Source organism: Lepus europaeus, chromosome 4 (assembly GCF_033115175.1).
Source record: "Lepus europaeus isolate LE1 chromosome 4, mLepTim1.pri, whole genome shotgun sequence".
In the NCBI taxonomy this organism is placed as follows: domain Eukaryota; kingdom Metazoa; phylum Chordata; class Mammalia; order Lagomorpha; family Leporidae; genus Lepus; species Lepus europaeus.
In genome coordinates this window covers 150,270,042-150,414,220 of record NC_084830.1, presented here as the reverse complement: position 1 = coordinate 150,414,220, position 144,179 = coordinate 150,270,042, and the positions used below count along the sequence as shown (strand labels likewise).

The following is a 144,179-nucleotide window of genomic DNA, read 5'->3' as shown; positions in this document are numbered from 1 at the left end:
CAGTTTTATACTCTGTGTTCAACACTTCTTTTTAAATGGTGGGAAACGTTTCAGTAACTTTTTTTTTTTTTGAGCGTTTACTATGTAGGAACCGTGTTATATGCATATATACCTTATGTATTTGTTACTTCAGTCTTCATGTCTCTCAATAAGTAGGAATCATTTTCTTCCCAGTTTTAATACTAAGGTAACTGGACCACAAGGAGGTCAAGAATTTGCCAGAAGGGAGGTGGTTATGCCATTGTAGGTTTTGTAGGTTAAGCTGGTTCGAGTCCCAGCTGCTGTGCTTGGGATCCCACTTCCTGCTAATGTAGCTGGGAGAGCATTGGGAGATGGCCCATGTACTTGGGTCCCTGTCCCCATGTGGCAGATGTAGGTGGAATTCCTGGTTCCTGAATTCTGTCTGGCCCAGTCCCAGCTGTTGTGGGCGTTTGGGCATTGAACTACAGGATGGGAGTGCTCTCTTTCTCTCTCTCTACCTCTGCTCACTTCAAGTAAATAAATAACTATTTTTTAAAACTGTAAAAAAAAAAAAAAAAGGCCACACATCCAGGATGTGGCAGATAGAAAGATGGTAGTTTTATCCTAGAAACATGCTCTTTCTCATTGCACTAACCCATCATGCCCCCTTGCTTGAGGAGCTCAGCCATGGCTGCCAAAAGTTTTCCTTAAAACATTGAAGACATGTTGAAGCACTCGTCAGTTTCGAAGCTCTGTTGGAGTAGCGTTGTGTTGATATTCCTTTCCTCGGGGCTGCTCTCTGCTCTGCCTCTGGCCACATGACTGTTGTGGGAACAGCAGTCTGACCCCTTCTTCCAGACTGCTGTTTATTGATCTCTAAGTGGGCACTTGACTCAACGAAGAGTCCCTGGATATACGGAAGAGACGGAGGTTCCAGTTTTAGCCTGGCTGTGTCCTTGAACAATGATATATAAACTTGTAGTAGTGGCCATTGTCTCCCACATGGGTGAGGAAAGAGAAAAAGCAGATCTGAACGCGGAAGAAGAGCAAAGCAAACCTTCACGGAGAAGCAGAGACATTTTCCTGGGTTAGTGTAGCAGACGGGTGGTGTAACTGGCCCCGGTTTGCCACTCCCTTACTGTTTGTGGCTTCACTCATATTAAGACTTCGAAGCTCTTCCCATTAAGAAGTAGAGCCTAGTGTTCCCTCACCTAAATCCGGGCTGGCAGAAGTGACAGGGTGCCACAGAGAGCTTTGTACATTGATGCTTTTCCCCCTGGACTCGTTCACTCCCTAAGACCATACTCAGCTCACTTGTCGAACAGATAAGAAACACAGCCACGGTGCCCCAGCCAAATCCACCCCAACAAGGCAGCCCCTGACTGACCTGTCAGCTGATGCAAACAAGAAGCCAAGGTGAGATCTTCCAGGACCAAGCCAGATAATCACAACTTCCCAGCCAATCTATAGACTTGTGAAAAATAGTCAATGGTGGCCATTATCAGCGTAGTTACGTAGTGCTAGCTGACTAGTGCAGTAACCTACAGCATTCCACCCACAGTCCTGAGGCCTGGATACATGTCAGCACTGGGGTTCCAGGACCCATGCTGGAGTGTGACCATACATTCTCCATTTGTCTTAAGCTTCTTCATTTGAGTCTCTGTTATGTACAGCTACAAGAACTCTGGCTGACTTGTTTTTCAGCATCTGGGACTAGCAAAGATAGCATCTTCCTACGATGAAGTGGGTCAAGGATACCAAGCAGGGAAGAGAAAAGGAGTGTTCGATCTGGGTCTGTGCGGTAAAAGCAACAACAGAAACTCTATTGAGTATTTCCAGTGGAGGAAATTTAGTCCCAGGGATTTGTGAGAAAAGAAATGGAAAAGAAAGCAGGAGGAGGACGAAAAGCGCGGAGGGTGATATCCAGAAAACAGAAACTCCTGCTGCTCCCACACTAGGTTCCCGAGCCCAGACCACCATCGTGCTCATGGAGACTCTGTGGGGTCTACTTCTAGATATGCTGATAGCTGAAATTTTGGCAACCGGGTTACTATAGCAGATGTCATCATTGCTGCCCAAGATACTGTCAGACACTAGAACCACGGTGAATCCCTTTCCCCACCTTCTGCCTTCCAGTAGCCCACCAGGGACCACTGGCATTCCTAGCCAGAAGCTGCTGGCAAGGGGCTCTGGTAGCTGTAGCCAACAGACTTCTAGCCCTCAGGAGTATTGTACAGTGATGAACAGGGGCAGGACGAAAAGCAAACAAGCAATGGTGGATAAGAGGAAGCAGCAATGAACTTCAAGAGAAGTGACTTGGAGGGATGGTAAAGGATCCTCATAGACAGCACAAAATACAATGAGCACAGCTGTCTTCCTACAGGAAGCCTGCAGGATTGGACCAGGATTGGACCAGGACTGGACAGTGGATGCTAGTGTCGCTGGAAGACCACAGAGCCCGCTTCTAGGTGTGTGAGCCTTGTGGAGTCCCTGGGACTTCAACACAGCCCAAGAGCAGCCAAAGGGACATCTGACAACATGCTGAGTTTTTCCTTAACTGGGTAAAAGGAAACGCAAAGACGATTAAATTTTATTTGGAGAAAAACAGCATGCAGCATAATACACAAGAGCCAGAGTATTCAAAGCAAGTTCCGCGCTCTGCAGAGCAATTGGATTTCAAATTGCTCAGCACTCCGGATGTGTCAGGATGGGAAAAGAGCCAGGGGGCTCAGTGGGGTGCCCATCGGTTGCACAGATGTTGCCCAGCCAGGTGCCCTGATGTCTGGATTCGTCTTCCCACTGGCCCACTACTGCCCCACATTTCAGGACAGAACATTAGAAATAGAAGAGGGGCCGGCACTGTGACATAGCAGGTAAGGCTGCTGCCTGCAGTGCTGACATTCCATATGGGCGCTGGTTCGAGTCCTGGCTGCAGCTCTCTGAAACCTGGATGGAAAAGACAGAAGGCTACAGAACTATCAAAGAAGGGAGCTTATTTTTATTGTTTGTTTGTTCTGCAGTTACTGGATCGACTTTCAAAGCAGATTGCTTCTTTGATCTGAAAATCCAGACTGAGCCATTTAGTGATGTCAGTATTGACCCGATTCCCTCGTCTGAATAAAAGGTGTTAGACATGATAAGTTCCCAAATCTCAAGTATTTCACCACCAGGAGGCTGCCCCTTGAGTTAGCTAGGTGTTCTCGCCATGTGACAGTGAGACAGTGTTAGGTTTTCTCCACTTGGCTTCGGTTCCTGGTCCTCAAAGTGTCACCTGGTAAGTGTGGCTTGTCTGTGGGCTTGCTGATGAGCCAGGGTGACCTGAGCTCTGGGAAGCCTTAAGGAGCTGGTTTTTTTTTTGCAAGTCAGGCATGCAGCAGTATGATTTTGAGGCCCCTGAACTCCTAGGCAGCCTTCGAAGCACGATGAGGTGGGAGGTACCATCCAGGGAGGTGAGGGTCACAGTGAGGTTCCTTCAGGGACAGTGGTCATCCTTGGAGATGGACCTGGGGCAAGCTGGGCAGGGAGGAAAGAAGGAATGGATACCCGCGGAGTTGGAACAGACGGATTATGAAGCAATAGAAATAACTTGGCCATTAAATATTTTTTTTATTTTTTAAAAAATTTATTTGAAAGGCAGAGTTACAGAGAGGCAGAGGCAGAGAGAGAGAGGTCGTCCATCTGCTGGTTCACTCCCCAAATGGCTATAATGGCTGGAGCTGGGCTGATCTGCAGCCAGGAGCCAGGAGCTGCTTCCACGTCTCCCACGTGGGCACAGAGGTCCAAGAACTTGAGCCATCTTCTGCTTTCCCAGGTCATTAGCAGAGAACTGGATTGGAAGTGGAGCAGCTAGGGCTCAAACCAGCAACGATATGGGTTGCCAGCAGTGCAGGTGGTGGCTTAACTTACTAGCACTAGGCCCAAAGGCATTAAATATTAATACAAGCCCAGGTTGTGGGTTTTTTGTTTTGTTTTGTTGTTTTGAAAGGAAGAGCAAGAGAGGGAGAATCAGAGAGAGAGAGATCAACTCTCCATTGGTTCACTCCACAAATGGGCACAACAGCCAGGTCTGAGCCAGGCAGAAACCAAGATTCAGGAACTCCATCCCAGTCTCTCACCCTTAGTGATGCCCTCCACGTGACAGAGAGCTGCTCTGTGCGACCAGCAGAACGTGGCAGAGATCGAGAGAGATGCTTGTTTCTTCCAAGGCTGAACCCTGACAGACAGTACAGCTTCTTTCCCATGCCCTCCGTCTCTCTTGGACAATTGCTGTGAGCAGAGGGAGCCGTCCTGTCTTGGCACTCTTGAGGAGAGGCTCCTGTGGTGAGGAGAGGAGGCCCTGTGTGGAGAGAGCTGAGCAGCAGGTTCCACAGCTGGGTGGCTGCAGGCCCAGCTGTGACACGTTAACTGCAACTTCATGAGATACCCTGATCCAGAGCCCCCGAGGTAAGCCACTCTTGGAATCCTGAGCCTCAAAAACTGTGTAATAATAAAGGGTTATTGTTCCGATCTGCTGATTTGTGGGGTAATTTGTTACTCAGCAAGATATAAGTAATACAGTAAGAATTAGAGAACTGACGGAGATAAAGAGATCAGGGTCGCATGTAACATTACAGGCATTTGTAGAAAACAGAACTGATGAAGTTCTGGAAGACTTGGGTTACTTTGGGCCATCCATCCTGTTGATTGTTTCCCCTCCAAACGTTTTCAACCTGATTGACTGGAAGAGTTAATCTCCTGTGGACATGTATTTCTAGTTGCATAATGGAAGTCCACAGACTGTTTAGCTTTACTTTCAGATAGTCAAGATTTTTCTCTATAAATGTCCGAGGCCGGTGTTGTAGCTCAGTGGGATGAGCTGCAGCGTGCAACGCTGGCATCCCATATGGTTGCTGGTTCGTATATTGGCTGCTCCACTTCTGATCCAGCTCCCTGCTAATGGCATGGGAAAAGCAGCAGAAGATGGGCCCTTCTACCCACATGGGAGATGTGAATGGAGGTTCTACCTCCTGGCTTCAGCCTAGCCCAGTCCCCGCTGTTGCAGCCATTTGAGGAGTGAACCAGCAAATGAAAGATCTCTCTATTTATCTGTTTCTCTCTCTTTCTGTAACTCTGCCTTTTAATAAATAAATACATATTTTTAGAAAGTTAATGCCCTGTTCTTAACTACAAGAAGAGTTTTTCTTAAAATAACCATAAAATTCATTATATGAGAAATGTGATTTTACATAAAAGTCTAGATGACAGCAGTTGACAAATTTTAAAACCTCTTTCCACTGTAGAATTTTGACATCGTTACTATGATTTTGACAGCAGATAATTTTCCAGGTAAGTCAAGCTGAAGTGTTTTTGGAAAATGACATTTTCTTTGTAGATCTACAGCTTGAAAACATGAGAGGGAGCTACAGTTCACTGACCACTAAATGAACTTAGTATGAGAAAAACGCTCTTATTAAAGAAAGAACCACAAAAGAATTTCCTTTCTTTTGTTAGTTTGATGGTGCCAATTTACTAAAACAAACATTTCCAAACAAAAATAAATATGGTGGGCCCAGTGTTGTGGCACGGCACCTAGAATGCTGGCATCTCTTACTGCAGTAACAGTTCAAGTCCTGGCTGCTCTGGTTTTGATGTAGCTCCCTGCCAGTGCACCCAAGAAGCACTGGGAGATGGACCAAGTGCTTGGGACCCTGCCACCCATGTGGGAGACCTGGGTTGAGCTCCTGGCTCCTGGCTTCAGCCTGGTCCGATCTGGCTGTGGCCATCTGGATAATGAACCAGCGAATGGAAGACCTCTCTCTCTGCCTCTGCCTCTCTGTAACTCTGCCTTTCAAATAAAATAAACAATTTATTTATTTTATTTGAATATCATTTATTTATTTTATTTGAAAGGCAGAGTTACAGAGAGAGGGAGGGAGAGATCTTCCGTAGCTGGTTCACTTCCCACATGGCTGCAGTGGCCAGAGCTGGGCCGATCTGAAGCCAGAAGCCAGGAGCTTCTTCCAGGTCTCCCACTCAGGTGCAGGGGCCCAAGCACTTGAGCTGTCTTCTACTGCTTTCCCAGGCTCATTAGCAGGGAGCCGGGTAAGAAGTGGAGCAGCCAAGACTGGAACCAGCATCCATATTGGATGCTGGCACCGCAGGCAGCAGCTTCACCCACTACACCACAATGTATGCCCAGTCCTAGAAATTTTTAAGAGTGCGTGATGGAGAAATGAGAAAGGTTGGGAGTTGGTTTTGTTTTTCTCAGGATAGCTGGATGTGAGGCATAACTTTCAGTTCTGTCTGTGGCCCTGTTTTCACTCATGTATGTGAAGCAGAAGATGACTGCTGGGTGAAGGGAGGGAATAAGCCAGAAACACAGAGCTAGGAGAGCACGGCCCCATCTTTCCAGATACTCCTGTGTTCCTTTTTGCCTAACCCGTATGGAATTTCTTTGTCTTGAAAATAAAATACCAAAATAATACAGTGATGCATTCTAGAGGGTTAACTCAGGAAGTTGAGAAATATATAACTATACAGCTAGTAGTCACATCACTGGAATCACTCTAAATGATCAACAGCATAAGATTAGTACATCCATTGTGTTCTCAATCTAAGTCTTGTCTTAGGGGAATTTTAGAATAGGATTATATGTATGATATATGCTAAAGAAAATAGCAAGTTTGGACAAGATTATATAATACTCCCTTTTTGTGTTTAATTACTGATAAATCATATAAAAGATTATGAGATCATATTTTTAAATGTCACAGATGGCTTTCCATGATGGGGCTGCAAAAATTTTTCATTTCCTCATTTTTTTAAACAATCTCTTAACCAAAAAAAGGAGGTTGCATTCTTTGTGCAAAAGAACAAATAAAGTTTAACACTACAATGACAATTAATATGTGGGATGTTCATTGACACACAGGTTGAGTAAAAACAAAAAAACTGTAACACATAAAAGTGTAAAAGAGAACTCAGCAGTAGCTTAACGTCAATTGAAACCAGATAATATGATGAGCAGGAGAATGTGAAACAGGACCTCCTGCAAATGAATTATTGTTTGATTGTTGTGGTTATCTTGTATGGATAAACAACAGGCTTATAGTAAGCAATTGAACAAAATGTGCTTTGTAAGGCTCACTCACTCTGGACAGCTAGTCACTGTCTGAAATCTCACTCGTGCGGTAACTGTTTAATCCAAAGTGAAAGTTCAACAGATAGGGATGATGTATACTGAAATCTAAGCATAGTATTGGAAGCTGTCATTTACTTACACTTAAAGCAGATGAAGGAAGAGGACTAAAAAGAAAATATTCAATGGAAAAGTAGAAAATGATCAGATGATATATTGCAAAGCTTTTGGAGACACAGATTATCCAAACTGTGATTCATTCAAACATAAAAAATTCAAAGTCAAGCTCTCTAAATACCTGCCTGGCATCTTACCCTTCTAACTTGTTTTATACTAAACAACTTCAATCACAAGATGGAGTTGGCAGTGTTTCAGAAATGCTTTTCAACAGCACAAAAACCTTTTTTTGGAAACCAGGATTAGCTTACCACAAATATGGGTATGTAAAAGTAGGCACAGAGTTATGCAATATTTATTCAAGTGGAATTCTTCCAATATTTTCTGGAAGAGAGGTACTTTTCAATAATGCCCTTCTATGGATCAGCATCTTAGAGAAGGTACTTAGGAGTGTTCAGCTTTTTTTTTTTTTTTTTTTTTGGATGGCTGTTCTTAAGTATAAAAAAAAAGGGAAAATCACATAGATATCAGCTTTTCTGTGTAATCCATTTCAATTAATTCCATTCATTTTAAGAAACTTTATTTAAAAATTAAGGATTTATTTACATGGTGGTTTCTTCCACTAGTTTTTGTTTTTTCTGTTTTTTAAAACCTGAAAACCAATTACTGTGTTAGATGTCCAAGCTTCTTCTGCTTCACTTCTAGCAAGCTTCTTAAAGAGCAGGAAAGAACTGGCCTGTACAGTGATCTGTGCATTAACCCATCTCCATTGTCACCTGCCTGTCTTCACTGCCCATTGTGTTTCCATCGTGAACCATTTTATAGAGAACTTGGACATAATGGTGGAATTTTACTACATGTCCGTCACTCGACTGTGATTACACATAGCCCTGAACTCTTCTCTTTTCCTGTGTGCTCAATAGCTCTCCTTTGGTTTTTCCTTTTGACTCCTCAAATCTGACTAGTATCTGAAATTCGGTCTATAGCTCATTGGTCTTTTCTGCTTAAAGTTGTCCTGTAGAGAACTCGTTCGCCCTCTGGCCTGAGATTTCAGCTCTTGTTTGATTCCTGTGTCTTAGTTCCACTTGCTTAGCGGGTGTTATCCTTGCATTATGGCCTCACTGGACTGGAACCCATCATCTGGCATTCCCAGCTGACTGTTGCCTTTCTTCATGGGTTGGTTGCTAAATATTGTCAGTTCTTTCAGAGCCTTTCCAGCAAATCTGGCTCTTCATTTCGCTTTGCAATTCTGTTCGTAAGCTGTAGCGTCATTGTAATATTGATTTCTCTGCACCTTTGACACTGGGACTCCCAAAGAGTTCAGACAGACTTTCATATTGGTAATTTACTTGGGTAATGACCCCATCCTGCATGACTGAGAGGCTGAGGGAATGAGCTCAAAGAGGCCTTATGGCCTGGGTTACCACCACAGGTACCTGAGGCTGGGTCTCCTAGGGATCTTATAATGAACCTTGTGACATGCAGCTCAGAAAACATACCTGAAAGATGAAAAGAGGAAATACTTACTTATGAACGCATGTCCCCCTTGGATTAAGATAACCCTCCTGGCAGTAACTCCCCTGTGCTTCCTGGCTCTATCTGCGTCAGTCTGTGCAGTTCTCTGCACCCAGCCATGACGTAAGTTCTGCAGGAAATCATAGGTAGTGTTTGGAGCTTAGGTGACCCTGTCCATTTGAATCTACAAGATGCTTGCTTATATCTCTAGCAGTGTGCAGGTGCACATGGCTAAGGAGGACTTGAGTGGCTGTAAGAAGGTGTGCGAGTTGCCTCATTACTAAATTGGCTGTGTGTCTCCTCAACTGGACTCTTATTGTCTCTGTGCTGTGTATATGTTAAGTAGAATCGAGTTGCTGAGTCATTCAGCCAATATTTCATACTCAGTTTTCTACTTTTCTCTTTCTTGTTCCACATTGAAAATGAACTGGGGCCGGCGCCATGGCTCAACAGGCTAATCCTCCGCCTTGCGGCGCCGGCACACCAGGTTCTAGTCCTGGTCAGGGTGCCGGATTCTGTCCCGGTTGCCCCTCTTCCAGGCCAGCTCTCTGCTGTGGCCAGGGAGTGCAGTGGGGGATGGCCCAGGTGCTTGGGCCCTGCACCCCATGGGAGACCAGGATAAGCACCTGGCTCCTGCCTTCGGCGGCCATTGGAGGGTGAACCAATGGCAAAGAAAGACTTTTCTCTCTGTCTCTCTCTCTCTCACTGTCCACTCTGCCTGTCAAAAAAAAAAAAAAAAGAAAGAAAATGAACTGGAAGACTTTATAGAATTTGAGCCATCTGTTTACCTCTCAGGAATTTGAGTAACAAGTACCAGCAGTCCTCTTTGGTTCTGCCCCCTGTATGGATGTCAAAGCACTCCCCACCTACTATTGATAAGGCTAATATTATGGATTATTTTCTCATGATGGTTCTGTGTTCCTTTGATAAAGTTTTCTTTTTAAGATTTATTTGTTTTATTTGAAAGGCAGAGACAGAGAGAGAGAGAGAGAGAGGTCTTCCATCTGCTGGTTCACTCCCCAAATGGCCACAACTCCTGGAGCTGCACAGTTGCCGGGCCATCTTCCATTGCTTCTCCAGGCCATAGCAGAGAGCTAGATAGGAAGTGGAGCAGTCAGGACTTGAACCGGCATCCATATGGGATGCCAGCACTGCAGGCAGTGGCCTTACCTGCTACACCACAGCACCGGTCCTTTATAGTTTTCCTTAAGCCCACAGAACATAAGTGTAGAAATCTGACCAGTTTAGCCACACAGTCACTGGCTGAAAAGAGTAGACTACCTAAGGTTAGAAGACTGGACTCATTAGCCCTCACAGCCCAGCCAACTAAGATAAACTTACAGAAGTGTTTTGAAACCTTCTACCCTGCATCAAGATCAAAATGTCCCAGTAACTTAAGGTTGCTTTTCATTGCATTTACTTATCTTTACATCCTGAAGCTTAGAGAGACATTTCTTGCATTTTCCTCTCCAATGTAGCCCATCAAAATGACTTGGAAGACTTTAGTAATTTGTGTTAAGTGCAAGTTAGATGTTGACATTCAAGATACATTTATATCCTACATGCAAACACATTCTATTTTTAGAATGCTCTAAAATTGAGAAGGGGAAAACAAAATCCCTTGCTTTATCCTTGGGTACAGTATAACATCCACAGAATTTATCAGGCTCTTGAGTTACTCCTCAGAAGTTTTCAGCTGTTAAAGTTAGCAGAAAACCTCCCCTAGATATAAATTTGAGGAATTGTTTTGACCTGAAATAAAATATCCTTACTATTTTTTAAAGCACTAGAAAAAAAATAAAATTTGAAAAATATACTCATTTATTTAAAAAACTGAAGCAGAATCTGTATTCAGGTGGACTCCACGTTTCCCAGGTGTGGGGACTGTAGCTTATTCTTCATGGTATCTGTTGGAAGAGTTGACACATGGTATATGCTAATAGAAGTGTTTGGGTTGGAGGAGTTGGGGGTTGTTGTTGAGTGTCCTTAAAAACCCAAACAACACAAAATACGTTGCTTACCAGCTGGAGCTCCGTTCTCCACGGTGCCTACTGTAAACTGAGACATCTAGAATACGTGGTCATAGGGACTCCTCTGTTCAGAAGAAGGTTTACCATTCTTAAGTAGACTTTCTCTATTTTCACAGGCTGATAGAACTAGAAATGGAAGTTGGCCGCACAGGCATGGTAAGTCCATCCTTTCCTGGTCATTGAAAATCGGGTACATGGTGTAAATTAGATTCCCGGCAACGGTGATGGGGTCAAATTCTCTACAGTCCTTTGTTTCACACAGACAAGGACAAAATGACAACAGTTAAGTGTAAACATCTTCATTGGATTTACTTTCAGCTTAGAACCTGGCAGCATTTTATTACTTAAAATAGAAGGAGTGTTCTGATGGGCCAGGCAAAGGAGTTTTGGTTTAAAGAGGGTGACTAAAGAAAACAAACAAATGAACAAACAGAACCAAAAGCACATTGGTCATTTCAGAGTCACTCTCCCTGTATGGTGGGAGACAATAGGAAAATATCTGATTGGTTAACAGCAGTTTAGTTCATGTTCCTTTTTTTTTTTTTTTTTTTTAATTAAACTTTTATTTAATGAATATAAATTTCCAAAGTATAGCTTATGGGTTACAATGGCTTCCCCCCTCCCATAACTTCCCTCCCGCCCGCTACCCTCCCCTTTCCCGCTCCCTTTCCCCTTCCATTCATGTAAAGATTCATTTTCAATTCTCTTTGTATACAGAAGATCAGTTTAGTATATATTAGGTAAAGATTTCAACTTTTTGCCCATATAGCAACATCAAGTGAAAAAACTACCATTGGATTACTAATTATAGCATGTTCCTTTTTTTGTGTATGGATTAAGACAAAGGGAACTTCATTATCACGCCAAATGAAACTGGCTTGTTTGGGAAATTTGGTTGTTATCTCTCTAAGCCTGATTTCTCAGAAGGTCGGATTAGCAGTGCACTTTCAGCTCTGTGCAACTCAGCACAAGAGACTCGTTTTGACTTTTATTTTGCTCTGTTGGGACCTAGTGCAGGAGCTTAGTCCAAAACCGTGGCCTCCTCTAAGTTTTACTTAACCATGTCAACCAGGGGAGTAAGGCAGAAATATATATCCTGTCAGTGACTCATTTTCTGTAATGATGAAAGGTGACCATACTGATAAAATTCGCATTTTGATGTCCTGCAAGAAGGCTCAAGTAATTTGCAAGAGAAATCAACAAAAAAGAGTGAGAACAAAGCCCATTGTTTTTCTTTTATTTGGGAATTACATAGTATTTTCCTATAGAAAAAAAAAGTTTTCCAGCAGTTACTTGTATACTGAATATGAACAATTAATCTACCTTCATGTGGAAGTTTTCTCTTATTTTTTTTTTAACTTTTATTTAATGAATATAAATTTCCAGTGTACAGCTTATGGATTACAATGGCTTCCCCCCCCCAATAACTTCCCTCCCACCTGCAACCCTCCCCCCTCCCGCTCCCTCTCCCCTTCCATTTGCATCAAGATTCATTTTCAATTCTCTTTATATACAGAAGATCAATTTAGTATAAAGATTTCAACAGTTTGCACCCACATAGAAACACAAAGTGAAACATACTGTTTGAGTACTAGTTATAGCATTAAATCACAATGTACAGCACATTAAGGACAGAGATCCCACATGAGGAGCAAGTGCACAGTGGCTCCTGTTGTTGACCCAACAAATTGACACTCTAGTTTATGGCGCCAGTAACCATCCTAGGCTGTTGTCATGAGTTGCCAAGGCTATGGAAGCCTTCCAAGTTCCCCGACTCTGATCATATTTAGACAAGGTCATAAAAGACAGAGTGAGGATAGTAACCAATGATCCTAAGAGTGGCATTTACCAGGTTTGAACAATTATACAGCATTAAGTGGGGAAGAGGACCATCAGTACACACAGGTTGGGAGTAGAGCCATTGGTGGTAGAGTAGAGGTTATGATTACAAAGGAATGAGGCCCAAGTGCACTAGACAGGGCCTAGAACAAAGGACAGAGTCATTATTAGAGGAGCTAAGAAAGGTGCTGTCTAAGCTACAATTAAGTTTTCTGATTGAGAGGCAAATAGAACCTGATAGAAGGGGCTTGATAATAATCTGGTGGGCTTTAGGCCTTGTAAATTCAGAGGCCCAGACCTATCTATCTCTTCACGTGGGGTATATCCTAAGGGAGGTGTGAACCTCCTAGGGGAAGGCACTCTGTTGACTTTCATTACTTGGCTGGCCTGGGAGGAGAGCTGGCCAGGTAAAGGCAGGGGGCATCTCTAACAAGAAATTTACAGTTCTGCCTGCAATGTTGCTGACCCTACTTGACCATCCCCTCAGCTGCAGTGGTCACTTTGGAAGTTGGGCTGAGTGAAGGGCTTTTCAGCTTAGAGCCAATAAGATCTGTGGCTCTGACCTGGGCATCCTTCGACTCCAGGGCAGGTCCATTTCCAGTGATCCAACTCTTGGCAGAGCTGCCAGGGCTCTTCACAAGCTGACTTCTGCTGAAGCCCAGGCTTACCACATTGAAAGCCACTGCAGTGGACTGGCCTGTTGGGTCTCCTTGAGGGCAGATCACTGTACAGATCAGCCATTAATAGGCCTGCCACCCATTGCTTCTGATGCCTAGCTTTCTTTTCCTCCTGGTTTGTGTTAAAGCAGACCAGAGGATGCAAGTCAAGGGAGTGCCCGTTTCCCATCTCTAATCTTCGGTGGCCTGAACTACAAGTCTATAGTCACAGGCATGTTCTGTAGTAGTTTTTCTAAGGTAGACAATGCCCATGAGGAAAATTATATTCTCACTTTAAAACTTTCTTTCCCTTTGGTCTGAAAGGGAGGTTTTTTCTACTTACTGTATACTTCGCTGATGGCGAAGTGAATCTAGCTATGAGATTATTATTTGAGTTCTTATTTTGGCTATGCTATTGCAGAAAAATGTTAGCCATCTCTTTTATAAGGTCTAAAGATTAAATTGTGCATCCTACAGATTCCTTCATAATAGAATTAGTTTCCTACCTTGAAGAGAATAGAGAAATGAAAGAACAAGTTGGGCTTAGAATAGAGAAATGAGGGAGCAAGTCCTAGATCGCTTGCTGACAATAGCAATATCACATGAATACTTAGCAAACCGTTTCAACCATTAGATAACAACTTAAGAAAACATTTACCAGAAGGTCCAATGCCTTCTATAAATTTTAAGAATCATGTATTTGAAAACACCTCTTAACTATCTAACATGGTGTAGTTTGTTTAGCCAGTAAACTTAAGCACAACCATCTAAAATGTTTTTAGTTTCTTTCTACCAACAAGTCTAAAACATATGATACACAGATTCAGGTCCCACAAATTAAAATGTATCTTTGATTGATTTTAGCAGCTTAAATTTATGGACAATCTTATCTATAAGCCATTTAAAATAAAACTCTTAATAAAATTTCCCCATGTGGACATACAATATGTACACACATATAATATAGCATAATAGACCAATATATCAATTTTAATAATAGCTTTTAAAATCTTTAACTCTTTTTGTAGATTGCCAATTGATTTGAATTGCTTTTTCTTTTTAGTAACCTCAGTTAACCATACTTTCTCTCAGTTGGTACTGTTAATACATTATTGGCTTCATCTGTTTACAGAGCCATCCCAAAGTACTGAATACAATAAAAGTGGCTGGAAAAAGTCCATAGGAACCTATAGGAGGACAGCTAAACACAGAACCAACAACGCTTTAGTTTTATGAGCAGCAGATATTCAAATTTTTGAAAAAAGCACATATTTAAATAACCCATAGCTCTTAATAAAAATTCAGCTGTTTTTGAACAATTAGAATTTAACAGACATCAAGAGAACATAATAGATTACTTTAACACATTGCTTTAACAGAGCATCAGAGTTTAATTCTATGTCAAAGAGAAATTGAGCTTCCTGTGATCTTTTGCTGTGAGGTTTCCTTCCTTTACCTTCTTTCATATTGGTGACCATGTTTCTGTGTTTCTGTGTGTAAGACATCTTTAAGCATCTTTTGCAGGGCAGGATGAGTGGCAACAAATTCTTTCAGTTTCTGTTTGCTGTGAAAAGTCTTATTTTCACCTTCATTCACAAATGAGAGCTTTGCAGGATATAGTATTCTGGGCTGGCAGTTTTTCTCTCTTAGTACCTGGGCTATGTCTCGCCATTCCCTTCTAGCTTGTAGGGTTTCTGATGAGAAGTCTGCTGTGAGTCTAATTGGAGATCCTCTAAGAGTGATCCGACGTTTCTCTCTTGCACCTTTTAGGATCTTTATGTTTCACTGTGGTGAGTTTGATTACAACATGTCGTGGTGAGGATCTCTTTTGGTCATGTTTATTAGGGGTTCTATAAGCTTCCTGTACTAAGATGCCTCTGTCCTTCTCCAAACCTGGGAAATTTTCTGCTAGTATCTCACTGAAAATGCTTTCTAATCCTTTCTCCCTCTCCATGCCTTCAGGAACTCCTAGAACCCGAATGTTGGGTTTTTTAATAGTATCCTGTAAATTCCTGACAATATTTTTTAGATTTCTAATTTCTTCTTCTTTTCTTTGGTTTGCCTGTTTCCTTTCCTGTTCTCTGTCTTCTAAGTCTGATATTCTCTCTTCTGCTTCGCCCATTCTGTTTTTAAGGCTCTCTAATGTGTTTGTCATTTGATCTATTGAACTCTTCATTTCATTATGATTTCTAGTCACTATCAGAGTTTCTTGTTCCACTAGTTGTTTCATTTCATTTTGATTCCTCCTTAATATTTCACTTTCACGAGAGAGATTTTCTATCTTGTCCATGAAGGATTTCTGTAGTTCAAGAATTTGTTTTTGAGAACTTCTTAATGTTCTTATCAATTTTTTGAGATCCGCTTCTTGCATTTCTTCGATCTCATCATCTTCATAATCTTGAGTTGGGGTGTCTTTTTCATTTGGGGGCGTCATAGTTTCTTCCTTGTTCTTGTTAGCTTGGTTTTTGCGTTTGTTGTTTGGCATGTTGGAGATATTTGGTTTCTTCACTGTGGTGTTTTTTCTTGTTACACTATGGCTCTATATTAACTGGACTGTCTGCTTTCAGTGGAGCCTTAGAGGCTTGAGATGAGTGTGGACTGAGAGCTGTGTTTGGTTCCTCAGGGTTGAGGGTGTGTCAAGGATGACACTCCCAGGTTAGGTGTGGTAAATCTCTCTTTCTTTTTTTGATTTGAAAGGGAAGTAATTCCGCACAGCTGAACGTAATTGGAGGTAGTTAGCAGGCAAATGATATACCCACAGGAGCCAGAGATCGGAAGCTCTTTCCCAAGGACCACACAGGGAATCTCTGCTGCCCTCAGTGTGGGCTCCAATTCTCCTGCAGTCTCCCACTGGGTTGCCAAGTTAGATGCTAATCTCCTGTTATTTCACCCCTCCCCACAGAGTCAGGTTTTTCTGCTAGGCTCAGGGCTGGTGCAGACCTGAGGTCGCCCTGCTTATGACGTATGTCCAAAATGGCGCCTGCTCTGTCTTGCTCGCCTGTGAGAGGTGAGCGGAGAGAGAGAAACTTGTGTCCGTATCAGTCACTTTTTTTATTTTTTTTTCTCTCTCTTCTAGTTAGCCTGGTGAACTTTTCCCCACGGAGTTTCAAGCCTCGTTCCCTTTAGCCTCCTCTTTCCGCTTGCCTGCTGGTATCTCGGGCTATGGAGGTTCGGCTCACCTCGCGTTCCAGCGCTGGTGCGTTGAGTCTGCCGCTGGTGTCCCGAACTTGGGCTCCCACGCTCTCCACGCAGGTCCACTGTGAATCACTAGTTCCGAAAGAGTTTCCTCTGCTGTTTCATCCCCTACTCTTCCTTGACCCTGCAGTATCTCCACTTATATTAAACTTTCTCTCCCCCCGGACTAAGTGTGCTTCCTGCCTATTCCGCCATATTGCCGCCTCTCCAGTTTTCTCTTATTTATAGTTAGAGAAGAAATCCTAACATTATCTCTGGGGGAAGAGTATCTTTCCTCTCTCACACATCTTTGTGCCCTCAGAACCTAAAACAAATATGTCCAATTCTCTTCAGAATGTGAAGATGGCTCCCCTTGTGTGTAAAACTAAGCTCTTTTTGCCCTAAAACACATGAAGCCACCTTTTAGGCTGCCATTAATTTTTCGCTGTGGCTTTAATAAGCGGTCAAGCTTGTTAAGAAAGAAGAGAGCAGATCTTTGGAGTTGAGACATGGAGAGATAGGAGGCATGGGATGGGAATGGATGGTGATATTTTATAATAAAGCAGGAAGACACGGAAGTGGATTTGGGAGCTGAAGTGAGTGCCCTGCTGTTCCTTGATGCCCGTGATAACAGAATTCAGCCTTGGTTCTGGGCCCTGACACTAGTTTGTTTGGCTGAACTCCGGCCTTGGTCCTGGTACTCATTCTGCTCCAATACCCTGAGAGAAGTCAGAGTCCTGCCTAGCCTTTGCCAGGCTCTCTTACACTGCAGTCACCTCTCCCAGGAACAAGGATTGGCAGGAACCGGCCATGAAGATACTACTTCCAGTCAGTGTTTCGAGGCCAGTCTAGAGCCCGTAAGATCTTTCCATATCAAACCCCCTGTTCAAGATGATGAATCATCACTAAGGAGGCAGGCCTTCTCCTGACTTGTCTGTCTTATGAATACCTCTTTGTCCTGGTGGGTGCTGAGTAGAGCAGTTGTTTCAGTAAGAGGGCACCGTTTTCGGACTACTCATCCTGAGTTAGTGTGGAGAAAGTAAGGTGCCATGGGGTAAATGATCAGTTATGTAATATGGGAAACTAAGGATACTCATCAGGCTCTTTGAGATCCCATCATGCAAGGAAATACATGCTGATGAGTTTCAGTGGTTTTCATCTATTGCAAACAGAGGCTCCTCCGTTTTAAATCATATATCTCCAGCCTTGACTTTGAGGCTACTTTTTCAAAATCAGCCTGAACATTAATGAAGTATGGAGTTAGAGTTATCATGTATCTTTGAATTATACACTTAACCACTGGGATAATTTAGGCTAATTGACTCCATAGCCCCTCAATTATCTTGGTAGTTTAGAAAAATTAGTGCTTCCCATCCTAAATTACCCAAGTAATTATGGCTGTAGAACTGAGCAGTTGTCATTTCTTTCTAAAGCATGTTCTGATATGGTTTGGCACGTGTTTAAATGACTTCTTAGGATTCACCTGCTGTCCAAAGAGTTTGAGAAAGCTTAAGCAAGCCATCTTCTAGTTCTCCTAGTTGGGAATAGCTGCCAGTAAACTAGAATCAAACCTTATCTTCACAAAGATAGTCAAAAACTGATCTCTATTTGGACATGCATAGTCACAAAAATTATAATTTTTCTAGTATAAAAAGACAAAGAAGGACATAACTCATTTCAAAACAATTTGATGATTTATGTTATTGAAAATATTAAAATTATTTATAGCAATCATACTTCCCAAGGCTACCGAACTAGTTCGTTCTTATGCACTTCGGATATTTGGATGTTGAGTTTATGCTTGTTCAAGTTTGGTATAGAACATTAAGAGTTTTTCAAGTTTGGAATTCACTATGCCTGATGGTTCCAATAGTTATAAATTTATGAGCCTTCAGAAAATAACATTAAATAGTCTTCCTTGGGCAATTTTGTCTCTGAATTCCAAATGGAATGATGCTTCCTTAGCTAATGACCAACTCAAGTGTTTTGTAAGTACATTTTCTTAAGCAAGATGTAGTATATGTTCTTAGCAACTTGGAAATAATTAAATTAATATATTTGTACCAGGTATTTAATATCTTAATATTGAATACAGTACTTATTGACAAATTCAACAGCTATTATTTATTTAAAGTGGAGAATTAATAAATGTGTTTATACTGTACTATATTTATAGAGAGAATGTATTGGATTTTTTTTAAATCATGAGTAATGGTTTTCCCAAGCAAAGTAAACTGAAGTTTATCTGGTGAATTTAGGTAGCAGAAGTTAACATAGGTAGTTGATATGTTTTAAGGAGAAGATGCAAACCTCCTGCAAGCAATATATCCTAACATCCAAATTCTCTCAGTTGATTTGTTTTACCATAGTAAAGCACCATACACTTAGTGGCTAACAAATGACAGCCATGTATAGGTTGCATTTCAGGAGGCTGGCGGTCTGAGATCAAGGTGCCAGCATGGCTGGGTTCTTGTGAGAGCCCTCTTCCATGTTACAGAAGCCGATTTACCATCCCGTCCTCATAATGAAGTTAGCCCACCTAGCTCTCTGGTCTCTTAAAAGGGCATCTGTCCCATTCGTGAGGGCTCCTCTTTCCCAAATCCCCACTTTCAAATACTATTGAGATTAGGGTTTTGACATATAAATTTGGCAAGAAGAAAGTAGGGGGACGTAAACTTTTTGTTGCACAAATCTTCTGACCTACCCTAAATTTATTAAGATTTTGACCTCGACTTCATATAAAAATCCATGATATTATCAAGCAGCAAAGAACATGTCCATAGATAAAATGCATTTCTCCCACCAATGCACAGAGGTCCTTTAAATGCTAAGCATTTATAAACAAATGATGATGTGAGAGGGTTGCAAATGCAAATACACCCATCTTCTATTTTTTCTGAGATGGGTGAGAAGTCAAATGAGGTGACCAGGATACAGGTTTTAAAAGACAGCCCCGAGTGACATCTGGCGCATCCCGGGGCAGGCAAGAGGAAGTTAGGAAAGCTAGGAGATCTATTCCAAGGGCCAATGTTAGACCTAAAAATCATAGTTTCCCTCTGTTGCTGGTATCAAGGCAAAAAGACCGATTTTCAAATAGCAATAATAAAAGCAAATATTTTTATTTTCTTTTCTCTGAAAGGCAGAAAGAGACAGAGAGATCTCCCATCCACTGGTTCATCCCCCAAATGCCAGAAATAGTCAGTGCTGGGCCAGGCAGAAAGCTGGAGGCGGGCACTCAATCCAGGTCTCCCATGTGGGAGTCAGGGACCCAACTTGAGTCATCACCACGTGCCGCCTCCCAGGGTAGGCAGCTGGGATCAGGAGCGTGACTCAAGCCCAGGCACTGCCATGTGAGACGTGGGTCTCCCGAGCAGTGTATTAACTGCTGCACGTGCCAGCCTGTCCAATCAAGTGTTTGTGAGGGCTCTGCCAAGAGCTTTGCTGGGTTACTTCAGTTATTCTCCCAGCAACCCGTGGGGACCAGCTCGGATCCCCAGAGCTGCCATGAGGATTATTTCTAATTAAAGACATTTGAAGTTCAACTGATGCAGAAAAGAGAGTCATTTTCAGAATCCCCCTCTGAATATCTGGTGTTTACCAGGAGGGACATTATTCGGGTGACTGTAAGTTTTGCCCAAATTCATTTGGTAGAAACAAAGATAAATGAAGCATTGAATTTGCATTCACTTTCTTCACAAACCAGTTCCTAAGGTTGATATGTGTAATTCATTGGAAAAAATTCCTTACATACAATTGAAAACCCGACTCAGGGTGAAAGAATCCAGCATGCGTAAGGCTTGTGATTTGTCACATGTCGGTAACAAGGAAGCTAAGCAGACAACACACAAGACATAGACCAGAGACCAGTGTCTCTCGACCTCCAGACAGGCTCTGACTTTGCACAGCTGAGCGACCGGCCCAGGAGAGCTGTGACCAGCAGCCAGCCAGGGTGCTGGAGTTCAGAGGAAGACGATAAAGAGAAGTGGAGTGGAAATGCAAAGCTAAAATGTCCGTGGGATAGCAAGCAGAAAGCGCTGCAGGAGTCGCCCAGCAGGGCTGAGCGCACTGGGATGGTCAGGTGCATAGTACCAACGGCCTTCTGTTAAAACAAGCGGGAGGAGCGGACAGATTGCCCAGTCGTGTTTTTAAGCCAAGACCAAGATACAGAATAATACATTTAATGTGATACTATTTTTTTGTTTGCTTGCTTTTAAAAATCCACAAAATGGCATATACTTCCCAAGGGTGCGTATGAATGTGCATCTCTATATGCATATAAAAAAATAATGCATATGAGGGAAATAACCAAAGGCCACAGAAGCAAGACTTAAAGGTTACTGACTCGGGGTTCACCATGACATTGGAATCAGATATCACTGCTGTGTTTGGCAGAGACCAAGAGCAGGCAGGATCATGGCAACAAGAAACTGTAGAGTGGGGGAAAAAAGGAAGGTTCCAGGTATGCTATGGTTGAAACTGTTGGAATGGGAAGCTCAAAGTAGGCTAACTAGTAGCAGGGAAGCTGCTGCTACTGCTTTTTTTTTTTTTTTTTTAAGATTTGTTTATTTTATTTGAAAGGCAGAGTTACAGAGAGAGAGAGAGAGAGAGGTCTTCTATCTGCTGGTTCATTCTCCAGTTGGCCACAATGGCCTGAGCTGTGCCGATCCAAAGCCAGGAGCCACGAGCTTCTTCCAGGTCTCCCTTGTGGGTTCAGGGGCCCAAGGACTTGGGCAATCTTCCAATGCTTTCCTAGGCCACAGCAGAGAGTATATGGGAAGTGGAGCAGCCAGGACTCAAGCTGGCACCCATATGGGATGCCGGCATTGCAGGCAGCAGCTTTCCCAGTTATGCCACAGCGCTGTCCCCAGCAGGGAAGCTTCTGTGATTTCATAACCAAAAGATCATGGAAAATGCATGTTATGAAAAAACTATGCATGCATTGTGAAGGCTTTTTTGTAGCAAAGCAAACTTACCTTTTAATTCCGTTTTCTCCAAACCTGTGAAGCATCCTGTGTTTTGCTCTTTGTCACTAGTCCTGTGTTGTAGACTGACAGCCACTGACCACGGTCTGACACGTCTGGGACAATTGCTTAAGTGCTGTGTTTTGGCTCAGCAGGCTGGTTCCTGCAGAGGACTGCGACAGAGTTCTTTTTTTTTTTTTTAACTATTTATTTATTTATTTGAAAGAGTTACACAGAGAGAGGACAGGCAGAGAGAGAGAGAGAGGTCTTCCATCCACTGGTTCACTCCCCAATTGGCCACAACAGCCAGAGCTGTACTGATCTGAAGCCAAGAGCCAGGAGCTTCTTCCAGATCTCCCTTGTGGGTTCAGGGGCCCAAGGACATGGACCATCTTCTACTGCTTTCCCAGGCCATAGCAGAGAGCTGGATCGGAAGAGGAGCAACCGGGACTAGAATCAGCGCCCATATGGGATGCCAGAGCTTCAGGCGAGGGCATTAACCCGCTGCGCCGCAGCACCGGCCCCTGCGTCAGAGTTCGATTGACACACGAGTGTGTGATCTAACCTTTTCCATGGGTGTATTTAGTCTCACAATATGCACCTTACCATTGATGGGAAGGGACAGGGTCAGCAAATTCCTTATTTGTAATTTTTTTTCATGAGGAGTGTATACTTACTTATTTTTTAAACTGTATAATTTTTTAAAATTCTGAAGCAAAATGTCATCCCTAATCCTCACAGAAACACTGCAGTCTGGGTCATTTTACTGTTTTATAGTTCACGAAGCTGAGGCACTAGGAAGTTAACCTACCTAAGAGCACAGAGTTGGTAAACAGCAGACGGAAGTTAGTTCCAGGTACATTGAATCCAAAACATTAATTTTCACTCTGCCAGAAAAGTGTGGCACTTCACAAACTGAGTTACCTGAGGTTTTAGAACTGTAATGTGATATTTCCTGCTTGAATTATTACAAGTCTGATCATTTGCACTTCTGGAAATCTAGCTTTGGCTTTTGAAAAATACGTAGTATTTAAAATGTAGTTAAAACAATTAGAAAGTAGGAGAGGGTGGAGCTTCTGTGAATTCTTTCCAGAGCACCATGTGTCCCGTGTTGCTGCAGAATGGTGTTTGCCAGATCTTACTGAGGAGATGCTCATGAGTCCACTGGCTGTGGGCTTCAAGCAGGCCGTGAACCCGCTGACCATTTCTCTTGCGCTAAGACGATAGTCACACCGCATGCACTACTTGAAGCCCTCTCGTATTGTGTTTGGCATTTGTCTGCACTGTGAGGTTTGTCCATGTTCTCTCATAGAGCTATCATGCAATCATGTTCTTTGCTGTATAATATTTTACTGTATGACAGCGACTATTGATAGACATGAGAATTGCTTCCAGTTTTTGGCTTTATGAATAGCACTGCTGAGGCTGTTGGCACTTTTCTCCTGGTGCACGTGTACAAGCATCACTCTTCTGCCTGTACCGAGCAGTAGAATCACAGATCATAAAATGTAATTATGGTCAACTTTTATACATACTGCCAAACAGGTTTCCAAAGTGGTTACCAACTTACATTCCTTCCAGCAATAGAAATGAGTTCCTTTTGGTCCATACCGTTGTTGGCACTTGGCATTAGCTGTCTTATTAAGTGTAGTACTTTTTCATTTTGGTTTTAATCCAAATTAGCAAGACTGTTAGTGAAATTAAATACTTTTTAAATGTTTATTGGCCATTTGATTACTTCTTTTGTGAAATGCCTGTTGACCTCTTTTTTTTTTTAAGTTTATTTATTTATTTGAAAGGCAGAGTTAAAGAGAGAGAAACAGAGACAGAGATATTTCCATCTGCTCACTCCTCAGATGGCCACAGTGGCCAGAGCTGGGCCAGACCAAAATTAGGAGCCAGGAGCTTCATCGAGGTGTCCCAGGGGGTGCAGGGACCCAAGCACTTGGGTCATCTCCTACTGCTTTTCCAGGTGCCTTGCAGGGAGCTGGATCAGAAGTGGAGCAGCTGCAGGACGGCAGTTTAACCCACTCAGGCACTGTGCTGGCCACAGCCTTTTTCACTCTTTGACCCATTTTCCCGTTGTGTTGTTTCATCATTTTCCTATTGACTTATAGAGATTGTGTATTTGGTTGTAAATCCTGTTTTATTAGATGTGTTACAAAGTATTCTCCCATTGTCTAAAATTTTTACTCTCTTTTTTGTGGAAAGATAAAGGTTCCTTAATTTTGTATTCCTTGTTTTTACCACCACAACTTACAGGGCAATGTGCCTGATACAATGAAAAGAAAAGAGAAAGCTAGAACAGGTGAAAGACCACGCACTGTATGTCTAATTGCGAGTACATTGCACTCATCACTAGCTGCTCTTTCTGCAAACTGTGGCTCTGACCTGAACAAGTCGAGCTTCCTGTTGGAGCTGCTGTCACTTTTCTGCCTGTGGACCACTGCCCCTTCCACGGCAGAGGTTTACGGTCCCTCTAATGTGTCTGGGGCGGCTGCAGCTTTCCTGACATCTGCTTACTTGCTGGCTCTCCTGCTAAGGATGGTAGCCCTTTCTATTGCTTCTAAAACACTCTGCCACCATATCCAACTGCTTCCACCTCCAGATGCACTACCACCATAGGATGAGCTCCTGCCACCAAAACTGCCCCTTTCTCACGGGTCCATAATTTGAGTGCTGCTGTCCATTGCAATTTCCAAAATCATTGTAGTCTCCACCACTGCCATAGTTACCTCCACAGTTGTTTCCTTTGTTCTAATTGTCACATCCTCCCCTTTCTCCCTGTCTACCACCTTGGCTTTCATATCCTGGTCCACCACCACCCTAGTTGTGAAGATTTTCTGTTTCTCTCTCTCTCTCTCTCTCTCTCCCCCTCCCTCCCTCCCTCCCTCCCTCTCTCTCTCTCTCTCTCTCTCTCTCTCTCTCTCTCTCTCTCTGCCCCTGCCTCTGCCTCTGCTTCTCTCTAACTCTGCCTTTCAAATAAATACTGAAATCTTTCAATAAATGGACTTGGTATATCTTCACTTTAAGTTTTTTTTTTTTTATTTGAAAGGCAGGGAAAGACATGATATATCTTCCCTTTTTTTAGGTTTTTTTTTTTATTTGAAAGGCAGAGAAAGACACTGAGAGAGATCTTATTTTACTAGAGAGTTCTTAGTTCACTCCCCAACATCCATGTTTCCAGTGGGGGTAGAGAAGTTCAAGTATTTGGGTATATTCTGCTGCTTTCCCATGTGCATTATCATGGAAGCTGATCAAAAGTAGAATAGCTGGGACTTGAACCACGCACATATGCAATGCATGGCACTGCAGGTAGTGGCTTAACCCGCCATGCCATAACACCAGCCCTACTTTTTCATTTCAAACATATATATATATATGCATTTGCTTGTTTTTTTTTTTTACTGGACTGGCTAGGGTCATTATTATTATATTTTTAAAAACTCATTTATTTGAAAGACATAGTTATAGAGAGAAAGAGAGAGATCTTCTATCCACTGATTGGCTCTCCAGATAGATACGATGGCTGAAACTGCACCAGGCTGAAGCCAGGAGATTGGAACTGCTTCCAAGTGTCCTACATAGGCCATCTTCCACTGCTGTCCCAGGTGCATTAGCAGGGAGCTGGGATGGAAATGGAGCAGCCAGGACTCAAGCTGGCATTCATACGGGATGCTTCCTGCAATGCCACCAGCTTAACCAGATGTACCATAGTGCCAGCCCCATGGACTGGTTAGGACCTTTGAAACAACATTGGATAAAAGTAGTGACATCCTGTCTCTCTTCCTTTTTTAAAAGTAAAGCTTCGGCATCCTGGCTGCTGAAAAGCCCAACAGAGCATTGCAGGCATGGAAAGCCAAGGCATTGTGGCAAACAGTGTCCTACATGAAGGATCTCTGTGAGTGAGACCCCAGTGGAAAGAAGGGGCCATCAAAGAAGGATATTCTTTTCTCTGAAGGGAGAAGAGAACTTCGACTTTGCTTATGGCCCTGTTTAAATACTGATGGAGTTTGTGGATGCAGAAGGCTTCCTTAGCCTTGGCAGTTCACGACAAGTGATGGGGTGATCACTGACATCATACATAAGACTTAATCATTAAATTAACAACAGGAGTCACTGTGCACTAACTTCCCATGCAGGACCTCTGCCCTCAATGAGTTGTATTATAAGAGTTAACTGTAAAACTTGTTCTCAGTTTTGTGCATGTGTGTGTGTGAGTGTGTGTGCAAATTGTGGAAATCTTTACTTAGTATGGAGCTGGTATTTGGTGTATAAAGTTGATTGGAAATGAATCTTAATAGAGAATGGGACTGAGAATGGGGCAGGGAGGAGGAAAGGTGGGAGTGTGGATGAGAGGGCAGGTATAGAGAGAAGAATCACTATATTCCTAAAGTTGCACTTATGAAATTTGTATCCCTTGGGGCCGGCGCCATGGTGCAGTGGGTTAATGCCCTGACTTGAGGCACTGGCATCCCATATGGGTGCCGGTACAAGACCTGGCTGCTACACTTCCCACCCAGCTCTCTGCTATGGCCCAGGAAAAGCAGTAGAAGATGGCCCAAGTCCTTTGGCCCCTGCACCCATGTGGGAGCCTGGGAAGAAGCTCCTGGCTCCTGGCTTCAGATCGGCACAGCTCCAGCTGTTGCAGCCATCTGGGGAGTGAACCATTGGATGGAAGACCTCTCTCTCTTTCTCTCCCTCTCTCTCTCTCTCTCTCTGCCTCTCCTTTCTCTATGTAACTCTGATTCAAATAAATAAATAAATCCTTATTAAAAAAAAAAAAGAAATTTGGGCCGGCACTGCGGCTCAATAGGCTAATCCTCCGCCTGCGGCGCTGGCACACTGGATTCCAGTCCCGGTCAGGGCACTATATTCTGTCCCGGTTGCTCCTCTTCCAGTCCAGCGCTCTGCTGTGGCCCGGGAAGTGCAGAGGAGGATGGCCCAAGTGCTTGGGCCATGCACCTGCATGGGAGACCAGGAGAAGCACCTGGCTTCTGGCTTCGGATCAGCGTGGAGTGCCGGCCGCAGCGCGCCAGCTGCAGTGGCCATTGAGGGGTGAACCAATGGAAAAAGGAAGACCTTTCTCTCTGTCTCTCTCTCTCACTGTCCACTCTGCCTGTCAGGAAAAAAAAAAAAAAGAAATTTGTATTCCTTAAATAAAAAGTTTCTTTGGGGGGGGAAAAAGTAAAGCTTTGGGGCTAGCTCTGTGGCATAGTGGGAAAAGCCTCTGCCTGCAGTGCCAGCATCCCATATGGGCACCAGTTCGAGTCCCAGCTGCTCCACTTCTGATCCAGCTCTTTGCTATGGCCTGGGAGAGCAGTAGAAGATGGCCCAAGTCCTTGGGCCCCTGCACCCATGTGGGACATCTGGAAGAAGCTTTGGATGGGTGCAACTCCAGCCATTGCAGCCAATTGGAGAGTGAACCAGTGGATGTAAGACCTCTCTCTCTCTCTGCCTCTGCCTCTCTGTAACTCTGCCTTTGAAATAACAAATAAATCTTAAAAAAAAAAAAAAGTAAAGCTTCTACAAGTTTTAAGTATAATGTATACCGTAGGCTTTTTGTAATTGATGTTTTATAATATAAAATAAGTTCCATCTATTTCTAGTTAATAGCACTTTAATTACAAATGGATTGTCAAATGTTTGTCAAACATTGTTGCCTCTATTGAGATTATTACACAATTTGTTTTCCTTTATCCTATCAATGAGTTATACTGAATATGTTTATAATATTAACTCAGTCTTTATTATTATAATTTTATGCTGTCGATATTCATTAATATTTGTTCCCTGTATTTACTACTTCCATTGGTTTTCTCTTTTCTGTATGTTAGACCTTACATCAGAGATTATTTTACATCTATCTAAAGAACTCCCTGGCCGGCGCTGCGGCTCACTAGGCTAATCCTCCACCATGCAGCGCCGGCACACCGGGTTCTAGTCCCGGTTGGGGCACCGGTCCTGTCCCAGATGCCCCTCTTCCAGGCCAGCTCTCTGCTGTGGCCAGGGAGTGGAGTGGAGGATGGCCCAAGTACTTGGGTCCTGCACCCTATGGGAGACCAGGATAAGCACCTGGCTCCTGCCATCGGATCAGCGCGGTGCACCGGCCGCAGCACGCCTACCGCGGCGGCCATTGGAGGGTGAACCAAGGGCAAAAAGGAAGACCTTTCTCTCTGTCTCTCTCTCACTGTCCACTCTGCCTGTCAAAAAAAAAATTAAATTAAATTAAAACAAAACAAAACAAAAGAACTCCCTGTAGTATTTGCTTTAGCTGCTTTCCATAAAAATGTTCAAGGAAAGTTAGTCTGGAACACAGCCAGTCAATGCCTCTGATTATACGACAGGCAGAAAACAACACTCATAGAGCATTGCCTGCCAGTTCTCTAAATTTGTATGTTCGACTGCTACCTGCAGCAGATCATGACAGCTCTGTGATTCTAAAAGTTTATCAGAGCCCAGAGGATCTCTCTTAAAGAGAAGAGGAAATAATATATAGCCACATAACCATTTCTAAATGCAGTTTAAAATCTTAATGTTTAAAATGCTATTATTCATCCATTTTGAATATTTTGATATTCAGAAGGACTTATTTATGGTAGGGTCCAGGTAAATGGTAGCTTTTCCTATCTCGTATACAAAAAAAGTGAAAATGTACCAAGTAACCCCAAATTGAGGAAAATATCTGCATTACATAATAAACGAAAAGGTTAAGAATTTTATAAATCACTTAGGAAAAATACTGCAAAATAATAAAAATATAGACAAAGGAAAATAATAGGCAGTTTTCAGAAAAAAGAAAAACAACAAAAACAAGTGGAATTATGCTCAATGTCATTCATAGATAATTTAAAAAATACAAACAAAATCTATTTTCAATGCCAAGAGCTGTAGAATCAAAGCATTCTGATAATACATGATGTTGGCAAATAGCATTTGATAGCAATATAATTAGAAACACCTTTTTTTTTTTGACAGGCAGAGTTAGACAGTGAGAGAGAGAGAGTTATAGACAGTGAGAGAGAGTCAGAGAGAAAGGTCTTCCTTCCGTTGGATCACTCCCCTAATGGCCGCTATGGCCAGCGCACTGCACCGATCCAAAGCCAGGAGCCAGGTACTTCCTCCTAGTCTCCCATGCGGGTGCAGGGCCCAATCACCTGGGCCATCCTCCACTGCCTTCCCCGGGCCACAGCAGAGAGCTGGACTGGAAGAGCAACCGGGACAGAATCTGGCGCCCCAAACGGGACTAGAACCCGGGGTGCTGGCACCACAGGCGGAGGATTAGCCTAGTGAGCCGCGGCGCCGGCCAGAAACAACTTTTTAAAATGCTGCTATTTTCTAAGCCATAACTCTATACCTAGGAACTTTAATTTATTTAGTTTACAGAATGGATGATGTTTAGTCTTCTACCCAGTGACCAGCCATGGTGCTTGCCTTCAGAATTTACCCAAAAATAAACTCTCAAAATCACAAAGTATATGTTCAAATGTATTTATTGATCTGTTACTGGTACTAATAAATCCTGAAAATTATCTAAATAGCCATCAATTGGTATTCCTGATTAAATAACTATATCCAGTCAACTCAACAGTATTCAACATTCAAAAGATAGAATTATGCATAATGTTAAAGCAACAAAAACACCCTGTGTCCTCATGACCCATTCATGTTTATGTAGAAGCTATATATTATTTTCAGGAAGCAAGAGACACTTACTGAGGCAGTTATGTAAAGCAGAACATCAGGGAGATGAATTGCTAGGAACTTTGTTTTTCATTTTATATCTTTATGCCTGTTTTAAATACTTATTTTACTCTGTGTATTTATAATATTTTTACATAAAATATTTTTAAAAATAGCTCTTTTTGTAATACTGCCAAAAAACATTTTGGAGAAATGTAACCACATGAATAGTTGCCCACCAGCCACAATCATTCACTGATACATATGGAATAGAATTTACCTCAGCCACACTGAATTTCATTTAGAAAAGAACGGGATTCCATTTTTTTCTTTCTAGATGTTACTCTAAAATTCATTTTATAATAAAATCCAATACTATAGTATAAACAGTTTGTTTTCCTTTCGGCATATCACTGAAGACATGGCAAAGAACCTTTAAAATAATATCATGCTTGATAAAAATCTCTTGGGCAGACAATGTGTTATTATCTATTGAAGGTGAAGGGAATTTCAGAAAGCTTATGGAAAAATTAAACTAAAAAATATATATTGGTACAGAAAGATTCTGAAATCTATGCATGGTTTCCTCATAATACACATTTTCCCTTAAAGTGTCCTCCTCCATACACTGAGAACTATAAATACCCTGCTAAATATGTATCTTAGAGAAACTTAGAGATGCATCATCCTGGCACTTGCGTAGAAATGTTCCCAGCATCAGCACCCGCAACGCAACACCAAAGGCTAACATGGAAACCACCAAAATATTTCTTAACAGGAAAGTAGTTTTATTAATTCTATTATACCCATCCACAGTAGAACTACAATGTGAAAGGAATTACATAAACATATGCTGAAAGGAAGACAAAAAAGAAATGTGCAGTGTGAACCCATTTACATCATGGTTAGGGATGCATTTTCACAGTAAAACCAGGGCAATGCAGATCAGCGATCTGGGAGTAGGGAGAATGGTGTGATCTGGAAGGAGCACACACGGGGGCTTTGAGTATCCATCCGGCAGTGTCATGTTTCAGGCCTTGATGGTGATTTAGAATTTTCATCAAAATCTGTGTTTTTAAACACTTCTCTCTATGCATGTTATTTATCATAATTAAAAAACGCAAAAATAAAGTGAAGTACCCTATGCCACTGTGCATTAAATCAGCAGTTCACGGTGACCAGTATTTTACAGTTTCAAGGGGTATCTTATGTTAGTTTCCAAAGAGTCATCCTTACGCTTGTGGAATGAATTCTAAGGTTTGGGCATTTATAATCCAAAAATAAAGTGTAGAGAGGCTGAACAAGGAGGAGTTGTGCTCAACTGCCACAGGAAAATCGGAGCAGAGAACAGATTCCATATTTAGATTAGAAGATGGAACTTCTAATCCCTTCATTATTAGATCTCTGTTCTTCACTCATAACTTAGATATAGCCCATTCTTTTTTTAAAGAAAATTATACTTCATGATCAATTTATTTACTAAATTGCCAGTGTTCTTCAACAATCATACTATTATGACTTTTCTGTTATCGTTAGTCCTATTCACCTAGCTTGCACTCAAAAACAGTCTTAGAGATGAAAAAGTAGAAGAAACATGTTAAAATCCTTAAAATCAGATTGCATCTACAAACCATGAGTCTGTTAAAAACCAATTAAAATTTTTAAAAAAGAACCAATGCAAAAAAAAAAAATTTTAACCATCCAACAAAAATTCTTAAAATCAGGCACTTAAAAAAATTCTTGAGGTGAGCATTTGGGTTCACAGTTAAGACTGGTTAAGGCATCTGTGTCGCATATCTGAGTGCCTGAGGTTCAGTTACTGGCTCTGGCTTCTAATTCCTATTTCCAGGAAATGCAGACCATGAAGGTAGCAGGTAAGGACTCAAGTGATTGGTTCTCTGCCATTCACTTGGGAAACCTGGATTGGGTTCCCAGCTCCCTGCCTAAGCCAAATCCAATCCTGTCTCTTACAGATATTTGGAGAGTAAACTGGCAGGTGAGAGTGCATGCTCTTTTTCGCTTCCTCTCTCATATGTAAAAAAGAAAAAAAGTCTCAACTCGAAGTCCACCTCCAAACATACAGCTGTGATGGTAGAGCAGGGAGAAGTTCAGAATTGTCATGGTATACACACACACACACACACAGACCCCACAAACCATTTTGTAAGGGGAAAATCTCTTTAAAGTGTTACCTGTATTAATTTTTGCGCAGCATTTGTAGGCACACTTTCAGTTACATGCTCAACATAATTACCGTTTTAATGCTGGTATTAAAATTGTTTTATGACCCTTTAAAACAGGTTTCTAGCTACAGGCAGGAGGCAGCATTATGGAGCCTTCCATGGCGGGCCATGTGATTGCCTAGTTAAAAACTATTTCTCCATCTGCTGTGCGTGGCTGAGCACCTGCATTTTAGGCAATACAACAAAGTGCGCACATGCATGCATACTCTGTGTGTGTGTGTGTGAGTGTGTGAGAGAGAGAGAGAGAGAGAAGGAAGCTAACTGGTTCAAACATAAAAATATTTTATGACTATAAAATACAAATGTTTATCTGCAACCGGCACTTGGCCTAGTGGTTAGGATACCTGCATCCCGTATCAGGGTGCCTGTTCGGGTCCTTGCTCCAACTTCCTGCTAATATACACCCTGGGAGGCAGTGGTGATGGCTTAAGTGACCCAGTTCCTGCAGCCCGTATGGGAGTCTTGGATTAACTGAGTTCCTGGCTCCTGACTTTTCCCTGGTCCAGCCTCTTGAGCAAGCCCCTGTGGGTATCTGGGGAGTGAACCAGCAGTTAGGAGCTCTCTTTAACTGTATCTGTCTCTGCCTCTCAAATGAGAAAGAAATGTCTGTCTTAAGCACTGGAAATTGAGGATTATGTAACAGCACATTTTAAAATAAAAGTCTGAATAATCAGTTAAATTATCTGTAGGAAATGGTCAAATCATTGCATTATAACAAAGCAAAAATAACGGTTAGAACTAGGGGCTAAAAGTAAAATCTTAAAAATGTACATTTTAATTTATGTATATAAATAATCTCGTAATAGTAAATGTTTCCCTAAATAATGTATCAAAGGAAACAATTGCAAAGGAAAAGACTGATATATTTCACAGCAATATGTTTTAAAATTTTTTCCTCACAGAAAGTTACATTTTCTGAATAATTGAATGTCACCTTTATGATGAAAACACTGCAGTGCACCTGAGAAGTGGGGAGAAACCAATTCAGTGTATGGTTTACAACCACAATTCACGTTGGTAAGTAAGACACTGAAAAATGGCAAAGAATATTGTGTTGATACTGGTTCTTAGTTGCGAGCTTCAGAAGCTAACTCCAAGTTAAATTGAAAGAGGAGGTTCACTCCCCAAATGATGGCAATAGTCAGGCCTGTAACAAGCCAAAGCCAGAAACAAGGAGCTTCATCCAGCTCTGCTATGTGGATGGCAGAGGCCCAAGCACTTGGGCCATCTTCTGCTGCTTTCCCAGGCCGTTAGCAGAGGGCTGGATCAGAAGTGGAGCAGCCCATATGGGATGCCGGTGTTGCAGGCAGGGCTTTACCTGCTGTGCCACAAAGTCAGCCCTTTGTTGTTGTTGTTATTGCTGTTTTTTCATGTGTGTGTGTGTGTGTGAGAGAGAGAGAGAGAGAGAGACAGACAGACAGACATCTTCCATCTGCTGGTCTACTCCCCAAATGCCCACAAAAGCCATGGCAGGGCAGTGCAGGGACCAAAGCCAGTTACAGGAGATCAGTCGGGTCTCCAATTGATGGTGGCAGAGAACCCACTGAGTCGTTTTCTGCTGCCTCCCAGGGTGTGCGTTAGCAGAATCTGAAATTGGAAACAGAGGCAGGAGTCAAGTCCAGGCACTCTGCTATCAAATGCAAGTATCCCAACAGACGCTTTCTTAAACATAAAATTTACCACCTTAACCATTTGTAACAGATTTATTTATTTATTTGAAAGGCAGAGAGGGAGAGACAGAGTGACATCTTCCATCCGCTGGTTCACTCCCCATATGGTTGCAATAACCAAGGTTGGGCCAGGCCGAAGCCAGGAGCCAGGAGCTATATCTGGATCTCCCATGTGGGTGCAGGGGCCCAAGGACTTGGGCCATCTTCCACTGCTTCCCCAGGCACATGGAGCAGCCAGGACTTGAACCAATGCCCATATGGGATGCCAGCACTGCAGGTTACCAGCTACACCACAGCAACACTTTTTTTTAAGATTTATTTATTTATTTGCAAGTCAGAGTTACACAGAGAGAGGCTGAGAGAAAGAGAGAGGTCTTCCATCCGCTGGTTCACTCCCCAATTGGCTGCAACAGCCGGAGCTACACTGATCCAAAGCCAGGAGCCAGGAGTCAGGAGTTTATTCTGGGTCTCCCATGTGAGTGCAGGGGCCCAAGTGCTTTGGACTATCTTCTTTATATATTTTTTTTATTTTTTTTTTATTTTTATTTTTTTGACAGGCAGAGTGGACAGTGAGAGAGAGACAGAGAGAGAAAGGTCTTCCTTTTGCCGTTGGTTCACCCTCCAATGGCCGCCGCGGTTGGTGCGCTGCGGCCGGCGCACCGCGCTGATCCGATGGCAGGAGCCAGGTGCTTCTCCTGGTCTCCCATGGGGTGCAGGGCCCAAGGACTTGGGCCATCCTCCACTGCACTCCCTGGCCACAGCAGAGAGCTGGCCTGGAAGAGGGGCAACTGGGACAGGATCGGTGCCCCGACCGGGACTAGAACCCGGTGTGCCGGCGCCGCAAGGCGGAGGATTAGCCTAGTGAGCCGCGGTGCCGGCCACTTTGGACTATCTTTTACTGCTTTCCCAGGCCACAGCAGAGAGCTGGATTGGAAGTGGAGCAGCCGGGTCTCCAACCATTGCCCATATGGGATGCTGGCGCTTCAGGCCAGGGCATTAACCTGCTGCACCACAGCGCAGGCCCCAACATTTTCTTTTCTTTTCTTTTTTCTTTTTTTTAAAGATTTTCTTGGCCAGCGCCACGTCTCACTTGGCTAATCCTCCGCCTGTGGTGCCAGCACCCTGGATTGTAGTCCCAGTTAGGGTACCGGATTCTGTCCTGGTTGCTGCTCTTCCAGTCCAGCTCTCTGCTGTGGCCCGGGAAGGCAGTGGAGGATGGCCCAGGTCCTTGGGCCCTGCACCCGCATGGGAGACCAGGAGGAAGCACCTGGCTCCTGGCTTTGGATTGGTGCAGCGCACCAGCCGCAATGCGCTGGCCATAGCGGCCACTTGAGGGGTGAACTAACGGAAAAAGGAAGACCTTTCTTTCTGTCTCTCTCTGTCTGTCTAACTCTGCCTGTCAAAAAAATAAAAATAAAATAAATATTTTATTTATTTGAGAGGCAGAGTTGCATAGAAAGAGGAAGAGACAGAGAGAAAGGTCTTCTATGCACTGGTTCACTCTCCAGATGACTGCAATGGTCAGACCTGGGCTGATCTGAAACCAGGAGCCAGGAGCTTCTTCCAGGTCTCCCACGAGGGTGCAGGGGCCCAGGGACTTGGGCAGTTTTCTGCTGCTTTCCCAGGCCATTAGCAGAGAGCTGGATCAGAAGTGGAGCAGCTGGGAATTGAACTAGCACCCACAGGGGATGCCAGAGCTGCAGGGAGAGGCTTAGCCCACTGTGCCATAGCACTGGCAGTGGTGACTGCATTACCCTATCCCAAGTGCACAACAGTAAGGCAAGCCAGGCTGGGACCTTGGATCCTAGGCTCACAATTTGGCTGGGGCACCAAGGTTCTTTAACACTGTGACCTTCTCAGACTGTATGCAGAGAGGTCAGTCCCCACTCCACCAGATACAACAACAAAACTTAAATGCTATTACCAAAGTAAAACAGAAAGGAAGCTAGACTTCCAGAATGTAGCAAATGTTTACTACAGAAGTCCATAGTCAATTCAGAAATAAAGATATATCAATGATTAATAAAATTCTTAAAGTGTGCTCTCACTAGCAGCGGTGTAAAAATTAAACGATTCGCTAATCAGATGGACAAAGATGGCTCTTACTCAGAACTTGCAAGCGGTGGTAGAAGACAAACCCTCAAACACGATGCTGACAGCAGGAGAAGCTGACAGAACTGTCCTGAGGGTCAGTTTGCAACACATGCCAAAGTTTTAGAAATACACATAACCAGCAATTTCACTTTTAGGAATTTATGCTAAATAGGAATTAATTGAGAAACAGATACATGCACAGAGATAGTCAGTGCGGCATTGCTTGTTGTTATTTGTAAGGAAAGGAAATAGGAATGGACATTAGGCGTAGCGGTTGGGATGCTGTTTAGGATGGCTGCACCACTTAGCAGAGTGCTGCAGTTTGGATTCCAGCTTCCTGTTAATGCATGCCCTGAAAGGCAGCAGGTGATGGCTCGGGTACTCGGTCCCTGCCATCCACGTGCTACGTCGTAAACCCAGATTTGGGCTTCTGGTTCCTTAATTTGGCCTGGCTCAGCCCCAGCTGTTATGGGCATTTGGGGAGTGAACTAGCGAATGGGAAATCTCTGTCTCTCAAATGAATATAATTAACTAATCAATGAAAGAAAATAAACTAAATGTTCAAAAAATAGGTGACAGTAAATTATGTTAAATTAATATGATACAATACTATGAAGCCTTTGGAAAGCACACAGCTGCAACAGATTCACTTTTTTAAAAAATTTATTTGAGAGGTAGAGTTACAGAGAAGGAAAGACAAAGAGAAAGGCCCTCCAAATGCTGGTTCACTCCCCAGGTGGCTGCAATGGCCAGAGCTGGGCCAATGCAAAGCCAGGAGCCAAAGCTTCTTTTGGGTCTCCCACGTGGGTACAGGGGCCCAAGCACTTGGGCAATCTTTCCCCTGCCTTCCCAGGCCACAGCAGAGAACTGGATCAGCTGGGGCGTTAGCGCCCAAATGGAATGCGGACAGAAGCTTAGCCTACTATGCCCCAGCACTGGTCCCCAGATTCACTTCTATATATTGCAAAATGTTTATATTATTGGTTCAGTTTTCAGAATTACAAAACATATAAAAAATCATTTTGTAGGGGCCGGTGCTGTGGTGTAGGGGGTAAAGCCGCCACCAGCAGTGCCAGCATCTCATATGGGTGCTGGTTCGAGACCCGGCTGCTCCACTTCCAGTCCAGCTCTCTGCTGTGGCCTAGGAAAGCATTGGAAGATGGCCCAAGTCCTTGGGCCGGTGCACCCATGTGGGAGACCCGGAAGAAGCTCCTGGCTTCGGATTGGCACAGCTCCAGCCGTTGCAGCCAACTGGGGAGTGAAATAGTAGATGGAAGACCTCTTTGTCTCTGCCTCTACTCTCTCTGTGTAACTGTGACTTTCAAATAAATAAATAAATTTTATAAAAATCATTTTGTAAAGTTACATATCATTTTGGGATGAGGATATTATCAACTCCATGGGCTTTTTTTCCCTATGACTTCTGTATTAAACATGTATTTCCATTATAATTTGAAAAGTAATATAAATAATGAGTACCTACAGAATTGGGATGTTATTAAAGCCTTGATATATATTTTGTAATTTTGTGCCTTTTTGGTTTTTTAAAGATTTATTTATTTACTTATTTATTTACGAGAGAGAGGTATCTTCCATCCGTTATTTCACTCCCAAAATCACCGCAACAGCAGGCACATTAGTAGGGAGCTTGATCGGAAGTGGAGCAGCTGGGACTCGAACCAGCACCCATATGGGGTGCCAACACTGCAGATGGAGGCTTAACCTTTATGCCACCACACTGGTTCCAATTTTGTGTCTTTAGATACTGGTTGCAAGAGAGGTGGGCATTTGGTTCAGAACTCTTCAGTACCAAAAACATTCCTGACTAATCAGAGGAGCTGATTCTCAGGGCAGGTGCTAAGTCAGCGGGTAACCTGGTTTTAAGTGCAAACAATTACTTGAACTGTAAAGACCTGTCTTTACCTTTATAACCATTAGTTTGTTTGTTTAAACTGGAATATTGAACCTAATCGTTTTGGCCCACACTGAAAGGAAGGTTAAATTACTTGGAAAGGACCCCAAATTAATAAAAATGATTACATACTTAGAAATTGGGTTCCGTAAAGACAAGCAAGGGGAAATCATTTAGAGAATAAAATTGAAAATGACCTCACATTTTATGGGCTACCATAACCTCTGAAGAATATAAGAAGCAAAACATTTGGATTGTTATAGGAATAATTTATTTATTTTTATTTATTTATTTATTTTGACAACCAGTTAGACAGTGAGAGAGACAGAGAGAAAGGTCTTCCTTCCGTTGGTTCACCCCCCAAATGGCCGCCACGGCCAGCGCGCCGCGCCGGTCCGAAGCCAGGAGCCAGGTACTTCCTCCTGGTCTCCCATGCAGGTGCAGGGCCCATTCACCTGGGCCATCCTCCACTGCCTTCCCGGGCCACAGCAGAGAGCTGGCCTGGAAGAGGGGCATCCGGGACAGAATCCGGCACGCCGACTGGGACTAGAACCCGGGGTGCTGGCACCACAGGCGGAGGATTAGCCAAGTGAGCCGTGGTGCCGGCCTGTTATAGGAATAATTTAGTCATTAGACTGAATATTTTGTTTTTCAGATTTATTTATTTGAAAAGCAGAGTGAGAGCAAGAGTGAGCAAGAGAGAATATTTTCATCTGCTTGTTCACTACAACCAACCCTAAATGGCCACAACAGCCAGGGTTGGCCCAGGCTGAAGCCTGGTCTCCCATGTGAGTGGCAGAGATCCAAGTACTTAGGCCATCATCCTCTGCCTTTCCAGCCGCACTAGCAGGGAGTTGGATCAGAAGCAGAGTGGCTGGGACTCGAACCAGTGCTCCAATATGGGACGCCAGTGTCACAAGCAGCAGCTTTAGCCCCTGCGCCACAACACCAGCCCCTGTTCTGTTCTTCAGTAAGTATCTGAGTGATTATTAATGTCCAGTGCTGTGTCTGGAAGCACTTACAAACATTTGAACATGTTGTTAAGGAAAATAAAGTCCTTTTCCTGAAAACCAAAACAAGAATCTTTCAAAATAAGGACTTACTGCATTAGCATTTAAGATTCTCTCCCTATTTAAGGTTTTTAAAGATTTCAGGCATCTTAGAAAAATTATGAAAACACATCTCAGTTATACTTATGTCTTTTTAAAAGTGAAAAAGTGGATTACTCATTTAGGCAGATACTAGAGGACAGCAATTAGAAGTTTTTCATATACAGGCCGGCGCCGTGGCTTAACAGGCTAATCCTCCGCCTTGCGGCGCCAGCACACAAGGTTCTAGTCCCGGTTGGGACGCCGGATTCTATCCCGGTTGCCCCTCTTCCAGGCCAGCTCTCTGCTATGGCCCGGGAAGGCAGTAGAGGATGGCCCAAGTCCTGGGGCCCTGCACCCGCATGGGAGACCAGGATGAAGCGCCTCGCTCCTAGCTTCGGATCAGCGAGATGCGCCGGCTGCAGCAGCCATTGGAGGGTGAACCAACAGCAAAAAGGAAGACCTTTCTCTCTGTCTCTCTCTCTCACTATCCACTCTGCCTGTCCAAAAAAAAAAAAAAAAAAAGAAGTTTTTCATACACAGGTACGCAATTTCATTAGGAAACTGGTATATTGCTTGACTGTAAATTGTGTGTGGGAGCAGCTGAACTGATAATGAAGGGTGTGTGCGTGTGTGTTTTTTAAGTGTGTTTGTGTTTCAGATTTTTTTTAATAGCATGGTGCAATACAGTGAATGTAGACAAAATGTCCATTAGCATTTTGGTGCTCATTAGTTTTAAAGGGTCCAGTGGAATAAAAAAAAAAAAATGGATGTAAGGTGCTAAGAATGGTGCTTTGTCTGGACTGGTCCAACTCCCACACAAGTGGCAGCAAAACAATACCAACAACTGCTTTAGAAAGCTGAACCAGAAAAATAAATCACATGTTACTGACAAAAAATACTTAAATATCTTTGAAAATCAAAACAAAAATTAAAAACTAAACAGCACACAATCACATACACAAAAAGATACAAGTTAAAAGGTTTGGCTTAGCACTACTTTTTAAAATAAATACGGGTTTTAAAAGTCTTAGATGGGGGCTGGTCTTGTAGTGTAGAGGGTAAAGTTGCTGTCTGCAATGCTGCATTCCATAAGGACACCTGTTCGAGTCCTGACTGCTCCACTTCTGATCCAGCTACCTGCTAATGTGCCCAGAGAAGCAACAGAAGATGGCCCAAGTGCTTGGGTCCCTGCAGCAATGTAGGAGACCCAGACAAAGCTCAAAGCCTTCTGGCTTCAGCCTGGCCCAGCCCTGGCCACTGAGTCCATCTGGAGAGTGAACCAATGGATGAAAGATCTGTGTCTGTGCCTCTCTCTCTGTAACTGTGCCTTTCAAATAGAAAAATACATCTTAGAAAAAAAAGTCTTCATGTTTACATACATTAGGCCCTGTTCTAAGCACCTTACAACTAGCAATTCATGTAATACGTCGAACTCTGTGAAGCAATTAACATTGTTATTCCCCATTTATCAGATGAGAAAACTGAGGCATAGGGGTCACACAGAGGTCATAAGTGTGACCCGGTGAGCTGTGAAGCTGCATCTCAAATCCAGGCACTTTGGTGCTGGTAGCTATGGCTGTGTTTGCACTTTTTTTTTTTTAAGATTTATTTATTTTACCTGAAGGTCAGAGTTACACAGAGAGAGAAGGAGAGGCAGAGAGAGAGAAAGAGGTCTTCCATCCTCTGGTTCATTCTCCAGTCGACCACAACAGTTGGAGCTTCACTGATCCGAAGTCAGGAGCCAGGAGCTTCTTCCAGGTCTCCCACGCAGGTGCAGGAGCCCTAGGATTTGGACCATCCTTCACTGCTTTCCCAGGCCACAGCAGAGAGCTGGATCAGAAGTGGAACAGCCAGGACTCAAACTGGCACCCATATGGGATGCCAGCACTGCAGGCAGCAACTTCACCCACTACGCCACAGCGCCGGCCCCTGTGTTTGCAACTTTTAAGCTATCATGTAGAAGTATTTACTTTATATATTGATATTTGATAATGATTTTGAACTTTGACAATCACAGCCTGTACAGTTAGAAGTATACCAATAAATCAGTGCAGAAGGAAAGTAACTTTTCTGACAGAGAATTTGAGCTGGAAGAGATTTCCTTGACTTGCTTTATGACAAATGCATGTGTAGGAGGAAGTAGAGAATAAGGAAAGAGACTGTTTATTTCAAATCCACTTGTTATAAACTTACTATCTGCATAAGCAAAACATGAAATATAAAATTTATTCTTAAAATGTGGGCTGTTCTTTGAAAGATATTTTACAAACATGATTTTAAATATCTAGAGAAAAAGCACAGTAAGGTTTTGACTAATGTTTAATTTTGTATCTGACTTAAAATCTCTACACTATTTTTAATTAAAGAGGAATGCAATTGGGAATTAGGTAAGAAAACAAAATTATGACATTTACGGCATAAACAAGCATCTCTAGGGTAACATTTGTCTTTTTTCCATGATGGGATAAGCACTTTCTTTCTCAAGGGTAATACCGTGGACTTAATCTGGATGCTGCCTGCCAGCTAGTAAAGTAACAAAACCACAACCAGGTAGCACTGGAGCACAGCACGTTCCACTGAACCTGGCTGTGACAAACCGATTTTACCGTGGTCCACGGTTTGTTTCCTCACATGTTCGAACACTGCAGATATGAGGAGCTGTGGACCTAACCTAGTTTATGTCTCCTTTTAGGCTACTTCAGTGTTTGAGAAATGAGAGATCTGGAATAACAACCTAAATCCCTTGGAGTCCTATGACATTTTAAGTACATTCAATGGATGGTATTCTGTCCATTGATACACAGGTTGTTACAGGCTGCCCTGCAGGCCAGAGGAAGACATGAGCAAAATAAGCCAAATGTGCCTGCTTTGATAACAGGGACATCTGGCAAATGGACCACAGGATGTTAACAGTGAACTCAGCAGGAGACCTCTCCTACAGTTTCTACAAGGTGCAGTATGTATTTTGATTCCCGCTTCCATTTCTTTCTTTTGTAGCGAATCAGTACTAATAAAGTCAGTACTTGTATTTATGGTTTAACATTCTTCTTTCTCTGCTTCTTGGCCCTGTTCAACACTGCCAACCCTACTTGAAATTGCCTTTGTCTGGTTCTCTTCCTGCCTCTTAGGCCACTCCTTACTATAGCTTCCTTTGTGTTTCCTCCACGTGACATCTCAGACTGAACTTTTGTTATTCACCCCACCAGTCTTCTTGTTGCTCAAGCCCAAAGCCTTGGATTTGGACACTGCACATGCAACAGCAAATTCTATTGCCTCTCAAGAATTTAACCAGCTACCTGCATTTCCACAGTTACCCACATCATCACTTTCTGGAATGTCACAATACCTCTCAACACATCTTGCTCCTTTCTCTGCCCCCAGCACTGATGCTCTTGCCTACTTACAAGACAACTACCCTGATCCTTTAAATAGTCATGTGTCACTTAAGGATAGGGGTACATCCTGAGAAATGCGTGGTGAGGCAATTTTGTTGTTATGTAAACATCATCAAGTGTGCTAACACAAACTCAGATGGCATAGCCTGTTGCTCCTAGGTTACAGATCAGCACAGCAAGTAGCTGTACTGAGCACGGTAGGCAATTTTAACTATGGAGTTGTGCATCTAAGTACAGAAAAGGTACAGTAAAAACAATAGGTAATAAGGCTTTTTCAGTTCCATTATCATCTGATGGGACCACTGTCATGTATATGGTCCAGTGCTGAGGGAAATGTCATTATGCAGCACATGTGTCACCCCTCTACTGAGACTCTCCACCACTGACCACATGCTATGGGCTGAATCACGTCGGTTCCAAATTACATGTTCAGGTTCTGCCTGGGCCCCCACATGGCTGAACTGGAGGCAGCCATTTTAAGGGGATCTTAAGGCTAACAGAGGTGGTAAGGGTGGAGCCGTGATCCACAGAAGTGATGTCCTCTGAAGAACAGGAAGAGCCGGGGAGGCCGGTGTCCACCTTGTGAGGACACATGGAGGCAGCCACTGCTAACCAGAAAAGGGGCTCCTCACCTCCGGGGCTGGAGCATCCAGAATTGTGCCGGTGGCATCAGGTTAAGGCAGCCTGAGCCCACTCACACCCGGCTCCACTAGCACTGAAGCCCAAGTAGAGCCGATTCAGAGCTGCCACATCCCTCATCCCCTAACTCTCCGGCCTCATCTCTCATCCGCTCAGCAGCTCCAGCCAGACTGGCCGACGGGCCGTTCACACAGCCTCCACTGCTTCCCTGCCTGGAACCATTTCCTCTTGAGTTCCGGTCACTCACTTCTGCACCCAAGTGTCGCCTTTCACTGCGGACATCGGGTGGAAACTTTCCCCACCCCCACCTCACCCACTACCTCATTTCCCCTTCCTTGGCGAGCTCTTCCTGCACCCAGGCAGGCTTCCACCTGCTCGTCCCGTCTGTCCTCTCACTAGAGTGAGCTCCAGGAGAAGCCGTGGTCTGTTTTGTTCACGGCTCCATTCCCAGCACACAGGGGAGCTCAGGTAGGCGCCCATGCGCTCAGTTACATGACCGTGGACCCAGATTAGCTCTGGAGCTGAAAGGGAGCACGAAGGCCAATCACTAATGCGGGTTCCCTACCAGAAAGCTGCGCTTCTATTTCTGGTCTCTTCTGGTTTTCTGTGATTCCTGGAGCTCTAGAAGCCCTGGCTACCTGATGCAAGAGCTGTTCCTTCCTCCCGTTTAGGGATCGTAACGGAGGAAAGGTTGTCAAGGCCCAATGAGATGCGGGTCAATCGCAATGCATTGAGAGCTGCGTGGCTGCAGCAGGTATTGTGTTTTCAAATGGCTCTGTATACTCTGATGCTCTTCCATCCGCATCAAGGGTTCAGCAAAGGATGGTGTTGACCCGCATAAACATTTAAAATGCAGAAATACACTATGCAATTACAAAAAAGAGAACCAGAGGAAGCCATTGTCTTCATTGCATAGAATATTCATTTGCTGCTAAGAAAGTTAAAGCAACTCAGCACCTTGGCTGTTTCTGTTAAAAACGGGAATTCCGCACAAGCCAAGCCAGCCAGCGACTTCCCGGGAAGAGTCCACGTTACTCTGCCCCTCATTGTGTTCTGGAGGGCTGAGCTCTTGCAAAGGCTGAGCTCTTCCATTTAACACCTTCCATTTCGCAGCTAAGCTCCCTTCTCACCTTCAAAACCACAGCCTTCAAAACAGAGGCGCCACGGGCAGCGTGGACACACCCACCGCTTCGGCTGTGCTTATGCAAATCTCGCCCGGCCCGGCGGGGTGAGCCTCCCACCAGGCCGGGGCCCCGAGGAGGCGCCAGGGCCGCCCCAGGCCCGCGGGCCCCACCCGAAGGCCCTCAGCATCGCCCGCAGGCAGCAGGGCCGCCGGCCGCGCCCGCCGGGCCTCGGGTACCACGCGCCCCGAGGCGCGGGGAGGGAGGGGGGAGTCGCAGCCCCGGCGCCCTGCCGCATCTCGCGAGATCTCGCCGGCTCGGCCCAAGCACTGCGAGTTCGCAACTGAGAAAAAAAAAAAAAAAAGCGAGGTGGCGAAAGCCCCTGAGGCCGCCGCCGCGGGAGCATCAGCCGGCACCGGCGCGCGGCCTGCGCGTCCCCGGGCGGGGGTGCGGGCGGTGGCCGGGGGCCCGCTCCTCCGGGCTGCGGCGCGCGGCGGCCGGGCGGGAGGAGCCGACGGGAGAGGCGGCGGCAGCGGCGGCGGCTCGGAGGTCTTCCCCTCGCGGCGGCGGTGAGCGGCGCGCGGGACCGGGAGGGCGGGCTGAGGGGCGGGGGAGCCGCCGGCCCCGCCTCCCGCGTGCTGCAGCCGGAGCCGCCGCCGCCGCGGCCCCGCCGAGCCTTTAAACAGCGGGGCCCGCCCCGCGCCCGCCGCACTCGCGCTGACTCGGCTGCCGGCGGCGTTCGTGCCGGCCCGGGCGAGCGGCGGCCAGAGCGGGCGGCGAGGAGGGCGGCCGCCTCACCTGGCCTTGCGGTCGCCGCCGGCGCAGGCCGGGGCCGTGGAGGGCGCGCAGCCCGCGACGACCGCCAGACCCTCCAGGCCCGCCGGGGGTCGGGCGGCGATGGAGCCGGGGCCCGCGGGGAGGCCGGCCCGGGTCGGGGAGGCGCCGCCAGCCGCCGCCGGCGTGGACCTGCCCGGCTCGGCGGTGCCCTCGGCGCCGGAGGATGCTGCGGTGGCGAGCCGGGGCGGCGGCGGGGACGGGCTGGGGAGACCCCTGGGGCCCACCCCGAGCCAGAGCCGCTTCCAGGTGGACTTGGTTTCCGAGAACGCCGGGCGCGCCGCGGCGGCCGCCGGCGCTGGGGCGGGGGGCAAGGAGACCCCCGCGGACGGCAGGGCCAGCGGCGAGAGCGGGCAGGCCAAGGGCAGCGAGGAAGCCAAGGGCCGCTTCCGCGTGAACTTCGTGGACCCTGCCGCCTCCTCGTCGGCGGACGACAGCCTGTCGGAGGCGGCGGGCGTCGGAGGCGACGGGCCCAACGTGAGCTTCCAGAACGGCGGGGACACGGTGCTGAGCGAGGGCAGCAGCCTGCACTCGGGCGGCGGCGGCAGCGGCAGCGGCAGCGGGCACCACCAGCACTACTACTATGACACCCACACCAACACCTACTACCTGCGCACCTTCGGCCACAACACCATGGACGCCGTGCCCAGGATCGACCACTACCGGCACACGGCCGCGCAGCTGGGCGAGAAGCTGCTGCGGCCCAGCCTGGCCGAGCTCCACGACGAGCTGGAAAAGGTGAGCGCGCCCAGCCCGAGCCCCGGTGCGCGCCGAGCCGCCTGCCCTCCCGGGTGAGGCGGCGGGAAAGGACGCGCACGCCTCGCTGGCATCCCTGGATTCAGCTGTCAAGGGTGGAATGGCAGAGGAATGTAACTTAATCTCTTGAAAGTTGGCAGCAGCGTGGGCCGGTTACGTGATCCTGGAGAGGCCGCGTGTCGCCACCTTCCCCGTCCAGTTGTGGATCGCTCCCCCACGCTTGGCCGCTGCCGCCTCTCTGAATGACAGCCGTAGCTGTGGGCCTGAGGAGGGAGCGCGCCCTGGGGAGGTGGAGGTGGGGATCTCCCCCGGGAGAGGGCGGGGAGCACCTGGCGTCCGCAGTCCTTGGTAAAGACTGCAGATGGCTGGGGTGCACCCTGAGGGATCCCCGGAGTAGGAGCCTGGGTGACAGAAGGAAACTCTTACTGGGGCGCCTTTGTGGGCTATGGATGATTGCAGAAGCCCAAGGCTTGAAATCTTGAATATGCAAAGGATCGCAAATCTTAAGTCTTGGGACCTGCTATTCATGATAACGACTGGAATCCAGTTTTTGTCATGTAAACCTTTTGGGAGTGGGGGAATTGTTTTTTCTATGAAGGGTGTCTCCAAAGACCTGGGATCTTTGCATAAGCAAAGATTTTGTGAACAGAAAACTCTTAGCTGGCTTATGGCTGTGTTAAGATTTTTATTTGTTCAGGGTTCAAAATCATCGTTTTGAGATACCAGTTGATGCTTTGGGCATGTGAGTAATATTCAACTTCTTTATGAGTTGGGGTTCCTTGAAGTCTGCCTTTGCAAGTGTGTAACAGCGACATCAGTGGAATTTTGTGAGGGCGGAGTTCGTATCCCATAGGTTGAAGTGATCCTTGTGTGGGGCAGTTTAAATCTCCTAAGTTCTGAGATATCCTTTGGATATCAGTTTGTGCAGCCATTCATACGAGACTGTACTTGTTGCAGTGTTTGATAATGAAACAGTCACACACTTTGAAATAATTACTGAGGTCACAGGCCTGACCGCTTATTGATTGTTTAATGCCTGACATCATTTAGCTTTACATAGTACTACTCCTGTCTTTCCATTGTGGTAATTTGTAATATCAGAAGCAAAACGGTTTCTCACACACTGCTGTTGTTGATAGTGCTGTAGTTGGTTTGACATCGATTCTCTCCTTTCTCAGTCTCTGTAGACTGGAGTGGATAACGGATCGGGTCATTTGCCTTTTCTCAGAGTATTTTCACTATTGAAAATGTGGTACAGATACATTGCACGTTATTCTCCACGGCCAGGTAGTTTAGCAGTAATCTGTGGTTACCCCGAAGATTTAGAAGGACTTTCACCTGGAGGCTGTGATGCACCTGGAACCCACCTAGATGCTTCCTAGGGACATGTTTTGTTTTAATTCAAATCTCAGTAACAAAACCCTACAGGTTCTCAAAGCGTTAGGTGCTTGTTCTTGGCATTGTTGGTAGTGTCCAGAAAACAGCACTTGGGTGGCAGTTGAAGAAATCGGCCTGAGCCGCCTCAGCTCCCTGGGGAGGTTAGAAAGAAGTGCGGTGACAGCACAGGGCCAGGTCAGCGCGTGCAATGCCATAGCAAGTGTCACGGTTTTCTGCTCTTACATCGGCCCTTCAGATAGTGCAGCATTAAGGTCTAGGATTTCAGTGTTACATTATCTTAATTCCTACAGTATTAGATGAATGTAGTACGTTAGACACTCACTGAGAGGTTTATTTATTCAACACAAGTGCAGTGACTGCTCTTCGCTGCCACTTAGCAGTGTTTGTAAGGTGAAGTAATGACCGAGAGCTGAGGATGTTTTTGCTGAGATTTTCAGGTGGCTTGAAGAAGGGTCTGTGATGTTCAGAACAGATGTGGCGCTGCGCGCTGGTGCAGGAGAGGGACCGCGGCCGGAGGTTGCGCCATCACCCCGAGTTCCTCACCCTGGCTGGACTGGCTTCCTGCTCCCTGAAAGCGGCCTGAAGGCTTTAGCACTCAGTGGGGTACGGTATTTAGGATGCCCATCACATTGACTTCTGGCGTTTTAGTGATGGTCACAGGCGCTAGTTTGGCTACTGAATGTTTACTATCTACCCTGAGTTTAACTGTGTGGGAATGTAGGGAAGAACAGAAGTAAAAAAAAAAAAAGAAGAAACAACTTGTTATTTATTGTCTGCCTTACACTGGGATTCTTGTCATTGTCTGTCACATTGACTTTTTAAAAGGATTTTGCCTAAATGCCTAACTGTAGAGGAATAGTTGAAACTCCGTGATGCATCTTGCTGTGTTACACCAGGACTCAGGACCTCTCCATTTTCAGATATCTGCTGGGAACTGGGCTTTCTAGTGTGCTGGCCACATGGATGTGGCCCTGCTGGATGAGGCACTGACGAGCAAAACAGGTGCTGCCTTTGCCTGGACACGTTAGCCAGATAGTTGGACAAATAACGGAGTTACGGACTTCTTCTTTTTTTATTTACTTGAAAGGCAGAGTGGCACAGATCCTCAGCTGCTGCTTCACTCCCCAAAGTAGTGGCTCTAGTGAGGGTCTAGTTGGAGCCAGTTGTAATTGGGTTTGGGGAGAAGTTCATTTGCCATTAGTGTGATACTGAAGCTGAGGCCTGAAGGAGGCCTTGATGATATGGCGGAGAGACTCCAGGCCAAGGAGCCGTGAGGTGACCCAGAGGGAGTGTTCAAAGACCCCACGGAGGTCAGACCGCCTCGGTGTAAGTGTAGCAGGCCGGTATGGAGGGGTTTGTGTGAGGGCGTGATGGACCCATTTTGTTTTCACATCTCCGGCTGCTGGGTGGTGACTGGAAACAAGGAGATGGGAAGCTTTCCTGTGGTCTGGGTTGGAGATGATAGAGCCGGTAGGAGAGTGGATCTGATGGGGCTCAATGAGACGTGGCAGTGAGAGACGCAGGCTCCTGTGTTGGATATACGGCCCCACAGTTGGTGAGGTGGGCACGGGTGGAGGAGGAGCAGACTTGAGGGGGGCAGGCAGCGAGGATGAAGAATAGCGTTGAATAGCCCAAATGGGTCTTGTCTTGTTCCAAGAGTCACTGGGTGGGGGCAAACACACGGACGGTGGTTTAAAGTCATGTGCAGAGTGGGTAAATGAGATCCAAGAACGCCGTCTGGGCTTGGGCCTAGAGAACGTCTACAGGTGTGGTGGAGACTCCGGAGCCACCAGGAGGGATGTAGCGACAACTGCTAGGCCCGTGAGAAGTAGTTGGGAGAGCAGTGTTGGAGAAGCTGAGGGGAGAGGTTTAAAGAGCCGATGCCAGGAATTGATTAAAAATAAATTGCTGCGGAAAAATCAAACCACAGTGGTGATTTCTACCCTTACAGGGAGAGATAAAAAACAAGGTAACAAGACGGTAAATATTTGATGGGCAGGTTTAACATGTGTCCTGGAAAGCAGCAGCATCCAAAGTGGAGAAGCAGAGTGATGAGGGACCCAGGGTGACTCCTGCCTAGTGAAGCAGGGTTCTTTGGTTCTTTGTTTCTGTTTGTTTGTGTTAAGATAGCATTGCCTTTGTGCCTTTCCTTAGTCCAAGGATTGGGAGATTTTGTAGACAGCCTCTAATTTTGTAGACAGACGGGAATCGTGAAGGGAGCAACTTCTGTGTCTTACCAGGCTGATTGGGTGTTTGATTTAATTCCTTAGAAAGAAGCTGTGTTGATATTTTATTCAAGATCAAATGGTCTCAAGGAAACGATGACATTGCTTAGTAACTGTCCTCATCGAAAGGAGCAGAGCTGGGGCCGGCGCTGTGGCATAGTGGGTAAAGCTGCCCCTCCAGTGCCTGCATCCCCTATGGGCACCTCCTCATTTCCCGGCTGCTCCACTTCCGATCCAGCTCTCTGCTATGGCCTGGGAAGGCAGTGGAGCATGGCCCAAGTCCTTGGGTCTCTGCACCCGCATGGGAGTCCCAGAGGAAGCTCCTGGCTCTGGATTGGTGTAGGTCCAGCCGTTGTGGCCATCTGGGGAGTGAACCAGCAGATGGAAGACCTCTCTCTCTCTCTCTGCCTCTCCTTCTCTCTCTATGTAATGCTGACTTTCAAATAAATAAGTAAATAAACCTTAAAAAAAAAGCAGAACTGTACTTCATAGCCTGGCTTTTCTGACTTTGGTGCCCAGGTACAGCGGTTACAGGGAATTACTCTTATCTCTCCTTCCTGCCTGTGCGTCAGACCTGCTCTGAGGTGGCCGGAAGGTTGAGGGGAGACTCTGGGGCCTGCCATCTTTAGCTTTCCACTTGGACCTCCAGAGGACCGAGTGAGACATAGCCGGCAGAAGTGAGGAGCAGGAATACTTTGCGGCGATGTGATACAATTACTGATTCCTACCCCTGCCTCCTGACTGGGGTCTGAGCCTGTGTCTCAAACATGTCCATGCAGAGGATAGTTAGTTCATGGAACGTGTCAAGGTGGATGCTTGCTTTACTTACGGACTTGAAATAAAACACTAAACAATGTGGTACCTCCTCTGACAGTGAGCTGCTCCTCAGGGTGGACTGTGTTGATAACCAGACAAGGTCCACAGGTTGCTGACAACATGATATAGCTGGAAACGGTGAGGGTTAACAGTGGGAACAGGGGTGGTAAAACGTCTTGGGAGCTGTGCAGAGCCGAGTAGTTTCCTGAACTGGACAATCGGGAGACCCCAATGCCAGCTCTGCCTTGAGTCTCATGACGCTGGGCACTGGACTGACTCACAGCAGCGCTGTGTGCTTTCCCCGAGTTCTCACCAGCTGACCACCTGGGTAGAAAGACATTTGAAGATTCAAAATGTGGCAAAAAAGAACATTGGATACTGTTCATCATAATTGATGTCTTCTCTGTATGTATTTGTGTTTGTACTCAAATTTTTAATCCTATGAGACTGGAATTTAATGGACCAAAGTGGAACTTAGGGGTTTTTATGTGTTGAGTATCTTTGCTTTTAATTATATGGTGTATATATGTGTTTGGGAATAGTATAAGTATAGTATAAGTCAAATTGGTTCTGTGATGAAGTGAAATGAATACAAATTCAGTGATTCTACAGGTACGTATTGCGAATCCACACAAGGCCTGTTCTGAGTGCTGGGGATGTAGCAGTGGACAGTGCGTGGGGCTTTCGTTCTCTTGGAAAACAGTTATAAGTAGGTTGGGTGTAGCTACTGTGAAGCAGAGCATGGGGGCTGCCTGGTGGGGGCTGTGGTGGTGAGAAGGCTTCTCTGGTGAGTGACTGTAGGAGAGAGGGAGGGATCGCCCGTGCGGAAAGGAGGGAGGGCACCGCGGGTGCCTGGACCCTGAGATGGGAACGTGCCTGCGGTGCAGTGCTGGCTCACAAGACACAGTGATGGGAGAGGACGTCACAGGGTAGTGAGGAGCAGATAGCGTAGAACCCTGTAGGTCATCGGAAAGAGGCAAGACTTTACTCTGGAGTAAAATAGTCATTGGAAGTTTTGGACACAGACAATATGATCTATTTTGTTTTTTAAAATATCACTCTGTCAGACAGTAAATATTCTAGAAGGGGGGGCAAGCGTGGAAGCCCACTGCTCTAGTTGAGTTTTAAGGTGATGGCTGAAGTTTAATTGACAGGTGATTGGATGCTGGATGTGTTTGTTTCAAAGGTAGGATTGTTGGGATTTGCTGATGATTGGATGAGAGATATATGGAAAGAGTAATGCCCTTGTTACCCTGTTAGAATAGAGTTGATGTTTATGGAGAGGGGGAAGACTAGGGGAAGAGCAAGCTTGGGAGGTGCATTTGAGATTGGGTTTCTTTCTGTAGTTTAACAGGGCAGACACTTAGAAAATTACATTGGTTTATTCCACAGTTGAACTTAAGAAAACAGCTTTCATACCATAAAGATGTTGCTTTTGGTCCTTCAAGTAAAACTAAAGACCAGTCGTTTTTCAAGTAGAGTGTAAGAAGGTTGGGTTGGGAACTGATGGGTAGACTCCATAGAGTGAAAACAGGCTGAGGGTGCAGAGAGAGAACTACTGAAAATAATAAAGTTAGAAACATCACTGGTTTCCCACGTAAAACATGAATCTGTCTTCTCCCAGTTGGTTTTTCAATGTTTTTTTCACTAGAACCTCTGCGGTACTGGTTAAAGCTATTAGAAAAAATTTAAAAGTTGAAGGAGAACTTGAATTTCTGTCAAGAATGGAAAAATCTGAAAAGCAAAGATTGCTTAGTGGATGGCTGACCCTCTGCGGAAGCTAATTATGGCAGGTATACTCATCACATCCATGACCTCAGGCATTTTCCTGCTTTAAATTTTTCGCTGTGCTTTTCTTGAACGTTCACAAATTAGATATTTGTCTAAGATGAGGATTCTAGGAATGTCTGGGATGGTTCTTTTTGTTAAGTTGGTTTACATTAGTTCCTCCAACAATTTTTAGATTTTTTAAATAGATTTATGTATTTGAAAGGCAGAATTACAGAGAGGTAAAGAAACACGCAGAGATCTGCCACCCACTGGCTTTCTCTCCAAATGGCCTCCATGGAACGTGGAACCCTGTCCACATCTTCCACATGGGTAGCAGGGCTTGCGCCATCTTCTGCTTTCCCAAGCACCTTAACAGGGAGCAGTCAGGATTCTAACTGGTGTTCGTATGGGGTACGTGCATTGCAGGCAGTAGCTTAACCCACTGCACAACACCAGCCCCCATTTTTTTTTTTTTTTAAGGATTTGTGTATTTATTTGAAAGACATAGATGTACAGGATAGGGAGAGGGAGAGAGGGAGAAAGATCTTCGTTCCACTGGGTCACTCCCCAAATGTCTGCAGTGGCTGTGCCTGGGCCAGGCTGAAACCAGGAGCCTGAAACGCCATCTGTGTCTCCCACCTGGTGGCTGGAGCCCAAGCACTGGGCTATTTCCTGCTGCTTTCACAGGTGTATTAGCAGGGAGGTAGATCAAAAGCACTGGGAAGCTAGGCTTAAATTGGCACTCCAGTTTGGGATGTGGTTGTCCAAGCAGCAGCCGGACCCACTGCACAAAACCTGCCCCACATTTTTAGTTTGTAACAGTTTGGTATGTGAGTCATTTATGGTTGTGTTTTGTTTTTGTTTTTTTGGATGTCGGTGATTTCGTAGGGCAAGCCAGGTAGGAGAAGACTTAAAGGATCTGTGATGCCCCTGGCCATCTGAGAACCAGGGAAGAGGAAGCAGAGAGGAAGGAGAATGATTGGAACAAATTTCGTTTAGGTGTGGTAATTGAAGGTCTGAACTAGGACTTCTGTGCCTTGGCCAGAGTAGGAAACTCTGGGGCATGACAGGCCAAAGGCTCCAGTCCCACATTCAGACTAGCACTTTTTGTAGTTACAGCTTTTTGTCACCTTAAGTCTTTATAAACACTGTCCAAAAGAAATATAATCTGAACCATAAATGTTTAAACTTTTCTAGGTGCCACCTTTGTAAAAAGTCAGGAAGCAACAGGTGACATAATTTTAATGATACGTTTTGATATTGTAGCAGAAGCATTCTTTGGGTATTCTAATACTGTAACTGCTGGTTATGTGTGGATGATGCATTTAGGTTAAGATTATGTTAAAAATTGAGTTCTTCGTTTCTTGAGGCAAATTTTAAGTGCTGTGTATCCACCTGTGGCTAATGGCATAGTGGACAGTGAAGATAAAGAAACTTCCCGTTACCACTGAGAGACCGGTGAGATGCTGCTGCCAAGGAAAGTGGTGGCACAAGGGGACCCGTCCCCCCCGTCCTTCATTTCTTCATTGCTTCCATGGCCCATGGTGTCACACTAGGTTAAAATCACTGCACAGTTAAATTTTCTTCTGATTTTGCATCTGCAAATAAAGATTTCTCACACATTAGGTCTTCAGTGAAGTCTTTGATTCCATAGAATTTGTCCATCATTTTTCTTGTTTGCATTTTTTAATGGCAGTTCCAGTTCTTTGTTTTTAAAGCAGTAAGCATTCTAGCCACGTTTAATGAACAGAGTACACCTGGCAGATCAGGCAGGCAACTCAAGAATGAGTAATTCCATTTTTGATTGGAAAGTAGAGAAAGCGTCTTCCATCTGCGGGGTCGCTTCCAGATGCCTGCAGTAAGCAGGGCTGGGCCAGGCCCGCACCAGTATCTCTGAAGCCAGTCCTTTCTCTACTTTCTTCTGGACCAGTGGTCCAGAATTTCAGCGGGTTGATTTTGTTTTTCTTAAACAGGCAGGTTGTGTTTTATTCAACCCCTTGCTATAGTCTAGAAGCTTTTCTGGTGATTCCTAGAGAGCCAGGTTTGAGAAAGCATGTTCTGGACTTTGGTTGTTCCTGCGATGGTAGTGTATAGTTTCCTTAGAGACTCTTGATTTTCATCTTTGAAATACCCCAATATAGAGCACGAATTACCAAAGATCTGCTTTTATTTAACTCTTAGATAGTGGTATATAAAGCTGAATTAAGTTGCCAGCTATTAAACATGTGCTGTGTTTTGGAGGACATTTATAGTGTGGGTGTAGCAACCTTGCAACCCTTGGGGTTTTCAGATACACAAACTCAGGTTAGCATCTGTGAAAGACACTGGGTGGTAGCAAAGTCCTCAGGTGCTAATACTTGAGTATTTTCTAGGGCTAGGCATTAGGAGAAACATGCATGTTGCTCATTAAGAGCTCTGTTTAAGTCTTGTGGTAAAGTCAGGCATACAAGTATTGTCTGACAAGTTTGAATCCTGATGTTCATCTGGAATAATTAGACCAGGTAGTACCACTGTTTTATAGAATCTGATGGTTCCAGGTATAAAGAATTAGGCTCTGCTGTATTAGAAATTAAGCTTTATAGTAACATGATTTCATAGGAAGAATTTTTGTTTGGAAATGTCTGCACTTTTTTTTTTTTTTTTTTTTTGACAGGCAGAGTGGACAGTAAGAGAGACAGAAAGGTCTTCCTTTTCCGTTGGTTCACCCCCTATTGGCCGCTGCAGCCGGTGCACCACACTGATCCAAAGGCAGGAGCCAGATGCTGCTCCTGGTCTCCCATGCGGGTGCAGGGCCCAAGGACTTGGGCCATCCTCCACTGCCTTCCCGGGTCACAGCAGAGAGCTGGACAGGAAGAGAAGTGACCGGGACAGAACCCGGCGCCCTGACCGGGACTAGAACCCGGGGTGCCGGTGCTGTAGGCGGAGGATTAGCCTAGTGAGCTGCTGTGCAGGCCCTGCACTTTCTTTTATCATCAGTTTGAATCCTAGTTTAGAATGAAAGTGTCACAGAGTTGAATACTCAAGTATTTGCAATGACGTGTTTCTTTGTTTTTGTTTAAGACTGATTTTTTTGAAAGTCTAGAGTTAGAGAAGAAACAGATCTTCCATCTGCTGGTTCATTTCCTAGGTGGCCACAACAGCCAAGGCTGGGCTGGCTAAAGCCAGGAGCCAGGAACTTCCTGTAGGTCCCCCACATGAATGCAAGGGCCCAAATAGTTGGGCCCTTCTCTGCTGCTTTCCCAGGTGCGTTAGCGGGAAACGGGGTCAGAGGTGAGCATACCGGACATTAACATGTGCCCTTAGGAGATGCCAGCATCAAAGGTGGAGACTTACACACTACACCACAACTCCTACCCCAAAGATGTATTTTATAAGGGAGATGTTTTCTGGCAAAGCTCATCAGGAAATAGGCTCAATGCAGATTTATATCTGGAGTTCTAGAAGTACATCTGGCTTGTAGGCTTGGAGAAAATATTAGACTACCATGCTTCAGTTGCAGTTATTTAACAGATTTGCCTAACAGAAGCAAAGCTAAGATTCAGTAATTAAGCAAAACTGCAACAAAAAGTCTCTCAAGTAAAAGGGCTTTGCTGCACATGCATGTGGGTATTATTGTATACATAGCATATGTTTCATACATTATTCTTAGATATGTGCCTGACTGATTTCCAGAAAACAGAAATGAATGCTAATGCTGGCAGGAGTGGATCCTGACAGAGGGCATCTTGTAGAGACAGAGATAAGAAAATCAGGAAAAGCAGAAGCAAAAGTTCTCAAAAATAACATAACGCTGCCATAAAACAACCACAGTGTCTTAGATCTTGGTTCAGAAAAGACCCAGTGAACTATATTTTTGGAAAATGTGACTCTCAGGTCATCCTAGACTATCATATCTTAAGAAACTAAGGATTAACCCTTTTCAGAAGATTGAACAATCACGTACACACCCAACAGAGAGCACTCGGATAGATAAGGCCAATACTGTTAGATCTGGGGGAGAAGAGATAGACTGCAGTGTGATAACAGCAGTGGGGAGTTTGAGTGCCCGCCGTCATCAGTGGGCAGATCATCCAGAGAGAGTCAGCAAACATGGAGGTGAACTGTGCGGTTGCGTTTAGAGAACATTTCACCCCACAACTACGGAGTACACATTCTTCTCATCAGCTCACGGGACATTTTCTAGGATAGATCATATGTTAGGCCACAGCTATATGTTAGGCCGTAAATCAAGTCATAGTAAGTTTAAAAAGGATTAAACCTCTTCAACACTTGAAAAAGGTGTTTCAAGATTTTCATTGTACTTCAACTGTACAATGTTATTACTTTATTATGAAAAGAGACTAATATAGAAATTTTGGAATATAGAGAAAGTAAGTTAGAATACCTCAACCCGGATGGCCCAAGTCCTTGGGCCCTGCACCCCCATGGGAGACCAGGAGAAGCACCTGGCTCCTGGCTTCGGATCAGCACGATGCGCCAGCCGCAGCGGCCATTGGAGGGTGAACCATCCGCAAAAAGGAAGACCTTTCTCTCTCTCTCTCACTATCCACTCTGCCTGTCAAGAAAAAAAAAAACCTCAACCCTTAATGACATTTTTTGCACTTTTAGGTGTGTATTTTAAACAACTTTGTATCCTTTTCCTGCCTACCATTAAATAATTAAATATTAGTGCATAAGTACTCAGTTTCCTATTCATTCTTGTGGTAATTGATGCGCTGTTTCTTCTTCATAGGTGATGTAGTCCATTTACATTTATTGTGTCTCAAATGTAATTAAACTGCCATCTGGAGCTGGGAGCCAGGAGCCAGGGGCTTCCTCGGGGTCTCCCACATGGGTGCAGGGGCCAAGGACTTGGGCCATCTTCTGCTGTTTTCCCAGGCCATAGCAGAGAGCTGGTTTGGAAGTAGAGCAGCTGGCACTTGAGCTGGCACCTGTATGGGATGGTCCCGCTGCTGCCGGCAGCTTTACTGCTACGCCACAGTGCCGGCCCCTTCATTTTTTTTTTCCCCACCTGTTTTCCCTCTGGTCCTCCTTTCCTGTCATTTTTTTTATGCTGATCAAATTTTTTAGTATTCCATTTTAATTCTTTTACTGATTTTCTGATTTTTCAGTTACAGCTCTTTGCATATTTTTAGTGGTTGGAGTACTTAGAATATTGAATTTCTTTAGCTAAAGTATGGGACTCTTAGGATGCTTTACCCTTCTGTAGTGCAGTTATTGTTGTGTTAATAAACCACACAACACATTCTTTCACTTGTTGCTTTTAGTAGTCAAATGACTAAAAAAGCAAAAAGAAAAGAAAAATGTGTATGATTTTAAAATATTTACTCACATTTACCTTTTTTATTTATTTATTTATTTTTGACAGGCAGAGTGGACAGTAGAGGGAGACAGAGAGAAAGGTCTTCCTTTTTGCCGTTGGTTCACCCTCCAATGGCCACCGCGGTAGGCGCGCTGCGGCCGGCGCACCGCGCTGTTCCGATGGCAGGAGCCAGGTGCTTCTCCTGGTCTCCCATGGGGTGCAGGGCCCAAGAACTTGGGCCATCCTCCACTGCACTCCCTGGCCACAGCAGAGAGCTGGCCTGGAAGAGGGGCAATCGGGATAGGATCGGTGCCCCAACCGGGACTAGAACCCGGTGTGCTGGCGCCGCAAGGCGGAGGATTAGCCTGTTAAGCCACGGCTCCGGCTCACATTTAACCTTTTTTAAAGATTTATTTATCTATTTAAAGGTCATGGTTACAGAGAGAGAAAGAGAGTGGTTGATCCGTCTACCTACTAGTTCACTCCTCAAATGGCTGCTTCAGCCGGGGCTAGGCCAAGCTGAAGCTAGGAGCTGGGAGCTTCATCCAGGTCTCCCACATGGGTGGGACCCCAGGGACGTGGGCCATCTTCCACTGCTTTCCTTGGTATATTAGCGGGGAGCAGGATAGGAAGTGGAGCAGCTGGGACTTGAACTGGTGCCTGTAGGAGATGGTGGCCCTGAAGGCCATGACTTAACCTTCTGTGTGTCACAGCACCAGCCCCATTTCTGTTCTTTACATTTTTTATGGATTTGTGTTTCCATCTGATCCAGCTTATTGTGTACTTCAAGTTCTGTTTTTGTTTATCTCAACATGTCTATATTTCACTTGAGCCTTTTTTTTTTAAGGTGCATGTATTTATTTGAAAGGCAGGGTTAGAGGGGAGAGGCCAAGAGAGAAAGATCTTCCATCCGCTGATTCCTTCTCCAAATGGTTGCGATGGCCGGGGCTGGTCCAGGTCAATGCCTGGAGTTTCATCGTGGTCTCCCACATGGGTGCAGGGGCCCAAGCACTCAGCATTCTCAGTGCGCTCTCAGGCGCATTGACAGGGAGCTGGATCTGAGGGATAGCAGCAGGGACTCCAGCCAGCACCCATGAGTGATGCCAGTGCTGCAAGTGGCAGCCCCTTCACTTAAGCTTTGAAAGGAAGGTTTGCTTTGGTGTAGACTCCTTCACTGATGGGTTTCCTTCTTCCAGAGTATGAGTTTGTCTTTACAGTATCTTGATCTTCATTTTTTCTGATAAGGAGTCAACCCAGATGTACACAATGTGTTTGCTCTCTGAGTGTTTAATATTTTCTTACTCCCTTTGGCTTTGAGTGATGTGACCATGGCTGGCGTATTTGTGTGCAGCCTTGTTGGTTTGGTTGTTTCTTGGTTTGTAAGGTAGTGCTTTTCACAGCTTCCTTCTGCTGTTTGCGGTCTGCCGTCCAAATAGAATTTTCCGTTTCAGTTATCATGATTTTCTTTTAAAATTAAAAATTTCTAGTTTTTAAAATACAGCTTCTGTTTCCCTATTGATTTTTCCCTCCCTGTTACTCAATGATTTCATAATAACCTTTGTTTTTTTTCAACAAACTGCTCACAGCTATTCTGAAGGGCTTGTCTCCTAAATCCAGCAGCTGGTCCCTCCGGCAATTAATTTCTAATGCTTGCTTTTTTCTTCATGAATATGAGTTACATTTTCTTGTTTATTTACATGTTTACTATTTTTTTTTAGTTGGAAATTGAATGTAGATGTATGACAATGACTTTGAGTGAGGAACTAGGCATTTGATTTCGCAATGAAGTCACCATTTAGGATGCCTGCATTCCCTGTCTGAGTGCCTGGGTTTGGTTTGTGGCATGGGCTTGGGATTCTAGGTTCCTAGGAGTATGCATCTTGGGAGGCAGCAGGTGACAAGTGATTGGGTCTCTCTGACCCATGGGAGAGACCAAGATTGAGTTACCAGCTCCCAGCTTTGGCTTGGCCCCATCCTGCCTGTTGCTGGTATTTGGGGAGTAAACTCTATTGGGTGTGAGGGAGTTCTCTTTGTCTCTCTCTCATCTTAAATTAAAAAAATTCTTTAGAGGATTTTTGTTTTTCATGCTAAAAGGCATTTACTTTAAGGCTAAGAAGGATTATTGGTTTTTGTTCTAAAAGGTATTCACTGTAAGGCTCAGCCTGCAAACTTCTCTCATGCTTTTTTTTTTTTTTTTTTTTTTGGACAGGCAGAGTTAGAGAGAGAGACAGAGAGAAAGAGAGAGAAAGGCAAATGGCCACTACAGAGAAGCCAGGAGCCAGGTGCTTCCTCCTGGTCTCCCATGCGGGTGCAGGGCCCAAGCACTTGGGTCATCCTCCACTGCCTTCTTGGGCCACAGCAGAGAGCTGGACTGGAAGAGGAGCAACTGGGACTAGAACCCGGTGCCCATATGGGATGCTGGTGCCGCAGGCAGAGGATTAACCAAGTGAGCCACGGTGCCGGCCCCTCTCATGCATTTTTAAACATTTTTTTTTTTTAAATTTCATTTATTTGAGAGAGAGAGACAGAAATCTTCTTCTACAGGTTACTCCCCCAAATGCCTTCAAAAGCCAGGGTTGGGCCAGGCTGAAGCTAAGAGCCTGAAACTTGACATGTTGAATACTTCATGGGTGGGAGGAATCAAAGTACTTGTGCCATTTCTGCTGCCTCCTTGGTGTGCATTGGCAGGAAGCTGGGTTGTCAGTGGAGTAACCAGGACTGGAACCAGGCTGTCTGTCTTACGGGGTGCAGGTGCCCAGAGCGACATCTGACCCTGCCCTTACTCCTGGTGTCATCTCTTCTTTTTATTTTAGGGCTTCCGGCTGCTCCTCTTTTTAGCTGCAGTCTCAGGGGTTCCCCTCTGTTTGTAACTTGTGGCCAACTGAGATTAGGGGGGTTGCCTTTCTATCTTTCCACTTTTTCAAAAGATGCTGTGAGAGTCTGTTTCTGGTGTTTCAGACAAGTGAGGCTGTGAGCTGTGTAAGCCACATGCAGTTGGGGGAGGTGCTCAGTGAAAAAGCAGCGAAGTTGGGGATTTCCCTGGGTACAGCCATTTACACACTGAGAGCATTTCCTTTCTTTTTGCTTTTCCCTTTGCCCTGTTTTTTCCCCCATGCATATAGAGTTGATCTGTCAGTTAGGTATTGAAATCTTGGCCATTCCCTTAAACAGTTGTGTGATCTTCAGAAACAGCACTTAGCACCTCTGACCCTGAGTTTCTTTATATGGAAGATAAAGAAGATGGTATTCATAGTGAGAAATACCATGCATTCAAGTGAGAAATACATGAAATATCAAGTGTAGGTGCAGTTTTTGTTAAACATTTTGGTTTTCTGTGTGTGTTGCTGCTCTAATGTGTTAACAATGCATGGTGCTTCTAGTTTTCTAATTTTCTATGGCCTTTATAACTTGGTTCTTTTGGTTAAATAAAAAAATTTTAAATGTAGGTCACACAGGTATGGTAATAATTGATAGTGGAAAGTGTACATTTTCTATTGAAATTATAATGTTTTCATTTTAGCCAGTTTTTGTGAGTTTGAAGCAATGTTTAAGTTACTATTTTAGTGCATTCTGTTGTAACTCAGTCTTGGTTAGTAAAGAACACGATGCGCTAGGTGGAGACTGAATTCTTCAGCTGCCATCAGCATTTCTGACTTGGTTCATTGTAAAGTCACATGGTCACACCGTCCACTTTTATCTGTGGTACTTGAGTTTTGAGCTTTGCATTAATGCTACTGGATATTAATAGAGCATTGTTGACCGGAGCAGATTGGATTCCTGTAAAACAATACATTGTTTTGAAAGAGCAGTCTGTATGGGGAGCATTACACTGAACACACCAATCACCGACAGCACGGATAGGAAATGCTGGTAGCTTGGGGATGATATCATTGGCTAGTACTTGATAAAAAAAATCGTTAGAGTAAACTCGGCAAATTTCCCTTCTGAATTTGCCTATGCGTGCACGTGTTTTTAGTTATTAAATCAGCTTTGTTTCATGATATCTTAATCCTTTGGCTTATTTTAGTATTAAGCAGATGTGGTTAAACTGAGAAATTTTGATCTTTGTATTACAAGTTTAAGTTTTTTTAGGATATGAACAGCATTTGCTGGTGAACTTCAACATTTTTAATGTAGTCATTGGATTTAAGTCAACTGTAAGGTGGTTGTAAGTCGAGTAAAAAGTTTATGTATATTGACAGTGCCTCAGAATGAAGCTCTGCCCTCAAGATCTTTAACTGTGACTTAATTTGCTTAAATACTGCTAGACCAGAAGTTCTGCTGTTCTTCTCGAAGCGTGCAACCTAATAGACTGAGGTGGTCCATGAGGAAGGAAGGAATTTAATACTTGTTAAGTAAAATTTTAGTGCTATATAAGTTGAAAAATATTTCTAGTAGTTTGATCGTTAGTCTTTGAAGCCAGGTTGTTTGCACTTGTCCCTGTGGGTCTGCTGCTGTTGTGGGAGGTAAATCCTCACTGTCCTGCAGAGTGGTGACGTCATACATGTGTATGTAAGGTCAGTGCTTTTTTATTGTTTTCCAGAGGTAATTTTAAACTCTGCTAATGCTGAATTACAGGACATTAAGTGGTGGAGTCGCAGTTAATGCCATTTCTCAGTCTTTTTTTTTTTTTTTGCCAGGCAGAGTTAGACAGTGAGAGAGAGAGAGAAAGGTCTTCCTTCCATTGGTTCACCCCCCAAATGGCCGCTGTGGCTGGTGCTTCCTCCTGGTCTCCAATGCGAGTGCAGGGACCCAAGCACTTGGGCCATCCTCCGCTGCCCTCCCTGGCCACAGCAGAGAGCTGGCCTGGAAGAAGAGCAACCAGGACTAGTAGCTGGCACCCCAACTGGGACTAGAACCCGAGGTGCCAGTGCTGCAGGCAGAGGATTAGGCAAGTGAGCCACGGCAGCAGCCATTTCTCAGTTTTTAAGTATTCAGAATCCATTTTTAAACTCATGAATAGTTGGGGTAATTGCTTACTTGTTTATAATAATAGCAAAATTTGTTAAAAGGTTTATTTATTTGAAAATCTGAGTTACAGAGAAGGAGAGGCAGAAGCTGAGAGAGAAAGAGATTTTCTATCCACTGGGTCACTCTCCAAATGGCCTCAACAGCCAAGGTTGGGGCAGGAGCCTGGAGCTTCTTCCCAGGTCTCCCACATGGGTGATGGGCCCTGGGCCCTGGGCCCTGGGCCCTGGGCCGTCGGCCGTCTTCTGCTGCCTTCCCAGGAGCATGAGCAGGGAGCTGGATGAAAAGTGGAGCAATCTGAACTTGAAACAGCGTCTTGCACATGATGGCTTTACCCCCTATGCCACAGTGCATAGGGGGTTAAAATTTATTGAACATTTACGCTGTTAATGCCAGGCACCAAGTGTTTTGAGGGCATTATTTGGAAAACAGACTGCCCATGACAGCTCAGAGTTTATGTGCTATATATTACTATATCTCTAATAAAAATGACAAGTCTCCACTGTTTTAAGTGTCCCATTTTCATGCAGATTGAAGACACAAAAGTGAGTGCATAGATTATGAAAAACCAAGTATTGTGCATAAAAGCAGATAGAGTGTGATTTATGCTATAAAGGAAACCAAAGGGATCCTGCTAAACAGCTTGGTTGAGTGGACTTGGGATGGGAAGTTGGAGCCCACATTTAAGACTTAAAGGATGGCCAGCGCCGTGGCTTAACAGGCTAATCCTCTGCCTTGCGATGCCGGCACACCGGGTTCTAGTCCCGGTCAGGGTGCCGGACTCTATCCCGGTTGCCCCTCTTCCCAGGCCAGCTCTCTGCTATGGCCCGGGAAGGCAGTGGAGGATGGCCCAAGTCCTTGGGCCCTGCACCCGCGTGGGAGACCAGGAGAAGCACCTGGCTCCTGCCTTCGGATCAGTGCGATGAGCTGGCCGCAGCGGCCACAGGAGGGTGAACCAACGGCAAAAAGGAAGACCTTTCTCTCTGTCTCTCTCACTATCCACTCTGCCTGTCAAAAAAAAAAATTAAAGGATGAGAAGGAGTGTGCTACAGACAGAAAAGCCAGCCAGAAGCCCCTCAGGAGAGAATCTTTAAAGTGTTCTAAACAAACAATAGTAAAACCAGTTAAATATTTTAGAACGCTCAGTGATTTTTTTTTTTTTAACTTAAAAAGGTTAAGAGTTTGGGGGTATCAAAAATGCTCAGGAAAATTAATCAGAATTGGAAAGAAATCTGTGGTTGGAAGAATCAGAAAAATGTTTACCTTTTTTGTTCTTTTTTTTTTTTTTAATAATATATTTATTTATTTGAAAGGCAGAGGCAGCGAAAGAGAGAAGTTTTCCATCTGCTGGTTTACTCCCCAAATAGTCAGGGCTTGGCAGTCTGAAGCCAGGAGCCTGAAGCTTCTTCCAGATCTCCCACATGGGTGCAAGCACCCAAGCACTTGGGCCATCTTTAGCTGTTTTCCCAGGCCATAGCAGAGAACTGGATTGACAGTGGAGCAGTGGAGACTCAAACGGAAACTCATATGGGATGTTGGCACTGCAGGCGACGGCTTTACCTGCTACGTCACAGCGCTGGCCCCTAAGCTTTCCTTTAATCATGTCACATTTTACTGTGTTTGATAACACAACACCAATGACAAATCAAAAGAATTCTATGTGGATAATTTTGCTTTCAAGCCTCCCTGAAAAGGTGTGAGGGTAGAACGGGTGCCCCTGGGTGTCCACAAGTTGCAGTGGGCAAGTGTGTGAGGGAAGAAAGACCCTAGTGTGACCTAGAACATTGATGAAAAAGAGATAGTGGCTTGAGCAGCCAGTGGGTATTTTTAATCAGAAAAAGAAAATCATAGATGACAAACTGATTGGCCTAGTTTAGCTACCCTCTCCACCATAAAGATCTCCAAATAAGCTTCCACTGTTAAATCTAGTACACAATTTCATTCTAAAGCATTTGACCTGCCTTCCCAGATGGATTGTGTCTGGACACCATGGCAGCTTTTCTCCCAGTGGATGGTACTGTGTGGGTGTCTTTAACAGAGGGTTTCATGGACACTGTACCAAGAGATAAAGAAAAATAACAGAGGCAGGGAGGGAAGAAGAACAAGAAGAGGAAGGAAGGAAGGAAGAAAATAAGACAGAAAATCAGTGTCCCGGTGCCATCCAGAACTGCTGTCCTTTCTTGGAAGACCATGCCAGCAAGCTTTGGTGTCTGCAGGTTTGGAAATAAAGCAATGAGAGAAAGATGAAGCACAGTGAAGAGCAGAAAGAGCTGGTTTAAGCAAGACAGGATCCAGAGATAATACTGTTAGCTTTGTCCCCTTGCCCAAAGTAGGTACCTAACATGTAGTTCACCTTGACTCTCCATAGAATTCTTTCAATTAGAAGATTGTGTAATCTACCAATTGAGTAGCATCATGGTTTGGGACAAGTTAACCTCTGAAAAGGCTGTTTTCTAATTTCATTGGGATAGGAACACCTGCCACTTGAAGAGGTGCCAGTCAGGAAAACTGGACTTGTGGACAAATGTAAGCGTGTAAACGTGTGCTTGATCCATGGCAGGCTTTCAGTAAGTGTCCATTGTTAAAGCAAGCTGCCAGATTATGAGGGTCTCACATACTAAGAAATCTGGGTTACTCCCTCTTGATGGTGTTAGGCACAACTGTTAGACAAGACACTTGTTTCTTGAGGACTTGTTTCTTTTTGCCTACAATATTACTTTGAACAAAACAGTCTGGTGTAAATTACAATAAATAAGAATTGGGTTGGATTTTGTGCCAAGGTCCATTCCACCCGCAAATATGCAAAAATATGCAACTTAATTACCAAACCTCAAACCTGTTCTTAAACCAGAATTGAGCTTTTTAAACTGTTAAATCCCAAGTTTTCAGTTCTGTGGCTATTTGAAACACATAATGTTTGTTTCAAGGTTTCCGTAAGTGATGTTTAAGGCTTTATATGTGTCTATATATAGAATGATAGAACTTAATGGGAGGAGTGAAAAAAAATCTTGTCCCCAGTACATTTTTCAAGTGTTTATGTAGTTACAGGAAATGATAAAGGGAAATCTCACAACTGGATGAAAATAAAGTGCACGTAACTGGGGAGTCAGTCGGCATATTACTCTGGTAAGAGGGCTTTTCCCTCTAGACTTTTGTTTAGCACAGATGTTAATTTGGGATGGAATTTAAAATTTGACTCATGGATGGGTTTTGTGTGTGTGATCTCCCATATTGTTGGACTTGTGCATTCTTGGGTGGCTTATAGTTACCAGAATGTTTTAGCATTAGACCATCTGGATTGCCAAAATAATTATACTCTGGGTAGCCTGAGCAGTGGTAGATGGGTTTGTATGTGTTCTACCGTAGCTGCTGTCGTGTGCATGTCTTCTACATAAGCCAATGTTGGATACGTAGAAACTTGATAGTTTTTCCTTTTTGCACTATTTCCTGTTGATGTCGGTTTTTGTCTGCCATTTTAGGTTGTTCAGTAAGATTTTGGTTTATCATGAAAAACGTGGGAGACCTAGATGAAGGTCCTGGCTTTCTATCCCCAGCCATTGTGGCCATTTGAGGAGTGAACCAGTAGATGGAAGATCTGTCCCTTTATCTGTGTAACTGCCTTCTAAATAAATATATCAATCTTAAGAAAGGGTGCACTACTTCTGTGACCAAAATTTTATTTCATCAAATGATGGAAGACTTTTTCAGTATGATTTTTAGTTGTCATTTGGCAGTGAGTGATTTAGTGTTCAACTCATTTTGTGACATCAGGAAAACAATTAGGAGGTAGATGCTTGCCACAGCATAGAATTATCTCATTGAAAAACTCTTCCACTTCATATCCAAACTTGATTCCTTTTATTCTTCAGTAAATGATCATCTTTTTTTTTTGTAAATATCTTAAATGATCCTCATATCAGCTCTATAAATTAGCGTATTGCTTTAAGAAGCATTTTTCAGTTCCATGGGTGATAGCCAAAGCAAATTTCCATCCTCTAAATAGACCTCTACATAGAAACATCAACTCTTAAAGAGCCCACAAAAGATCAAGATGAATGTATGTTTCAAAGCCTCAGTGGGGGCGGGAAAGGGGAGGATCCCTTAGCTATGGGAGGGGCCCTGGAGTGCTGCAGGCAATGCCTTTGCTCCCTTTGTGCTGTGAAGGCCCGGAGCTTGTCACAGGGCAGCCGCTGGGCCCTGCATGCCTCTGGAGTCCAAGGAAGCTGTGCCCTTGTTTCCATAGTGTCAGCTGGTGGTGTATCCCTGTTTTTGTGGGAGATTGGCCGGGCATTGAAAAGTCAGACCACATAGGAGTATTGCTCACTGGTTTTTTTGTTTTTAAAGATTTATTTTATTTATTTGAAAGAGTTACAGAGAAAGGTAGATCTGTCCGCTGGTTCACTCCCCAAATGGCTGTAACAGCCAGAGCTAAGCTGATCCGAAGCCAGGAGCCGGGAGCTTCTTCCACATCTCCCACGTGGGTGCAGGGGCCCAAGGACTTGGGCCATCCTCCACTGCTTTCCCAGGCCATAGCAGAGAGCTGGATCGGAAGAGGAGCAGCTGGGATTAGAACCGGCGCCCATATGGGATGCTGGCACATCAGGCCGGGGCTTTAACCCCCTGCGCCATAGCACCCGCCTTGCACCAATTTTAAAATATGCAAGTCACTCTCCATATTTCAGGCATGGAGGTGGCACTTAAATTCTAGGTGTTGTGATCAAGCTGTATCAGCTTCATAGCCAAGACCTGCTTTCTTTGGCTTCCTGATTATGAATTGATCTTTAATTAGGGTTATCTACATTTTACAGACAAGCAAACTGCTCCTTAGAGAAGGACTATGGGCTGGCCATTGGAGGGTGAACCAACAGAAAAAGGAAGACCTTTCTCTCTGTCTCTCTCACTGTCCACTCTGCCTGTCAAAAGAAAAAAAAAAGAGAAGGACTATGATTTGAAAACAGGGCATTGTTGTAAAGGTATGCAGCCTTTCTTGGACTGGATGAAGCATTTACTTTTTTTTTTTTTAAGATTTATTTTTTATTTCTTTGAAAGTCAGAGTTACCCAGAGAGGAGGAGATGCAGAGAGAGAAAGAAAGGTCTTCCATCTGTTGGTTCACTCCCCAATTGGCTGCAACAGCCAGAGCTGAGCCGATCCAAAGCCAGCCAGGAGTCTCTTCCAGGTCTCCCACATGGGTGCAGGGGCCCAAGGACTTGGGCCATCTTCTACTACTTTCCCTGGGCATAGCAGAGAGCTGGACCGGAAGTGGAGCAGTCAGGACTTGAACTGGTGCCCATGTGGGATGCCGGCACTGCTACACCACGGTGCCAGCCCTGAAGCATTTACTTTAATAGAGGCCACTTTGTGCATCAGAAAATGCACCCTAGGGCTGGCACTGTGGTGTAGCCAGTTAGGCCACTGGTTGTGACACCATGGTGTCGTATTGGAGTGCAGTTTGAGTCCCGGCTAGTCCTAAAAAATCCACTAAAATCCACTTACCTTTGCCCAGATACAAAATACATCATGTATAGATAGATGTCTTTACCCATTATGCCTGAAATCTCCAAGCAAAGATAAATTTGATCAAGCCTTTACCAGTTTAACACTAACAATAAAGTGTAACAATAAACAATATCTAGAATCTATTTTATTAGTATTTTCATTGTATTTAGAAGTTGCAGTTTTTCAGCCGGCGCCGCGGCTCAATAGGCTAATCCTCCGCCTGCGGCGCCGGCACATCGGGTTCTAGTCCCGGTCGGGACACTGGATTCTGTCCCGGTTGCCCTTCTTCCAGTCCAGCTCCCTGCTGTGGCCCGGGAGTGCAGTGGAGGATGGCCCAGGTCCTTGGGCCCTGCACCCCATGGGAGACCGGGAGAAGCACCTGGCTCCTGGCTTCGGATCAGCACGGTGTGCCGCATTGGAGGGTGAACCAATGGAAGGAAGACCTTTCTCTCTCACTGTCCACTCTGCCTGTCAAAAAAAAAAAAAAAAAAAAGAAGTTACAGTTTTTCTTTACACAGTGATAAACCCCTTTGTCAGCTTACCCAGATAAAAATTGTGACCATAAATCATTCTGATGGCTGTACCATCATCTTTCCTAGGTATTACATCATTGCAGATTTTGTGGACTTAGGGCCTGGGCTGTTAAAGAGAACTAGTGATGACATTTTAATGTAGTAAATAGGTAAAGTATTCAGAAACAAACGCATTGGTATGAGTGGGCATTGATAAGGATACAAACAGAAGACAGTGCTGTAGTCTCAGAACCAGTTCAAAAGCAGCATTAAGGTTTTTAATTAGAATGGGGTTTTTTTTTTTTTCTTTTATTTGAAAGAGTTACAGAAAGAGGTAGAGACAGAGAGGTCTTGCAACTGCTGGTTCACTCCTGAGATGGCTGCAACAGCTGGAGCTGTGCTGATCAGGAGCCAAGAGCTTCTTCCAGGTCTCCCACGTGGGTGCAGGGGCCCAAGGACTTGGGCCATCTTCTACTGCTTTCCCAGGCCACAGCAGAGAGCTGGATTGGAAGAGGAGCAGCTGGACTAGAACCGGCGCTTCAGGCCAGGGACCTAACCTGCTGTGCCACAGCGCTGGCCCCTAGAATGTTTTAAAAATGTGGGTGTTTTTTTTTAAAGTGTGACTTTTGTCCATTATATTATAAAACTAGTTTCATCATACATTCTCTTAAAATATTGAAGGAAGTTGTGGTATTCAGATAGAAACAATTGCTTCATATTATAAGAATTTTTTTTTTAAATTGGAATTGTCATCATTAAACCAAGTCAGTATGTTGTTTGTAATGCTTTCTCTTAGATATAAGATTAATTGAATCAAAGAAGTTGATTTTTGATTATTGGAAACTGACAGATATTTTCTGAGTTTCTAAGATGTTCATCAAGGAATAAATCTAATATATTTACATTCCAAAGCATTAAAAAATTCTCACCTTTCTGGTTAAATATACTTCTTTTTCAGTATCAAAAAAAATTTTTTTTCACTGAAACCTTCAGGCATTGAAAACTACAAAAACAAAAACACTATTTCATTCTCCTTTTCATTGAGAGAAGTCACTGTTTATAGCACACTGACTACTCCCTTTTTCTCTTTTGGTGAGGACTACAATAATAAACATACTGAAACATCCCATGGTGACATCAGTATTTACATACCAGGCTGAGACTAGGGGGCAGTGTCATCTGAAAGTGAACCTGAGCCATCAGTCATGACTTGCCACATACAGGTGGTGTTTAAAGGCATAGGGCTCATGAGTTAACCACAGGACAAAAAAATAGCAGCTGCCGAAGAGCTGGGTGCAGGACTAGACTTCGGAGGGATCCTTAGCCCCATTGAAGGGGAGGGAGAAGAGGCTGAGAGAGTGGGGTCAGCAGTACCTTGCTGGGTTCTGAAACAGGTCCCTTAACATTTGTCAACTCAGAAGTCATGGATTGTCTCAAAACTGTTTTGGTGTCGGTGGGGGCAGTCAGGGTGGCTGGCATTTAAGAAGGTGCTACACTGTGCTCTCAGTAGCTTTGGCTGGGGGCAAGGCCCAGTAGAAAGTTGACTGTGGTTAAAGGGGAAAGAGTCACACACAGAGGGCACATTCTTTACTGCTGGTGGAGAAATAATGACCAGCCAGGCCGCAGTTCCCTTCCAGTCTGCTATTTTCTGTGACAGCAGGCAGGGAGACTGTTGTTTTCTCCATGCACCTTTCTCTTTGCATAGCTTTGTCCACTGACTCTTTACCCCTGGCCCTTCTCCTACGTTCCAGTCATGAGCCTGATTGAACCCTTCAATTGGACTAATCATTTCCCTTTCAGGCTGACTTAAACTACTAGTATTTCTTTCCTCCCTCCCTCCCTCCCTCCCTCCCTCTTTCTTTCGTTTTATTTATTTACTTATCTGAAAGGCAGAATGACACAGAGAAAAGGAAATCTTTGTTCTGCTGGTTCACTCTTCAAATGACCACACAGCCAGGGGGCTGGTCCAGGCTAACGCCAGGAGCTTGGAACCCCATCCTCCCTGTCACATTGGTGAGAGGGACCCAAGCATTTGGACCATTAACTGCTGCCTTCTTGGGCACATTATCAGGGAGCTGGATTGGAAGCAGAGAGGCTGGTATTGAACCGGTGCTCCTGTGTGGGATGCTGGTATTCCAGTCAGCAGCTTAGCCTGCTGTGCCACAGTGCCAGCTATAACAAATTCTCCAGTCACTTTTGGTCTCGCTGACTTCTGTCCTCTCTCTCTTTATTCCACTTCTCATTCTCAGTTCCTGCTTGGGAGACTCACAATCTCCATGCTAGTTTTTGAAAAATTATTTCCCCAAATAATACTAAATTAACATGATCTACCTCATTGAATGTCATTATTTGTAAAGTCATTTGTTAGTTTTTGTGTTTTACAACCCATTATTGTGAAAAATACCATAAATGAAACCACAAACCCCTCCTTTCCTTGAATCTGGAAGGTAGAGTGAAGATTTTTGTTTGCTTGCCTTATGTCCACATAATTTGTAGTTCCTAATTGCATACTTGAAGTTTTCCTTGATTATAAGGTTTTCCTATCATTTTCTGTGGATTGACTACACCTGACCATTTCCTCATTTCTTGGAAGGCAGTGCCTTTAAAGAAAAAAAAAATGTGTGTGTTCTGCTGTGGGTTTCTGATACTTGAGGAAATTAATACAGGTATGAACCCAATTTCATTATACTTAAGTCTGTTAATTGAAGTATGAGTAACACACACTTGATTTTGACTTTTGTGTTTTAGAGATTTGTAACTAAAATGCTTTTTAGGAGTTAAAATGTTTTTTTTGGGAGCTTCCAGATGACGGGAAGATAAATACTTCGTTGTGTTTGGATTCATCTTTATTTTAAAATGCTACTGCACGTACACTGGACAATCTGAACTTTATTTTTTGAACGTTGTTCATGATGTAGTGGAAATTGGCATCATAGATGGCTTAATCTTCAGCCTTGAGGTGGAATTTGGATAAACACCCACCAGGCAAAAATTTAGGATGCCTGCATACATTTGTGTGGCTAACAAGACACCCACAGTGATATTTAGCCTTGTAAAAAAATAGATTATTAAGTATGCCATCTTTAGTTTTCTTTTAATAGAGTTCGAAATAGAGATGCCTTTGAATATGTTACAGACGTTGTATTTTCAAGTAATACTTTAAGTTTATATAGTATTTTAAAGCCTTATTTTATAACATAACTATGTATCCTTGAGTGAAAAATTGAGAAACAGTAAAGTCAGCTGAATTACGAGATAGCCTTTTCTGTTCTGGTTTTAATTGGCTAATGGAACAGTTGGTTGTCAGTCCCTGGGAGGACTGATTTCTCCTTAGTTTGCACTGTCATTGACTTTCCACTGGCTGACATACCCTGGGCAGTGGAATGGCAGCCCAGCAGGCGCTTTTGTGATTGAGCTACCCAGGCCCCTAGCCATTTGTCTTTGTTTTGTTTTAGACTTAACAAGTTAAATGGCCAATGATTTCCTTGTTAAAGGAAGGAGAAGGATAATGATAGGCAAGCATATGCATGCATGGAGTCTCAGTCTCATACAAAACAGAGATGAGGGTTGGTGGGCGTGTGACACGGTGGGTTAAGCCACCCCTTGGAACTGCCCCATCCCATATCAGAGTGCTGGTTCAACTCCTCACTCCACTTCAAGTCCAGCTTCTTGCTAATGCATCCTGGGAGGCAACAGGTCATTACCCTAGTATTTGGGGCCCTGTCACCCAGGTGAGAGACCTGGATGGAATTCTTTTGTTCTCTTTAAATGAGCAAGTTGTGTGGTATTATATTATATACCAAAGATGTTTGAAAAAGGTTAGCAGAAGGGTGGGCGCTGTGGTGTGGAGGCGTAAACCCGTTGCCTGCAGTGATGGCATCCCATATGGGTACTGGTTCAAGTCCCAGCTACTCTTTTTCCCATCCAGCTCCTTGCTAATGTACCTGGGAAAGCAATGGAAGATGTCTCAAGTCCTTGAACCCCTGCACCCCTGTGGGAGACTTGGAAGAAGCTCCTGGCTTCTGGTTTCAGATGTGCTCTGCTCTAGCCCTTGCGGCCATCTGGGGAGTGAACCAGTAGATCAGAGACCTCTTTCTCTATCTGCCTATGTCTCTGTAACTCTGCCTTTCAGATAAAGTAAATTTTTTTTAAAAGAAGGTCAGCTGATTAGAATACTTAAAGTTTTTATGGGGGATGTTTCTGTATACCATAAACCTCAGTGTCTCTCTCTTATAGTACAGTAATCTTTGGTAGGTAATAGTTAATGATACTTTGTGTTTCAAGGAAATTAGTATAATTTATCTTAGAGTCTGTTTTTTTTTTTTTTTAAAGATTTCTATTTACTTATTTGAGAGAGTTACAGACAGTGAGAGGGAGAGACAGAAAGGTATTCTGTCCATTGGTTCACCCCCAAAATGGCCACAACGGCTGGAGCTGTGCCAGTCTGAAGCCAGGAGCCAGGTGCTTCTTCTGGTCTCCCACGTGGGTGCAGGGGCCCAAGGACTTGGGCCATCTTCTGCTTTCCCAGGCCACAGCAGAGAGCTCAATGGGAAGAGGAGCAGCCGGGACTGGCGCCGCAGGTGGACGATTAACATGCTGCACCACAGTGCCGGCCCCAGTTTTAAACAAGTTTTTTAAAAACTTGTTGACCACTGTCAGAAGTGTTAACTTATCATGAGGATTGGTGGAGTTGGGTTTTTGTTTTTTTTTTTTTCTTTTTAAAATTTATTTATTTATTTATTCAGTAGATTGATCTCATCTGCTAGCTCCCTTTCTGAAAGCCCACAGCATCCATGGCTGGGCCAGCGGGAAGCTAGGAACTCAGTCTGGGTCTCCCAACCTAAGTGTGGGGAGCCAACTACTCCAGGCATCTCCTCTTGTCTCCCAGGGTGCACTTCACCAGGAAGCAGAAATGCGGAGCAGAGCCAGGGCTCGACCACAAGCGCTCTCACAAGGCATGCAAGTATCTTGAGTAGTGGCTTAACTGCTATACCAAGCCACTACCCGTAAAGTTCATATTCAGTTTTTTAGTAACCTAGAGTGATATAGGTTTTCTGTTTGTTTCGTTTAGTTGAGGTTATAGCTATATCTATTAATGAAAACTAAGGATTAGTTTAAAATTGCATGGTTATTCTCTTGGTTCTTCTGTTGTTTGAAAAGTCAAAGAATTAGCAGTATTTAAGCTGAATATGGATTCCGATCCGGCGCTGTGGCACATTGGGTTACGGTGCCGCCTTTGACCTCCGCATCCAGTATGGGCACTGCTTTGAGTGCCAGCTGCTCCACTTCCCATGCAGCTGCCTGCTAATTCATCTGGGAAAGCAGCAGAAAATGGGCCAAATACTTGGGCCCCTGCCCACCCACATGGGAGAGCAGGATGAAGTTCCTGGCTTTGTCCTGGCTCAGCCCAGGCCATTGAGGGAGTGAACCAGTGGATGGACAGTCTGTCTGTTCTTCTCTCTTTTACTCTGCCTTTTAAATAAATAAATAATTTTTAAAAATATGGACTCATTAAGAACTGATTTAGTCTGATAGCAGTTTCCTAAAGTGTAGTAGTGTTGATTTAAATGGAATTGAATACGTGTACTTGGCTAACATGATGTTGATCAAAGAGAAAAAAGAGAAATTTGAATTATTACTTGTTTTTCTGTGTAGTAATATGGAAGTTGCTACAGCTTGTTTCACTGGAGGGTATAAAACACTAAAAACAGTTTTAAAAATTGTTGGCTTTTCTGCATTTAATGCAAGAATATTTGAAGTGCACCTGTTTGCTGCTGTTGATTACAGACAGAGGAATAACAGTGGGGACAGTGTTAGAGGTGGAACTGTGGATCAGGGGCATCTGCTGTCTCCTGAGCCATGTACTTGTTCCCTTCATGACCTGTTTCTGGCTTGGAAAAGTGTCATATATTTTGGGTTCATGTTGAGACAGACCAAAAATTGAGAACCAGTGAGAAAGAAAGGGAGAGCATAGAGAACAAAAAATTAAGAATGGTAGAATTGGCCGGTGCTGTGGCTCACTAGGCTAATCCTCCGTCTGCGGCGCTGGTACCCCGGGTTCTAGTCCCGGTTGCTCCTCTTCCAGTCCAGCTCTCTGCTGTGGCCCGGGAAGGCAGTGGAGGATGGCCCAAGTGCTTGGGCCCTGCACCCGCTTGGGAGACCAGGAGGAAGCACCTGGCTCCTGGCTTCGGATCGGCGCAGCGCGCTGGCCGTAGCAGCCTTTTGCGAGGTGAACCAATGGAAGGAAGACCTTTCTCTCTCTCTCTCTCACTGTCTAACTCTGCCTGTCCAAAAAAAAAAAAAAAAAAAAAAAGAATCAGACCTGAAACAAGTAAATGTGTTGTCATCCAGGTTCATGTCTGAATCTGATAAAAATTGAGAAACAAGCAGAAAGCATAGCGAGTGATTGAAGGAATCTTAAGACCTGTGGGAACCGTGCTCTCTGGACTCCAAAGGGAAACTGCACTGGTGATGAGCGATGTAACTACTTGGAGAGACAGGTTGAGGAAATGGCCCTCATGAACATGCATAGTTAGCAAACAGTGTTCACTGTTCTCTAGACCCCACTAAAGTCTAAGTAAAACTGGAAGCTTTTAAAATAGGTTTATTTTTACAGTAAGATTTAAATTTAAAGACCTGCCGATAATTAAGGTTTCCTTCCAGATGATTGCTTTGTAAACTGTTGATTCTTGTAAATCTGTAATATGTCATCCTTGTTTATCCTCTAAAGTTTGATTTTATTTAAAAGGCAAAGTTAAAGAGGGAGGGAGAGCAATTTCGAGGTCTAGTGTCTGCTGATTCACTCCCCAAATGCCTGCAACACTTGGGGATGGACCAAGCCAAAACCAAGAGCCAGGATCTCCAGCTTGGTCTGCCGTGTGTGTCAGGCACCCAAGCCCTGGGGCCATCACCCATGGTCTCCCAGGTGCGTTGGAAGGAAGCTGGATCAGAAGTATGGAGTAGCTGAGATGGAAATGAAGAACTGCTGTATGGAAAGTGTGTGTCTCAAGCAGCAGCCTGAGCTCTTGCAGCAAGTTGCCTGCTGCTGTGTTTCCTTAAGTATGATTAAGTGCATTCGGTTAGTGTGTTTTCAATCAGTAATTTCACATCTTAAAGAATTCTGAAGCATAACTCACATTTCTTTTTTTAACCAGGAACCTTTTGAAGATGGCTTTGCAAATGGGGAAGAAAGTACTCCCACCAGGGATGCTGTGGTCACATATGCTGCAGAAAGTAAAGGAGTTGTGAAGTTTGGCTGGATCAAGGGTGTATTGGTATGAATAGATAGATTGACTTTTAGAGCTATAGTATTTCTGTTGACATAAAATATTCCTACTGCTCTCATGAGCTCCAAGGACGAGTGTTGTGTTTTTTCTCTATTTTAACTGTCTTAACTGAGTACTTTGGGAGACCAAATCAAACACTTAGCATCTCTAATCTTTTCAGATACTACATTCAGTATCAGAGATATAGTTAAGACTTAAACCCACTTATCTTTGATTATCTGTAAATTGTGTTATCGCTGGTAAATCTCACATTGGCACTTGGCAGAAACTCACTGTGAAGCTTTCAAACTGATCGGAGCATCAGAAGCAAGAGTCCTGAACCGAGGAGTAGAGCTGAAATGAGGCTGCTGCTTTCTGGCCAGCCACATCGTCTTTTGAAAAGAGAGTTAATAGGCAACAGAATAGAGGAGAAATCCTCTTCCTAGGTGTTCACTGCAGTAGACAGCTTTAGGTGATGAAGGTTCAGATTGACTTCCGTGTGTCTGTTTCAGTAGGCATGAAGGATCAGACTAGACTGACTTCATGTTGAGACTTGGAAACACACAATAGGGGTTGTAATGGAAATTAGGGGAGAAGTCAGGGAAAAATCTAAATTTTAGTAGCACTTTTATTGTCCTAACCAACAGAGTGAATGAGAAACTCCAGGTGTAATGCATATTAGATTTTAGTGTTGTTCAATGTTTACATAATAAATAAAGGTGAAAATAAATTGGGAAAATTGCTTCACAATGTAAATTTTTTAAAAATAATGCATGAACAGTTGTCATTTTGTGTTATACTTAAATCTGAAGAAATCATAAAATAAAGATGTTATAAAAGAAAAGAAAAATTAAACTGTTGAAATAAAGGTGAATAGGAACTCCATGTACAAGGGCTAAAGGCTTTTTTCTTGTACCTTGTTCAGTTTCTTCTGCTTCTGATAAATTGTGACGAGCACTGTGATTTGCAGGCACATTTTATATGTCACATACTTCTATTAGGTCAAGTATAAGCTCTCATGAAGCTCTTAAGCTGTGAAGAAGGAAGAGGGTGGGAGGAAGAGTTAGATTTGAAGACTGCATCTTCTGTAGTTCAGAGTGCATGTAAGCTTCTAGCTGGTGCAGTGTTAACTACTGTTACTTTGTTTTGTTCATTTTCCTCATCTGTCACTTGGCCTGTTCTCTCCTAGGTACGTTGTATGTTAAACATTTGGGGTGTTATGCTCTTCATTAGATTGTCATGGATCGTGGGTCAAGCAGGAATAGGTAAGTTACATGCTGCTTGATATCAGAATAGTGACTGAGCAGAATAATTGTGTGCATGTGTGAGTGCCCAACCTCATAAAGCTGATAAAAGTGAAGCATTATCTCTGTTTTCTTTTCCCCAAAGGTCTGTCAGTTGTTGTAATAATTATGGCCACTGTTGTGACAACTATCACGGGATTGTCTACTTCAGCAATAGCTACTAATGGATTTGTAAGAGGAGGTAAATTCAGTCTTTTCATATCATCATCAGATTACTGTCACTAAATAGAAAATTAAATCTTTTAATTTTTTTATATTAATAAAAGCAACCTGTCAGGTTCGTATAGTGAAGAGGGTTCCTACTTAATATTTTCTGTTACATTTGAATGTAAAAGTTTATGTTGACTCCTATACATTCCCATATACATTCCCATATGCTTTAAAATATTTAGGTGGGTTCAGTGTGTCTGGAAGCAAGAATGAAGCTTCTAGCTGGGCTGTTGTCCTCTGGGCAGCTGTGTTTCCAGTGAGTCACAAACATGGCCTGAGATTTGGTCAGCATAGTTTACAGGTCTAACCAACCTCGTTCCCCGCTTCGTCTTTGAGCATCCTCACTTGAAGAGCTTGTTCACTTTTCTGTTTCATCAGCAGCAGGAATATGGATTGTGCTTTTTGCTTATCACTTCAGTCTTTGTATTTCTGAGATACCTGAGATGCTAGCCTTGGAACCTGGCGGCTTGAGTGGATGAGGACTATACTGAGCACGTGTTGCTGTCTTCTGATATGTTACATGTATGTTAGTCTGGCTTGAGCTATATTGGGGTCTAAGATGTAGATCTATCCAACAGAGTTAGCCAGATATCGCTGAGAAATTATGTGTGGCTTCTTGTCTCCCACTACTGAGGAATGGAAGTTGCAGGAGAAATGGCTTGGGTAGCACATATTTGCAGAGGATCAGTAAGTCATAAAGAATTTTTGTTTATCTCGAAAGTGTGGAATCTCGGTAGTGAATGTCAAGGGGGATGGGGCACAAGCCTTTGGTAGCATGAACTCTTGAGTTGTTCTCCATTTGAATCAAAATTTCAGAAAATAGGAGATTTACCTGAAATGTGGCCAAAGCAACACTTAATTTTCCTGTGTATTGAGATTGAGAGATTACAAAAATATAGCCACAAATACATCTACTTCAGATTGTGTCTAGTCTTATATCTTGGATAGCAGGGAAAGTATAACATGGAACTGAAAAGCTACGTCTTTTTTTTTTTTTTCCCCCCCAAGATTTATTTTTATTTGAGAGGCAGAGTTATAGACAGGGAGAGAGAGAAAAAGAAAGAGGTCTTCTGTCCTCTGGTTCACTTTCCAAATGGCCACAATGGCCAGAACTAGGCTGATCTGAAGCCAGGAGCCAATAGCTCCTTCCTGGTTTCTCATGTAGGCGCAGGGGCCCATCTTCCACTGCTTTCCCAGGCCATTAGCAGGGAGCTGGATCAGAAATGGAGCAGTCAGGCTCCATCCAGTGCCCGTATGGGATGCCAGCGGCACAGGCAGAGGCTTAAACTACCGTGCTTACAGCTAAGCTGTGTCTTAACAAATTAGCGTGTATAGCAGTTTTGCTGGACTTCCATCAAAATGCTAGTTCTCAAAGGAAGAACCTAGAGGGGGAAAAATGCACTGGATCATACGTGTTGGATTTCTGTTATCATGAGGTGTTTGTGCAAATGGGAAAGTAAATGCTGAAATAATTTATACAAGACCAAAGAGAAAGTCATTAAAGAAGTGGTGGCATACTGCAGAAGTTTGCGTACAGGGCCTTCACTTTTCACTTGTTTGTGACTTTGTATACCTAACCAGTTTTACAGACTGTACATAAACTTCATCATGTGCAGTGTTTCCTGGAGATTGCTTTCAGGGCATATAAACCTTTTCTGTGTCGCCAGTAATTGACTCATAGACCCCAGCAAGATTTATTTTCATTCATGAAAACCTGATATTGTCCACAGGGGAGAAAGTAGACACAGGTCTAAAACTGTATCCGGTATTTAGTGTTCTAAACTGAAAGTCCTGCCTATGTAGAGTCGTACATGTACCGTGAAAGGATGCATTTCTTAGCTCTGTTACCGTGACCTGTGATGAGGGATCATCCCAGTAGCAACAAGCAGGGAACCTGGGAGAAATGATTGGAGCCAGATCTGGGCAGGAAATGAGCGAAAATAAGTTCATAAAGTTTACTAGTTTCATGTAAAAAGAACCCAGGAGCCAGCTTCGAGAAACATGCTGGTCAAAGTTTGGATGATTCAAATTGCACTGATTATGACAACTGATTTAGATGGAAACATGATACCTGATAAAATCCCTAAGTTCACAGTGAAGCATCACAAAAAGCGTCACCTTTGAAGAACACCGGGAAACCATTTTACTGTGAAAATTGATTAGTAGAGGTGATGACTTCATTCTCAGACCAGATTTCCTGAACACAATGTTCTTTTCTGAATTCAGGATAACCCACAGATTGATAAAAGGAAATTTGTTTCTGGTTCACTCCCCAGATGGCTGCAATGGCCAGCACTGGGCAGGCCAGAGTTAGGATCCAGGAGCTTCCAGGTCTCTCATTTGGGTGGCAGGATCCTGAACACTTGGACCATTATCAGTGACTTACCTAGCAGGGAGCTGGATTGGAGGTGGAGCAACCTGGATATGAACTGGTTCCCATATGGGATGCCAGTATCTCAGGCAGTGGCTTTAGGTGCTACGCCACAACAGCCCCAGTGTTACTGATTTTAATATTGGTGTTAATAGTATGTTTCAGAGGTAAACATATTAACCTAGAAAAGTTGTAGTGACACACTGGGTTTGTAGCAGTGACAATAAGATAGGTGCAGTTCACATTCAGGTAGTCATAGTAGCTACTGTTTTTGTGATGTAATTGCTAAGGGTGATACCAAGTTTATTTTGTTGCTGTTAAAATATTCATTCATTCATTCATTCATTGCTTCATTCATCCACCCACTCATGTACTGGTTTATTCCCCAGATGCCTGCAATAGCTGGGAGTGGGACCAAAGCCAGGAACCAAGACTCAGTACAGGTATCCTACACAGGTGGCAGGAACCCAGTTACTTGAGCCATCCTTGCCACCTCCCAGGGACTATGTTTGCAGGATCCTAGAAACGAGCAGAGTTGGGCCTCTGACCTGGCACTCCGACACGGGATGTGAGTGTCTAAGCTACTAGAAAAAATGCCTGCCCAGATACCATGGTTTTGACAAATGTTACCTTGTTTGTTGTTAGTCACACTTAGCATTTCTGTGGATAATGAGAGCAAGAATGAGGCTTGTGTACCTTTCTTTAGAAATTGTATTATTTGCAGATTTTGCTAGTGAATCTGTAAGTAGAATTCATCTGTTTTTTTTTTTTTTCCCCTAATCTCTGAAATAACTGAAGACCTCCTCATTTTTGTATGAAGGTAAAGCCAAAACATTGGAAGTGGAGAAAAACTGATATTTGCTACAGATTTTAACCAGAAAGTGCTTTCTGTATTGTTAAAACCATATTACCATTGATTGTTAAAAATAGTAAGGTGATGAATTGAAGAGCTAAAATTCATTTCATATTATCTTGAAGTCTAACTTACATGAATATTTTTTGCTATTTCATTTTGATGAGGATATGGTTTTTTAAATGATAGTTGTTGGAGCAGGCATTTAGCGTAGTAGTTAAGTTGCCCATGTTTCACATCAAAGTGCCTGGGTTGGATTGCCCCCTTGGATATCCTGGGAAGCAGTGTCGCACTGTGGGCCTCTGGGGAATGGACCAGCTGATAAGAGCTCTGTGTCTCTGCCTCTCACATACATAGCTTTTTGGGTTTTTTTGGTTGTTTTGTTTGTTTGTTTGTTTTTGGTAGTTAAATTGCCAAATGGATTTCCAGAGTGGCTGTACTATTTTGTATTCCCTTCAGCAACATACATGTGACTCTGGATTTTCCACACTCTTGGCAAAGTTTGTCGTCTGTTACATGTTGTAGCCATTCCTATGGATGCTTAATGGGTCCTTACTGCATTGTCAGAGTTCATTTGAAAGGCAGTTACAGGGCTGCAGGCTGAGGGTTCATTCCCCAAATGGCCCCACCAGCCAGGGCTGGGCCAGGCCAAATCTGGGAGCTTCTTCCAGATCTTCCATCTCGGTGCAGGGGCCCAGGGACTTAGGCCATCTTCTGCTGCTTTCCCAGGCACATTAAAACAGGGAGTAGGATCCAAATGGAACAACCAGATCTCCAGTCGGTACCCATGTGGGATGCCAGCATTGTAAGCAGTGGCTTAACCTGCTGCACCAGGGCACTGGGCCCGCTGAGCGTTTTTGCAGGATCTTCACATGTGGAAATAAAATAGACTTCTGTTATTTGAAGTTGTATTCTGTGACTTTACTAAACAGAAATAATCTTGTAACGTGTCAATAGAAATAGTGTTTACTTTTTATTTCAAGTCTCCAGGACTTTTTCCTTATTTTTCTTGCCTCTTGAAGTAGCAGAGACCTACAGAACAATGGTGACCGGAAGTGAGGGGAGCAAATATCCTTGCCTTGATCCCCATCTTAGAGGAAACAAATTGAGTGTATCAGTGTCAACTGTAAGGTTTCAGAGATGTCATTTATCATATTGGGAAGTTGTACTAAAGTTGCTGAAAATATTTACCATGGATGGATGTTGAGTTTTGTCAGTTTGTTTTATACCCTTTGAATTAAATGGTTTTTCTTGCTCTTTCTGTTATCACAAATTACATGTTTTTTGACTTGAAAACTGTAACATTTGTGGGGTAAATCTTCCTGGTGAATGATATTTTCCTCTCTGCTGAATTTGGCATGACTATCTTCTGTTGAGTCTGTCACCATAAGGAATATTGGTTGAAAGTTCCTTTTCTGCTATGAATGCTGTCAGTCTTTGCTTTCAGTCTTAGGTTCATCTTTACAGTCCCTCTTGGTGTTTGGGGTGGGAGGAGGTATTACAAATTTAATTTCTTCAGTAACTAGTCATACTTCTGCCACGTTTGTTTTTCGAGGAATTTCTCAGTTTTATGTAAGTTAAAAAATGACTGCAGTACAGTTATTTAGTATATTGCCTTTTGGTAGGGTTGGTAGTGATGCATCCCTGCTTTCATCCCTGATTGAATTAGTTTGCTTTGTTCTTTTTCTTGATTAGTCTAGTTCAATCTATTAGTTTTATTAACAATTGTCTCAGGGCTTCTATTTTTGCTGCTTTAGATTTTATTTACTATTTATTATTGTAGAAACTTGGATCATTGATCTCATTTCTTTTAAATTGTCATTTAAAACTATAAATTTTGATATAATTCCTGCTTTTGGCTTATATTAATTTGATGTTATATTTTTGCTGTCAGTTCCATGTCTCATTTCCTTTATAATTTATTTGTTCTTTAGCCAATGAGTTATTTAAAAGCTGGTTCTACAATTGACCAATATTTAGGGATCGTTCCATGTCTAATGTACTAGTTAATCAGTAATACTCACCATCTCATGTTAGTTCCTTGAAATCTATGGAGATTTATTTTATGATGATAGCAAGATTATAATCATAGGCTCCTGGTTAAACTAGTCAGGGTTTTGGTTATTGATTTGGGATCTGGTAAGAAGTACAGGGCATATGTCCCTAAATCAAGACATAATAATGGGATCCAATATAGTAGTGTCATTGTTTAGTGGTTCTCACATGGAACTCATTTTTCATTCTCTATTACTCTGAATAGTGAGAATTTTTGTTTACTTGAGCAATAAATTTTTTTTGAAAGGAGGTCACTAAATTGTTTTCAGTTGGTGCGTTTTAATTGAACATAAATCTGAATTTATGTTCTTCAGCATTTTCAGTGGTAGCAAAGACTGACTTTAAAGTTTTGTCATGCACGTTATACTGCATAAGCACTGTGACAAGTTGGAGACCAGAGTTTATAATAAAGTATGCAATTCTGTACTTGCCTTGTTCAAGGTAGTTAACCCTTGGTTTTCTTTTATGTAAAATGAAGCATACAAAAATTATGTAAGTTGTATAATGTTTAACAAAACAAAAATTTCAAGATAAATAATTATTCTGTGCTGATTAGTAATAATACAGCTGCTATTCAGAGTAGTAGTTTTTTTGTTTTGTTTTGTTTTTAAGGTTTTATTTATTTGAGAGATAGAGTTACTGAGAGAAAGGTCTTCCATCCACTGGTTCACTTCCCAGTTGGCTGCAACGGCCGGAGCTGAGCTGATCCAAAGCCAGGAGCCAGGAGCTTCTGCCTGGTCTTTCACACAGGTGCAGGGCCCAAGCATCTGGTCCATCTTCCACTGCTTTCCCAGGCGATAGCAGAGAGCTGGATTGGAAGAGGAGAAGCCGGGACTTGAACTGATGCCCATATGGGATTCCAGTGCCAGAGGTGGAGGCTTAGCTCACGATGCCACAGCGCTGCCCCAGTATTAGGTCTTTAATACCTCATTTTGATACAAAACAAAAAGAGGGGGAAATCTGCTATTAAAATCTGCTATTAAAAGGCTGCGTTTAAGAAGCTAGAAAGATGTGGCAAGAATAGGGCAGACTACTGCAGCTGTTAGCAGTAGAAAAAGTAGGGGAAGATGAGAGCACAGGCCAGCATCTGACTGAAAAATAAAATTCAAATCTTTTTAAAAGCAAAATGGGAGTTAAGTTTTAGGTTTTTCAATTTTTGGAAGATTTTCACAGTTATAAAATGTCAGAGTTGACATTTCAGAACATGAAAACTTGAAAACCACATAATGAATCCTTTTCTTTTAGCAGGTCCTGTTTGTATGTTAGCTTAAAATGTTGAAACATAATTTTCTCAAGTATAAAATCAAGATAATGCTTACTTTTCTTAATTTGCTGTTACTGATATTCAGAATAAATGCTATAATTTCTTAATGTTGAGATACATGTTAAAATAGGCCATGCTAATTGTAGTCTTCCAGGTGTTGCCCTTGTGATTTTTTGTAATGTGATTTAATATCTTCAGAATTTACTCTGTTTACTTGGCTCACAGCATTGTTATTATTTAAATTGTTGGAGTCTCCAGTGTTCAAAAATGAGAAATTTTCAAAATGCTCAAGGAAAAACACTGTGAAAACATATGCATGGATTTCAACATGTTTTGGTACCAAAATAAATATTTAATTTCAGTTTTTATGTGAATTTTCTGAAGTATGCTCAAACTTCTGGGAAAGTTTTAATTTTCATATCACAAAAAAGTTAGAATACTAATGTTAATGGTTATGTTTTCTTTTTTTTTGAAAGAGTTACACAGAGAGAGGACAGGCAGAGAGGTCTTCCATCCGCTGGTCCATTCCCTAAATGGCCACAATGGCTGGAGCTGCACCCATGCAAAGCCAGGAGCCAGAAGCTTATTCCAGATCTCCCACGTGGGTGCAGGGGCCCCAAGGCCTTGGGCCATCTTCTACTGCTATCCCAGGCCATAGCGGAGAGCTGGATTGGAAGTGGCACAGCCAGGTCTTGAGGCCACGGCGTTAACCCACTGGCCACAGCGCTGGCCCACTTTGTATTTTTGTTAATATCCCCCAAGAAAATGAAAATTCATTGGTAAAATGAGTAACTAGGACAGCTGTTTCCAAAATGATGTTTGTCTGTTGGTACTGTTTCTGTGTTATCAAACTATGGAATTGATTTGTTGTGTTTGTGTTCATTACACTGTGCAAACAGTAGAGACAGAGATCAGCCGTTTAATGGCATTTCATTATATGGTCTAAGGAATTAAGGCCATCATATAAAAATGCATACAATTTTATTTAACATCAATATTATTAATAAAAACTTAAATTTGGTTATAGCTGAGGAGCCTTATTTAAATCAGTGTTTTAGAGGAGCTTCTCAAGGCTTGGGCAGCGTTTGACTGACTCCGGATAATAAAGTTAGCTGGTTTGTATGTTGGGCGTTCTTGGTTTTCAGGTTTGGGGCATTTCGTGATAGCTCCTGTAGTGGCATTTATTCTGCCATGTAGGCAGAGTTTACTAGAATATAAAGGACTCCTTTTTGGGATGCCATTATTGGCTGTTCTCTGCAGTTTTTCATGACTTTGCTATTTTTACCACGGCATTCATGTTACCAGCAAAGTGGCATACTTCAAGTGACTGAAATAATATCAACTGTCATTTTAAAGAGTTACCTTAAGATTAAATACATTACTCAGAAAACCACTGGGAAATGATACTGGTATCTGTGTATAAGGAAGGATCTTTTGCCCACTTTAACCTAAACTTAAAAGAGGAAGTAGGGATTTAAATAGGCTGACTGGATACTTAATATGTGGAGAAATCCCTGGATAGTCAGTACTGTGAAGGAAGTGAACACGTTCACTTAACTTGTGTGATAATTTAACTGCTGTTCTTACTGGAGGTATCTGCTTTTTGAACTTTTGTGGAATTAAAAACATTGTAGTTGACATTTTGAATGCTAACTTCAGTGCTTTTTCATTTTTTCTCCTGTAGGAGGCGCATATTATTTAATATCCAGAAGTCTAGGACCAGAGTTTGGTGGTGCGATTGGCCTGATCTTTGCTTTTGCCAACGCTGTTGCAGTTGCTATGTATGTGGTGGGATTTGCAGAAACTGTGGTGGAGTTGCTGAAGGTAACGCATCTGTCTTCAGTCCTTGGTTTGCCAAATCGTCATCTAGGGCCTCTGTGCCTCATCCTGTTGCATAGGCAGGCAGTGGTGTGCTCACGGCGAAGCACTTCCCTCAAGCAGCTTAGTGTGGAAGATGCGTAAAGGAATTAGGGAATGTCTGCAGCACATGGTTGCAGGAGGCCTTGGCGGCACAAAAGCCGGGGGAGGGTGTGTGTGTGGCCTTTAACTACTCTGCAGGAATGGAGATGCCAGGGAAGGGAGTTTACACATTAGTAGGTACACAGGTAAGGTAACAGAAGGGTAGAGAAAAAAAGCCTGGAAAATGTACAGCATCGACAAGAAAATGAAGTATTTCGTAACATTTGAAATACAAATGGCAAGACAGGTAAGACTGGGGGGAAGACAAAGGGCCAAGTTGAGGTTGTGTGTCTTGTCTGCCATCCACTTTGGATCTCAGGTTGATTAGAGTTGAGGCCATGACAGCTGATCACCAATAGCAAACAGATCAGAGGGATCAGAACTAGAGAGCTCGACCATTGAAGAGGTAGTAGCTATTCTGGGAGCAGAGATGGTGGCTCATCGCAAGCTCATACCTATAAAGATGCCGAATGTGTGGACTTGATAATGAAGGGAGCGTGGGAAGTTGGAGAAAGAGGAGTTAGAGTGTGCCCTGATCTCCGACTGGAGGATTCAGGAGGAAGGTAAAGCTGTCTTTATGAGACTGCTGGTTTGAAGAACCTTATAGAGCTGATAAGAAGGCAGTTGTAACACTGCTGTGGAGTTGAAGAGAACTGGTTTTGTACTCAGTGTGACGTGTGTAATTAAAGAAGTGAAATAGGACTCCCGTGGTTACGAAATGAGAATAGCTTTGAGTGACACCTAGAGCCATGGTTGGGTTCTAGGAGGGTGTGGTAATCTGGAAGTACGGGAGCTGGAATGGACCAACAGCTCTGTTGGCGCTTTTAGCTGTGCGTGCCGAGGGCAGCAGGAAAGGAAGGGCTCACAGGTGGCACCAGGTGTAATCGTCAGGGCTCATGCCCCTTCATTGTTCTTACTTGGCAAATGTAATTGGGGTTTAGGTATGTTTTTGTCTTGTGGAAAATTTAACTTTAGGGAACTCAAGCAAATTTGAAAAAATATTAGAAAAGAGATTTATGTACAACATACTGAGCTAAAGCTTTAGTGTCATGGCCCATGAGTGTAAAAACTGATCAGTAGAGATGTTTCTGCTACAACAGTTGTTTTTTCCCCTTAAGCAAGTTTTCAGGTACATTTTTTCAAATGTTACAGGAGATGACCTTAATTAAATTAATATCAGATTATTTTTAAGGCATTTGGAATTAAAATTCCTTGCAGAGTTAAAAAGTGTATGAAATCAAATGGGATCCATCAGTTTCAAAAGATCCCTTACAAATGACTTTTGTTACCATATTGGTTAAATATTAACACTTTATGCACATTTGGTCAGCCTCATCTTTGAGTCTGGGTCTTTCTGTGTTTCATTTTGTTTTGTGTTAAGCTCATTTGTCTGGAATTCAAGCTTATATTTTCTCACTTATGTTTGACTTCTATGAGCAGATTTTTTTTTGAAAAAGCATGAATGCTTTTTTAAAAGAAGCAGCTTCATGGGATTATTACACTCTTCCATAATTTTTTGAGTTGTACTGTGATACAGTCATCTAAGTTGTAAAAAAAAAATTAATATTTTAGTATTTTGTGCCTCGCATCATTTGAGAAGAGATAATTCAGTGTTACTGTTTACTAGATTGATGGGGATTTTACAGTCTTTAAATAATTTTGATCCAAGTGAGAACATTAAAGAAAGTCATTGTTACTATATTACAACTAATTTGCATGTGGAATGGAAATAGTGTGTAGTTTTTGACAATAGCATTAAGGGGAATTCACCTCTTCCTCATGCAACGTGCAAAGCTGTCAAAAGCATGAGCTCCTATTACAGTGAACACAGTTTACATTTCTGCTCTGTAACTTTTAAAAACATCCTAACTGGTAGTACTGTTTAGTCATAGTGCAATTGTTAAACTTCTAGTAGCAGGTGTTTTTTGTTTTTTTTGTTTTTTTTTTTTTTGAGTTTGTGTCAGTCATAGTAGTATCAATAACATACATTAGATATCAGTAATGTTTGTTTATTTAAAAGCAAAATTATAGAGCAAGAGAAGGAAAGAGAAAGAAAGAGAAAGGTCTTCCATCTGCTGGTTTTCATGCCCTGAATGGCCACAAAGACTGGGGGTGGGCCAGGCCCAAGCCAGGGGGCCAGAGCTGGTGGTTCTAGGTCTCCCACATGGGTGGCAGGGGCCCAAGAAGTTGGGCTGTCCTCTGCTGTCTCCCCACACACATTAGCCGGGAGCTGGATTGGAAGTAGAGCAGATGAGACTCAAACCAGTGCCCTAATGGGATGCCACTGTGGTGGGCTGTGTCTTAACTTGCTGTATCACAACGTCGGCCCCTAGATAGGGATAATTTAATTATATGTTAGATATCATTAGATACTGAATTTCCCCTTAGTAGCAAATAGTGATTCCTTTGTGCTAAGTTTCCTATTCATTTATTAAATAAGCATTTATTCATCTTTTACATGTTAGGCATATGTGTCCCTAAAATAGTTCAAAATAAATGTAAGGATTTATATAAAGTAATACTGCTCATTATATTTGTAACTGTCTTTTTTAGGAACATTCCATACTTATGATAGATGAAATCAATGATATCCGAATTATTGGAGCCATTACAGTGGTGATTCTTCTAGGTATCTCAGTAGCTGGAATGGAGTGGGAATCAAAAGTAAGTCGTGATAGTAATATACGCAATATGGGGAATTTGGGAGCTTATGTTTTGGGAACACTGTGCAGTGTGCTGATATTTTCCAATTCTAGTGGTACCTCAGTGGCTGTTTTCACAGAGCTGTATGCCTAAGATTATGTTTGGTTTGATAAGGTGGAGTATATTTGAAGTTTTAAGTGTAGGATCAATCTTGTTTTGCATTTTGTAGAAATGCTGAGGTCTGTATTATTAGGTAGTTTAAAAAAACGTTTGGCTTCCTAATTTATTTCAAAGTTAATTTTAAAAGAGACATGAGGCGATAACTGACAGTTAATGCACATGTGAGGTTGGAGGAACTGCTTTTCTTTGCAGTTGACATCCCAGAAGGCACGAATCCCGTGTCGTTCTTCCTGGGAAACACTTGGTGAAGTCACGTGTTAGATTGGTAGAGCATCCAAGAATGTGTCTGAGAGTTTGCCTAGGTTGTAGCACAGCTGGACTTTGCATAGTGTTGGGTGTTCATATTTGTACTGTTTATCATATTTTCTCAGTGTGTTGAAGGTGAAGTTGTATACAGTGAAATCATGTATGCTTAACAACCTGACTTTACTGAAATGAATTGAATTTCATTCTGTCTGGGACATGATTAACATATTAGTTGTTCTTGCTCCCACAGATGACACAGATTATCCTGAACATTCGGTTTTCTGGGAGGGTATGAGCAGAGAAGGGGGAAAGATAGTTCTCATCCTTCCCTTAATCCCATTGCTACTTGATTTTTTCCTCCTTCCATCTCATCATTTTCCTTCTCGTTTTCTCTTCCTTAAGTAGTCATCTATTCACCATTCTATTTGGACTTGGTATAAAAGTTGTGTTTCTGGCGAATACGTTCTCTGTGTCAAGATGCAGGGGTAGACATTATGCTTGGGGACACCTCCATCCTGTATCAGAGCACCGGGGTTCCAGTCCTGGCTCTGCTTCCTGTGCCAGCATTCCTGCTAATGCACACTCGGGAAGCAGCTTGTACTTGGGTCCCTGCCTCCCACTTGGGAGACCAAGCCGAGCTGTGGGCCCTTGGCTGGGGCATAACCCAACCTTGGCTTGTGTGGGCATTTGGGAAATGGACCGGGGAAGGGAGATTGTTGGTCTGTCTCAGTCTGTCTTGCTGTTTTACTCTCTCTGTCTCTCTGTCTTTCAAATAAAGATTTTCTTTTAATCCGTAACAATAAACAAACAAAAAGACTGCATTGGTAAGCTGGAGGAGAGAGGAAAGAATGGTCCAGGATACAAAGCCAGTAGTGCTCTGGAATGTGTGGTGCTGTGTGGTTTATAGGAGGGCCTGCGCATCTGTAACTCATTCCAGGTATATATGGTAATACTCTGGCTGCTGCTTCTTTCCCCCAGTATATTGTGCATTCTAAGATGGTTCTTTAAAGAACTGTTTGTTCATTTAACCAAGGTTGATTGAGCACTTCCTTTGTACTTGGCACTGTTTGAAACACTGGCGAAAGAGAGAAATCTTTTTCCTGTGGGAGTTAGTGGAATCAAATCAAAGGATAACACAAGATATTTGACTTTGGTTTTCAATCTTTAAATTGCAGGCTCAGATTGTTCTTTTGGTGATTCTACTTCTTGCTATTGCTGATTTCGTCATAGGAACATTCATCTCACTGGAAAGCAAGAAACCCAAAGGTTTCTTTGGCTATCAACGTAAGTAAAAAGGGCAGAATGGTTTTGAGGATGCACATGTTACAGCTTTCTGTTGTTAAACAGATGCAGTACAGACTAGATATCTTGCAATATAATTGAGTTTGGTCTGATGATTCACACTTATTTGCAACTTGATTCAATTTTGCCCACATGTATACTGGACAGCTGGCATAAAATTCACTTTTACTTACAGGTTGGCGTTTTCATTATTAACTATAAATGGTGGCTGAATATAAGGAATCAGTGCTACTGAAGAAAGTAACCAGGAATTGATGATTGGATTTGTAACTTGTCCTAATGTAACAGTCAGGTGTTAACAATACGACATATACTGAGAAATGTGTTGTTAGGAATTTCATCATTGTACAGACATCATAGAATGTACTGCCACAGACTAAGAGGGTCGTGGTGTCGCTGAACAGTCTACTCTTACGTGATGTGTTTAGGAATAAGTGCTCCGTGGTTGACTGAAACATTATGTGGCAGATGAGGTTGTTTAAGCAAAACACTTGCAAATGCCTCGGATTGTGGAACCACCTACAGATGTTAGTTTCTTGGTATACTTGCAATTCAGGTTTTTCTGTAACCGACTAACTGCGAATTTTCCATAGTTTTTATCTTCTGTAACGCTTTTCATTTTGCATACAACTTTTACTAGCGACATTTACTTGTAGCTTATTAGTTCCTGAAGTTTGTCTCTCTCCCATCTGACTGCACACCTGGGGCTATTTCTCTGCTAGGTAAAATTTGGAAGTTGGAAGGAGAGCTGCAGTAGCATCGCACAGGCTGGCCGCATAGATGCCTAAGCCTGCCTGTTCTCAGTGGGTTTATCCCTCCTGTTCAGGCCGAGGAAGAAAAGGCCTGCTTCTCTCCCGAGATGATTCATCCAGAGCTCCTCACAGGAATCTGTGCAGAGATAAAGAATGTAGATCAGTGCACTTTACTAGAAAAGAAAATCTGCTGAACTAAACTGTGCAGGCTAGAAGCTCAGTTGGTTTACATTCTGTTGTTGGCCTCCAGACCCTGCCGCTGCCTGGTAGAGCATGCAGTACTTGGATCGGAGGTGTGTAGGAGCGTTGGTTGGGCCTGTACCCGACACTGCCTTAGCCTGCTGTGCAGTTTTCTGACACCCACCAGCCCAACCAAGGACGCCTGCCTGTAACGTGTGCCCACTGCTGGTTGTGCTTTCTGTTCCGGTTGCTGGTGTACGTGCATTCTTCTCAACTGGCTTTCAGATTCCTGACCCTAGACTGGGGGAGGGGGAATCTGCTCGGCATGCCAGAAACAAGTGCTAATAGCATCAGGTAGAGAGGAAAGTTTCCTCTGGGACTGTATTTGTGACATTTCTTCTAATTACAAAGGATTTTCTCACCTTAATTTTTTTAATTGTACATTTTTGAACATTTATTTTTGTCATTTTTATTGTTAAAAGTGTTAAAAAAATATATAAAAAGTGTTAAAAAAATTATGGATTGGTCACATCTAAAAATGTCCTCAGTAATGCAATGTTTTCTGCTTATGACTTTAGTTGATTTTAAAGTACCTGCAAATTCCTGCTAATTCAGATTTTTCATGTCCTTTTCTCCACATCCCTGACAACTTACACAAGTATTACATAGTTATGTGGTATAGTAATAGTTAAATTGCATGCAGGTAGCTCTCACTGCAGTGAGTACCCCTCCGTGTACTTTGGAAGGCACCTGTTTTTAGAGGTTGACACTGCTTGGCCCTGGTGGGTGATAAGATGGCATCAGCAGTAAGCAGGATGTGTAGGTGACGGCCTCCCAGTAACACTCCTTTTCCCCTCTTAGCAGATTTCAGGAGTATTTTTCTCACTCCAAAGACTGGTGCCTCTGCTGTGTTCTCGATGTTATTTCTTTGACTTTTTAAATCAGCCTCTTTCTCTGCTTCAAAACTTTTGCCTCTGTTATTATAAGCTTGCTCTAGTGATCCCCACCCTTGAGAATGCCATCTTTTGTCTTTTATTCCCCTCCAGTTAGCACCTCCCTTTCTCATGACTGCTCATAGAGACAAACTTAATTGAATCTTGACCTCTTACTTATTCCTTGTTATTTCAAAAAACTTCAAACCTGCAGAAAAATTGTAAAACCATACAGTAAATCCTTTTAACTCACCTAACTTCACCATTTTTACTGATTATATCTGTGTCACTTTTGGGAAAAGTTGCAGAAACCAAGACTTCTTACCTCTGAACACTTCAGTTTTCACAGCTCTTCCAAGGAGAAGAGCAATTAAGAAAATTGAACTTTGGTACAATAACTGACACCTAACATAGGGTCCATATGTGGATTTTCCTAATTGTCCCTATAAAGATCCTTAGGGCAACTTTTGTTTTTCCCGTTCCAGGATCCTGTCCAAAATCATGTGTTTTATTCATTTGTAATATCTCTTCAATTTCCTTTTTGTGTGTGTGTGTGTGATTCATTACATGATCTTCAGTTGTCTTTAATCTGAAACCAATCCTTCAAGCATATTTGCCTTTTTTTTTTTTTTTTCTCCATCTATTTGAAAGGGTGAGTGAGTGAGTGAGACCGAGACAGGGAGAGAGATCAAGATCGATACCAGTCTTCATTCCACTGGTTCATTCCCTAAGTGGCTAAAATATCCGAGACTGGCTGAAGCAGGACCTAGTAACTCCATTCAAGTCTCCCCTGAGGCACTCGTATCCGCCGCTTCCCAGGCTCCTTAGCAGCGAGGTGCATTGGAAGAGTAGCCAGAACTGAACCAGCGTGCCAAGGGATGTGGGTGTCCCAAGTGGCAGCTTACCCTGCTGTACCATCACACCCGTGCAGCCATTTGTGTTTTTGAAGCTGTCTCTACTTGGTTTTCCTGATTTGTTTCCATAGATTGAGGTTACTCCTTAACTCCTCTTACCTGGCTCTGTCTGTTAAGGTCACAGTCACATGGCACGAGGCATGTGTGCAGTGTTTTGTCCTCTGCCTCAACAGCATTCCTGTTCATTGTTCCCCTGTTTCTTCGAGCCCTTCTCTTGTTTTATTTGCTGTGTGATGCATTTGTTGTAACTCGGGTCACCGTGTCTGTTACCCCTAGTACCCCTTACTCTTTCTTGTCCTTTAAATACGGTCCTGGCCTTCCAGCCATATTCTTGCTTTGGGTGGCATGTATTCTCATGGCTTGAAAAACCACCGAGAGACCAGTGTGTTGCTGTCCCTTGCTCTGTCATAGTCTCCAGCTGCTGCTTTGACGCCTCTCCTGCTTACTGCATCCCAGTGCTCTCTGGGCCTGCCTGCCTGCCTCTCGGTTTCTGGGCCTTCTCTAGTGAGTGGGTCCTCCAGTCTCTAGATTGCACAGCTTCAGTTGTCTCATGAGGGTATCCCTGCTTCACATGCTGACCTCTCGGGTCCATTATCCACACAGCATTTTATTTACATATATATATTTATTATGTATTATTTTATTTATTTGAAAGTGTTAGAGTGGTGGTGGGAGGGGGGTCTTCCAACCACTGGTTCTTTCCCCAAATGACTGCAGTGGCCAGAGCTGAGCCGATCCAAAGCCAGGGGCTTGGAGTTTGTTCCGGGTCTACCAAGTGGGTACAAGGGCCCAAGGATTTGGGTCATCCTCTGAAGGTTTCCTAAGCACATTAGCAGGGAGCTGGATTGGAAGTGGAGCAGCTGGGTCTCAAACCGGCATCCATATGGGATGCCAGTGCTGCAGCCAGGGCATTAACCCACTGGGTCACAGCATGAATCACATCATATCATGTGCATATTTCTGAACCTGTGTTGATTTTCATCCTATTTAGAATGAAATTTAAACGTGGAAGATTTTGCATATCTGAGCTCTCCAATCTCATTTCCTTCTCCCCTTTTCCTGTCTTGAATCTTGCTGTTGCCATGCTCTTTTCCCTCATCATCCTGTTGCATACTGACTCTGCTCAGTAAAGAGCTTAAGTGTTACCTCTTTAGTTTTATCTCTTTATCCTTCCAAAACCTAGTTGAGTTAGATTATCCCACTCAGTCTCTGTCACAGCCCCCGTTTCCATTATTGCTGGAACCACAGCTGGTTTTGTGTCTTGTTGAGACGCTACGTTCCGTGCAGGCAGGATCCCTGCTTTGCTTGTTTGAATTCTGTCTCTAGACACTTTGGGATACCTAGTAGCTCTGATGTGGAACTGGCACGTGATCCATACACGGATATTGAAAAGACAGGAGTGTGCTGCTTTCATGTCAGGGCCTGTCTCTGAATAATTGAAAACACTAGGAAGTTGAAGTTTTCATGTTTGTTGAGTTAAGCACCTTTAGTTAGGGAAACTTGGCTAAAATCATCTGGTAGCTTCATGAGGAGCCTCAGATGCCAGCTAGCTGACCACTAGGAAATAGAGAAATCTATATATGGAATAGTGGATGAAAAAAAGATTCCAGATTACCCAGAGTTCCTCGTTTTTCTTCCTCCTTTCTAGTTCTTTGTTCTCTAAGATTGAAGGTGTTACCCATACTTGGCTTTGCATTTGGACTGGTGGTAATCCAGTCAAAAATGCTCAAAGCACCATGAACAAAGACAGAAAAGTGGGCAGGACCCATGTCATCATTTTGGCTGTAAACTACTCCCCATACAAGAAAAGAGGAGTACGAAAACTCCAGTTAGGAAATGGATGAGAAAATGAAGAAAACTTGGGGGTCATATACCCCTATTACTCTAGGCCTGAGGTTTTGGGGTCTAAGCTGCTATCCTTCAACTGACAGAACTATTTTGTTTTCCGCAGCTGAAATATTTAATGAGAACTTTGGACCTGATTTTCGAGATGAAGAGACTTTCTTTTCTGTGTTTGCCATATTTTTTCCTGCTGCCACCGGTATTCTGGCAGGAGCCAACATCTCAGGTGACCTTGCGGTAAGTGTTGTGGAGAACGGTGCTGGTGACGAATTAAGAAGTGGTACACTTGCACTCGTTTTTACAGATAGCCTTAAAAACCTCTTCTTGTCTTCTAGGATCCCCAGTCAGCCATTCCCAAAGGAACACTCTTAGCCATTTTAATTACTACGGTGGTTTACATAGGAATTGCAGTATCTGTAGGTAAATAGCCTTACATTTCTTTATATGTTTCAGAGATTTCATAATTTACATATTTATGTTCATGATTTTTTTAACTTTTAAATTCGGAAATATTTCAATAAAAAGACGAGTGGCCTATTGTAATTAAAAACAGATTTAAAAGAAAGAAAACTAGTGGTGACTTTCATAGGAGTCATCTAAACCTCCAAATGCTTTATTGTATTTTCTCCAGAAGTTTTATTGTGTAGTAAATCAGAAAATTAAGTCTGTATCTCTTAAATTTCACTGAGATGTATTTATAGAAAACATTCATGTTTATAAGGAAGTGAATGTTACTCTACAAATTTATTTTCTTATAGTGATTTTATCTTCATGTAGTAAAATTATTATCAAGACCATTAAGCAGTGCCCATACTTTTGAATTTTGTTATGATAATATGAAAACACTGGCTTTGAAGAATCACAACAAAATAAGTTGAATAAAATCTTACTGTGTTTTTACTGAATTGAATGAAAGTGATTTCAATATCATTTTTTTACATTCATGGACTGATAGCACTTTAGAACCTGAATGTTTTTAAGTGATCCAACCAGTCTTCAGAGCTGAGAAAATGGAAGCTCAGCAGCTTTGCTACCAAAGACCGTGGCATATAATTTCTTGTTTTCATGGCAGAGAGAGTGTTACATTTTCTTTTTTTTTTTTTAATTTATTTTTTAAAAGTATACAGATTTCATAAGTACAGTTGTAAGAATAGTTATGTTACATTTTCTTTACAGCCCTTTAAGGCTCTTTACAGTGTATGATCTTTAATTTAATGAAATACTCTAGTCCAGTAAAACTCTGTTGGTGAATTTCATTTCTATTAATTGACATAGTTTGCCTACAGTGATACTTTATTTTACTTCCAAACTGTATCCTTTACTTAAAGCATGTGGTTTTGAAATGTTTTGAAAAATCAAGGATGATGGTTAAATTTTTAAGATTGGTTTATTTGAAAGGTAGAGTTGCACTGAGAGAGGGAGTGGTAGGGAGAAAGAGATCTTTATCCCCTGTTTCACTCCCCAAATGGCTGGGCCAGGCCAGAACTGAGAGCTTGGAACTCCATCTATGTCTCCCATGCCAGTGGCCAGGGACCAAGCACTTGGGCCATCCTCCTCTGCTTTTCCAAGGCACATTAGCAGGCAGTTGGATCAGAAGTGGAGCAGCTGGGATGCTGGCATTGCAGGTGATGGACCAACCTGCTGTGCCACAATGCCAGCTCCTATAGTTAAATTCCTTAATCATAATATAAAAGTATATTTTATCTTGATAACAATCTAAAGAATAACAAAAGTATGAAGTCATAGACTCTAAAATATGAGATTTACATTATATTTGAGTAATAAAAGTTCATTTTTGCCATATATTTATGTATTTGATGGAAGTACTGACAGATCTGTTTTCAGACTGAGAGGCTGGACATTTTTCTTAATAACAGGTAGAAAGGCTAATCATCAGTAATATGATGATAGACTAAATTGGCATTTAGATGGAATTTGCATTTCATTTGTCTCTAATACATACATACATCTCTGGAGTTCACTTTGGGAAAAGTAGCAAAATATGTGTCTTAAAAATTACTGTCATGTGTATATACATATACATAAGTTAGCTAAAGAAAATTTAGTTAAATATTTAAAGAATGATATAACTGTTTCTTTTACAACCTAGAAAATGATTGGTATCACAGATAAGTAATTTGTTTTTGTTTTGTTTTGTTTTTAAAGATTTATTTATTTATTTGAGTGGCAGAGTTAGAGAGAGAGAGACAAAGAAAAGCAGAGAAATCTGCCATCCGTTGGTTCACTCCCCAAATGTCCACAACAGCCAGAGCTGGACTGATCCTAAGCTAGGAGCTTCTTATGGGTCTCCCAAGAGGGTGCAGGGGCCCAAGTACTTGGGTCATCCTCCAGTGCTTTCACAGGCGCACAGGCAGGGAGCTGGATTGGAGCTGGAGCTGCTGGGACTTGAACCGATGCCCATATGGGATGCTTTAACCAGCTGTGCCATAGCGCCAGCCCCTATTTTCTTTTCTGTTTTTTCCAGCACTCTAAATATGCTGGCTCTTCTCACTTCTTTCCATCTGCACTAAGTTAGTGCAGCAGGAGAAGCCACTGTCCCTGACACTCAGAAGATAGGCCAGTAAAGACTGCCTGTACCACTGCAGCTGTGGAACCTTGCCCTGCACCATAGGTGCGGAACTAGAGCATCAGAACAGGAAGCACACGAGAGAGGCTGCTTCAGGGCTGGAGGGAGTCGCAGGACTGCACGCTGTGCACTCCTCCCACTGCTTTCAGGGGACTGCACGCCGTGCCCTCCTCCCAGTGCTCTCAGAGGACTGCACGCTGTGCCCTCCTCCCAGTGCTCTCAGGACTGCACGCTGTGCCCTCCTCCCCCTGCTCTCAGGACTGCACGCTGTGCCCTCCTCCCCGTGCTCTCAGGACTGCACGCTGTGCCCTCCTCCCCCTGCTCTCAGGGGACTGCACGCTGTGCCCTCCTCCCAGTGCTCTCAGGACTGCACACTGTGCCCTCCTCCCAGTGCTCTCAGGACTGCACGCTGTGCCCTCCTCCCAGTGCTCTCAGGACTGCACGCTGTGCCCTCCTCCCCCTGCTCTCAGGACTGCACGCTGTGCCCTCCTCCCCGTGCTCTCAGGACTGCACGCCATGCCCTCCTCCCCCTGCTCTCAGAGGACTGCACGCTGTGCCCTCCTCCCAGTGCTCTCAGGACTGCACGCTGTGCCCTCCTCCCAGTGCTCTCAGGACTGCACGCAGGACTGCACGCTGTGCCCTCCTCCCAGTGCTCTCAGGACTGCACGCTGTGCCCTCCTCCCAGTGCTCTCAGGACTGCACGCTGTGCCCTCCTCCCCGTGCTCTCAGACTACTGCACGCTGTGCCCTCCTCCCAGTGCTGTCAGGGGACTGCATGCTGTGCCCTCCTCCCAGTGCTCTCAGGACTGCACGCTGTGCCCTCCTTCCCCTGCTCTCAGGACTGCACGCCGTGCCCTCCTCCCAGTGCTCTCAGGGGACTGCACGCTGTGCCCTCCTCCCAGTGCTGTCAGGACTGCACGCTGTGCCCTCCTCCCCCTACTCTCAGGACTGCACGCTGTGCCCTCCTCCCAGTGCTGTCAGGACTGCACGCTGTGCCCTCCTCCCAGTGCTCTCAGGACTGCACGCTGTGCTCTCCTCCCCCTGCTCTCAGGACTGCACGCTGTGCCCTCCTCCCAGTGCTCTCAGAGGACTGCACGCTGTGCCCTCCTCCCAGTGCTCTCAGGACTGCACGCTGTGCCCTCCTCCCCCTGCTCTCAGGACTGCACGCCGTGCCCTCCTCCCAGTGCTCTCAGAGGGAGCTTTAGGGAAACTTGGTGCTGCAACACTGCTCTTAAGCGTAGATGAAGAAACTGCAGAATAAAGAGCTGTGCGGTTTATTAAATGTTAGTATTTAGATGTGCTATTGTAAAATTCGAAAAATTCTTTTCTCGAGTTCAGTTGTTGCTGTAATAGCTGTAATTTTTACTTCATATGCGATGAAATCATGTTATTAAAGTGTTGCAGTCTGAGGAATGGTTTTTACTATTGTACGTGATATGTTATTACAGATTATGAAATGCTTGTTGTACTATGGGAGCCTTCATCCTTACAGAAAGGTAGAGAGCATTTTCTGATGAGCCCATTATAGCTGTCACTCAGTGTCAAAATCTTGCAGGCGTTGTTCGTTCATGGTTAATCTTGTTTGTTCTATACCCTGTTGCTGTGCCCCCTGGGTTATTTGTAAGCAAATCTCAAAGACGAGATATTTGCTAATGTTCCAGTGGTTCTTTTGGAGACATAGGTTCAAATAGGAACCTAAGTACATTGGTAATTAGTACATTGATAATTAAATTTTCCTTCACAGAACCCCCTTCTCAAGTGTGATTTGACCCATTTGAAGTGTAAAATAGTTGGTGTATAGGCAAACATTTCTCCTTGTTTGGAAGTCTTTTAGCACAGTGGGGTATTTTTTGAAGACTCATCTATTTATTTGAATGTCAGAGTTAGAGGAAGAGAAAGAGATTCTATCCACTGGTTCTCTCCCCAAATGTCTGCAGTAGTTGGGGCAGGCCTGGAAGAAGCTGGGAGCTTGGAGCTTTTTTGGGTCTCGCACGTGGGTGCAGGTGTCATTCCAGCTGCATCTCGAACCAGCGCCCATATGCGATGCTGACATTGTTTTTGTATATGTTTAAGGACGTCTTGACCAGCTGGCTCAAGAAACAGTGGTGCTAATATATCATTTTTCATAATAGTATTTATGAGGTTTCTAAATGTATTTCTGTAAATATTTTTAATGAAAAGTTCAGTTACAGTTCTTAAATATTGGGGACCAGTGTATTTTCTGCATTCACGTCACAGTACATTCCCATGCAGTGTGTGTTCCTAGGCATGAGTAGGTAACCAGTCATTACTTGAATCTCCTGATGAGTTTATGTAATTCTAGGATGAATATACATGTTAGCTTTATTCTTCTCACTGTCACTTGTGCTCCAGGTTCATGTGTTGTTCGGGATGCCACTGGGAACGTTAATGACACCATTGTAACAGAGCTAACAAACTGTACCTCTGCAGCCTGCAAATTAAACTTTGACTTTTCATCTTGTGAAGTCAGTCCTTGCTCCTATGGCCTAATGAACAACTTCCAGGTGAGCATCACATGCATGTCCTCCAGATACCCTGTACTCCTGTAGAGCTCTCCCTACTATCAGATAGGACCAAAAGAAAGCCATAGCTTAGAGAAGGGAAGACTGTTCGGTTTCTTTTTTTTTTAAATTAGTTTATTTATTTGAACGTCAGAGTTACATAGAGAGAGAAGAGGCAGAGAGGGAGAGAGATCTTCAATCCGCTTGTTCACTCCGCAGTTGGCCACAATGGCCAGAACTGCGCTGATCTGGAGCCAGGAGCCTCCTCTGGGTCTCCCAGGAGGGTACAGGGGCACAACGACTTGGACCATCTTCTACTGCCTTCCCAGGCCATAGCAGAGAACTGGATCAGAAGTGGAGCAGCTAGGACTTGAAACGGCGCCCGTATGGGATGCTTTAGCCACAGTGCCGGCCCCAAGAATATTTCTAACATACTCAGAAATCCGGGTAACTCATCAGGCAAACTGGTGAAGACAGAAGGGTAAATTAGAGGCCCTTGAAGAGCACAGGGCTCCCAGGGTCCCAGTTGGATAACAGCATGTAAGATGTACTGAGTGTGCGCGTGTGGGTATGATGCGAGTGTCCAACTTCATTAGAAGGGGTCTCTCACCTGGGCTTTTTGTGGATTCTCTGCTGTCCACTTTTCGGACTGGCACCACACGTGCTTGATGAATGTAGTTGTGTCTGAGTCCTCAAATCAAGTCGTGTAAAGAATCTCACTTTGTCCTTTTCCAAAATCATTTTAGCTATTTGAGTTACTTCGCTTTCCATACAGAATTTCAGAATAATCTTTTGTGTATCGACAAAAAGTGTTACTGAGATTTTTATTGGAACTGCATTAAATTTGTGTAGCAATTTGAAGAGAATTGACATGTTTACTATGGCTCTTTTTTTATCTACGTTTGATTTCTTTTGTCAACATTGTGTAGTTTTCAGCATTTATGTAAATATTTTGTTAATTATACCAAAGTTTTCTGTTTTTATTTTAAGCAGTTTAAATCCGTAGTAACTGAAATAAGTTCAGTTTTCTATTGAGTGAATTTAGCAATTCTCCATTGTTGCTGTGTATATAAATGTCCTATAGAAAAGACATGATCAGTATTAATAGTGTTGTTACTCAATTAGATGTGGCCAAAGTAAAACAGTCGTCTGGTACAGTATGACTTAACAATAGAATTTAATTCTAAATAATGCTTACAAGTTAGCTTTAAAAATGGATGAGCTATGTAGAAATTAATATTACTTCCACAGTATTTGGAGACTATCCATTTTTCTGCTGTTAATAGCGTTATTAAAGTACTGCAGTTGAAATGAAAGGCATGGGTTTTTAGAAACTGACATGAGAACACATAAGGAAGGTAATTTGAGAGTAAGTCCTAGGATGGAACTCTGGGAAACTTACAGAATATGTGAGTCTGCTGATGGCAAATGAAAAATAAAACGTTTGCTCCCTAATTTTTTCAGTTTCATATAAACATAATAAAACCATACTTGAGAGTCAGATTTATTCAGAAGCTGGCATGTGTTATGCAGAATGTGTGAATTCTAGAATAAATTTTTTTAACCTAAATTTTTAATGACTTAATTGTTTTTGTTTCCTGTAGTGTAGTTTGAAGCAGTTGAGCACACTTTTCAGAAGTTACAAGTGTCAGGCCCGGTTATGTAATGGGAGTACGTGTTGTGTAGTCACAAGACTAGGCAAAATGGTCAGAATGAAAGACAGTATTCATGTCCAGCTAGTGATTCAGGCCAATTCTGATATAGATACTGTGTGTGAAAGGCACAGACGTTGGTCTCTGCCCAGTAACTGAAGATGCCAGTCAGGTTTCCGTAATGTTGCCTTAAAATAGAAAAGTGTATCCTCTTTATAAAATCTAGTATGGACTTATTCTAGCAAAGAGGAGTGTGGCATGAATAAAGATGCTTCTCTCATTTTAAGTAAATGATTTTTAAAATGCCTTGTAAAACAGTACAAAAAGGGAAATCCTATAAAAATATAAATCACATCATGCAGAAAATGAAGAATGGCGGACCGAATATAACTGGTCTGAGTGTGTAAGTGAAGTCTGCATAAAGTGTATAATAAAGGCTATACTTTATTATGCTGTTTTATGTAGAATTAACTTTTTGTGTGTTAGTAAAATGATTTGGTCTATCCTGTTTATCTAAAATTTTTAATTTGTATGTAGCCTTTTGTTGATTGTCCTCTGAAACCTTTGACTTATCATTGCATAATAAAATACAAGATGCTTTGTCCTGTCACAGTCAAACCCTTCATATACAAGGCCCTTCTGCTTTCTTGGCAGACTGGATTTTGGTCATTGTGTGTGTTGGTGCCTGTGTGTATCCATGCATGCTTACCTGGCTCTCTTCCTTCATTCAGTGCGTTGTGGCCAGGGATTGAACCCATAGCTGTGGTGTTAAGTATGAAATCACAGTCAAGTGTGTAGTAGTCTTATACAACTTAATAGTGGATTCCCTTATGTCCTTGGGCTCAGTTGGCATGTTCTTAGTCAGTGTAAATGAAAGGTGAATCTCCAGTACAAAAGTGAAGAATCTGGGTGGGGGTCACAAACCCCTGCTGACAGTTTGAAAATGGGTGGATAAAGCTGATGGGACGAGAATCCACACTCAGCGCAGTTGTGTGTTTTGAAGAATTCAGGTGCAGAAGGAACTCTGTGAGGAGCTCCTGTGCACCTGTCCTCCAGTTCCATTTACTATTTATTTTGTGCCCCCTTTACTTGATCTATGTATATCTGTATGTATGTTGCAGATATCCTCTTTCGTACCTCATTCCTGGACACTACACCCTGACAGTCACCTTGAAGTGTTTAAGAAATTCTGTGAAAGCACAGTACAGTTACTCCACTTAAATCCAACGCCAGTGAAATACTGTTACCTAAGTACATATTCTGCATCTGCATTTGCCTGTCAGTCCTGGTAATTGGCCTCCTTTGCTGGATCCAGGATGCCGTCTGGGACCACACATGGCAGCCATTGTTAGTCTTCATGGCACTGACAGTTTGAAGTGTCTAGTCAAGTAGTTTTGCACAGTGCCCATTGGGTCGGTTGTTATTTCTCATGACGTAAGCGAGCAGACCTTTTGTGTTGGTTCAAGAAACACATGCCATAGAGGAGTTTTTGAACGTGTATGCAAAGAGAGTTACACATTGCTGAGCTTCATCAGGTGTCAGCGCATAAAGAAATGTATTGATGACTCCCCTTCCCCCAGGGTGTTTACAGGCAAATTGCAGACTGCACATCCTATCCTCATCCAGCTCTAAAGGATAAGGTCTTTTTTGTAAAACACAACCAACAGGGCTTTGGAAGTACACTGTGCCACATAAGAAATATTCCTGCCAAAAACTTGTGCCTAGATCTGATGAACCGTCTAGACCCAACTGCCAGTTAACTAGAAATAGAGCACTGGAGAGGAGCAGGTTAACCCACTGCTGGTTTACTGGAAATAGAAGGGGAGCAGATTAAACAACACAGTGCAGATGCAGTCTGCAAACTCCAGAGTGTGGGGTCTCTGCAGGAGAAATGGCGTAAAAATAGTAAGATGAGAAGGAAGTGCTGAGTCGGTGGATTGAAGAAGACGGAAGAGACACATCCACCAGATACAGCGAATGCTCTTCTGTGGGATCCTGATTTGAATAGACTGCTTTTAGGAAGATCAAGTAAGAGATCATTTGATGCTGATTAGATTTGTGGCGCTGTGAAGGAATTAAGTTTTTAATTTGTCACGGTGGCATTGCTGCTCACGGTTTGCACAAATTCATAGCTGTTGAAGACATATCCTGAAGCACTTACACATGAAATGGGACCTGAGGTTTGCTTCAGAGGAGTGCTGGGGTGGACCCATGGTTGATTATCGGCGATAGGTGTCTTGGAGGTTCATGGTACCTTCTTTGTGTGTTGGAAATTTCACAAAATGAAATGTTTTTTTTTAAATATAAGGGCTAGTGGTAGATCTATTTTAAGAATTTGTAGTGAATATGCCGTTAATACTGTTTGTTATCAAGTCATTCTTAGCATTCATTTTCTTCATTAGAGTAATCAAGATGTTATGTTAAGACTTACTTTTCATTTTTCTCACTATTTAAGGTAATGAGCATGGTGTCGGGATTTGCACCACTAATTTCTGCAGGCATCTTTTCAGCCACTCTTTCTTCAGCATTAGCCTCTCTTGTGAGTGCTCCCAAGATATTTCAGGTCAGTATTTTCAAATTACAGGCTTTACTAGGGATTCAGATAATGTTTTTCAATTGGAGAGTTACTGGCTTTAGTTATTTACATGTGTCAGCCACATAGTATGTGTATGACATTCACATGCTCATACATCAAGACTGGTAGAAAGTTTATGTTAATATGCATGTGTCGATTTCTATAAATGATTCTTTACCTGTTGTCACAGTGTAATCTTTGAGCTATCCTTTTAAAAGTGATGATAGGTATTTGCTTTTTTGACATGCTCAGCATAAATCTTGAAGGTGTTTGACCAAGGATTAGAAGTGTAGTGTAACACCACTAATCAGAAGTAATAAAGTATCTTGTCCCAATCAGCATGATGCCAACCTAAATGTTTATTTTACCATCACTTGAATGCTTGTGTGGTACACATTGTAACTACTTAAGGGTGTAATGATTTCTTTTTAAAAGATTTATTTATTATTTGAAAAAGGCAGAGTTAGAGAGAGGCAGAAAGGAGAGAGAGAAAGAGAGAGGTCTTCCATCTGCTGGTTCACTCCCTAAATGGTCAAAAAGGCCGGAGTTGGGCCTGTCTGAAACCAGGAGCCTGATGCTTCTCCTGGGTCTCCCATGTGAGTCCAGGGGCCCAAGAATTTGGGTCCTCTTCTGCTGCTTTCCCAGGCCATAGCAGTGATGTGAATCAGAAGTGGAGCAGCTAGGACATGAACCAGGGCCAATATGGGATGCCGGCACTGCAGGCCGCTGCTTTAACTGCTACACCACAGCGCCGTCTCTGGCTGTCATGATTAATAGGATGGACTTTATTCTCTTTTGATGAGCATTCAATAAATAGCTGACAGGTTTATTATGCAGCCTTCTTTATGTTGTGGTTAAAACCAGTGAGTGGCCGGCGCCGCGGTTCACTAGGCTAATCCTTCGCCTTGCGGTGCTGGCACACGGGGTTCTAGTCATGGTCGGGGTGCCGGATTCTGTCCCGGTTGCCCCTCTTCCAGGCCAGCTCTCTGCTGTGGCCAGGGAGTGCAGTGGAGGGTGGCCCAAGTGCTTGGGCTCTGTACCCCATGGGAGACCAGGAGAAGCACCTGGCTCCTGCCATCGGATCAGCGCAGTGCGCCAGATGCAGTGCGCCGGCCGCGGCAGCCATTGGAAGGTAAACCAACGGCAAAGGAAGACCTTTCTCTCTGTCTCTTTCTCTCACTGTCCACTCTGCCTGTAAAAAAAAAAAAAAAACACCCAGTAAGTACAGTGAAGGTGTAGAATATATCACAGTATTCAGCAATGTTTTAGGAAGTGTTTGGGATTTGGTCTTCCTTTTTTTAGGCTTTATTTATTTAAGTTGGCGCTGTGGCATAGTGGGATAAGCTTGCTGCCTGCAAGCGGGCAGCCCATCTGAGTGCCAGTTCAGTTCCTGGTTGCTCCACCTTCAATGAAGCTCCCTGCTAATGAGCCTGATAAGGCAGTGGAAGATGGCCCTAATGCTTGGGCCCCTGCCACACACATGGGAATGCAGAAGAAGCTCCTGGCTTCTGGCTCCTAGCTCGGGTTTGGCCCAGCTCCAGCCATAGTGGCCATTTGGCTAGTGAACAAGTGCATGGAAGATTGATGTCTGTTTCTCCATCTCTCTCGAATTCTGCCTGTCAGATATTTTTTTTTTAAAAAGACCTTTATTCATTTGAAAGGCAAAGGTATAGAGAGAAAGGGAGAGAGAGATCTTCCATCCACTGATTCACTCCCCAGATGGCCACAATGAAATGAGTAGCTTCATCTGGGTTTCCCACATGGGTGCAAGGGCCCGAGTATCTGGGCCATCTTTCGCTGCTTTCCGAGGCACGTTAGCAGCGAAGTGGATTGGAAGTGAGCCTTTCCTCTGGAACTTGAATTGGTGCCCAGTGGGGATGTTGGCGTTGTAGGCAGAGGCTTAGCTCGCCATGCCAGAACATCAGCCTAGGGTTTCTTTTTCTAAAATAAGTCACACCTGTGACTTAAGCATCCAAGATTTATTTGTGAGCTTGTTTCTTTGATTTCCTTATTCATAAGGTGAAGAATCCCTACATAGAGGTGGAGTAAGGTGGGTAAAAACTTCAGTATTGCAAACCAGCAGCCATTTTGCTATTTGAAATGTTTGACTCCCCTTTCTGGTATGTAGGGGAGGCAGTATGAGAGAGGAGAGAAAGAAGAGCAAGAATTAGAAACTTGGTTTTATTCCTGGCTAATTTAATTACTATAAGAAGATCGGGTTTGTACGTTTGATGTGTTTTATCTTCATCTTTGCTTTGTTCATTAGGCTCTATGTAAGGACAACATCTACCCAGCTTTCCAGATGTTTGCAAAAGGTTATGGGAAAAATAATGAACCTCTTCGTGGCTACATCTTAACATTCTTAATTGCACTTGGATTCATCTTAATCGGTTAGTTGTAAGAATAGTGTTAATGTCGATTTTGGTGTATATGTAGTATTAGCTCTAAACACTGAATTATTACTTAATTAGCATACTATTTGCTCAGTATACTCTTTCTAATCATAGGAAAGAATGTTGATAAAGTAATTAACTTGTATTTACTAACATTATTATTATTATTGCTAAGTCTCTATTAGGGCTAGAGACTCATCCTAGTTTCTGGTTTCTAAAACAAATTTGATGAGGGATGCTCTTCTAGTTTTTGCCTCTGATTACAACCGAGCCAGTGGCTTCCATTGCTGAAGAAGACATTGAACTTTGAAGTTCAAAAAGAGTTACCATGTAAAGTATGATGATACCACCAGTCACCGTGAGGCCATGTGGAGACTAACAGTCAGGAAACGCTGGTGTGTGGGTATTGAAGTAGCTACTTATGGAGGACAAGTTGATAGTGTCTAGTCGTTCTTTTGAGATGTACATTTTAGGGAAGCAATGCACTTGTGCCCAGCGGACCATAGAACAAACTGCAGTGCAATGTGTAGGAGTTTAAAAATAGTATTTATCAAATTGAAGGACGATATAGGGCAATATTCTTTATGCCACTGATGGGCTACATAGCTATGACAAATCTATATCGGAAAGACTACCCAGGTTTTGACTAGTGAAGTATAAAAGTAACTTAATTTGTGTACATAAAGGTTAGTTTTCTGAAAAAAGGGCGATTTGTATGGCAAAATGTAGATGTTAATGTGGATGCTGGATATAGGAATGTTCATTGTGCTATAATCCAAAAGGTTGAAATGTTTCATAGTTCCAAATGTTTAATATCACTAAATATACATCACATTTCTTTTACAGCTGAGCTGAATGTTATTGCTCCAATCATCTCTAATTTCTTCCTTGCATCATATGCATTGATCAATTTTTCAGTATTCCATGCATCCCTTGCAAAATCTCCAGGTGATTTTACATTTTTTAAAAACTTGTGTTAATGTATTCTTTTCTGTGGTTTTAGAGAAACTAACACTTGCAAATGTCTTAAAAGATAGGTTTTATGCAGTGAGCTCGGTCTTTGTAGTTTAATTAAGTCTTCAGCATTCTCTGTCATGAATTGAGTTCACTGGCAATACTATTGCTTGTCTTCAAAGTGTTTGAAATATCCTGTGTCTGATTCTAACACTGAAAGGATGATTTATTCTTATAAACTTTTTTTTTTTTTTTTACTGCTTAGTTGATTTCTGTTTCAGTTCTAAGAATGTTGTTATGATACAGTTAACCTTTCCAAAAAATATTTCAGCACAGAGAGTTCTGTGGACTGTGACAAGTATCTGGCTCCTGTTGGAAATGAGGGAAGGAGCTGGAGGAACCAAAGCTCCATTCCTTTGAGGATCTCACTATAGGAAAGATGGTGGATGGGAGCTTTGGACACAAACATTTGAGACTCACTTTTTACTTTGAAAATACTCATTTTGTTGAAATGAGCTATACAAATATGTTTGTGGAGCCCTCTATCGATGCATATTGAAAAACATGGCTCTGCGCATCTTCTAGAGTGGGTCTAATTCATAAATGCTTTACTGACTGGGAAGATAGGTGCTTCTACAGTCAGCTCCGTTTCTCTGCTAACCAGGTAAATGCTTAATGATTTTCTTCAGTCACTTCAAAATATTTGGTATATTCACAGAAATGTGAGTATGCCTTATGCTAAAAACGAGAAAATGAAGTCTCATTATTTAGGGCTCAGTGTGTTTTCTACCTTGCCTAGTTTCACCATTACCGAGGGTAGACTCAGGATGTAGTTTTGGTAAGCATTTGTTGAACACAAAGCCAGAAAGGAACAGTAATGTAGAAGCAAATAGATGAGCCTTCTCCATAGTCCTCAGGAACCATGAAGTTCAGTGTGATCATTCAGTCTTGGACTTGCCCAGTAGACGTTAGCCTTACCCTTTGTGCTTGAAACCCTGTCAGTGTGACAGCCATGAAGAAAGTTACTCTGTACATACTCGACGTGCTGTTGCATCACACAGAGGAGGCATATGCGTGTCTTCTGTTGTTTTAGGATGGCGCCCAGCCTTCAAATACTACAACATGTGGATATCCCTTCTCGGAGCAGTGCTCTGTTGCATAGTGATGTTTGTCATTAACTGGTGGGCTGCACTGCTGACCTATGTGATCGTTCTTGGACTGTATATTTATGTTACCTACAAAAAACCAGGTTAGTAGCCTTTCCAATCTAGTTTCAAGCTAAAAACCATCGCACTTGTTGTTTTTCCTATTGAAGCATCATCTTTTGGATGTTGAGGTACTTTGTGTAAAAGCTGAAATACTTCATTCCCAAGTATGGAGAGGGTTCTGTTGTGATTCAGATGCATGCAGTTCTCGTGAGGAAGTTACTTCATATTCCTGTTGTTCACAGTAGACTAGACCAATCCTGTGTGCGGAAAAACAGTAAATTCATACATACGCGGTATACTTTAACATTATTCTTTAACAGGATTCATATTTGTAGTATCATAGTATTTGTTCAGCCAATAAGCATATGCATTTAGCTACAGTGGTCTTAGAACTGCCAATATGTACCATGGAAGTTACAAATAATAGAAGACATAGTATCTTTCCCACTAGATGACAGTGTAGGGGCCGGCGCTGTGGCATAGTGGGTAAAGCCTCTGCCTGTGGTGCAAGCATCCCATATGGGCACTGGTTCCAGTCCTGGCTGCTCCACTTTCAGTCTACCTCCCTGCTATGGCCTGGGAAAGCAGTAGAAGATGGCCCAAGTCCTTGGGGCCCCTGCACCCACGTGGGTGACCTGGAAGAAGCTCCTGACTTCAGATTGGCACAACCTGGCTGTTGTGGCCATCTGGGGAGTGAACCAGCAGATGGAAGACCTCTCTCTCTCTATCCCTCCCCCCCCCCCCCCTCTCTCTTGTTATCTCTCTGGGGGGTGAACCAGTAGATGGAAGACCTCTCTCTCTCTCTCTCTCTCTCTCTCTCTCTCTCTCTCTCTCCTTTCCTCCCTCCCTCACCTCTCCCTCCCCTCTCCCTCCCCTTCCCCCTCCCTTTCTACTCCATCTCTCTTTTTCTCTCTCTGTGCCTATGCCTATGCTGTTGCCTCTCTGTAACTCTGCCTTTTAAATAAATAAATCAATCTTTAAAAAAAAAAAAAAAAAAGACTGTGTAGCAGGGAAAGGAGAACAAACATGTTTTCATGAGGAAATAATTCATGATTACTTAGTATGTGTCATATTGGTAATAACTTAGTATATCTCCACATAAAAGGACTTTGGCCACTATCCTGTATTGGGACTGTAACACAAAAGAATGATCTTACAAGAAAGGTTTAAAAAGTTTGGACCCAATACAATATATGAGGAAGAAATTACAAGGGTAGTTTAGCAGTACAAGAAGGTGGCGAGGAAGCATTTTCTACTGCAGGTTGTGAAATGATGAGGTTTCTGTTGGAGCACTGCCTATAGAATGAAATCGACAGCAGCTACCGTTGTAAACGTTTTAGAAGCAGTCATCTCTCTAACGTACCTGTCAGGTGTGTAAATTGAAATGTGTCTCAAGTCATCATGTGATGGTCCAGTTGTTTATTGAATAGTAAAAATTTCCTGTCCTGGTAACCTGAACTGCCTCTTTGTCTTTGGACCCTTGGCTAATAATAATTGTGAAGTGTTTTGTCTGTGAAAGACTCTCACTTGAATGCACAGTATGTCTGCAGCCCTATCATCTCAGTCCTGAATTTTACATTTTCTTCAGATGCAATTTTAGTTCAGATTGTTATAGCCCCCCTCCCCTTATATTTATTTAATTGAAAGAGATAGTGACAGAGAGGGATAGAGAATGAGATGTTCCATCTGCTGGTTTACTTTCCAAATGGTCAATACCAGTGGGGCTGGGCTAGGCCAGAGGCAAGAGCCTGGACCTCTCTTCAGGTCTCCCTTGTGTGTGGCAGGACACATCACTGGGGCCGTCTTCTGCTGTCACAGTCCGAATGTGCTGCTTTGTACTTGAAGTATTGACAGCCTCAGGTAGAGAAGTCTGTTTTGGCAGTTGACTTCTCAAGTAAGAAAGGGGTTTGGTTCTGTGTGTGACCCTGGTGGTTGATGGCTTGTTACTGTTGGTTGTTACGCTGTGCACCTGGTCTTCCCCACAGATGTGAACTGGGGCTCCTCCACACAAGCCCTGACCTACCTGAACGCGCTGCAGCACTCCATACGCCTCTCTGGAGTGGAGGACCACGTGAAGAACTTCAGGTGCGTGGCGACAGAGCACAGAAGCATTTCCTCTGCCCTGGCCACTCCGGTCTTAACATTTTCATGCACTGATTTGTTCATAAAAAAACTTATCTAAAAATAGAGAATAGTGTTGTTTTAGTTTTGGTTTGGCGTGAACAATCTAATTATTCATAAACAAAACTAAAGGAAGAGAGAAATTGTCATCTACCTTAGAAAATGTTATAAAAGTTTTACAAGTCCCTCGTCTGAGATATGGTAGTGTTAACTGTCATAAAGGTTAAGTTTGTTCCCCCTCTGTGAGCTTTAAAGTTAGTAATTATTATGTAGCTACTAAGTACAATATCCATAAATGGCTTTTGACATGCTGTATTTTGTAATTTTAGTAAAACACTAAATATCTTCATGGCAGTGGGTTTTTTCCTCATCGCTGACTAACTGGAGATAATTGATTCATTACCGTAGAAAGTATTGAGTACTGTTTTCCTCAGTAAACGACTTTGTTAGCTTTATAATAGCTTACCGATCATCAACATGAAAACCATTTCTTAAGGCAATAAATTTCCAGTAATTAATGAGATTGATCTGCTGAAGCACAGTCGATCGTGTATACTTCTCTAAATCGAGGAATAGTATTTGCTGATGCAAGTTCTTAGAAACTCCAGACAGTGTGAAGCCGGCCTGTCATTCCTCAGGAGCAGGTCATGGGCAGTGATTCTCCGGTTGCCTGAGCGCAGCCTGACTGAGCTGGTGGCTTGAGTTAGTGCTGAGCAGTCACATCACTGGCTTCCGCGAGTGAACTCAGCAGTGTATTCCGTGGTGGTCGGTAAACCAGAAGGGCCATGTTGTTTTGTCAGAGACCCTGAGGTGTGGATAAGTGCTGGAAGAGACTTGCTGCCCCACATCTCTCTCAGGAAGACACATCTTGCGTGACTCTTTAGTCCCCCACCCCCATCCCCCACCCCTTGTTTTTTGGAACGAAAAGTTCCCCAAGATGTCAAATCCTCAGCTTTGAGGTAGGGAGAAGTGGGGGAAAGAAAAGGGAATGGAACCTGGGAGGAAGACTTTTAACCTTAGCATATTTTGGGTTAGATGATGCTAAGTTAGATTGCAACGTGGAAACCATTTATCTTTCTAAGGAGTTGTATCCCAGCACTGAGGGAAGACCAGGACTCGCAGTTAATGGACCTTCAATAGAAGCTCAGTGTTTTGCCTTATTAATGGGTACATTGAAAAAATAATGATAAAACCGATGTCCATTTGGCCTGTTTATTTTGATAGGAATTATCCATGAGCACAGTTGAAAGAGGAAAAGCTGCTCTACCAGGTTTATCCTGATTATGAGTGGCTGCTTCTCTCTCGTAACCCTTAGACCACCAGTGGTCACTTTCTGGGTGCTTGAGTGCTTTATTTCTTCAGCATCATGCTGGTATTGCTGTACATTCTGACATTGAATTTCAGGCATTATTACCGATGTCTTCCATTTACCTGTGTCCACCATGCACATGCACCCTTCCCCTCACTCCATCCTTGTCGCAGTTTTGATTAGATCCTATTTGGTGTTTGTTTTTGTGGCTTTGTACACATGGCACACTGCTGCGCCCCGTAGTACGTTACAACCACGACCACGGCTGCTTTGCTGCACAGGCTTTTGTTTTCTCTGTAGCTAATAGCTGTTTCTTTCCTTCCTGTTTAGCTGTTCATTACTATCTCAGCCTTTGGTTTCCTTCACTGAGTAGTTTGTTCCTTCTTTCTCGGTGTTGGCTGCTGCTTTCATTTGGGTTTTTGGGTTTGGCCTTGTCTGATGAGGTGCCTGTAACCCTTGGTGAGGGACTTGTCAGATGGAGTCTTCAAAGTAGTTTAATGTGGCTTTACTGGCTCTTTAGAGAATTAAGTAATTTTCAAAGGCTTTCTTTTTGATCTGGTTAAGATTCCAGGAAAAGAATCTCTTAGTCTGCTTGGAGTTGAAGTCCATGCTACCATAGCTCTGAGCCAGCAGGGAAGGAGCCTGGAGGTCGCGGGGTTCAGTATTTGAATGCTCTTCTGCCTGCCTCTTTCCAAGCAGCTTACTGCTGCGTTGAACCTTGCTCCTCTAACAAAGAAGCCCCAGCTTACAGGCTGGGGAGGGGCAGGGTAGTTGCCCATCGTAGTGATGGAAACAACTTGGGTCCACCTAGTTGCTTCTTACACAAACTTTATAGCCATGTGCGTTTTTTTAGTTTCTTCAAGGCACTGTCTCTGACAATTCCAGAGGTACCCACTACCACTGAGTCTTGGGGCACTTTTAGGTATAAAAGCATTGTTATCTAATAGTTTCACAGCTTTCTTAGGGTTATTTAGGATTTAACCTTATCTTGGTTTGTGTAAATCCTATATTGTTCTCTTCTTGCTTTCTAGGTTTCAGTATTTTGATGTTGTGTCCTTTCTTGTTCTCCATACTTTTGTGCCTTTGAAAAAATCTGATTATAGCATGGCAGGTGAGCAGAGCTGCTGCACCTACTCCCTGGGGATCCTTAAATTCCTTCTCTTGTCGGTCTGCCATTCTTTAGGAGGTGTTTTAGTCCACGTAATCAGGTATCACCACATCCATGGTCCAGTTTACAGTTACTGGTAAGAAAGGATGGAGGAGGGGCACTTTGCTTCTTAAAGGACATGACCTGAAAATAGGGACACATTATGGGCTGTAGGTTAGGTGGCCCTGGGTCAAGTTCAGCTCCTGGAAAGGCACAAGACGTGCTGGAGTTCAGGGAGACACACAGCTCAGCAGTCGGGGCTGCCCAGTGGGATTTCAAGTCTGCCTGCCTCAAGGCAGCTGTCCCAGACACAACTCGTTCTCTTCCAGCTTTGTAAAATTCTAGGTATCTTTTATAAAGTCTTCCAGCTGTCATGCCTATTTTAGGAACTACCCTAATAGTTAATAAATTAACTTAATAAATTAAGCCAAAGATTTTGGTTTGCTATTTGCTTTCTGTAGAAGTTTGTTTTGATGATGTGAATCCTTAAAGAATTTTCTGCTAATATGTGTTTGGACTTATGAAATGGATCCCTGAACATACATTCCTCAAACACGGTTGATTTCTGTTTCTAGTAAGCGAAAACAAAGAATTACGACTATGTGAAATTCATGTCACGGCAAAGGCGGTGGAACTCAGCTTTGCCTTTCGCCCTCCTTAACTGGAATTAAAACTTTATTTAGTTTAAATACAAATCCTTTCTTCACTGTAGCCGATTTTATTCACGCGACAGTAGTCATTAAAGTTAAGATCAGAGCAGATAACACTAAGTAGACTTAATAATGGTGTGATAGAGCTGAGAAGGAAAGTGACCTGTTCTGTACCTGAAGACCAGGCTGTGCTCTCAGGTAGGTTTGCAAGCTTTGTAAAAGAACAGAACATCTGCTGTTTTTAGAAGATGAAGACTTCTTAGACATTTTTAAAATAGCGTAGTGATTTCTTTATATAATACCCATACTGTCATCTCTTCAGAGCACTTCTGTGTGTTTGTTCCAGGAAAGTTTTGCTTTTCCTTTCTCATGTGCCATCAAGGCATGGTTCGAAGTCATCCTTTATGAGTATCCTGTGGGATTGTCTCAATTATAAATGCACAGTGGAGGTCCTTATTGTAATGCTTTGTTCTTTGAGAAGGAACTTAAAATCCTGTCTTCATTGCCAAAAACACAAACTTGTCTAATATTACTTAATCTTTTCCATCTTAATTTAGGCCGCAGTGTCTTGTGATGACAGGTTCTCCAAATTCACGCCCAGCTCTGCTTCATCTTGTTCATGATTTCACACCAAACGTTGGTTTGATGATCTGTGGCCATGTACATATGGTGAGTATGACTCTTGAATTCTGTGGCAACAGCTTTCTTTCTGTGCATAACATAAAATGTGTGAGGCTTTTGAGATTGGAAATAATAAAATAATAAAACAGATATAGAATCTGTTGGACTTTTGAAGGTTGTTTCCTTCAAAATATTTTTCCTTGCAGACAGTCTCAGAATAGCGTTTTAAAATGGATTCTGGGATTTTGAACTTTGATCATTCTTTGTCTTGCATCATGAGTAGATGATACCTGTAGAGAGCAGTTTGGCCAAGAAAGTTGGCTTGTTGATCAGTATGGAGTCGGATCATGTGTGGTATGTTGTTTCCCTTCCTAATGCATTCCATAAATACCAGCAAAGACTTTGGAGTGTTGATTGACCAGAGAAAAGAAGTTGTGGGGCAGATAGGCCCAAATCATGGTAATTATCTAAAGTGGAAAGTGTAATCTCAGTTTTAAAAAAAAAATTTGTTTTCAGTTTTTATTGCATGTTGTGAAGTACAGTGAAGTATTTCAATATGTGATATAGCAAGGATAAGAAATTAATTTAAAAATGGGTGAACGTTCACCCAAAAGTTGTTTTTTGGGGGGAGGGGGTCATTTTTGGCTGTTGAGAACAATCACTGGATTTACCCGTTAGGCATAATTGGAATATTTATCAGAATAGTTTTTCTCGCAAGCTTTGTTCATGTATTTTTGATGCTAGAAATATGTGTGTGTGCTCCATATCTCAGACCAGGCTGCAGTTTCTCTTTTACTTGTGTGGTAGTAAAGTCCGTGTGTGTGTGTACACATCTTTGTGTAGACTGAGAAAAAGATCCATTGAGACATTGAGACATTCACCCTACTTTGTCCTTGCAGAGTTCTTAAGTTGGTGTCCTGAGCATAAGAAATTACAAATGAGGCATTTCCCTTCTAGGAATAGTAAACTATGTTTTCTGTTACTCTCATGTAGGATGTGTATTCTTAAATTTGTTTCTAGAGGTTTGCAAACTGTGTTACTTGGAAGGATCAAACTAGAATTGGAAGTTAACAAACTTCATTTCCTTTCTTGGATTATTTCAATCTTTAAAACAGAAATGACCAGAAAATGTTAATATTGTATAGGTCATTTTGATTTCTTAGTGTGATCCGTAAGGTTGGTAATTGATAACTCAGACATTTGGGACAGAAAAACAACCTTAAGGGACTTCCTGCAGAAAAATGAAAGGCTCTCATTCTGCTCTGTGTGATCTCTGTGTGATCCCTGTTTTCAGTAGTATCTTTCTTCTCTCATCGAGGACTGAAGCTGCTCAGGTACTTTTTAGGTGTGTGCTGCTGCTCCTCTCCATCCTGATGCTGGCATCCCTGTGCCTTAGCTGTTCCGTGAACTCCACTGTTCTGTAATCTTAAGTTGATGGGAAGAATTCAATAACTTGCTATTACGAGATTTTGTTCCATGCCAACGTTTTAGACACATTCAAGCCAGTGTGAAGTAGATTACCTCTGAATTGAAGAGATTTCTTTTTTTATTTAAAGGGCCCTCGAAGACAAGCCATGAAAGAAATGTCCATTGATCAAGCTAAGTATCAGCGATGGCTTATAAAAAACAAAATGAAGGCTTTTTATGCTCCAGTTCATGCAGATGACTTGAGAGAAGGGGCACAGTATTTGATGCAGGTAAATGGGTTATTTTACCTTTCATATGCCTTCATGTGTTTAATCCTCAGGTTTTGGTGTTTGTGTTTTTTTGTTTGTTTTTGCCTCTGGGTTATATATTTTCTTATTTTAATTTCAATCAATTTTCAACAGATTTGATATGATTTGTTGTAAATACAAATCCAAGAACATAATGATATTACCTTCCTCCTTCCCTCCCCCCTTTTTTTTAGGTTTTGAGATAACATATTCCAAACCCACATCACAGTAAAAAGGGTTAACACTTCACCAAACCAATGAGTTCACCAAACCAAAAGACCCTGGTTTAAGTGGGAATATAGACAACGGCCATAGATAGTAATTCAATTCATTTTTCATATTAATGCAAATTGTATGTCTTTATTAAAATAGACTATTAGGGCTGGTGTTACGGCTTAGTGTGTAAAGCCGCCTATTGCCATGCCAGCATCTCATGGGTGCTGGTTTGTCTCCTGGCTGTTCCAGTGGAATCCAGCTCCCCCGCTAATGGCCTGGGAAAAGCAGCAGAGGATGGTCCAGGTATTTGGGACCCTGCACCCATGTGGTAGATCAGGATGAAGCTCCAGGATTTAGCCTGAATCTGCCCTGGCTCTTGCTGGTTTCTGGGTTGGGTACTAGCAGATGGAAGATCTCTGTCTCTTCCTCTCTCTGTAACGCTTCAAATAAATAGATACATCTTTAAAGTAGACTACAAGTATTTATATAATTTAGAACCAAAGGGGCAATAGAAATTTTGTGCAGTTAGGTGAATAACTACAGCAAATAACTCATTTGCAAGTTACATTAGCCTGTTCTGTAAAACCATGTCAGTCAGTTCACTCCCTGTTGTTGGCTTTTGTATTTTAGGAACTAGCAGTGCTTATTTAATTCTCAAGTAATTGTAGTTCCTTATAGTGTTCCTCATTATTGATTTGCTGGTACTAGATTTAGACTTGTCTTTCAGTTTTGTAGCACAATAGCTATAATGGGGGATTTGCAGTCAGTCCTAGTTTTAAATTATAGTACTACCACTTCTTTTTTAGGAGTTTCACACTGAATAAGTTACTTAACTTTTCTGAGCCTTAGTTCCTTTAGTCCTGATGATTGTAGGGAAAAATAAATGGATTGGAGACCGTGCTTCCTAACAGGAACCCCTTCAAAAAAGCTGAGCCACAGGCTTTCTGTGATAATCATGGAGCCACTCTGATGAAGGAAAGGAGGAAGGCCCAGCGTCTTGTCTCCTGGGCCTTTTCCATTGTGAGTTTCATAGATCTTGATAACCGCAGCGTCAAAAAGAGCTACGCGACGTTAGGAGAAGTAAGGGGTGGGGATGCGCTTGCTTTTGCTGCATATAAAGCCGAGTCACGAGCTAGTAATTAAGACTTCATGATATTGAAAGGAACAGAACAGAGGAGAAAGAGAGCCAGTCTTCGAGCAAATTTACCGTTTGACTGAGGGTGGCATTGAAAGGATGGACTGCAACAACACAACCACAGATTGTTCATGTGAAAAATAGTAGATTCTTATAAAGACCACATACAAATCATTTCCAAGTAGATTTAAAGACCTAAAAGGCAAGTTTTAAAAATGTAATGTGTGATCTTAAGCTGGGGAGGAAGTTTTTAAAATGATAAATGAAATGTGGATCTCTGAAGACGAAATCAGTAGTTTTTAATTATGCTTTACGAATTTGAACTTTTAAAGGAAGCATGAAAACAGAAAAGGAAGAAGGCAGGTAATAATCCTGACTTGTACACAACAGAAAAAAAGGTGGTTTGGAAGATACTGAAAAATACCTTAAGTCAGTAAAGGAAATACAAAGAGTGAAAGATAGGACTAGTAGAAGAAAGCTAAATGGCAGAAAAAAAACAGCAGCATATACCACCAGATTGCCACAGCTTGCTCACAAGCACGGTGTTAGGAATGGTGCACAGCGGTCAGAGAGCTTTCAGCAGCTGGGGTAATGTAGCCTGGACAGCCGCTCAGCTGCAGCCTGCAGGTCGGAAGGAGTGAGTGTTCTAGGGGACTGCGTTGTGAGGTGTAGACCTTAACAAAATGCTTGCACATGTGAAGACAGCATGCGAAGCCCCACAGCAGAATTACTGGTCCTAGTGAGAAAGACTCCTCCCAGCCATCAGCTGGAGTACTGGGGACTCATCCAGAGAGTTCTGTGCAGTGGATGAGAGGAGGCTTACGTAACAATACAGAGGAACCTCAGAAATGGTGCTAAGGAAAACTGAAGTTAATATATGAGCAGTAACTGCTTAAAAGATAAATGTTAAAAGTTTATATATATGTATCCTGAATAACATACAGTAGAAATACAGCGAGGGCACAAGGGTGCATGGAGCATGCATGTTTGCTGCTGTTTTTTCTAGGTGGATGACAAGTGCATGACTATTTGTTATTTTATTCTTTATTCCTATTGTACATGAAATATTTAAACATCTCAGAATCCTAGCCTTGGTCACAGTGTTTCTGGCGAGTCATTCTTGGTTGTCCTCATAGAGTTCATAGGGATTTTTTTTAAAAGATTTATTTATTTATTTATTTATTTATTTGAAAGGCAGAGTTACACAGAGAAAGAAGGAGAGGCAGAGAGAGAGACAGAGGTGTCTTCCATCTGCTGGTTCATTCCCCATTTGGCCACAATGGCTAGAGCTGTGCAGATCCGAAGCCAGGAGTCCGGAACCAGGAGCCTCCTCTGGGTCACCCATGCAGGTGCAAGGACCCAAGGACTTTGGCCATCCTCTACTGCCTTTCCAGGCCACAGCAGAGTGCTGGATCGGAAGTGGAGCATCCTGGATACGAACTGGTGCCCATAAGGGATGCTGGCACTGCAGGCAGCAGCTTTACCCATTACGTCACAGCGCTGGCCGCAATAGGGATATTTGGTAAACTTCATTATATATGGGGTACATTTTGTCAAGGAAAATCTTAGAGCAGTGGTTCTTACACTTCAGCATGTATCAGAAGCACCTGGTAGACTTGCGAGTACACAGATCGCTTGGCCCTATCCTAGAGACAGTCACTGGTGTAGGCTGAGGCCTTAGAATTTGCATATCCAACAAGGTTTCTAGTGATGATGCTCTTGGGTCAGGCCAAGAACTGGTGCCCTACCAGGTTTACATAGCATGCATGACAATGCCTAGACATTGTTTTAGTGGTCTATGTTTTTTTTTTTTTGTTTTGTTTTGTTTTGCTTTTTTTAAGGATTTATTCATTTATTTGAAAGACAGAGTTACAGAGAGGCAGAGACAGGAAAAGAGAGAGAAGTGTTCCATCCACTGGTTCACTCCCCAAATGCCGCAACAGCGGGAGCTGAGCCGATCCGAAGCCAGGAACCTGAGGCTTCATTGGGGTCTCTCATGTGGGTGCAGGGGCCAAGGACTTGGGCCATCTTCTACTGCTTTCCCAGGCCATAGCAGAGAGCTGGATCAGCAGTGGAGCAGTTGGGACTCAAACTGCCACCCTTATGGGATTCCAGCACTGCAGGTGGTGGCTTTACCCGCTATGCCACAGTGCTGGCCCCTGTCTGTGTTTTTTGTCAAAATATATTTATTTACATTAGTTTCGGCAGTGACTTAATTTACAGTTCTAGAGTCACTGTTTCCAAAGAGTTTATCAGCATCTTGTCCAAAGAGCCTGGACAGTAGCACTAGTAACTTTATTTTTGTGTATTTGGAATTTTCTTTGTCTTTTTCTTGTTTTTATCCATTCTTACCTTTATGTTGATAGCAAAATTGCATTGGTGTTATGGAAAATTTCGAATCAAATCATGATAGCTGACAATCAAGAAAATCTCATTTAGGTTAAACTGTCTTCCTGGAGAAAACTAGTGTAGAAATACCCTATGTGGGATATGCTGCACATTCCTGACATGAGTTCTCCTTATCATTTTTACACTTTGAAGTAAATTTAATTTTTAAAAAAAGCGTTCTAAATTAAGTAGACCTAAAGCTTTGAAATATAAATTGATGCCCATGTATCTAAGTGTGGCACAAACCAGATTAACATAACCAGGGAAATTGGAAGCTTTCATTATTGGTTGAACATTTCAAAACCAACCACCCAAAACATTTAGCTAACACTGTACAGTAATTTCTATGATTTGTAAAAGTAACTGTAATCTCATGCCAGGATTCAGCTAATAACCATGATACTTAAAATGACTGTCCTTCCTGCTATAGTAAAATTATTATGATCATACACAGAACATTAGGATAACTGAACGCTATTCTTCTCAGAGAATGTGGTATAAGATGTACAGAAGACGTTGCTAAAAAACAAATCAGAGGGTGGTACTGTTTGACCAAAACTAGTGAAGTCTTGTAATAAGTGTTAGATGCTTACATTTTGTTCAGTCAGTTTCTGTTGTAGAATCCATGAGTTTCCATCTGAATTTCCATCTGCCAGTAAAGAATTATGTTCTGGGGAAGATACATTTTTTAACAATCAATTGTTTTCTTAGTAACACATAGTGTTTTAAGGGCCCTGTAGAAACACTACCTCTAACTGAATAGCTAGTCTGATTAGAATTCACCAAAGATTTTGATATGAGAGGTGTTATGTGAAATGTCTTCTCTGATTCAAGAGAAAGTTGTTAAAGTAGTGATGTTGAAGCAGAAGTGCACATAGTATGCCCCAGGATTTAATTATTTTATAAAAATAAAAACATAGTTAGAATGGAATTGCAACAAATTTGTAATGAGAAGCAAAGTAATCCTGACAATGACCGCCTCCCCCCACCCCCCAGGAAGTTATTGAGGGCAGGTGTTGTGTTTGGCCTAGGGGTTAAGACACCTGTGTCCCACATGGGGCGTGTATGTTGAAAAGCCAGCTCAGGTGCCTGACTCCAGCTTCCTGCTGCTGCATCCCAAGGAGGTGGCAATGATGGCGCTAGTGAATGGGTTCTTACTGCCCAAGTCAGAAACTTGGATTGGGGCTCTCTCCCGCAGGGGAGTGAGACAGCAGATGGCAGCTCTTTTGTGTCTCTTGTGGCTCAGGTCTTTAAAAGACTACCCAACCTGAAGCTATTTCTTGGCTTTCCTTTATACCCATATCCTCCCACAGATCACAAATTAAAAATATGCCGGGTCGGGAGGGTGTAGGAAGGAGGAAGGGGGAGTTGTGTGGCTGGTTGCTCCCTACCCAAATAGTTGTAAAAATATGCATATTTCTTTCTTTCTTTCCTTTTTTTTTAAAGATTTATTTATTTATTTTTAAGAGTTACACAGAGAGATAGAGGTCTTCCATCTGATGGTTCACTCTCCAGTTGCCGCAACGGCTGGAGGTGTGCCGATCCAAAGCCAGGCGCCTTCTCTGGGTCTCCCACGTGGGTGCAGGGGTCAAAGGACTTGGGCGATCTTCTGCTGCTTTCCCAGGCCATAGCAGAGAGCTAGATCGGAAGTGGAGCAGCCAGGACTTGAACCAGTGCTCAAATGGGATGCAACTTACCCCACTATGCCATGATGGTAGCCCCCCAGCATATGTGCTTAATCTGTATCTCAGGGGATCTGTTTATTTGTTTACTTTGAATTTGAGAAGCAGAGGGAGAAATTTCTGTCTGGTTTTGGTCACTCCCTGAATTCCCTTGATGCCCAGAGCTGGGCCAAGGCAAAAGCTAGGAGCCAGGCACTTAATCCAGGCCTGCCGTGTAGATGTCAGGAACTCAACCACGTGAGCCATTACCACAGTCTCCGAGGGTCTGCAGCAGCAGGAAGCTGGAATCTGAAACTGGAGCTAGGAATCAAACTTGTCTGAGACACGAGCGCCCCAGCCTGTGACTCAGCCACTGGGCTATTCAGACACCCTGTGAATCTTATGTTTTTGAATAAACACTTTGAAAATTAGTGGAAACTTGGCAGGTATTTTTTTGGCTGCCCAACTGTCCCATGTGTTTAGGACAGTGGTACATGGTCATCAAACCAATAAATATTGGAGAATAAATTCAGTCTTTTGAAAGTTAATTAAGTATAGCACTTAGAAAATCATGTATGTGACCTCATATCATATACAGAAAATAATAAGGGATCAGTGACATCCATATAGGCACAAAACTCATAAAGAAGAGAACCGAGAAATCTTTATGATCTTGGACATGGCAGTGGATTCTTAGGTGTGATACCAGAAACAGGAACAACAGTAGATATATTGGACTTCATCGAAATTATGAACTTTTGTTCACCGAAGAACATTATCAACAAAGTAAAAAGACATCCTACAGAGTTTGAGAATTCTTACAGATCCTGTTGGGGGGAAGGGCTACATGTCCCGAATGTATGGAGCTCCTGAAACAGGACCCAGAAGACCAATAACCCAGCTTAAGAATGGGCAAAGGATATAAATATTTTTCCTAAAAAATTATAGCCATTAGGTACATGAAAAATATGTTCACTCTCCTTAGTCATTAAGGATATACAAATCAAAACCACAGTGAGATACCACTTGACACTACTGGATAGCTATATAAATATATATATATTTTTTTTTTTTTTTAAAGATTTCTTTATGTTTTTGAAAGGCAGAGTTACACAGAGAAAGAAGGAGAGGCCGAGAGAGAGAGAGAGAGAGAGAGGTCTTCATCTGCTGGTTCACTCCACATATGGCTGCAACGCCCAGAGCTGCACCAATCAGGAGCTTCTTCGGGGTCTCCCACGTGGGTGCAGGGGCCCAAGGACTTGGGCCATCTACTGCTCTCCCAGACCATAGCAGAGAGCTCGTTCAGAATTGGAGCAGCCGGGGACTCGAAACCAGCGCCCAAATGGGATGCCGGCACTGCAGCCGGCTGCTTTACCCTCTGGACCGTGGCGCCAGCCTCCTGGGATAGCTATAATTTAAATGGGAACTAACAAGTATTGCCAAGACTTGGAGAAATGAGCATTGGCGGGTTGCTGGTGGTAGTGAATAGCATAGCAGTTTTGCACAGTTTAACAGCTCTTCAAAAGGGTACTTTGTATAGACCCACATTAGCCAAAATACAGAAATAACCTGTGTGCATCAGCAGACAAGTGGATGAACAAAACGTGGCTTGTGTAATATCTCTAAGCCATGAAAACAAGTGAAGGGCAGCTACATGTGGAATAACTTTGAAGATACTCAACTAAGTGGAATAAGCTAGACACCGATGTACAAATACTGTGAATCCACTCAGTGAAATATGCAGACCAGCCACATGCAGAGACAGAGGTGGACTAGATCTTGCAGGGGGCTGGAAGGAAGAAGGAATGGTTGCAGTATTCTGGGGTAACGAAAAGATTAAAGAAATAGTGATATTGATTGTACAACATTCTGAGTGTAGTTAATATCTCTGAATTGTGCCCTTAAAAATGGTTGAAATCAGGGCTGGCGCTGTGGCACACAGGTTAAGGCCCTGGCCTGAAGTGCCAGGATCCCGTATGGGCACCGGTTTGAGTCCTGGCTGCTCCACTTCTGCTCCAGCTCTCTCCTATGGCCTGGGAGAGCATTAGAAGATGGCCCAAGTCCTCGAGCCCCCTGCACCTGCATGGGAGGACCTGGAAGAAGCTCCTGGCTCCTGGCTTCGGATTGGCGCAGCTCCGGCCGTTGTGGCCATCTAGGGAGTGAACCAGTGGATAGAAGACCTCTCTCTGTCCCTACCTCTCTCTGTAACTCTGTCTTTCAGATAAATGAATCTTAGAAAAGAAATGGTTGAAATGACAAATCCTTAAATTTTTACCTTGGTGTTTAAAAAAGAAAAAACCATTATGTAGGGACACAGTGTAGGAAACAGAATGTCCCAGTGTGCTTTAGTCTTAGAAAAGAGGAGATTCGTTGGGCTTTGAGGCACACCTCCTGGCGTGGTTGCACAACTAGCTATTTGATGGAACAATTGGTGAAGGAAATGTGGAAGATTTCAGCAGAAACTTAATGACTGGTAGAAAAAAATGCAGATTGTAGTATTGATGTGATTCCAAATTGCAGCCATTTGGACATTTGCTTCTAGTTTTTAATGGTGGGATATCAAATTACATAAATATGTACACATTTTTTCAGGTTTATATTAGGTAATTTCTTAATAAAAGTATGAAAATTTGGTGTGTTATGACAGTACAAAAGTGTGGGTATAGAATCTTTCAAGCTTCATTTTTAACTTAATTGCAAGTGATGAGTAAATATTACTGGCCTATGAGATACTCAAAGATTTTTTGCTGATAAGGGTGTATGATGTTGATACGCTGTCTGTAGAGGATTTGTTGAATCGATTTACCTGTAAAGTTGTGTTTATCCTCTCCTTTAGGCTGCTGGTCTTGGTCGTATGAAAACCAAACACACTTGTGCTGGGATTTAAGAAGGATTGGTTGCAAGCAGATATGAGGGATGTGGATATGTATATAAACTTATTTCAGTAAGTACATTGCACATCGGTACTTGAGGAGAAGCTCAGTTTGAAAGCTGACGGCCATTCTTCTGCTGTGTCCTCTAAGCAGTCATGTCAGCTGTCTGATTCACTTTTCTACATCTGTACACAGAAACACGTACACAGGTGTTGACGTATATACGCATGTGTGCATGTTCTGGCTTCCTGTGTGATTCCGTAAGCTCTTCCCCACCCCTGCAATGGTAAACTGGGTTCCCAGCTAGTAGCATCTTAGGCTGAGGAACTGTTTTCCCTGATGACAGCGTTAGAGGGTTAGGTTCTGTGCTTCCTCAATACATTTCAGTTAGTTGTTTGGTTGACCTATTAGATCGTTTACTTTTCTGTATTCATGTGTACTTACAGGTTCTGCTTTTCCACTTTGTGGCACTGTTAAGTTCTGACTTTACTGCTTCATATTCAGTAGTATTAACTGATTTTTTTATCATGCAACCTAGTTTAATTTTGCATTGCTTTAACTTCCTTCTTATGGGTTGTCTGGTGGGGTTGCCATCTTCTGTTACTTTTTCTTTCTGTTTTTTATTGTGTGTGTGGAGTTTTGCCTGTTTCATGGAACCAACCAGGAATGGTTTTTTGGAACTGAGTTACATAATACAAACAATAAAAACTCCTGCCAGATTTAGTTTGAAACTTCTCATATACTTCCTTTTGCTAGTAATCGAGGATTTGCTTAGCAGATCTATTCATCTTGTTCACAGTGAGCATAAGCATTCACTTACTATGCCAGTCTGGATTGAAGAGTCATCTTTTTTCATTTTCTACTCATTGATGGGGTTATAAGGTATACAACTTTATATTTAGCAGAGTTTCCATAAGGTCAAGTTGAAGTCTACTTTTCAGTATGAATTTTTATCTGATTATGCTTCACATAGAAAAGTTCACCCCTTACTGGAAGTCCTTTATATCTTCAGATACAACCATATAGTTATTTGCATGTTTCATGTGATTTTTTTTATTTATTTATTTGAGAGGTAGAGTTACAGACAGCGAGAAGGAGAGACAGAGAGAAAGGTCTTGCTTCTGTTGGTTCACCCTCCAAATGGCCACAGCAGCCGGAACTGCGCCAGTCCGAAGCCGCGAGCTTCTTCCTGGTCTCCTTCACGGGCACAGGGGCCCACGGACGTTGGCCATCTCCTACTGCTTTCCCAGGCCGTAGCAGAATGCTGGATGGGAAGAGCAGCAGCCGGGACTAGAACCGGTGCCATATGGGATGCCAGCACCACAGGCAGAGGATTAACTTACTGCGCCATGGCACCGACCCCTAAAATAAATCTTTAAAAAATAAAAAAAAAAAAAATCTTCTAACCACTGGTTCACTCTCCAAATGGCCGCAATGGCTGGCGCTGAGCCCATCCAACCCAGGAGCAAGAGCTTCATCCTGGTGTCTGACATGGGCACAGGGGCCCAAGGACCCAGGCCATCCTCTACTGCTTTGCCAGAACATAGAGGGAGCTGGATGGAAGTGGAACAGCTGGGGTTCTAGTTGGTGCCCATATGGGATGCCAGCACTGCAGGTGGTGGCTTTCCATTGCTATGCCACAGCACCAGCCCCTAAAGTTTAGTTTTCATAGCTACCTTTGAAAAGTGTTGGAGGAAGTACTAGATAGCATATACTACTTTTTTAAAAGTCTCCTTACATTTCTTAGTAAATACAGTACATGAAAAAAAGGTCAGATCAAGACTTGGGAGGTGGAGTAATTATCCTAAAAGATTTAAGAAGTTACATTACTAAAAAAAAATCTTCCCTTCACCTGACTCTGTTGGCTCTGAAAATGAGATGTTCCTGCAAGTATTAAACAGGTAACAATTAAAAGGCTGATGCTGCAATTGAAGGTAATGGCAGTTATAACTATGAAGCAAACATTTATGAAAGGAGACAGTCTATCTTAAAATAATGTTGACAGAACTGGCAGATAAAGTACTTCAAAGAATTTCCATGAATTTCCAGATACATTCCCATCCTAGTTTTTGGAAGCCCACATTTTATGCTTTTCACACATACATTCAAAAAACAACACAAAACCTTAAAATCTCTAAGACCACTCCAAAATTAGGTAATCTTTATAAACTGCTACGGTCACAGATTTTTGTTTTAGAACTGTTTTTTCTCAAATCTATTGAAAGATTTCTGAATTGGAGGATTTTAGCATGTTCTTCAAGAGTGATACTAGGTTTAATCTTGATTACTGAATTGCTTATTTGTTCATTTGAGAAGAGAGAGAAATCCTCCATTTGCTGACTCAATCCCAAATGTTTTGCTTCAAGTACTTCTCTGGCTTAAAGGTAAAATATGAGTTGTTTTCCCGTGATTTTATTTTGTGGGACAAAAACATTATTACTGCCTTAAACACCTGCTGCAGGTAGCACATCAGTACCGGAACGGTGGACTTGCCAGTGGTTTTCCAGGGTGTTAGGGAAGGAGGCAAAGGTGTGGGATTTGAAACTCATCCATAGCTCACTGAGTAACGGTTTTTAAGATTTACTGTATTCATTTTAAAGATGTATTTATTTATTTGAAAGGCAGAATTATATATAGAGGTCGCTCACTCCGAAAGTGGCCGTAATGGCCGGAGCTGGGCCAATCCAAAGCCAGGAGCTTCCTCTGGGTCTCCGACTCAGGTGCAGAGGCCAAAGGACTTACACTGTCTTCTGCTGCTCTCCCAGGCCACAGCAGAGAGCTGGATCGGAAGTGGAGCAGCTGGGATTGAAACCGGCACCCGTATGGGATGATGACACTGCAGGCAGCCGCTTTACCCACCATGCCACAACGCTGGCCCCAAAGCTTGATTTGAAAGAGTTACATAGAGAGAGCGGGAGAGACAGGGATCTTCCAGCTGCTGGTTCATTCTCCAAATGGCCCCAACTGCTGAAGCTAGGCCAATCAAACCACCAGCTTCTTCTAGGTCTCCTATGTTTGTGCAGGGGCCCAATCACTTGGGCCATCTTCTGCTGCATTCCTAGGTGCATTAGCTGGGAGCTGGATGGGAAGTGGAACACCTGGGACTCAAACTTGCACCCGATGCTGGCGCTGAGGCGACGGCCTTACCCTTTACCCCACAGCACCGGCCCCATCATTGAGCCATCTTAAAACATATTCAGGTGCCTGCGCAGCGGCCTAGTGGGTAAAGCCGCCACCTGCAGTGCTGACCTTCCATACGGGCTCCTGGCTTTGGATCAGCACAGCTCTGGCTGTTGCAGCCAATTGGGTAGTGAGCCCGCGGATGGAAATCTCTCTCTCTCTCTGCCTCTTTCTCTTTCTGTGTAACTCTGAGTTTAACTTAAATAAATAAAATCTTTTTTTTTAAAAAAAGGCATATTCAAAAATTAGACACTTAATGGTGAAAGTGATTTTAGAGTTTTTATTGTTGCCTTCATTGTATAGTGGAAAAATATAGAAACGTTTGCTATTTTTTCTTTCCTATTACAGCGATGCCTTTGACATACAGTATGGAGTAGTGGTTATCCGCCTAAAGGAAGGTCTTGATATATCTCATCTTCAAGGTCAAGGTAAGTCTTGGTTGACATAAATAATTTTTTTGGAAAATATAAATGAATTTGTTAGAAATTCTCAATCTTCACTAATTTACTATTCACTTTTTGTTGTCATTTAACTTTTTATTCATATAATGACCATGTATTTTCTGTGCACTGGATTTCTATATGGCATTTTAAGATCAGAGTTGTTCAGATCCATCAAAGTTTATGTTTGTCTCTGTTCCAACCTGGGTGTTGATTACTGATTACTAATGGAGGAAAAAAAATCAACGTATACCAGTCGGTTAAGAGAAGCAGGCATTATAATTGTTTATTGATAAAATTTGTAAAAATAGATAAAAATAGTCTGAGGAAAAATTTTCTGCTAAAGCATTACACATTTTTATGTTTATTCAACTACTGGTTTGTGGAGAGTGAAGTTAATAATTAAAACATTAAGACTGTTTCCCTTGACTTTAGGAAAGTACCTGTAAGTCATTTTAAACAAACTTTTTCATTTAAAAATATTTAATAGATTCCTAAGGATTATGAAAAGTAGTACAGAGGGATTCTATGTACTCATCACCAGGTTTCCCCCTTTGGGGACCACAACAATGGCCAAGAATAATTTACAAATTTTACTCAGATTTCCAGGTTTTTACATAGGTATGTGTGTCATTTATCACATGCTCATTTGTGTAACTCTCACCACAGAGATTTTTCCTGGTGCCTCAAACTGATAGACCTCAGCATGTGTTTATCCCCCTTCATCGGCATGTCATCCAGTCTTGTCAAGAGTGTTAGAGAATAGTAGTACATGGAATAGAAGTTGTAAAGCTGACCGCTTTTATAAAAACTGGAAATTTCCATGCCCCACAACAATGTCCTTATAGTTTACAAAAGATTATAAGCCTAAGAAAATGGGTGTTTTTTCTAGTATTTTCTATCAATTAATTAACCAGATCATCAGAATTAGCTAAGCCAAAATAGCTAAGAGACCTATCATGTGCTTTTGTCATCTGTCTGATGTATTTATACTATTTTAATATCCCCACCTTCTTCCCCTTTAAAGGTAGCCTTCAGTTTGGAAACACTTTGAGAGTCTATCCATATAACAGAACTGTCTTTCTGAAAAAAATTTTTTTTTCTTTTTTTTTACCTTGGAGTAGGCCTGGGAAAACGGTTATTGAGGGGTTCAGAGTGCCTCACTCAGACTTCTTTTACCCATTACTGACACTATTCCCTTCTACTCCGCTGTCTCCTGGTCCTGGCTTCCTAATGATGGGTCAGAGTGGGTAGCACTGTCTGTCTTACACGTGTAGGGACATTTCTACATTTGCATTTATGATGTGGGTACAGAGTTGATTCACTTTTGTATCGTTCTGTTAATCTACCGAATTCTGTCCCGTGACTCACTGGTTACTGACTGCCCAGCATCTAAATCTGTGTGAAGACTTGTGTTTCAAATTATGACAGTTGTTTACCTAAAAAATCGTTTAAATTAAACATAGTATTTCTTAATAAATATTGCTTTAAAAATACCAGTTATTAACCCATAATACCCTCTTTAACAGCTAAAATATGATTTAGATACTATTTTAAATACTTTCATGTCTACAGAAGAATTACTGTCATCACAAGAGAAATCTCCTGGTGGCAAGGATGTGGTCCTAAGTATGGAGTATAGTAAAAAGTCAGAATTGGATCCTTCCAAGCCATCTGGGGAAAAGAGTATCAAAGGTAATTTTCATTCAAACAGAACATTTTACTAATGATGATGTCTTAATCTTGTGAGAAATGGTTTTATTCAATGATTTGTGTTGTAAAGTAACCTGTTCTCAAACTTGGCACTGTGTGTTTCTGGTTTATCAGATAGAAATAATGGCTTTCAAAAATGGCTACAAAATGACTTGCTGTTTAAGACATTAAAATAGATCACAGCACAAAAACCATGCCAATTGATTTGCCACATGGTCTTAGTTGTTTAACTGAAGCATAGGTTATATCTGAACTTCCAAGAAAAAAAACATGGTAATTTTAGAAGAGCAGATCTCATGAGAATTTCAGATACGTTCATCCACAACTCTTAGGTCATGTTTATGAGAATGACTTCCAAATCTTACTCTCCCACCCTCACTCTCCTCCTCTGTTTAGTCTGGTATCTCCATCTGTCCTGTTCCCAGCTGATACGTACCGACGATGCAATCTGCACTGTAAATCAGTCAGCCAACCACATCATCCCCGTTTCCTGAAATTGATAATCTTGGGTAAATCGTGTCTCTGTGCAGTTTATCCCTTCTCAATTATTTAACAGCGTCACTGTTGCTTTTTTGTTTCTTTCCTTTTTCTGTACCCTGACTGCTTAGAATAGAATGATAGTTCAAGGTTCAGTTGACATGGATTGGCCTTTCAGTTATTTGAGACTTAGGATTTTTTTCCTGTTTTGCCTTCAAACTGTAAACCGACTCTGATGGCTGTTCTGAGGATCCTCCATATGTTGCAGTTGATGGTGTGCATTCTTTGATTTCTGACTCCATTTTTGTTTTTGGTCATTTTTTTGTGCCTAAACAGATCTCTTCTGTACAGTCTGTTAGGTCAAGTTGTGATGGGAGGGGAAGGAGTAGTGTCCATCAGCCTGCTGCTCTGTGCCCCACACTGCAGACGTCACGTGTACTGTGGCTCATTGACGTTTGTGTTTTTATAGAATAGGAAACTAGGTCAGTACATTTCCATTCAGCATTTTATTGTCACAATATCAAGGTCTTTAAGTTAGAGACAGTCATTGTAAAGTGTCAAGATTCCTTTTGCATTTCTGAGTCCTTTTAAAGAAATACGGAAGGTTCCTCGTGTATTTTGAAAAAGATGCTACTAAATACCTACTTGGTAGGAGCAATAACCTAAAACATGATAAAATGTAATACCCAAAGTGAGTTCTTTTTTCATTAGAGGTATAACGAAACTAGCATTCAAGAGTTCATTGCCTTTATGTTTTTGTTAAATGAATTATTCTGAAAGTAAGCAGAAATGGTATTGAAAACTTGATAGAATGTGGAAAGACTTCAGTTAGACCTCCGCAGTTCCTGTACAGTTTGAGTATTGCTGATTAAAGCATACAGTGTGCAAGGGGACACTCCTCTACCCCTAGAGAACATACTGTGTACCAGCTGCTCAGCTCAGGGCCCTAATGGCTGCAGTGTAACAACCTTAGAGGCAGGGGCTGTGAACCCTTCTTCCAGGAAGAAAAGTGAGGCCGTAACTGATGACTGACTCATGCTCACACAGCTGGTGAAAGGGGAGGAGGCAATATTGGAATCTTGGAAGTTGAGCTCAAGAGCGCACTGCAGTGTGCTCTATCCTTCCTGTTTCAAGTCTGGGGTTTGCATGCCTTCAACAAGCAAGTATTTCAGGTTTCTTAGGAAACAGAGGGAGATGAGGCACACTGCCAGGCTCAGGAAAATACTTAGATACTTAAATGTGAAAGAGTGGCTATGTGGATACACGCATGCAGACATGTATGGACCTCCTAGAAGACAGGTACTCCTGTGTCTCAGCGTTTTTAACACACAGGAGACTTCTGTGGCTCATCAAATTTGTTAGAAGTTCAAGTGACCATTTTTACAGATCCCCGAGTACCTACTGTTTCTAAAATTCCTTTTCAGTCCTTTGCCTAGTGAGGCAGGAGCATGCTTAAAATGTACAGGTTGTCTGCAGCAGCGGGTTTTAGTAGCGTATTTCTACTCTACAATCTGTTTCATGCCTACAATCAGATGAAGGGGCATTGAAGTTTCCAAAATTTCTTTCTTTATTTGATAATTAAGAATACAATGGGGGTCTAAGTTTTAATCAGTCACAATGTAGTGTTGATTGTAAAATACATTTGCTTCTGAAAGTGTTGAACACTCAGTGTAGAAAATATTCATCTTCAGTCTTGACTACTTTTCATGGACTGTTGCCTCATATTGTTTTGTTTATAAATGTACTTTATTTACATTTTCATTACTTTAGTAATATAAAAGCGATTAACTTATATTTTGTGTTTCTTAAACATAATCTAGATGAGGAAGAGGATGGCAAGACTCCAACTCAACCACTGTTGAAAAAAGGCAGGCATTTTTCATCATTTTATTTTGATCTCTTTTTTCATACTGTTAATTCTTTAACCCCAACCTTATTATTTTGCATTTTTTTAACCTTGATTTCTAATTCCATGGTGAGGAGATGTTACAGTTACCTTTTAAATGCAGATTTAAAAAATGACCATTAGCCCAACTAAAGACTTCTTGTAAATCCTGACAATATTGAGTTTTTCACAAAGACGAACTGCATGGTTTAGAGGGTAAGGCAGGGCACTGCACGAGGCTCATTTCCAGTGTCACTTGCATCCTTTACCAACAGTTATACCCAGCCGAGTCCTCAGTTTTGATACTAATGTATTTTTTCATTTCAAAAATTGCACTATTTCTCACAGTCGTGCTGCGTTTGGGAGATACAAAGTCATGTCAACGTACATGAATTTTATGAGAAGGAGATAGAGGTGAGAGTTTCGGAGCAGTGTGGTTTGGTAGCCATATTTCATCGTGCAAACCATTTGTCATGTGTGCATACCTCATGGCAGCATGAGAAGTGAATGGCACACCTTCTGCAGAAGGGACATTGCCCCTTGTGGATCTCTGTTTAAAAATTCCGACGCAGGAGTTCCATGACAGTTCTCTGCTTGTGCACATCGATGCTGTTTTGCCCCTGAAAATAGAAATGGGAACGCGCTTGTCTTGTCCTCGTAAGCCTGCGGCAGATGGGTGCCCTTCCCTGCAGCTCCACCATCTTTCCGTGGTTCCGAGAAAGATGCGGTAGTGACAGCCTTAGAATGGAGCATCACGCGTTGAGGGGACAAAACGGAGGGAACGAGGAGGGGCTTTTTCCCGCAGACTGTGGTTTCCCTGTGACAATTGTGAGACTGTGTCGGTATGTCTTCACTGCCCATCTGTCAAATGGCTGTAACCAACTTCTGTTTTTAAAGGACTTTTGAGTTTCAAATCGAGAAATCAGTACAGAAGAAATATTTTCACAGAACACATACACTTCATTTGTGCAGGTAGCCAAAAACGTTTTAGAAAAACAGTCAGAAGTGTAGGCCTTAGTAATGATTTTTTGATTGAATGGAAAAGAATCCTAAATAGCAATCAATCAGAATGCTTCAAAATATTAGAAAATAGGCAAGGTAATTCGGATGTGTTTATTAGGTATTCCTATGTAGCCATTTTCAAAGTATATTTACATTACAAAGTCCTAAAGGTTTATGGTGAATGCCATAGTTACCTGTCGACACGCTATGTATATTTGAGGATACAAAGGTTAGGAAACTGTCAGAATCAGTGCAGGGATTTTAATACCTCGTCTCCTTTCTGTCCTGCCGAACCCTTCAGACTCCAGAGGCCCCACTGTGCCCCTCAGTGTTGCTGACCAGAAGCTGCTTGAAGCTAGTACGCAGTTTCAGAAAAAACAAGGCAAGAACACTATTGATGTCTGGTGGCTTTTTGACGATGGAGGTAAGGCTGTTCCTGTATGTTAGTAATTTTACACTTGAAGTTGTGAGAGCAGTCCTAAGAGCTGGCTTGCCTGCTCTGTCCCCAAAATCCATTCAGTTTTGCCAGCATTCTCAGAACAAAAAGGGTTGACTGCAAAGTCAGACGTAACATGGAGTTGTCCTGCTGCTTCTGCCGTCTTCAGTGGGGAAGTTCTCCACTTACTTCCGGGAGGCCGATGACCTTAATGAACGCTGTTTTAATACTGCAGCCCACTTTGCAGGGTAGCACTCCGCTGGGAGTGCTGCTTGCCGTACCTTCGTCATTTCAGGTTACCTATTTTGGGCAGGACGACCGCAGCGCTGGTTGCGCCGCGCCAGGTGTGACAGGTGGTGGTGTCCTGTCAGGTGTGAACTGTTGACCTTCGAGGATGGTGTTTCCCATCGGGTTTATGCAGCTTACTTGGGAACTGTGGACATAATGCCTTTCCAACCCCCTCCTTTCCCGCTTTCGTACTTTGCCTCTTACTTTAAGGAAGAGCTCTCTTATTGTGAAGCTGCCTCGAAAAGTTTGTGGAAAAACGGAATTAACGGTTGATCTTGGTGTGAAACATTTTGAAATTCATGTACACTTTTTTCATCTACATTTTCCATGAACTTTTGGAAGATGCTTCCTGTTTTCTGTGTGCGCTCACTGATTCCTACCACCAGTGAGTATTCCCCGTCCCCCTTTCTGTAGTTCTTTCTCAGTCTCTATGCAGTGCCAGGTATTCTTCCATCTGACTGCCTTTCTCATGCTGCCTAATGGCATTTTGACTGAATTATCAAAGGAGGACATAAAGAATTTTATTCTCAATGAAGTTGATGTAATAAGCCTGTTTCTAGAGACTAAATTGAATCATAAATTCTTGATGGGGAAGTTGGCGGCTAGTGAATGATTTGTTGTGTTTTTACAATCCAGGTTTGACCTTACTGATACCTTACCTTCTGACTACCAAGAAAAAGTGGAAAGACTGTAAGATCAGAGTATTCATTGGTGGGAAGATAAACAGAATAGACCATGACCGGAGAGCGTAAGTTGATTTACAACTGAAAGTCATTAACATAGTAGCACTGTATTATCACAGCATAGATGGGATAGGGTAAAGATTAGTCCCTAGAGAAAATGTCATTTGTGTTGCTCTGTTGCATACGGACACTAAGAATGCTCACTGAACCCTCCATCTCCCTCATTGAGTCTGCATGTTTAAGTTGTAGGTAGCTCACATCCTGGCGTTCTAGGTCTTCGTTAAGCAATCGGGACTTTGCATAGGGGGGAAGTACACAACAGCACGTTCATAAACAGAGTACACTTTGTCGACACGGGGAATGCCACCCCTGCTCTGCCTGTGGTTCTCATCTTGGTGCCTCCTTCCCGCTTGTCTCCTCTTTGACCTTTTCTATATGTGCTGTGCACGGAGCTCTGCGTGTCGCTGGGGAAGGCAGAGGTTTTACCATGAGATTCCCGACTCCACAGCCTCTGTCACAGCTTCTCTGTTACCTCCTTTATGGGGCAGGCATGAAACCTGCCCTCTTCTCAGTTTGCACTTCTGCACTTGCCCTACACAGGCTAGGATTTTTGGTTTTTACTCCTCTGCCGATGTATTTTTAAGATGTTGTTTATTTGAACGGCCAAGTTAGAAAGAGAAGGGGAGATTCTCTCCCAGATGCCTGCAATGGGCAGGCTGAAGCCAGGAGCCTGGACCTCCAACTACGTCTCCCACATGGAGGGCAGGGGTCCAAGTACTTGAGGGCCCTCTCTGCTGCTTTTGCAAGTGCACGGGGTTGGGGGCGGAGGGTTGGAGGACAAGTGGCAGTCATACATGGTGTGGGCATCACAAGTGGCAGCTTTTCTGATCGCTCCTCCCTTGCCTCCCCTCGTTGCTGCTCAGTCCTGTTCTCCTTGAACCCCACTGAGTTCTCCGTAAAACCATCGCTGGTTGTACTTCGCCCACTGCCCTGCTTCGCAACTTCTTTTTCATTCCTGAAGCACTGTATGCTCGACACCGCTCAACACCTTTTGGCTTGTATCGAATCTGAGTTCTGTGGGTCCTTGTGACGGCCAGCATGTTGTGCAGTGGGTACTCACATTCATTCCAAGTAACAAAGCAGGCAGGACGTTGCGCTGTGGAGCAGTTAATTAAAGCTGTAGCTCATCTGTTTTCTAGCATCTCCTATCTTGTTTGGGTCATGGCTTCTCTGGTGGTGCGCCACACCTCCAGGAAGGAACCTGTTCCCCGAGAAGTCAGGCTTCCCCATCCTGCTTGGCCATGCCTTTCCCAGTCCCCTGCTGCACTCCCCCCCAAGTGCTGTTAACTTATGCCAGCAGCAGTGGTAGGCCTTCAGAGAGCATTCTTTGATCGAAAAACTGTTCAAAAATAAGTCAAGACGGGTGTCTGGCTTCGCAGTTAGGATGTCCATGTCCCCTAGCAGGGTGGCTGAGTTTTTGTGCCTCCTGGCACTGGGGTCCAGCCTCATGCTACGTCATAGGCTGACAGGCAGCAGTGATGGTTCATGGGGTCAAGTTACTCGTTTCCCACACTGGAGACCGGCCCAGCTACCATTGTAGTGGGCAGTCGGGGAATAAACCATGAACCAGCAGATAAGGGGCTCCCTCAAACCAAATTCTATTCATTAGTTTTTATTGGAGTCCGTATAATTATCCCTGTAGTTTGACTAAAAGTTGCCTTAAAAAAAAAAGTCATTCAAATTCAATGATTGTCGGGGGCCAGCGTCGTGGCTCACTTGGTTAATCCTCCGCCTGCCATGCCGGCATCCCATATGGGCGCCGCGTTCTAGTCCGGGCTGCCCCTCTTCCAGTCCAGCTCTCTGCTGTGGCCCAGGAGTGCAGTGGAGGATGGCCCAAGTGCTTGGGAGACCAGGAGGAAGCCCCTGGCTCCTGGCTTCGGATCGGCGCAGCGCGCCGGCTGTAGCAGCCATTTGGGGAGGGGGGTGAACCAATGGAAAAGGAAGACCTTTTAAAAAATAATACAAATTCGATGATAGTATCTAATACTAAGTGAACAGAAAAGACAAAGAAGTAGTTCAAAGAAACTCCGGGCCCGTGTTGTTCGTGAAGCTGACATCAGTATCCTATTATATGGGTACCTGTTCTGTCCCTGCTGCTCCACTTCAGATCCAACTCCCTGCTAATGGCCTGGGGAAGCTACTGAAGATGGCCCACGTGCAGGAGGGCCCTGCCACCCACATGGGAGACTTGGATGAAGCTCCTGGCTTTGGCCTGCCCATTGCAGTTACCTAGGGATTGAACCAGCAGATGGAAGCTCTCTGTAACCCATTAAGCAGTCATATTGTATGTTTGAAATGAAATAAATCTTAAAGTAAAAAACAGATCTTCCATCTGCTCCTGCAGGTCCCAGATGGCCTCAGCGGTCAGGGTTGGGCCAGACAGAAACCAGGAGTTTCTTTCAGTCTCCCAAGTGGGTGCGGGGTCCGAAGCATTTGGGCCATCTCTGCTGCTTTCCCAGGCCGTTAGCAGGGAGCCGGATCAGAAGTGGAGCAAACCGGGACATAAACGGGTGCCCATGTAGAATGCTGGTATCACGGGTGGCTGCTTTACTGCTATGCCAGCCTCCCCCAATGAGTAGGTCTTGGAAAAAAAAAAATCTAACAGCAGGAAATTGTGAATTGTACTTTGTAATTTCAAGTGGAGACTATTTAACACGTGATCGGCGTTTCCTGAAACACACGGTTTCAGCCCTGTATAGAAGAAAAACACTCACGTGCGAGCTTCGTGTAGCTCAGGGGCATTCGTCTTTGTTCTAGGATGGCTACTTTGCTCAGCAAGTTCCGGATTGACTTCTCCGATATCATGGTCCTAGGAGACATCAATACCAAACCAAAGAAAGAAAAGTAAGTTTTTTGGTGACCTGAACAGATGTCTGGTCCTTTTGCGTAAGGCCTGCTGCGCTAAATCAGCTTGAACTGATTGCCTGGGCTTGTGTTTTTACTGCTGAGTTGCACGTGAAGTCACGTTTACATGTTATTTGTGTCTGCCAACGTTGGACATTTATTGGGTACCATGTGATCTCTCTCTGCATCTATGTATACTGTATGTGCAGACAGTGTTAACATTTCCCTCCTGTAACATTTCACTTCTTATCATTAATATATTTCAAGTCCTTTGTTCTAGTTTTTTTTTTTTAATGTATTTTATCTATAGTCACCCTACTTTGCAGTAGGTTACCAGAACTTACTGCCTTATTTCACTCTAACTTATTTAACTCCTAACTTCGTGGCCAGCTTTTCCTCCTCTGTCCCTACACTGTACTCCCCGGAAACTCGGTTGCTTTTTTGATCTAGCATGGAGAGTTCACATGCTTGTGGCAGAGTAAACTCTAAAGCATTTTCATAGAGACCAGTGGCCACTTGCTCTATAACGTCTGAAAATGACCAAGGCCGTGGAGGTGCAAGGTAGTTCTTTACTGATTTCCACACACCCTTCCCACCATTACACTTGTCCTTTCCAGTCGGCTGTTTGTTCTATTTTAGCAATAGAACGAATCTAAGAATTTGCCTACAGCATGCTCCTAAGTGCAGAGTCTTAGCATATCCTACCTGGACAAAGTAGCAGGTATGACAAGGATGTGTATGTTTATTTTATTAACTATCACGTAGTTCTATAAGGTGCATCTTTTAAGGTTGTAATTGGGAAAGATTGTGAATCCAAACTACACCGAAGCTGTCTACTAGATGTCATGTTCTTCACACGCCTTGTTGCTTAGCATGCCATTCCTGTTGTCTTACAAGTATCTCGGGATCTGGAAACTCAGTCTGCATCACCTTGAACTTCTAGTGTCTGCCTTCCTTTGACTTCAGAATGTTTGGGTGTATTTTCTTAGATTATTTTTATTCACTGGCATGTGAACTGGAAACACTCTTGGGTATTTTGAGCAAAATAGTGTGATACCATTTATCTAGGGTGAGCAATATGAGCCCGGGAGGAAGGAGACCAGCTTTAGCAGTTAAACCTGCAATTTTATTCATGTTGGTCATGCTAAATTTCTGATCAGCTTGAGTGACTAAATTGGTATTTTCTCAATTGCCTAAGTTAGATCTTCCTGTCTCCCTGTTACTGATTACTATTTGTTCTTTTAAGTATTGTAGCTTTTGATGAGATGATTGAGCCATACAGACTTCATGAAGATGATAAAGAACAAGATATTGCAGATAAGATGAAAGAAGATGAACCCTGGCGAATAACAGATAATGAACTTGAACTTTATAAGACTAAGGTATTCTTTCTTTCTCATCTGCTTTGTTTTCTTAGTCTTCATTGTGATTGAAAAAAAAAATACTTAAGATAGAAGTATCAAGAAGTGCCGTTTGCTGTGAGATGAGTGAGGTTTATTCCTATGTGGATGGATAAGGATGAGCACCTGTGTATTGTGTGAATGACCCTGAGTGACTTTGCCCTGTTCATTTCAGACATACCGGCAGATCCGGTTGAATGAGCTATTAAAGGAACACTCGAGCACAGCTAACATCATTGTCATGTGAGTACTGTCTCCAGGAGGACTCCCTGGGCTGGGCAGGTGGTACCGTGTACTGTGGATTTTATCACCTGTACATATCCACGTGTATTGACAGAGGTTATAAGGAAAAAACTTTAAGATTGATTGATGGATTTGCGAGTCAGAGTTGGAGAGGAGAGGCAGAGAGAGAGGTCTCCCACCTGCTGGTTCACCCGCCAATCGGCCGCAACGGCCGGAGCTGCGCCAATCCGAAGCCAGGAGCTTCCTCCGGGTCTCCCACGCGGGGGCAGGGGCCCAAGGACTTGGGCCATCCTCTACTGCTTTCCCAGGCCATAGCAGCGAGCTGGATCGGAAGAGGAGCAGCCGGGACTCGAACCAGCGCCCATATGGGATGCCGGCGCTTCAGGCCAGGGCGTTAACCTGCTGCACCACAGCGCCGGCTCCAGAAAGAAACTTTTGAATATAAAGTTTTAGCCTAAACCTTACGGAGAACACATTTCAGGCATTTCTTAATTTCATCCTTCTAACTTTTCTGAAATCCAGTGGTTTTTAGATCACCACAGCATAACCATAGTCTGTGCCAGCACTGGGGCATTGCAAGAAAAGCTGTGGCCTGGAGGAAGCTCCTGGCTCCTGACTTCAGATCAGCCCAGCTCTGGTCATTGTGGCCATTTTGGGGAGTAAACCAGCAAACAGAAGCTTGCACTCTGCCTTTCAAATAACCAAATTGTTTAAAAAAAAAAAAAAGAGATTACTTTAATAGGTTTTGCTGCTGGCGATCAAATGGTTGTGATGGTAGACACCGAAATGTAAAACCTCAGCAAGCTCCCTTTACAGTCCACCACCTGCAGGTGGAGAGTCTGTGTCTCAGGTTTGTTTCCATTAGCTGTGCATACAGCGACCGTGTGTACATTCCTTCCTTTCTGAAAATGGCGAACTTGGAGATTCAGTGTTAGAGACCAGACATCTTACAACTGGTGTAAGTTTTTATTTGCTTTTGCTGAAACTGGAAAATATATAGGACTTGCCGTTCTGTACACAGTGCGTAATGAATAGTTAGCGTTACTCGGACTTTTTTTACATTTATGCATCACTCCGTTTGCCTTTTCTTTCCCTACCAGGAGTCTCCCAGTTGCACGCAAAGGTGCCGTGTCCAGCGCTCTCTACATGGCCTGGTTGGAAGCCCTGTCTAAGGACCTGCCGCCCACCCTCCTCGTCCGTGGCAATCATCAGAGTGTCCTCACCTTCTACTCCTAAGTGTTCCGTACAGCGGACGGCCTGCACCGTGGTCCTGGCGCGCCCAGTGAAGTGACACGTTACCATCACAGTGACCAGCTGTGACTTTTCTTTCCCTGTTTCATTACTTTGAAAGCACACAGGAAAGTGGCTCCATCGACGAGTGGATGGAGACTTCGGTTCTGGTCACTTCCATATGTCAATCTGAATGAATGGTGATTCCTTCTTCTTGGGCTCAAGTTCACAACAGTCAAGTTTTCCTTTGCTACTTGAATAGCAATAAAGTGTGTTATTTTTGGATTGATGAAAGGAATACAAAAAGCCTTTAGCCTTGAGGTGCCTTCTGAAATTAACCAAATTTCATCCACATATGCTCTTTTATAAATTTATAGAATGTCAGACTTTGCCTTCCACTATTTTATTTCCAGTCTCTGCCATCGTCATGGGACACTGCTTCCAATCTTCATTGCCCAGTTAGTGTTGAGTACTGTATGTTTTCTACTACTTGTGTAAAAGTATCTCTTAGACAGTCAAGGTGAGAATTAGGGCAGGTCATGAAAAATGGGGGAACAGTAACCAAAAAGTTGACCCCAGGGTTAAACCGGTTTGCCTAAGTAAATTCAGAGTTAGCAGAAAAGGCCCCAATCCTTTAAATCCCTGATTGGCTGTTCTGTCTTTGACTTCTTGAACCCTTAGAGAAGGTGGAAGAGGAATCTAGTCCTGCATACGACGCTGAGAAACCCTAGGTCAGAGCTGGGACACAGACCTTCCAGCGCATGTGTAATTGGATTGAGGAGACATCTGTCCTGGGAATTCCACTCAAATCTGAGGGACTTTTCTGAAGAAATGCTAACATTTTTCTGGAGGAAACTGAGACAAAGCAATGACATTTAATGAACACTACAAATTTCACTATACTGTACCATCCTTTTTACACCATTAAAATGATGTTTCACCAAATGGTTAAAAGGACCACTGGTTTCTTAGTGAAATGTCTTTAGGCTTCATTCATTCATTCGTCAAGTACGCTTAGTCTTAATATACTCAGGTTTGAACAGATTATTCTGAACATTAAAATCTAATCCATTCTGAATACTTCAAAAACTCTTGTGTTAAGAAAAACTGCCAGTTTGTGCTTTTGATATGTCTGTTTTGACATCATTGTCTACTAGTACATTTTTGACAGTGCATCTGTACTGCTACTAGAAGCTTTATATACAGTTATTAATGTGAACTTTTGTTTTTACCCAAGGAAGGATTTCCTAAAAAACATTTCAAGGGATTCATGTCTATACATCAGACTGTGTCTGTGTCGCTGTGTGTGCACACACACAGGCGTATGTGTATATACAATGAAATGTCTCTTGCCGGTGAGCAAGATTCATTTCACTGTGTCACTGTTTTGGGAACAAACTAAAACAGACTGACAGAGAGGCCGTGGGGGCCAAGGAGATCATGTGCGGGGCATTCTCACGTCACACCGGGTACCCAGTCAGAAAAGAGAAACAATTGAGAGGATGCTCGACTTGGGTCCTGAGTAACAGTGTTTCAGTCTTGGAGAATTGTGCGGGTTTTCATGAATCTTAACAGCAATTTTATTTTCCAGGCTGCGGTATTTTTGCCGCATATATGGGAGGTCTGATAACCTGAATTCAGGATATTAAGAAAACCAAGTAATCCTAAAGATCTTTGCTACATTAGGCTCACGGCGTTGTCCTTTGATTGCATATTTGCAGTGTTCCGGGTGGGACAGCAGACATGCCACACGTCACATCATTCAGTGAGCAATGCCGTGTGTGAGTTCCACAGTGGATGGTGGGGCACGGACCGAGTGCTGCTATTTGAAATGCGCGTAGGTACACTTCTTTCTTTTTCTGTTTGTCAGATTTTTCCCATTCAGGAAAGCATTGTCCCCTGTACTGCAGGAACCAAATGTCAATGCATCATACATGTCTGTATAAAGTACATAAAATCTATTAAATATGCTAAGGTGGGGAGGGTGATAGTGTCTGTGAAATAATGTACGGAGCTTTCACGTACAAAAGGCAGCCCTTCTTCCACTGAACGCTCGTCGCCACATCAGAATTTCAACGTTGCTGTAGTGCTGAGACGCTTCAGTAATCCTTTCAGAAGCTAGAAGTTTGAAGCTATTCTATTTCATTTTATTTATGCTGAATTTTGATTATTTTAATGCCTTTTTTAGTCATAATCATTGGTGAGAACTTGGAAATAATTAGGCAGTGGCATTGGCGGTTCGTTATCCCTACAAGTCTAAGAATTCCGTGGCTTTAGAGAGAATGGTGGCATTAAGCTGATTAACAGTTAATTAAATCAGATATTTATTTGTTACATTATTTCGTTTGTATTTTAGGTTTCCTTTTACATTCTTTTTATATGCTTTCTGACTTTTTTAAAACTATGGAAATAACTTAAAGATGTGAGCTCTGGTGGATGATTACCTATTAAGTTTGAAATGGAATATTTTGATAATACTGTACCATAACTGTCACAAATGCTTTTCTAATGTTTTAACCTGGAGTATTGCAGTTGCTGCTTTGTACAGAGCTTACTGCAATAAAGGAAGTGGATTCATTAAAATCAGTTTATGTCTCACTCTTCTGTTGCATCTGCTTCACCAGTCTGCATCAACTTCTGATGTTACCCCGTGGAAGTGACTGACTTCATTAGTGTCTCACCTTTTCTTTCCCTTTAAACATTTAATTTGAAAGAGCAACAAAGAGGGGTGGGAGGCAGTGGGGATCCTCCATCTACTGGTTGATTCCTCAGATGACTGGGACAGCCAGGGCTGGGCCGGGCCAAAGCAAGATCGGTCGCAGGGACTCGGGCACTTAAGCCACCATTCACCACTTCCCAGGCACCTTAGCAGGGAGCCGGATTAGAAGAATGGCTGGGCTCGAACCCCAACATGCAGGAAGTGCCAGCCTTGCGGGTGGCAACTTAACCTGCTGCGCCACCCTGCCAACCCCAGCGTGTGCCTTCTCCCTGCATACTGAGTTCTGCTGAAGACTGAGGGGACGGTTTCACATAACTCGAAGCTTCTGGAATAACCACCATGGATACTGACCCTTACAAGGTGCAACTCCCTAGGATTTTCCACCAGATGATTTTGCTTTCTATTTCTGCTTTGTCTTTAGGGCTCAATTTCTCTTTCATGAATGAGGAAACCAGAAGTTTAACAGGGATTCGTAGTCCTCTGTTTCTTCCTAAGGCTTCTGGTGACGCTGTTCAACAGATTGACAGGCCATTTTCAGGTTTGCATCTGAACCCTGTGTAGCTGTGTCAGCCGGGCAGGACAGCCAGCAGACTCCCTCTACGCTGGAGAATGCCACCACGGGCAGTTCAGGGACTCGGCCAACCGCTTGTGGTTAAACCAAAGGTGGCCGTTGGCGTGCAGCCCAGGTCTTTGCTCTCCTAGAATTTCTCGGTTAGTGCACTACCAGGGGCCCGATCCTTCAGTTAGGTGGCTGGATTTCCAAACTACTCACCCCTGGGTGCTCAGGAAGCGTGTACTTGCATCGTGCAAACCACATGCAGAATCAGGATCGAGTGCAGGCTGCCCGGTGCAGATGTCCACTGTGAAATGTGCACCTGCTGCTTCTCAAGCTGCTGTTCAGGCAGATGACCCTTTGGGAAGCCGAAAGCGCCTAGGCAAACGTGAGCGTGGCATCTGCTCATGTCAGACCATCCAACACTTCTCTCAACAGGAATGTGAACATGTGTGTGTGTGAGAGATAGAGAGAGAGAGAGAGAGAGTGTGCATGCGCAAAACACCATTTACTGCAACCAGGAAGCCTGCCAAGGCAGTCAGCAGAGGGGCTCCAGGAGAGGAATGCCCGGGTTGGGGGAGATCTTTCAAGTGGAACTTTGGGGAATCGGAATAACAGCTCACACGCAGAGAGCAGGGAGAAACCCATCACAGGACCAGGACGGCAGTCCTGCCTACCGTGCTCATGACAAACAAGGAAGTGCGATTGGCCATTTGGTCCTGCTGTTCCCAGGATACCATCAGGCACTCCGAGGGACAGGGCTGGTGTGCGCACTGGGTCTTGCTGAAGGCATCTGCTGGGGACAAGCGAGCCTTGTGTCTGCTCGGGTCATTTTTGAGGCAGCAGATCGTGCTGTTCAGTCATGAGGATCAAAAGGTAAAAAATGCACCTCACGCTTTACGCACACCAAGAGGGTCGGAGGAAATAGACGCAGTTTAACTGGGTGAAGAAGCTGCAGGCCCTAGAGAACTCAGCAGGAAACACTACTTACTAAATCGCCAGGTTTTGTTTCTCCCCATGGTTAAACACGAACACCTAAGGAACCGAATCCTCACTGACCTTTATAGAATCTGCGGGCAGTGGCCACAGCCGGGGTTTGTGGGTGTGGTGGGCACCTCACGGGGGCTACTCAATAGTGGCAGTAAGAACGTAGGCCCATTTGATGCCCTTGACGGGTCCACAATTGAGTTGTGTTAGCCAAGTAAGAGTTGGACACTGTTTTAGGGAACATGTGCGTGCCTGTCCCTCTGTTACCTGTCTTTCCCAGACCATAGCAGAGAGCTGGATCGGAAGTGGAGCAGCCGGGACTCGAACCGGCGCCCATATGGGATGCCGGTGCTTCAGGTGGTGGCTTTACCTGCTACACCACAATTCTGGCCCTCCCCCCTACCCAGCACTTAGAAAAGCCTTAAATTACCTGAATGCCTTATCTATCACTAAGAATCCTTTGCTTGCTTTCCACACACCTGTGAGCCGAGCATGGTTGGTATAAATTTCATGCTTCAATTTTTTTTGGAAAATTGATGGCAAGGAATCACCAGGTGTATTAGGACTTGAACAGTGCTTCTCAAAAGTTAACGTGCGTCAGAAGCAGCTGCAGGACTTGAAGCTTTTCCTGCCGCCTCATCTCCACCCTCCACACATGCTACATCTCAACCTGCTAGGGTTTTTTTGTCCTTTGTTTCATGACATCTGTGGATTTCCAACTCCCCTAATGTCAACTATGAATTAA

The 144,179-nt window shown here is 43.2% G+C and overlaps 1 protein-coding gene across 1 annotated transcript; it reads left to right on the top strand.

Moving 5' to 3' along the window:
- The first annotated feature begins 44,100 nt into the window (after nt 1-44,100).
- On the top strand, nt 44,101-141,766 carry SLC12A2 (solute carrier family 12 member 2). Its single transcript, XM_062189231.1, is given in 28 exon segments — nt 44,101-44,790; nt 74,451-74,570; nt 75,751-75,826; nt 75,951-76,046; nt 84,303-84,442; nt 87,131-87,241; nt 88,822-88,930; nt 93,678-93,805; nt 93,904-93,988; nt 98,528-98,679; nt 102,784-102,891; nt 105,170-105,293; nt 106,143-106,244; nt 107,344-107,499; nt 109,444-109,543; nt 113,243-113,354; nt 114,863-115,003; nt 123,258-123,278; nt 123,280-123,365; nt 126,823-126,902; nt 128,490-128,609; nt 130,925-130,972; nt 132,293-132,415; nt 133,352-133,463; nt 136,216-136,302; nt 137,549-137,684; nt 137,878-137,945; nt 139,046-141,766. Coding segments are annotated over 28 exon segments (3,552 nt in total). The 5' UTR covers nt 44,101-44,115; the 3' UTR covers nt 139,182-141,766.
- The last annotated feature ends 2,413 nt before the right edge of the window (nt 141,767-144,179 follow it).